General features: G+C 34.9%; 12 protein-coding genes across 18 annotated transcripts in view; 7 read left to right on the top strand and 5 right to left on the bottom strand.

Annotated features, from left to right (window-relative positions):
- The first annotated feature begins 9,176 nt into the window (after window positions 1-9,176).
- Window positions 9,177-15,328, top strand: LOC115443282 (ubiquitin recognition factor in ER-associated degradation protein 1). Of its 2 annotated transcripts, none has more exons than XM_030168632.2 (7): window positions 9,177-9,410; window positions 9,487-9,607; window positions 10,430-10,584; window positions 11,392-11,521; window positions 11,858-12,000; window positions 12,690-12,908; window positions 14,191-15,328. In XM_030168632.2, the coding sequence occupies exons 1-7, from the start codon at window positions 9,408-9,410 to the stop codon at window positions 14,350-14,352; spliced, it is 933 nt and encodes a 310-aa protein (XP_030024492.1). In that variant the 5' UTR covers window positions 9,177-9,407; the 3' UTR covers window positions 14,353-15,328. The 2 variants fall into 2 exon arrangements, with proteins under 2 accessions (XP_030024492.1, XP_030024493.1); XM_030168633.2 differs by having other exon boundaries at window positions 9,182-9,410; window positions 9,493-9,607.
- Window positions 15,329-15,750: 422 nt separating this feature from the next.
- Window positions 15,751-17,139, bottom strand: LOC115443283 (actin-related protein 2/3 complex subunit 4). The gene has a single exon (XM_030168635.2). It carries the CDS (start codon window positions 17,057-17,059, stop codon window positions 16,553-16,555), a length of 507 nt encoding a protein of 168 aa, XP_030024495.1. The 5' UTR covers window positions 17,060-17,139; the 3' UTR covers window positions 15,751-16,552.
- A 453-nt stretch (window positions 17,140-17,592) lies between these two features.
- LOC115443277 (ras-related protein Rab-35) lies at window positions 17,593-23,375 on the top strand. Its single transcript, XM_030168627.2, has 4 exons — window positions 17,593-17,816; window positions 17,904-18,203; window positions 20,175-20,323; window positions 21,589-23,375. Exons 1-4 carry the CDS (start codon window positions 17,765-17,767, stop codon window positions 21,688-21,690), a joined length of 603 nt encoding a protein of 200 aa, XP_030024487.1. The 5' UTR covers window positions 17,593-17,764; the 3' UTR covers window positions 21,691-23,375.
- Window positions 23,376-24,804: 1,429 nt separating this feature from the next.
- On the top strand, window positions 24,805-26,256 carry LOC115443266 (cytochrome b-c1 complex subunit 9). The gene is made up of 2 exons (XM_030168609.2): window positions 24,805-25,050; window positions 26,152-26,256. The coding sequence occupies exons 1-2, from the start codon at window positions 24,910-24,912 to the stop codon at window positions 26,188-26,190; spliced, it is 180 nt and encodes a 59-aa protein (XP_030024469.1). The 5' UTR covers window positions 24,805-24,909; the 3' UTR covers window positions 26,191-26,256.
- Window positions 26,257-26,828: 572 nt separating this feature from the next.
- LOC115443264 (leucine-zipper-like transcriptional regulator 1) lies at window positions 26,829-41,957 on the bottom strand. Of its 2 annotated transcripts, XM_030168606.2 has the most exons (17): window positions 41,752-41,925; window positions 41,524-41,627; window positions 38,469-38,642; window positions 37,265-37,436; window positions 36,380-36,516; window positions 35,402-35,516; window positions 34,847-35,010; window positions 33,919-34,089; window positions 33,307-33,448; window positions 32,796-32,959; window positions 31,698-31,873; window positions 31,037-31,232; window positions 30,543-30,694; window positions 30,159-30,337; window positions 29,625-29,751; window positions 28,856-29,013; window positions 26,829-28,423 (listed from the first exon to the last, which is right to left on the bottom strand). In XM_030168606.2, exons 3-17 carry the CDS (start codon window positions 38,612-38,614, stop codon window positions 28,235-28,237), a joined length of 2,388 nt encoding a protein of 795 aa, XP_030024466.1. In that variant the 5' UTR covers window positions 38,615-38,642; window positions 41,524-41,627; window positions 41,752-41,925; the 3' UTR covers window positions 26,829-28,234. The 2 variants fall into 2 exon arrangements, with proteins under 2 accessions (XP_030024466.1, XP_030024467.1); XM_030168607.2 differs by lacking the exon at window positions 41,524-41,627 and having other exon boundaries at window positions 41,752-41,957.
- Window positions 41,958-42,121: 164 nt separating this feature from the next.
- On the top strand, window positions 42,122-46,219 carry LOC115443265 (ran-specific GTPase-activating protein). The gene is made up of 4 exons (XM_030168608.2): window positions 42,122-42,264; window positions 42,358-42,549; window positions 43,050-43,284; window positions 43,661-46,219. The coding sequence occupies exons 1-4, from the start codon at window positions 42,250-42,252 to the stop codon at window positions 43,918-43,920; spliced, it is 702 nt and encodes a 233-aa protein (XP_030024468.1). The 5' UTR covers window positions 42,122-42,249; the 3' UTR covers window positions 43,921-46,219.
- Window positions 46,220-46,797: 578 nt separating this feature from the next.
- On the bottom strand, window positions 46,798-50,011 carry LOC119188518 (endoplasmic reticulum resident protein 29-like). The gene is made up of 2 exons (XM_037436645.1): window positions 49,160-50,011; window positions 46,798-47,562 (listed from the first exon to the last, which is right to left on the bottom strand). Exons 1-2 carry the CDS (start codon window positions 49,706-49,708, stop codon window positions 47,350-47,352), a joined length of 762 nt encoding a protein of 253 aa, XP_037292542.1. The 5' UTR covers window positions 49,709-50,011; the 3' UTR covers window positions 46,798-47,349.
- A 289-nt stretch (window positions 50,012-50,300) lies between these two features.
- LOC119188790 (seminal metalloprotease 1-like) lies at window positions 50,301-54,856 on the top strand. Its single transcript, XM_037436644.1, has 6 exons — window positions 50,301-50,503; window positions 51,129-51,257; window positions 51,658-51,839; window positions 52,080-52,218; window positions 52,576-52,709; window positions 54,502-54,856. Exons 1-6 carry the CDS (start codon window positions 50,419-50,421, stop codon window positions 54,730-54,732), a joined length of 900 nt encoding a protein of 299 aa, XP_037292541.1. The 5' UTR covers window positions 50,301-50,418; the 3' UTR covers window positions 54,733-54,856.
- Window positions 54,857-55,281: 425 nt separating this feature from the next.
- Window positions 55,282-63,754, bottom strand: LOC115443290. 2 transcript variants are annotated; one of them, XM_037436609.1, is made up of 12 exons: window positions 63,571-63,754; window positions 62,924-63,228; window positions 61,780-61,948; window positions 61,130-61,326; window positions 60,693-60,831; window positions 59,486-59,622; window positions 58,930-59,173; window positions 58,013-58,414; window positions 57,557-57,705; window positions 56,984-57,125; window positions 55,777-55,910; window positions 55,282-55,456 (listed from the first exon to the last, which is right to left on the bottom strand). In XM_037436609.1, exons 1-12 carry the CDS (start codon window positions 63,653-63,655, stop codon window positions 55,340-55,342), a joined length of 2,220 nt encoding a protein of 739 aa, XP_037292506.1. In that variant the 5' UTR covers window positions 63,656-63,754; the 3' UTR covers window positions 55,282-55,339. The 2 variants fall into 2 exon arrangements, with proteins under 2 accessions (XP_037292506.1, XP_030024505.2); XM_030168645.2 differs by having other exon boundaries at window positions 57,557-57,702.
- Window positions 63,755-64,461: 707 nt separating this feature from the next.
- Window positions 64,462-90,222, top strand: LOC115443303 (retinaldehyde-binding protein 1). Its single transcript, XM_030168658.2, has 5 exons — window positions 64,462-64,707; window positions 79,390-79,499; window positions 86,115-86,306; window positions 88,078-88,330; window positions 88,465-90,222. Exons 2-5 carry the CDS (start codon window positions 79,408-79,410, stop codon window positions 88,822-88,824), a joined length of 897 nt encoding a protein of 298 aa, XP_030024518.1. The 5' UTR covers window positions 64,462-64,707; window positions 79,390-79,407; the 3' UTR covers window positions 88,825-90,222.
- Window positions 90,223-103,274: 13,052 nt separating this feature from the next.
- Window positions 103,275-120,887, top strand: LOC115443260 (RIMS-binding protein 2). 4 transcript variants are annotated; one of them, XM_037436673.1, is made up of 20 exons: window positions 103,275-103,358; window positions 104,238-104,447; window positions 104,692-104,890; window positions 105,077-105,988; window positions 106,060-106,180; window positions 106,262-106,439; window positions 106,547-106,679; window positions 107,280-107,491; window positions 107,630-107,848; window positions 107,968-108,165; window positions 108,729-108,923; window positions 109,083-109,340; window positions 111,362-111,451; window positions 112,239-112,451; window positions 112,603-112,836; window positions 113,049-113,276; window positions 114,290-114,449; window positions 115,544-115,729; window positions 116,759-116,832; window positions 117,973-120,887. In XM_037436673.1, the coding sequence occupies exons 1-20, from the start codon at window positions 103,299-103,301 to the stop codon at window positions 118,369-118,371; spliced, it is 4,479 nt and encodes a 1,492-aa protein (XP_037292570.1). In that variant the 5' UTR covers window positions 103,275-103,298; the 3' UTR covers window positions 118,372-120,887. The 4 variants fall into 4 exon arrangements, with proteins under 4 accessions (XP_037292570.1, XP_037292573.1, XP_037292572.1 ...); XM_037436676.1 differs by lacking the exon at window positions 111,362-111,451 and having other exon boundaries at window positions 106,262-106,451; window positions 106,532-106,679; window positions 112,606-112,836; XM_037436675.1 differs by lacking the exon at window positions 111,362-111,451 and having other exon boundaries at window positions 106,262-106,451; window positions 106,532-106,679.
- A 2,578-nt stretch (window positions 120,888-123,465) lies between these two features.
- The window catches only part of LOC115443309 (phospholipase A2-like), a 2,344-nt gene continuing 353 nt past the window's right edge, over window positions 123,466-125,456 (bottom strand). The window contains exons 2-4 of the mRNA XM_037436677.1: window positions 124,369-124,528; window positions 124,041-124,193; window positions 123,466-123,576 (exon numbers count right to left, since the gene is read on the bottom strand). Of these exons, the coding sequence (XP_037292574.1) occupies window positions 123,492-123,576; window positions 124,041-124,193; window positions 124,369-124,528 (398 nt within the window). The 3' untranslated portion in view covers window positions 123,466-123,491. The remainder of the gene's footprint in view (window positions 123,577-124,040; window positions 124,194-124,368; window positions 124,529-125,456) is intronic.

The raw sequence follows: 125,456 nt of genomic DNA, 5'->3' as shown, positions 1-125,456 counted from the left end.
ATAATTGATTAAAAATATATTACAATAAATTGAAATACTTTATATTTCAGAATTAAATCAATTTAGAAACATTTGACTTTGATTACTGATCACAATTTTCAAGCAGAGGTGAGACATTTTTTTTTTCTTTTCATATTTAATTCACTTTTATAGTTTTATGTGCATAATTACTATATTTATAGCCCTAATCTGATTTAACATTACTAATTTACAAAAATAACATGATTTTCAGTTTCCCTAATTTTGTTTGTTACAAATAGTGTATATAAGAGATAATGCTTATCAATACAACAGCCAGTATGAAATGTGCATGAGTAATATGATGTAGTGGGTGGCAGGTCACAAACAATTTCATTCAGTATTGATTTTTTAATTTACTTTTCTGTGGTATCTGTTACATTTTTGTTATCTTAGTTTAAGCATTCATGTTTTAATAGGTGCCTAATGAACATTATAATTAATACTCTGGGTCTATAAAATTCAAAACTAAAATCCTTTCTGAGTTAAGGTTTCATCTTGAAATATAAATGTCAAAGTGTATATTATTCTTTATTTTTTGGGATTTGTATAAAGTAATTTACTCAAATTTAATTGTCAATAGATGTTTCAATAATAATTAATTTAAGATTCATTTGAAATTCATATTGGTAATAAAACAAACAGGATTCTAATAAGATTTGTAATAATAGAATTAGATATCCTTTATTTGTTGCAAAAGAATGTTGTTCTTTGTTGTAGGTAATCTTTCACTTATGGATATCCATAAGGAGAGCATCAATGCGTATCAGGGTATTCAGTCGCCAGACCATATGATCCAGAGGTGAATGTGGGACAAATCGATACCCGGCCGAATCCGTGGCTGTTCAGAAGGTGGCAACTGTCACTTAGATAATTGCGCAATGCCACTACGGCACGCAACTACACATCGCACATACATATGCACTACCCACCCCAGCACCACGTTCCATCATCACTGACAAACTATTTCCTCAGGGGAAACGCTATCGGCGAATTCAATAAAATGGGCGTACTCACCTGTGGTGCTCCTGAAAACGTATTGGCAATACTTGCGCCATGGTTGCGAGCAACCTCGTCCCAAACTCTAGCCCTAACTGAACAATAAGCGACCCTCGAAATCGCGAACTCTGAAAAAATATCACAAATCAATTTCACTGCTGTCTCATCCAAAAACACTTTTGACAACCAACATGGCGTTCGTGTTCGCGACTGAAATGACAACGACCGGAACGCTCAATATAATTTGTAGAACAATATTAAAAAATATAATATTTGTATTACTCACAAAAAATTTAAAACTCTACATGAAGAAAAAATAAGGGGCGTATAATTAACTATATTTCGGAGAAATATGACGAACAACGTACGCCATACTTTCAGTTAGATGACACTGGAGAATAAGTTTTCAAAACACTAATCATGCCTTTTATCCCTATTTATAAAATAATTATGTACGTAATTAAATTAGATAAGTAAAAACATAAAAACAAATGTCAGAGGCTATTTTAATTAAAAAAAATATGCATTACTGAAAATTCCGAACGAAATACGATAAAAATTGACTGACACAATGACAGAGATTGTGGCAAGTCGTCTGACACAATTTCAAACGAGTTGCCACAATATCTGATGATTGTTATTAAATGGTAAAATATTAAAGTTCTCCTTTTGTTGTAACATGACAACTGAAGCTTAATTTAATTTTTCCATTTTATTAATACAATTATAAACAAAACAACGCATACTTTTTAAATTTTATTCTAGTTTCCAATAAATTACATATCTATTTTCTCATAAGCATGTTAAAATATTTATTGCATTAAGTGGCAATATCGCCTTGTTTCCGTAATTTGAATTCCGGTTGAAAATTTTCAAATTTCCCATTGCAGTTTGTGTGCGATAAGTTCGATTACGATTTCCTCAATAATGAAAGAACTTTGCTTATTCAAACGGACTACCGCTGCCTTCTTACTAATTCACCCCCGGGCTTTGTTATTTGTTTTGCACGCGATAAGGAACTGATAAAATATTTGGACAAAATGTCTCATGTTATCTTGGTTGTGCGATTGATGGTAAATGACATTTATATTTTTTAAAATAATATCGATAGTACTCATTAAAATCGTACATAATATTTACTCAGTCACCGCGATGGCGAAATCTGCTCATTTAAATAGTCTTTTTAAAATACGTGTGGGAATTTTGCATACCCTAAAAATTATGCGATATTCACTTTTGATTTTAAACTATGAAAAATCTGTTGGTAGACAAGATTGTCGTTATTACGTCATCTTGGTTTAATATACTTATTTTGGTTTGACTATTGAATAAACAAATTTCAGAGCTGTATCTCTAATGGACTAATTCCTTGCATTTGTATTGTGTTATAAATACATGGCATCATTTATTATTTATTATATTTTAATAAATTATTGTATTATTTTTCAGGACCATTACATTATGTCCCTAAAGCAACTAGTTATAGGTGGAAATCCTGGCAGGACAAAAGGTTTCAAGTTTGAATTAAAGTTCTCGACAAAACTCTTAACAGAGGACAAGAACATACATAAAAAAAACTTGCAGTACATATATACATAAGCACTTTGAGAGCTGTTATAAATTTTATATTGGTGCTTTATGTAGAACTACATTTCCCACTTTGAATCTAGGTAAGATGTTTTCCACATGTTGCGCCAAGAAATTTACAGGTTGAACTGATTCAGATACTTATATATTATATATCTCCTTAAAAGTGGTTAGACTTGATGTTGTACCCTTAAATATATCACACTGACGGCATACGATATATCACACTGATATATCAAATGCATAATGAATTTCGGCTGTAAATTCGCGGCAGGCGTGCAGCGAACAAGGCCGTGGTGCGTAGCGTTCACGCAGCGGCTCACAGTTGGCTACGCATTTTGGACAATTAGTAATAGAGTGAATTCAGATGAGGAAACATTTCTATTAGCTTTGTTAAATGGAAAAAGTAACTAAAAAGGGATATTGCCGTGGTTACATGCCACCGTATTAAAAAGTATGTAAGTTGGGACTAAAAGTACAGGCGACAGCACAACAGCAGCCTGAGTGCTTACTAATATAATTTTATTTAATTTTTTATAATGTGTTTATAATATATGTGTGCTAAGCGAATTTGGCACACGGACAAAGTTGCAATAATATAAGATAGGCTGGGTGCTTTTATCCCTGGATAGTATTTTAATTGTGAATCTGAATATAAAATAGATAGTGCTATGCATCGATACTGTTATTTAGGCATTTTTCTAGCGGGAAGGGCTTTTAACGTGCGTGACACTACGAGAAAATCTTCTCTAAAGATCTCGGCTTTCACTTTTCTGTCCGTTCATGTCTCTCATATCGAATTATGTTACAGAACATTATACACCGGATATTCATTTCATGAAAACATGGATTTAATGGCCGAAAGAAGCACATATCTCACCGGTAATGCTATATACATATCTTACTTAAAGTTGTGAAAATGTTTACTAAAACTTTATATAATTTAGGATGTTAATTTTGACAAATCACACTAATGATGAGGCTAAGGTATAATCGTTATTGAACGTATTCGATTATCGATTACCATTTTTATAAAACTTGATATCGATAGTTGCATAATTATTTGGTATGTTCAGATGATATAAATATTTTTTTATTGAATTATCTATTTATTATTGGTAAGCCATTTCCATTTATGTTTTTAAACCCTACACCACTTGCAGTTATCATTGTGTTAACTATTTAAATCGTGAAAACATTAGATGTATTAATTATAGATTTTTTTACCAATAAATGTGATCAATTACAAACAACTCGAATATTTGCAAAAAATAATATAATTAAATCTAAATGCAAATTTTATATTATCGATTTATTTTATTTCAATGGCGATTTGCGATAGTCCGTGATTGTTCATTATGATAATGAGTGGCACTTCAAAATGAAATATGATATTACCTGTAGTAAATTTTACCGAAAAAAAAATACGAAGCTTCATGTGAAGGAGCTGTCAAAATTATCATCCTATATTTGATAACGTATAGTTACTAATTAGAATTGGGTAGGACATGACATGAAAACGAGTTTGTAAGAGTAGCCTCATTTTAACATTGAGCCGGTACAATGTCCTACTTCAAATTAGGCGAGGCGTACTGAGGCGAGGCGCTTTAATGTGCGCCTTACAGTATTTTGTAATGATAACACTCAAAATACTTTCCTCTGACTCGCGACTCGAAACGCAGTACCATAATGTTCATTGTAAAATAACGTCCTATTGTAATTGTCTATCTCTCTGTCCTCGTCCTATAGTTAACCACGGAGAATGAGTAACGCGACTGCCGCGACATAAAGTTTAAAGTAGTACAATATATAATTTTGAGCCACTCTTCCTTTTGACGTTATGTACGGGACAAATGTACCGCTTCTTATATGTCCTACTCAACAAGTTACTTTTCCTTGCTCGAACAGTAATATTCATTAATGTTTTATTTTTCAGATATTACTAAAGTATTTTCGGACCATATCTACTGCCTTACAAGTAGGTCCCGAAGACACGCGGTATACAATACTCAAATTGGTTTATTCCAAAAAAATATAAAACATTTACGAAAGCGAAGGGAAGACGATTTTCACCAGAGGAAAAAACATTGTCATTGTCTTTATTCAAAAAAACGTCCTAAATATTACAAACCTTTATGCAAGTATTTTACTCTACCATCATCAAGAACTGTAAAAGCCAAATTAATATAATCGCAGGAATAAATCCTATAATTTTCCACTGTTGGAAATAAAGGAAAAAGATTGTTTTGCTTTGGTCTTTTTGTCTGTGTCATATGATCCATACAAAGATACAAGAGTTTGCTTCACATTAAAAATGCTCTTTTCTAACTACGCTTTGGTTTTTATAATAAAAGGCATAAAAAATATTTTAATCAGCCAATAGCATATTATTTCACAAATGGACTTAATAAGATAGAGCTAAAAATATTAATACGAACTGTCTTGGAAGATGCCATTGATGCTGGCTTAACGTAATCAACACAACATGCGACCAGGCACCCGTTAATGTCGGTCCCATAACAGAGTTGGTTAAAGAAAGATGTAACTAAAGCTGTATATTTACGGAAAGGAAAATACTGGTAACATGACATAATACGCGTTAAAGGACAAATAACAACCCCGTTTATGAGCTGTTGCGGCTGAACATTTAACGGCAAGAGCAGAATTCCAGCAGAATGTCGTCAGTTAGTAGATTTCACACTTTTACTTAACAATTTATTTAATTCATTGAACGGGTGTAGCGATTTTTATTTATTGTAAACTAGCTTTTGCCCGCGGCTCCGCCCGCGTGATATAGTTTTTCGTTTAAATCTCTCAAAAGTTATAAAGTTCCCCCCTTTTGCTACAGTGTTTTCATTACTGCTCCGCTCCTTTTGATCATAGCGTGATGATATATAACCTATAGTCACAACGTAGTAGTAGTGATACACAACCTTGAAAATTCCTCTAGAGAATTTTCCAGGTTTGTAGGTTTCCTCACGATGTTTTCCTTCACCGTTGAAGCAAGCGATAATTCACAAAGAATATACACATAATATTTTTAGAGAAGTCAGAGGTGTGTGCCTTTGGATTTGAACCTGCGGACATTCGTCTTGGCAGTCCGTTCCACAATCAACTAGGCCAACGCCGCTTTTTTTTTGTTCACGTATTGTTTATTATTATTTATACTGATATTTTTTTATCTTTCACGTTCAAATTTAAATGGTAAAGGTGCTGCCCTTGCTGTCCCATCTTAAAAATAGAATATGTATCTACAAAAATGATTAGCAGTCTCATAAGATTGATTTCTTGTGACTACAGTGTTTACGGTCCCTTACTAAAAGATCCTTTAAAATTACCATAAGGGCAAACGACTTTGATTTGAGTTTAAAATAGATAAATTATCAAGTCCAAGTGTGATTCTTTTTACTGATGTATCCTTCATGGACAACAGCTTCAGCGTAAAATTAACATTTCAAAATGTTAGGTAGACGATACTAAGGTCCATTTTAATACATTTTGTTTCATTTCTGGGTAACTAAAGTATTAGTAAAAATTTAAATTGTCTAGTTAGTGATTAGTTTAAAAACGTAAAAATAATTAATAATCATCGGATATTTCGGCCTTTAAAATTTAATATGACGACATTTTAAAGGCAGAAATATCCATGATTATTAATTATTTTTACGTTTTTTCTTCAACTGCGAGAACTAATCACTAACTAGACGTGAATTTAAATTCTTTACTTGCCAATACTTGTTTAGTTACCCAGATTAAAGGTGAAACAAAATGTATGAAAATGGACCTTGAGGTATCGCCTTAAACAAAAATACCATTTCTTAATTTTTCTACTCTAAGTACGATTATGTATTTTTCATATTTTTTGAATACTTAATTTCAAAGAAACAAAAAATAAAAACCGAGAAATTCTTGATGACGTCACACATACAGTTGAATAAAGTTGTTCCTTGGTCCACCTTACTTTTTATTAAAAACTAAGACATCGTCATTTATCAATGTCAAAAGATAATATTATGCCGGCGCCACAAATAACAAAAATATTTGAACTCATGTGTGGCACGGGAATTTTCGTATTTGTGCAAAGTTTGTTTAAATGTTTACGTATTATCTTGTCATTCGGTATTGGTTTTACGACCACACATCAAGCGTTCAAAGTTATAGAGTTGCTTGAATGAGAACTGGTTATATATGGAAACCTAAAAGAAAAATGCCATAAAAAATTTAATTTGGTCAGTGTCTGTAATAGAATACAAATACGCAAATACCCGTGCCAAACATGAGTTCAAACAAGTGTTCTAATATTTGTCTGTGTGTGGCACCGGCAAAGACGTTTTACAAATAGACGCGTCATAGACTAACAAAATTGCACATAAAACGGCGCACTATTCACTATAGCATCATGACTGTACATACATATAATTACAAATTGGCTCGATGAAGTCTTTTAGTTATACAGGTGTCAAATTAACGAAGGACCAGCTATACCAGGTTGATAGAGGATTAATTTATTATACAAAATATATACCTTCTGTGTCGCCTAATAATATTGCATCGTTCAGAAAATATTCAATCGTTCCTGCGTCGACCTGCTTGCTTTAGTTGATGTTTTGTTAATGTTACAACTGGTACCTACATTTCTGCAGCAATTCGCATTACTTCCTTTATATTTTATGTAACAATTATCATTTTTATACGACTTATTTATGATTTCGTTGTTTGATCATAATGCTCATTTTGTGTTTATTGTATGTTGTAATTTAACCACCACGTAACCCATAATTAATAGTTAAGTGATGGCAATTTAAAGATAATATCATGTACACAAGCGCGAAATTATTTTGCTTTTATCGCGTTAATTGTTCGAATCTCTCCTTTTTTTTAGTACATACTCTATTTAGATCATATACCCACTGTTATGGTATATATCTAATATGTATTGGCAATTTGTATCGCATTCGCATTTCGCTGTTGATTACTACCCGGTTTCATAGACCTGTTTTAAATCAGTTCTTATTATAATTATTTAATCTTTCTTATTTAACAAATTGTTAAATTAATCTGTTTGATATCTACATAAAATATTTTTTATATTATTATCATTAGTAAAACAACCTTCGCATGACGAAGAAAGTATATTTTAATGAATGCTAATCTTTATAGTTCCTGTTTCTATGGATAAGTATAATGATCATTGTAAACTTGATGTTAATTTCTTTTCCAGTGAACATTTTCAATTTTTAAAAGTAGCGTGACTTATTTGGAAATAATTTTGTTTGGCTTAGAATAAGTTTGTTCTTGTTAATATTAGTTTCACTTGTTTGTGTAGAAAGATAATGCTAGAATCCGAATTTCCTTTTGATGAAGACAAAGATAAATAATATGGCTAGCTAGTATGTTTCAGAGTTAATTGCTGTTCTAGATTTGTAAATTTTTATGTATTTCTATATTGAATCGTATATTATTAGGCAATTTTTATAAAAAATTATAAATTCTCTTTTATTTGAACATTGATACTTGATATTTATTTGATGATACATTAAAATGATTATCGAAATACAAAAGAATTCATATATTTTTATAAAGTTAAATCAATTGTGATAAAAATATAGTTTGACAATTGAGAATGTTTTAGCATATTATAAATATCAATGTTAATTATTATTCGTCACAGTATGTATTTTTAGACATAAAATAATTTTAAGTATATTTTATTATTTAGTATTTCGGAATTTTACAGTGTATTACAGTTTATTTTAAATTAGTATCGTTTATTTTTCCATTGAATATAATTAATAACTAAGATCAAATTATCAGCGCTTACATAGCTTAATAGAGGTGTAATACTTTGTAAATCTAATATGGAATGTGAATATCATTAGTACTTACTATAAGCATTTTGTACACAAAATGTTATCGCAAAAAAAAATAAAATAAAAATAATATTTTCAATATGATGTTTGTCTGATTAACGATCTTATTCTTAGATCTTATTACTATCGAATTATTATGTATTAATAATGATAAAAGTACACTGTAAATAAGATGTCAGAAATATTATACTACGACGGCATAGCAAATACAGATCTGCTTCTAAGTATTTTAATACTTGGATTGCCGTCTTCTGCACTTTTAAAACCGTTTGCAAAATAATAAAACACAATAAACCTGAATCGTGAAACGCAACGAAAATCGCGAACGCCCTCTACCTCACAAGTATGAAGCAGCCGTAATGTCGATTGGCACAAAAACCCAACGAGTAGGCTCTCTATTTCCATATATATTATAATTCTCTTTGCCCGCAGCTGCCACATATACAAATGAATGAAATGGCATACAAAAGATAAGGAAAGCTATAAACTTCAATTTTTTTGCTGCGTTCCCATTTAATGATTCGTTTTGATTGTAGCACTTAAATTATTTAAAAAAAAATGCATTAACATAAAACATTAAGCTGTTTCTTTAGTTTCAAAATATGACTTCCTTACTGGTATGGAAGTTAATCCTAATATTAAAAACTATAGTGTTTATTCTAAATTCAAAATGCAAAAGTAGAGGCACAAGAACACGTTGACATTTGAATAAGAATGTTCGATTTTTAGCATTAATATAACGCCTATTTCTGTTTTTCTTCGAAATATTTGCTATTTAACCGTCTCACTCGTACAATATTGAAGATAAAAGTGCATACTGTCACTAGACAATAGAAAATATCACTTCTAAAATCTCCATTTTAATGTTTTGAAGTTATTGTGTGCATGAATTGCATTTATTTTTCAACAAAGAGATATAAATAAACTCCCAAAATGGTATTTTGACGCATTCTCTTCATTCGATTGTTTAGTTATTCAGTGTTCATTATTTGCTTATCATACACTTCGTTAGTTTCAGTTTGGTTTCAACATGTTTCACGAGATTTCGAGGCCTTTCAATATGACCTACAGATGTTTCTCAGTGTCTATGTTGCCGGGAAACGAAAGGCAAGATGTAGAAAGAGGGGGCAAAAGTAAGACCATCAATATTTTTGTAGTTCAAATGTTGCACTTGTCTTCAATGTTATACAGCCATTTGGCTATGTTCAAACATTAAAACAAATGCTTTTAATAGCAATATTTACTGTGTTTACAATTACAATTACAAAAAAAAATTATATATTAGGTAACTGTAATATTAAATTGATTTAAAATTAGTAACGATTCCTTCTACATGGAGTAACATGCAGAGATGGAATCAATTTTAAAGAAGATTACAACACAAATCACGCCTGTGTACCCAAAGGGGTAGGGAGAGGTGCAACTAGGCTACCCACTTTTTGCACTGTGATCCACCTGGAGAGCCTAACGCCATATTAGGCAAAAAATTCAACAAGAAAAACCCAATATAAATGGCCTGTCTAGGGTTTGAACCCAAAATCTCAAGTTGCACCGCACTTGCAAAACACCTATGTCACCTTAGTGATCATGAAGAACTTACTATTAATATTTACTGTTATTTTCATGTAGAATATAAATTATGAGCCATAAGAAGCGTATAAACAGCTGTATTTAATTTGACAACAATGAGTTGGTTTTATCATACTTCTGTGTGCTTCAAATATATGAGTGATAAAGAACAAATTGAGTCGTAACTATTAAGTTTCCTAAAAAAAATACAGCACTTACAGCATAATTTAACAATTCAATCTATAGTACTGGACCACTGTGGTGTGTATTAACACCTTGTGTATGGTGGCAGCAATCTGTGCGGATATAGAATATACTCTACCGATAATGAATATCATGTTAGGTATTCTAATTAAATATGAAAAAAAAAATGATTTTTTTTCCAGTTATTATGCCACCATCTGCGCTAGAACAACTAACAAGACTTAACATAGAGTATCCGATGATATTTAAATTAACAAATAAGAAAACAAAAAGATTAACACACTGCGGTGTCTTGGAGTTTGTTGCTGATGAAGGAAAAGTTTATCTACCTCATTGGGTAATATAATTTCAGTTTGTATATTTTATAGTTGAAATGCTTATTAACTGGGTCCTTATTCTCTATACTACTAATTTTTTAATAGTACATAACAAGCATGCAATGCGATGTGTTGCATTTAATACAATTAAAATTGCCATACAGAATATCATTCAATACTAATATCACAAACATAATGTAACACAGCCACAATTCAAGCTTAGACTGTGATGTACAATAAGGCCCCTGAAGAGTGTTTTTTTTGTTAAATTCAGTTTTATACATATGTCATTATTTTTGGTGTTGTTGAAAATAGTTTTATGAAATAATCAATTAAGTTAGACAACCATAAATATGGTTTTTTCAGTTTGTGTTTGGTATGGAATAAATTTGTTTATTGGTCACATAGGTAGTTAAATAACACTTGATGTGACATTAATACAATGAAAATACATGATTAGTATACATATCATAAACCCACTTGAGGTTGTTTTACTGTTTAAATTATAAATCGCATACTAAAACTTGATGTCTCCAATGACAGTACTAGAGATCTATAAGTCGTGTTTATGACATGCATTTTTTTGTGTATTGATATCTCTTTGTTTGCCATTGCTTGGTTGGTTTTGTGCTGAAATATACAGGGTGAGTTTTTTAGCTAGGATCTTTATGACTGATACCTTTGCCATGGAAAACTTTTTTTTTCATTATTAAAACTTTTAATAAAAATCACTTTGTTTATCAGCTCGGAGTAATGCTTTGTATTAGGATAAGTTCATATTTCAAACCAAAAAAAATGTTACCTTTTATATGGCTTGTATATTGCAGATGATGGCCAACTTGGTACTTGAAGAGGGAGCTTTAATTCAAATAGAGAGTGTATCTTTGCCGGTTGCCACATTCTCAAAGTTCCAGCCTTTATCAGAAGACTTTCTAGATATTACCAATCCTAAAGCAGGTAAGGATTATGTTTTCTACTGAATAAGTTTAATTTTGTGTAGAATTAGATTAATGAAGCGAATTTGCGAATCCCGCTTTTGTATCACCATTCATGGTGCCATTTAAAAATAGTTAATACAATTGCAATTCTCAACAAATAACAAATTAAGCAATGGGTAAATAAAGTAATAAAAGTCGCCCCTTGTCAGGTTAACAAACGAAGTTGAAAAAAAGAAAAATAAATCAAGGTACCCAAAAATCTGGATAAAAAACTTTGTAGCATTTCCTGGCTTTTTTTTTTGCTTTAAAAAATCTCACGAATCGGGACTTGCTAATTTGTTGTTTTTTTTTTCAGTTTTAGAGAACTGCTTGCGTAACTTCTCGTGCCTCACTACAGGCGATGTGATCGCCATCAAGTACAATTCCAAAGTATATGAACTGTGCGTTTTGGAGACCAAGCCGGGCAATGCGGTCATCATTATTGAGTGCGATATGAACGTTAGTTTGTTATTTTTATTTGTTTCACTCCGTATAGTATCAATAGGGTACTGGACTCATTTTTGTTCTTTACTATTATCAAATATTTACATAATATAAATTATAACACAGAAAGAATTATTAAAATCCGGTAAAAAATCAACAAGTTATATCTTTGAATTTCGGTGGAAAGGGTAATTTACAAGAAACAGAAAAGAGACGAAATACCCACACGTGACGTCATCGGGAATTCCGACGCGGGCTAAAGAAAGAGATGAAGCGATATCCCCACATCGTGCCCACTTCTGTACATAACAATATTTTAAATATGAATTGCTCGCTCATTTTTTAACCAATTTCTATGCAGTTTTCGCAGCAGTGCTTCTAAGCTGTAAAACTGTTTTTTTGTTCATGTTTTGTAATGATTAATGACTACTTGTGAATAATTTTAAAAATTATTTTCGAACGACATAACTTAATATGTACTAAAAAATAACAGATTATTCTTTCCAGATAACATATCTGGAAAGAATATTCTTATAGCAGATTATTCTTTATAGCAGATTATTCTTTCCAGATTACATATCTGGAAAGAATAATCTGCTACAAGACTTTATAACTCTCGGTTTTGCGAACATCGCATCATTTGCAATTAGTAACAGCGCCATCTGTTTTGTTCTGCTCCATACAACTACCGTCTTTCTATACAGGTGGAGTTCGCCCCACCAGTGGGTTACAAAGAGGAGGAGCATATCCCCCGCGGTGAAAGAAACTCAGGGGCAGATGGTATGGATGAGGATCCGGCTGAGATGATGCCCGAGCCCAGTGGGTTCATCGCTTTCAGTGGGGAAGGAAATAGACTCGATGGAAAGAAGAAGAAGTTGACCAGTGAGAGTGACTCCGAGCCGCAAAGCTCGCAGCCGAGGCAGGTGGGTTATGTCTTTTTATTATAAGAGTATGGCAAGATCAAGAGAAGAGTATCCATTCATCAAATGGCTATCCCTCTTTAGTCAGTGCAAGTATACCTGTCTTTTCGAAACCGGATATACGCGCGTTATAATTTACTAGCTTTTGCCCGCGGCTACGCCCGCGTTATAAAGTTTTTAGGCTAAAGTTTTCCGTTATAAAAGTAGTAGTTTCCCGTGAGCTTATGTTCTTCCCAGGGTTTCAAACTGTCTCCATACCAAATTTCATCTTAATACGTTGGGTAGTTTTTGAGTTTAACACGTTCAGGCAGACAGATGCAGCGGGGGACTTTGTTTTATAATATATTTTTTAGAACTTTTTAAGAGGAACAATCCCGTCATACATCATTGTTGCATAACTTTAACCGTTTACCGTTTTAATAAATTGTCCCCATTTTTGCAACATGTTTCATTACTGCTCCGCTCCTATTGGTCATAGCGTGATGATATATATAGCCTATAGCACTCCACAAATAAAGGGCTATCCAACACAAAACGAATTTTTCAGTTCAAACTGGCAGTTCCTGAGATTAGCCATTACTGCTCCGCTCCTATTGGTCATAGCGTGATGATATATAACTTAGAGCACTCCACAAACAAAGGGCTATTCAACACAAAAGAATTTTTCAGTTCGAATCGGTAGTTCCTGAGATTAGCCATTACTACTCCTCCTGCTCCTATTGGGTATAGCGTTATGATATATAGCCTATAGCACTCCACGAACAAAGAGCTATCCAACGCAAAAAGAATTTTTCAGTTTGGACCGGTAGTTCCTGAGATTAGCCATTACTGCTCCGCTCCTATTGGGTATAGCGTGATGATATATAGCCTATAGCACTCCACGAACAAAGGGCTATCCAACGCAAAAAGAATTTTTCAGTTTGGACCGGTAGTTCCTGAGATTAGCCATTACTGCTCCGCTCCTATTGGGTATAGCGTGATGATATATAGCCTATAGCACTCCACAAATAAAGGGCTATGCAACACAAAACGAATTTTTCAGTTCAAACTGGCAGTTCCTGAGATTAGCCATTACTGCTCCGCTCCTATTGGGTATAGCGTGATGATATATAGCCTATAGCACTCCACGAACAAAGGGCTATCCAACGCAAAAAGATTTTTTCAGTTTGGACTGGTAGTTCCTGATATTAGCGCGTTCAAACAAACAAACAAACTCTTCAGCTTTATATAATAGTATAGATTAACAACCTGTAAGATTATTCCATTAATGCAGTGTCTTTTGCAGCCTTACGTTCGAGGTATTCCGGATTACGACTACGTGATAGGTACTCTGCGTTTCATCAGAAACTCGCGGCCATCCAGTGCGAAGGAAGAGACCGCAGCCGAACCCTTCCAAGCATTTAAAGGCGAAGGATTTACGCTAAGAACAGCAAAGTCCAAGAACTGAATTAAATAAATATATTTTTTATATCAGCTTTAGATAATAGTGTTTGTAATGTGCTCATTTTTAAAACTTAATTATTGAGTTTCACACACCAATCAAAATCGAAGCAGTGAGATGGACTAAGTGCACCAAATTAAATATTTCTGCTCCGCATAGCTTCGTTTTGACGAACACTGCGGGGCTGAAAGGAGTTTTTGTTGTAATAGGTAATTTATTTTACCTTTATTTAATCGATCGTCAATAGGCATTAGCCACTAAATTGCTTCGGTTTTGATCACGAATGCGTGTGATTAGCTCCAATATTCCTCAAATTTTCAGTAAGAATGATTTCAATTAAATTGTTCCTGTTTAACGTAAAATTAGCGACCGTCTCGTCTATTAAAATTTTAGTTCAATAGTGCTACTTATTTTTATTAAATATTGATGTACCTATTTAATTTATAAAGTGGTTATGTATTATAAAAATGTTATAATTTCTCTTTTAAAATACAAGCTTGTTCACAATGTTGTTACTTTTTGTTAGTTTGTCCTAAGTCTAATGACTAACAAAAGTATACCGCATTTATGACAAGAATTATTGAAAATCAATAATTCAATTGGATAAATGTTTGAATAAACTACTCTGATAGCGTTTTTGATGCTAGCTACTCAAAATTTCAATTAAATTTGAATTTTCCAAAGTTTAGGTTATGCTACAAATCAATATCCTTATGTATAGTTATTGTTTATACCTTCTTTTTGCAATATACTGTATATAACATACTCTCGAATTACCTAGATGGCGTACTTGTATTGCGTGCGCAGTACAACAGCTCTGACTGAAAACTGACTAAATAAATTTAAATTTGGGTATCAATTAAATTGGAGATTTAATCCTCATGTATTCACAAGTAGCCTAATATAAAGTTTCCTTGTGTATTTCCTGTTTACGATATGTACTTTGTGGATAATCATTTTCTATTAAAGTAATTAATAGCAAGTTTTTATATTATATTTATACAAAAATAACTAAAATAACAATAGTTAAGAAATATTTTTAGTATATATTCACTATATTTCTTCTGGTATGCAACCTGGTGATTCATGGCTTGCGGCGATAAGTAACCTTGTGCCATTCTCTTTACAGCATTCTGGTTTTAAGAGAAGAGAAAATATTATCTATAATTAAAAATAAAAGGGGTACATGTAGGAACCTGCTTGGCTGTGCCCCTGGCATTGTATAAACCTTGGGTGGTAGATGCCACTTACCATAAGGAGGTATACCTGCTTATTTACTTGGGCAATGAAAAAAAATGTTACTAACAAATACTTTGCACCACCTAATATCTTAGGTACCTAACATAGGTCACATTTTTTTTTACGTACACAACATATTATTGGGGTATTAATCCAAAACAAGTATTATATTTACAAAAAATATATTTAATGGATAATAATTGAATACACTGCTTGCATGTCAAGAGAAACAAATTCTGACACATGATGAAATTAATCCTAAAAATGAATTATCTAATTGTATAATAATCTAATAAATCAAAAATGTTGCTTACATTAAAAACATTTTATATAAGTTGGGTAGCTATGACAATATTTTGTTCACTTATAAGCAGATATAAACAATATAATTAATTTAATAAAACTCTTCTGTCGCAAGAAATAAATGACCTAGTCATTCCTTTAGACAATACATAATTGTAGACCAAAATGTGATATTGCCAACTAAGATTAATCATGTTATTTTCTCATCATTTTCTATAATATAAACACAGAAGGGAAATTCCTTTTTGCTGTTATTTCATCCTTTCTATTAAAAAGTTATAGTAAAAATTTATTGTTGAATGTTATCCATAAATTACACATAGAAAAAATTGTATTGCCATTGGTTTTTATTTGAGTCAATAGAATATATCCTATTGTTTTCTTGTAAGTTGCATTTTACAGAGTTGTTGGTGTAGTCTACATGTATGCATACCTACCTAACAATAATTAATAATCAAACATCAGTCATTAAAACAATGGAAAGTTCCTAAGCCTAGATACACATGCCACACTCGGGAGAGCCTCAATCTCTTCAAACTATCAGCACCTTTATACTGTAGTGCGCTAGGTTTAAAATGCAATAAGATACTGAACAGAATGCATTGAGTAGTGCTAGTCTTCAATTATTTTAATTTACAATACTTAAGTCACATAGTGTGCGCTGTTAAAATCTCTTCAAAAATTCCTCGGAACAAATTCTAGCGCGCGCGTTCACCGCTAACTTCATTTCACTTATTTCCTTATCAATCTCCTCCATGAAATATATAACGAAATCGACCAGTTTGTGTTTATACATCTGTTCGGTGTGGAAATTCGTGATAAGGAAACTGATATGGTATCCGTCCACTGGTTTCCGCCTCAACACGATAAAGTTTTCCGCTCTCATCATCATGAATCTCATGAACTTTTTACACAGGATTTTTTCTATCTCGTCGGCCTGCTTGATCATGATACTCACTCTGATCGAGTTTACTGACGATTCGATCAACACTTTCTCATTGGCATTCCGCGATATCACCACTGGGTTTAGTAGGAGCTCTTTGCTGGTTCTAACCTCCACCTCCGGCTTGGTATATTTTTCCACTACTTGCGATGAAAAATGTTCTAAACACATAGCGGCTGTAAGAGTGTGCCGCACAGCAGTTAAATAAGGTTTTAATGTCGCGGACATTTTATCTAAAATTAATTTTTTGCACCACACCTATAATTTTGTTGTTTGACAGTTAATACATAGAGATTTGATTACTCATAAAATTTGTTGGCTTTGTCTTTGTTTAAGCAAACTCCCTGATGAAAGACAGAGATAGAATGTTACAACGGATGAATCACTGTACTGGGTGTACTGGGGTACAAAAACGTTCAAAAATATCAATGACTTTTAATAAAAAAGAATACTTTTTATTGAATGCAGAAAATATTTTTTTTCGATTAAACTAAGTAAAAATATATATCAATGAACTTCTAATTTGCATTATTAGAAAAACCATTAATAATAATAATAAAAAATGTGTATTACTTTATTTACCGGAATTATATTTTAGACATTTTAGGTACGCGTTAATATGTTTCATTTTCACAATTAGGAAAAGTACAATTATGTATTTATTTAACAACAGGTCTTAGTATAAACGATAAACAACATATTTTATGCTTTGCATTTCAGAACTAAAATTAATTTTGCTTGTCACACTAAATTATTTTTACTCTAGTAACTTAAAAACAACAATGGCGAACGTATAGTAAAATGACGCAAGTGTAACGTTCTACGGCATGCGTTTTGTCAATATTTCTCTAGTAAAAATTGCTTTAACTCCATTATTAGCGATAGTAGTAAACACATGACCAATTAGAGTAATATTATCCATAAAGTGAAAGTATGGCGCGTGAGTTTGACCACCTTTTCAAACTGCTGATTATCGGTGACAGTGGTGAGTGGGCGAGGCCTATGATGTGCCTGTAGTGTTCTATCAACTGATATCAAGAAAACGGACCCAACGGAGTAACGTATGTTTCAGGTGTGGGTAAGAGCTGTCTTCTCCTGCGTTTTGCCGACAACACATTTTCCGGTAGTTATATCACGACGATAGGGGTGGATTTCAAAATAAGAACTTTGGAAATAAACGGTGAACGAGTCAAGCTGCAGATATGGGACACGGCCGGGCAGGAGAGGTTCAGAACTATCACGAGCACGTACTACAGAGGGACGCACGGCGTCATCGTCGTGTACGATGTCACCAACGGCGAGTCCTTCGCGAACGTGAAGCGATGGCTACACGAGATCGAACAGAATTGTGATGTTGTTAACAAAGTTTTAGGTGAGTTTATTTACGCCCATTACTGACTCGTAATTACAAACTACAAACCATTACACTTCGCCCTAAGTTCAAAAATGACACCAATTATCGAGTAATCGCTTTGTAAACTCCATCGCGTTTTGAAGTTATATACATAACAAATACATTGATATATTAACAATGACAATAAAAGAGGCGTTATTATTTGTGCAATGTCATAGATCTCTTTAAATTGAGTAACCAGAAGTGAGCTGGAGCAATGCAATACAATTTGTTTTGCTTAATTAAAATGATTACCAAATTAAGATTATATAACTGTCTGCTTTATGTTCAAATTGCATTGCATGTAATAGACATTTGTTCATTTTCATGAAGTATCTGTGAGTTATCATTCCCTATAGAATAAAAATAATTATCAGAAAATCTACTATGAATCATAATGAAGAGGCACTAAGTCTTTAAAAAGTAAATGCTGAGAAATATGCTTTGTTACTCATGAACTGTAGACTACAATTTTTTGATAAGTATAGTGGGGGATAGCAATTATGACCCATGATGAACACAATTGAAGTATAGAGGCTTCCTCACATATTTTTGGTACTACAATATAAAATAGTAATTAAACTGACATACATTTTCCTTGTGTTATGTAGAGCTTGTGTTCTAAATTAATAATTTTTGTTTATTTTATTTTTATTTTTATAGGTTTATTATGAGTCAATGGTCTTAAAGTATTATAGGTTTAATTATCAGTTTAAATATACAATTTTGGTGTAAATTTTGTGATGTCTATGTATTTGTATAACTTTTTTTGTAATTGAGTCAGTATTTTAATACTCTAGTATAAACAAATAATTTGTTTCATTGACTACAATAATTATATGGTAATAAAGTATATTTATAGCAATCAATACCTGAAATACATATTATATAATGTGGTACAATTACAAACTCCTTACTGCCTCATTTACTTATAAGGAAATATATTTAAGGGAGATTTGAGATATAACACATACTTATGATTATTTACCACCTTATCTATAGAAATAAAATTTCAATGTTGGGCAAATTCATTCCTTTCAGCTTTTTGAATTTTAACAATAACCATTTATCAAAGAATAGATGCCAATCAAATTATATTTCCAAACGAATATAATGTGTGTAAAGCTATAAATGTCTACACTAAAAATCATTATTATTAGTTTTGTGGAAACATTAATTAACCAATTTTCCATAAAAATACTTTAAACTGTAGCCTTCCAGTGAATTCTCATTATATCCATTAAAATGAAGTGAATTATAGCTATTATGTCTTTGTTCTTTACAAAGGTATTATCTATTTCCTTTTTAAGTAATGATAAAAATGCTTTTGTAATATACTTTGTTTGCTCTGACTCAATATAAGGGAAGTTGAAAGGGAAATATGGGCATTTGTTAACAAAGGAAAATGCAAATTGTTTGTATATTTTTTTGCCATTCATGTAATCATAGTGAAACTGTATGCATAATATATAATAATAATGTGTGAATTAATTAACCTAGATTGGTATGTTTTTTTTATTTCATAATTATTTACATTAGAAATAAACAGACCCTTAGATTATTTATTAATTTATTTGCCAACGATGATTACAAGATTTCACTTTAACTTGAAGTGAATAATGTTTATAATGATATGTCTTTAATCCATAAAATATACAGCTCCCACATTATCTTCTCCATATGAAATAACTTTAGTCACATTCATATTTATTAGTACCTATATAATATTTAAAAAGTATTATATAGGTACTAATCAATATGAAAGTCCCATTATTTGTTTATATCTTTAATTTAGAGCACTAACATGTATAAAAATTCACAAAAAAGTATAATTTATTAACAAAAATATAAAGGCCCAACTCACAACATTGTACAGAACTTATTAAAATAGAGCTGTATGTTATATAATTATTGTAATATATCATAAATGTTTATCTTATCAAATTACAGTTGGAAACAAGAATGATTGTCCGTCAAGAAAGGTGGTGGTCACTGAGGATGCGCAGAGGTTCGCAAACCAAATGAACATACCGCTGTTCGAAACTAGTGCAAAGGAAAACATTAATGTGGAAGAAATGTTTCTTACCATCACAAAAATGGTGAGTTAGTGTTACAATGCAATAATTACTTTGTTTTATTGATGCCCGTAGCTCTGTCCCTCCGTAGAAGTTTTTCTAGATAAAAAGGAGTCTGTAACAATTGTTAATAATGTAACAACCTATTGGTGGAAGGATTTTCAAAATCATTCAATAGTTTCAGAGATTAGGCCCTACAAACTCACAAACTTTTCCTCTTCACAATATTAGTATAGATAATAATTAGGTGAATTGTAATGTAAACATCTGAAAATGTTGCTTAAAAGAATTAGGCATTATGAGTGATATTTTTGAATATATTTTTATTTTGATTAAATGTTTTTATTGTTGCACCAACATTGAAAATCATACAATATTGTAATAAAAATTATACATGATTATCAAATGCAAAGATTGTAAGGTAATCTTTAAATGATAATACAACAGTAAAAATGTCTTTAACTTCTATTAATAGTATAAATTGTTTTGATACCAACATTTATTTTCAGAAAAAAACATTAAATTTAGTGGTAAATAATGTAAAGATTTAATGAAAATAACAGTTTGATGATTTTGTTTATTACCCTATACCTGCAGGATGTAGTTAATGGAACTTAACATTTATAAATATGTTAAGATAATTATAAATATTTATATAACCAGTCATAGGAAAAAATAACATCAATAGCATCTAACCTGGACTGATCTTAAAAATCTACATTTTAAGAGAAAATAGTGAGAGATTTATGATGTAAAAATTTCTCTTCCTTCTAATGTATTTAAAAATAAATATATATTATAATATTAAAAAGAAAAATCCATTGTTTATACCTTGTATAAATACAAGGTCATAAATAAATAAAATTAAAACAATATGAATTTTTGTGAAGAACTTTTGCGTGATGCACGCATGTCGACGTAACTAGCCGTTATGTAGTTTAAATACATTAGTATAATTAACTTAAGCTTAATATTTCGTTACTAAACATGTGCTGTTTGGAAGGAAAATTTTTAGTATACTATTGAATTTAAACAAAAAAATATATATGTGGGCTACAGGATATTATGTAGAGGATGTCCTATGCGATTATAATTATTTATAGGTAATGGGGCATCTTCTAAACTGTTTATCAGCAAATTTGTAAAAAATATCACACAATATCAAGGTTAAAGTTAATATGTACGCATAAAAAGGAAATTAATCATTACATTGAATTCAAAACCATAATAATTTTAATCCTATTAAATGATATTGTTTTTGAAACTAATAAACTATTCTTTACCCGCAGGTACTGCGATCGAAATTGGAAATGAAAGAGAGACAAAACGTCACATCAAACGACACGGTACATTTAAAGAAGAGTCACAAAACTAAGAAGAAATGTTGCTAGTGGTCGCACGGGACACCACGTGCCACGGACATTGATTATCCAATGCTCAAATATCAAGAGATATTGCACAACCCTAGCAGACCACTTGTACCACAGAGGAATGTATTTTTCTACATGGTACATTACAGTATACCATTAGAGCCTATAGTTACAATAGATAATGAACAGGGTGGGGTAATCTGGTCTTACAGATGTTTATCCGTGCCCATCTCTCGCGGCATAGAGTCTATAGTGTATCAAATGCACACAATAGTTGATCTCTACATGTGCAAATGGTCACGTTTGTAATCCCCATTGTGTTTACTTACATGTATGTGCTGGGTTGGACAGTCTTGAGTCAAGAGCATGTACATTGTGACTCCAAAAATCTACTATTAGAGTATTGTGAATGCATAGTTAATGTGTATGATTGTATTCTCGTTATCAAAATTTATATGTGATGGAATGTTGTGTATCAATGGGAATGTTGAACATCATATGAATGGGATTATCCAGTAATGTTATTTCTTTTATCGAGTATAAACATGTATTATGGATGGCAGAACTGAACAAATATTTACATAAAATTTGTATATGTAATGTTATACACAAAAAGTATTATTTGAAGGAAGACAACTGGAGTTATAATAGAAAGTGTTTTAAATCTCTCAAAACTGAATAGTGCTAATTTTATCAAAATATAGATGAAATCCAGTGCGATTATATAGTGAGAAACTATTTATAATTTTTTTATTTAAATATTGGCAAAGTATATGTGCAGTTGTGTAACCGAAATTCCAAATTTATTTAATACCCTTAGGGAGAGTTTATTACCATTTTATAACTCAGACTAGATTGGAGGATGGATTAAAATTGTTATACAGTATGGTGGCAAAGTTAGGATAACTTGCAGTGATGATTAAGTCTAGGCTATGTTAACCATACTGAGTAATTTTGTATGAGGAAAATAAATAATAAAAAAATTAAGCAAATAATAGCTCAATTTGGAATTACTTTCTGCAAATTAAATTTTTGGTATTTTTTCAAAAGAATAACCACTGATAAAATTGTAGGGATACAATTGCCTTTACGGTAAGTGGGACTTGATTTCCTTTTACTCTAATTGAGGCATTATTAATTTGCCTGAAAATACATATTTTGCCGCCAAAATATAAATATAATATTGACATGTGGAATGTTTCTTTATCTATTTTAATGAGATTATAATATTATTTGCCATCCTGGTTCTAAGACTCTGAGGTTTAAATTATAAGTAGTCATTATATTGTGCGTTTTGATAATAATTATGCGTATTACTGGGTTACATAATTATACTGTGTTTATTAGAAATCCTCAAGTCAAATACATATCTTCTGTATTCGATATGTTCTGTCAAATAATTGCGTTTTTCACTTTTTTGTGAGTTAGTAAATGTGTATGTTAAAATGTTTACCGATGCCCCTGGTTGCGTATTGATATTTTACATCATATAAGTTTGCAAGTTAAGTTGATGTGTTGTTTTCGCCAAATTATCATTCCGTACATTACATTTGTACAATATCATATGCTTTTTTATTTAATATGCATGATTTGTCTCGTTGCAGTACTCATATATTATTTTTAAGAATTATTGTTCATAGGTACATACCAGCATTTTATTTGTTTTTAAAGATGTAAATAGATGATATATTTTGCCCATAATAAAACTGTATTTTTATTTTATCTAAATCGTATTTTGAATATTATCTTTTTGTTGACTGATTTATAGACATCTCGAAATGGTGTTTCAAAAATATTCAAGCGTATGATACGACATCTCAAAGCTGCGGATATTGAACAATAAAAATTCTAAAGATATTCTTTCATAATGTATGTGGCAGTTAACTTGGCAATAGCCAAGTTGGGAATGGAGCGGACGTCCGAAATGAAAAGGGCCCACAGTTTCAGAAACCAATTTCCATACATCTCCAACTTTGAACGTATATGTGTAAATGCTTTGTGAATTATTGATCCTTTAAACAGCGAAGAAAAACATCTTGAAGAATTATACACATCTGACTAAGAATTTCTAAGTCATCTATATGTAGTCCGCCAATCCGCTAGTCTATCATAGTCGTTGATCAAGTTCGACTGAACCCTTAACCTTCAGTAATGTAGAGGAGGTCTGGGTCCAACAGTGAGTCAGTATTACAGGGCTGGTAACATTGCCAGTAGGTATTTACAAAAAGGTTTTGGAAATAGAGGTTGAAAAAGGTCCAATTTGAGAAAGTTTATGTACACTGCATAGCATTTAGCGACTAGCCTACTAATTTATGGGGAGGACAGAAAATGGTTACATTAATGACTTATTATCAATTGATATGAGAAAAAATTTAAAACAAAAGTCATAGAAAGCATTCATGCGAGGTAGTCAATAGTTATGCACCGACAATTTAATCAATGACTCATGATGAATGTAAGTCATTTGCACAGATCTTCAATTCTAATTTACGCCTCAAATGTTAATAAAGCATTCGAAATGCCGAGCAAACGCGTAATGATTGATCGGAAACAAAGATAATTGAGAACTGTTGAGAACTATTACAATCATCGATGGGAAATAATAATAAATATTTTCTATATACGTTTAGAATACTCTGTGGTGGATGTTTTATATATTAAACTGGCAACTACATTTTTTTTCTGTAATCTTAGTGATGAACAAGTAAGTACGTCCCTCAACTTGAAAAAATCGATAACCTAATAATCTCGATGTTTGAGGCAAACGTAGATAGTGTTATGAATGGTTGTAAATTCGGTAGGCTCGTAGTTGGATAGATCGTTAAATTTATTCATATTCTTTTTTGGCTAAATAAGTAACGTGAGCCTAAAAGGAGTACAAGAGCTATAATTTTATTGACTTAATTGTATGAAACAGAATTTTACAAAATTTTAGCAGTTGAATGCCAAAGATAACATTTGTTGCAAATATGTACCTATGTTTTTAATACATAAATCATATACTATACTGAGAGCTGTTAACGGTAAGGAATTAAGAAGTTTAAGTAATTAAATTGGATTGTGAAGTTCCGAATAAAACTCTTAAGAATAACGATATGATTGAATTACTGATAACTCGAACTAAAGAACTCGACACACATCACTAGTCGACAAATTTGACAATCAGTGTTTGACAATTGACAATCCGATCCTCGACAAGAGAGCTTTCTGAGAGAGCGATTTTCTTGAAAATTATCCAAAATGTCCATGTGGTCGACGTTAAACCGCGCCGTCTTCAAGCGCACATCGACTTTCGCCGTAGCTGTTGCTGGCGGCACCTTCTTCTTTGAGAGGACCTTCGAATTAATCTCAGAGTCGATATTTGAAAACCTGAACAAGGGGGTGAGTGTTTTGTTATGTAATTTTCCTACAAACTGTTTTTGAATGTGTTACGGTTTTGGGGCATCAATTAATTAGAAATATCAATTAGTTTTATTAGGTTATTTACACATTTTAATCGAATAAAAATGTTATTCACTCAAGGACGAATATATCTCTTATACTAAATATTGTCAATGCAATGTGTACCTCTGTAGATTAAATCCTGTTTAACAAAATATATAAAACAGTTTTACTTATATTATACTGTGGTTTCTAATTACGTGGGAAGAGCCTTTTCATTTAGTTTTAAAATAGCACATAGTACCAAATCAAACATGAATACACTTTGCTTGAGTTATATATGTGCATATTTTATAAGACATTTATTGATCAATGTTTTGTGGACTTTTTAATTACGAATCAAAAAACTGTCTGATGTATTTCTTATACCACAGAGGCAAGATTGTAGTAGAATTTCTCAAAATTCTCTTATAACTATAGTTGGGCATTCCAATGGGTTATTAACCTGGTGCATAGGTAAAATTTGATAGCATAACTTGATAGAACTTTGTATATATGACTAAATTAAAAAGGTGTATTAGTTTTTTACCACTGGGTTTAGACCTTGATAGATAGCTGATGTATGTATAAATAGTCAAGTGTAAGTTTGTAAAAGAATTGTATTATATGATGTTCCAAACAAAATTTATATTTTAATATTTTCCTGATACTAGATGAAACAACATCCCATAGCAAAGTAACCTCTGCAATCCCACCCTTATGTCTTTTTTTTATTGCTTTGAATGATAAGACAAGCTTGCTGTTCACCTGATGGTGGGTGATACGACCACCCATAAACAGTAGACACACCATCTAGCACCTCACCAAAAGTATTGTTTGGTTATCCACTGCGCTTGCCATCCTGAGATGTGAGATGTTAAGTCTTATTTTGTCCAGTAGGTATACTGGCTACAATGTTCTTCAAACTGGAACACAACAATGACTACACACTGCTACTTGGCAGCATAAATAGACATTGCTGTGGTACCTAAACAAATAATTTGTAAATTTTTTAGGTTATCAGTGTATCAATAATTTTTATATATTTATATTTTGTTTCAGAAACTGTGGAAGGACATCAAGCACAAATATGAAAACTAAATGAATTTCAATGATACATTTATTAGTTAATTTGTTAAATTATTAAATATGGTCACTAAATAATCACTATATTGTTTTATTCTAAATATGAGATGTTTCAAAAATAGACACACAATAATCATAAAATGACTAGATCTACAAATATATTCTATGTAGGACTTTAATACTACAAGAAATTTCTTAGCATTAGTTACAATTGCACAAATTGGATATACAGCAACCAACTTTCTATTCTTTGATAGTAATATGTCTAATAAAGCTTTGAAAATTTTTTACTTTCATAATTTTAATTTTTTGTTTTGTAAATTTAGTGATAAGTATAGCAAGTATATTAAAAAGTGATTGGCTTCAACATAACGAAAATTGCAATTGATGTTAAAAAAAAACTTGGGTATCATTGAAATAGATACTCAAGTCTTGCAATGAAAGACAATTTCTAACTAGAAAAAAATGTAAGGCCTACAAAACAAACAGATATAAAATAAAATCATGATCTCTTTTATGGTAAAAGTAATACTTAAAGAAAATTGCAAACTTAATTTAGGCAACATTTTTGATATGGCCACTTTGTCATGGCGGGCTAGAAGTTAGTCAAAGTTGATAAAGCCATTGTTACAGGGGACTAGGGGATCTTGTGACTAAATTTAGATAGACTATGACTAAGCAGCCATACTGTAACAGTATTTTTGACTATTACTGAGTGAAGAAATTTGGAATAAAAAGGTCAAAAATGACTATCAGTATTCCAAGTACCATGCAAGTTGGAAAAGTAATGGACTATTTAATTGATATTTTTGTCTAAATGTATGCTTTAAAGGCTTATGCAGACGATGTAGTTTGTGATGACGGGTGTCTGATACTTGCGCTAGTTGCGCGTATTAGTGTGGCAATGACCCATAAAAACGCGTCTACATATGCCCTTATATCTAAATGAGACATCAACAACATAAATGAGTACACATTTACTAATACTCTTTTACTATTTAAGTATACTTTTGAAATGATTTATAAATGTTCATGAACAGTCCACACTACAGCCAAGTGTGGGGCACAGCCCCTATTAAAAAAAACCTGGCAACACAGCTAGTCGCATCCCTATCACTTACTCTTCGATGAGCTATCTGCTGCTAGTGACGGCCATTTCTTCATTTCACCTTTTTGTAACATTTCTATAATAAAGAAAATGATAACCTAGTGTCTAAACTAGTTATCTACACATCAAATATGCGCAGGCGCGACATCAACACTAAATTATCTACATTATGTAGATATATAAAGAGACACCAACAAATTTTTAAACATTTAAATATACATTTTATGGATAACATGATTTATGTTTGTATATTTCACAATATCTACTAATAAAGTTGAATAATGTGTAATATAATAAATAGGAATGATAATTATTAAACATATTATGCATAATTGCAGAAATATTTTTTATAATTAAGAACAGTTTAGTACACAGACATTTCATTTTATAACTAAATTCAACCAAGTACAATTCAAGGTATAAGAGTTATTCATAAATTTAAATATAATTGTGTTTAAAGACGTTCCGTCTGCTCGCGCCATTTAGTAAATGCACAGCCTTAGCTTATTTGTTACATATTCACTTACCAACTAGAAATATAAAATTAAATCTGTTAAGACAATGTATTGTAAATAACACATTTTTAGGACATATTTTGACATCCAGACATTTTTGGCATTAAATGCAGTTTACAACCCTGATATATTTGGGACAAAATATATATTTCACATCTCGAAATTTAACAGACAAGAAATTATATAACACCTATAATTTTTTCGTACATACCTGAGAAGTCTACATGAATTTCGAAGGTATGAGAATTCTGTCACGCTGCACTGAGCTATATTTTTTTTGCTGGAAAATCACTTAAGAATCCGCAATAGACCGAGGAACCAAGGCGTATGTAACTTGCTCAGTAGTGCTCAACACAGCAGTAGGACAGAAAGAGACCTATATACGTATAATGTTACACAACATTCAATAGAGATCTACTTGTGATGCATGCAGTATTTAAGATTTTCCGCACTTATGCCGTGCGTACTCGGGGTCGTCTGTGAGTGTGTCCGCGGATGACGAGGACGGGAGTGACCGAGGCTGTACGGGGAGGGGCGAGTCGAAGTGCGGCTCCTCTGCCAACGCCCATATGATGTCCACCAGGAGAGGCTGCGCTAGGTTCTTGATGGCTTCTTGTCTTGCGACCTGTTGAGATTTTATGGTAAACAATAAATTAGCAGGGGTCAGTACGTTGTATCCGATATGGTTGTATCGTCGCCTATCATATCATGGGACGGAGCACACATGGCGAAAAGTGGGTGCCTTAGTTGTACCCCTTCATATCCTTTTGGATAAGACTGTGATGAAGGATTTTTTTTCTTTGTTTTAACACTACCTGTTAATCTTATCTTATTGATATAAATGGAAAGGTTTGTCAAGATGTTTGAAAGAAAAAAATTATAAACTTCTGAACTGATTCCAGTGAAATTTGGTACTAATATAGATCATATCTTAACATGAAATATAATTAGCCAATAGTAAATGCGCTGGTGACTATTACGAGAGGGATAAGGGGCTTGGGTAAATTGTAAACTTCGAGATTCATTAGTATTTATAGATCAAATTATCGACACTTACCAGTCCAAAATGGTGCACAATCATCTTCAGAGCATACTCTTTGATGTCGGCGGCGCGCATGCGGTCAGCGGCTTGCAGTATGGCGAGGACGTTCTCCGGCGACACGTTGCTCTGCAGGTTATGCTTGCAGAACACTTGCAAGCGGTTGTTTGTGAACCCTGGGTAACATAGAATAGTAGACTGTTTAGTTAATATAATAGTATACATTTTATTTTGAGTTCGAAATAACACTAGTTTTTGGATTTTATAGCCATTTTTAATATTTTTATTTTCTCCCTAGGTTTCGAAGATTGCCGTTTTCATGGTCATGGAATGAGGTGTTGGTCGTCCGAAAACAGTTACAATATCTGCCTTCATTTTACAATAATACAAAATATAAAAATCCGCGATAAAATCTAAAAAATCGTTTTATTCCGATGTTTAATATTCGCGTAAATATAAGAAATAATTATTGTTTCAATTGTTTTTGAACCCTGTATAATAGAAAAGAAAAAATCAGTCATAGTCAGTTTGGTTAATATAATGGCCGATCGGATACCTCCTGACATGGGTATTAGAAATAATTTTATAGAAAACAGTCACACAAATTAATATTTTTTCTTTCTATATGAAATTGAAAATTGTGACAACAGTTGAATGACTTTTAAAGTAATACCACTTTTATTAAACACACTGTATAATAAATTATCAGGCGGGTAATATTTACTACCCTGGTTGTTGGGCGTAAAATGTAAATCTACTTTTTGCAACATCCTGTATATCTACTCACCATAGTATATAGGTGCTTGGAACAGGTAAAGCGAGTCTTCGGTAGGCATGTTGGTGTCGCCATAGTAAATATAGCGCAGTAAAGAGTCGAAAGCTTCCTCCGATGGCACAGTGTCGCAGATTTGTATCTGATAAAAATATTTTATTTTTAATAGTGTTTTGTTAGGGATGGTATTTTTTGAGAATATTGTATGTTTGTTATATAACAATGTATTGTTTTGGCAAGGTCATATTTTCAAATGTTTCGTAACAAAATTCTCACATTTAAGTTAGATTAGAAAAACTAAGTGGCATTTTGATCTAATGTGGTTTGCTACATTTTTTATTCATTTAAACAACCTATACACATGGTATACAGGGTGACTTAATGCCAAGGGCATTCTACCTCAGTCAGCCATAGAGTGGAGCAGAGATAGCCCAAGATGTATAAAAAAGCATAACAGTTCAATTAAAATAATTGAAACATTCTAATTCATAAAATTACTATCGCTGTGTACAAAAGCAATAGCCTAACACAAGGCAGAACCACACTCACATTGACAATATTATCCGTGGGCGAGAAGGAGCGGAACATGGCCTCGAAGTAGGCGGCGCGCGCGGCCAGCACCGAGCGGTGCGCCGGACGCGTCGCGCTGCCCACGCGCAGGCGCACGTCCGCCAGCTCCGCGCCACCGCCCCCCACCACCACGCACATGTCCTGCTCCAGCGTCGTGCCTGCGTCACACACAACCATGGAAATGACTGACTGTCTCGAGTGATCATTTAAAATAAATTAAACTGTTAAGCGTAGTGTGGTTTGTTACGTGTGTTTATACATTCTGCAGTAACATCAATAAAACTAGAAATTTACTTTAAATTCAAAGCATCTGGTATTTGGTTTATAAACAATATTATATAAAATATGAGTAAGGTAACATACCGACGATCTCCTGGTCCTGTTCGTTGGCCGCGGGCGGCTTGGCCGGCGGCTGCTGGCGGCGGCGGATCACTTCCACCATCAGGCTCTGCTCCATGCGCTCGAACTCGCTCGACATCACGATCGGAGTGAAGTTGTAGTCTTTCACCACGAACCTGCACGGTTATATAGGTTATATTATTCCTCATAAGTTGGATAAGTTCGTGATTGTTTTAATAGTTTGCTATAACTGTTATTATAATTTATTTATATATGTCTTAAAGAAAAACGTTACCTATAAAAACAAAAGTATTGTATATTTCCAAATGGCGAAGGAAAATATTTATCGAAATGCTCGCGTATATACAAATTGGATGTATATGTATCTAGTGTATAGTAGCCGCTTGGCACGTGTAAGCCAATAGACAACGAGCATTGACTAAGTAACCAATCAGGCGAGAGATCGGCGCGTTACACATCAACCAATCAGTGGCGTGCTCACGACTCGTGCCGCGCACCTGAGGCAGTACTCCTTGATGCAGGCGAGGCGGGCGTGGTGCGCGGCGTGCAGCGCGGGCAGCACGTTGTCGGCGCAGAGGTTGGCGCGCAGGTAGCGCGCGCACAGGCCGCGCAGGCGCGGGATGCTCAGCCGCAGCGCCAGCCGCAGCACCTCCATCACCAGCAGCACCGTCGCCGGGGACGCTGGGTTCTCGTCTGATACAAATACATCTTAAATGTTTCGGCTGGAATAAGTAACCAACACCGCTGTACCAATCGTGAAATAACTATAGAACTAGCAAAAGTACGGATCGAGATGTATGCATAGATTTCATTAAACCTTATCCATATGTTGCGGTCATATTGGAACACACAACGACGGGCTTTGTTTGTAACTCTGGAAAAAACGAGTGATCCATTCAACGAGATGCATAAGGTCCACATTCCACGCAGACGCTCCCAACGCACCCTAATCCGTACTATGTAGTCATCGGGCATTGGCTGGTCGAGGCCTATATCGTAAAAAGAAGAACTAATATGCTGTGAGTATAATAAATCTATTTTATTTACAAATATCGGATAGCAACACACTATAAAAAACATATAAAAAGATTATACATTATAAAAAAAAATTACATTATTTCTAAGAGTTTAGATAGAATATTTCTTATATCCGCTCACCTTTCTCAGTGGGGTCTATTCTATCCGTGTATATGTAGTTCAGTACCATGTTGAACGCCTCGGGCGTGGCTTCGGGCAAAGTGACCGTCAACTGCGGCGGACTCTTATACGAATAAACTTCGGACGCCTTCTCTTCTCCTGATGCTATTTTCTTAGCGAGTTCGTCTCTTGCTTCCCTGTTATGCAAATAGTATACTTTAAAGCCAATATAATATGAACATAATATTGTTTCAACATTTCGACTGCCTCGGTGGAGTAGTTGTATTGCATGTCCGGTACAAAAGTACAAAAGCGCTCTGAGGTCCTGGGTTCGAATCCCGGGTCGGGCAAAGTGATATTTGGGTTTTTCTGCTCAGTATCAGCCCGGAGTCTGGAATTTGTGCCCGATATGGCGATATGCTCGCCCCCTATCACATCATGGGACGGAACATACTTGGCGAAAAGTGGGTGCCTTAGTTGCGCCTCTGCATACCCCTTAGGGGATAAATGCGTGATGTTATGTATGTAATATTGTTTCAGCTTGGCTTGTCTGGCACAATTTTTTTTAAAACAATCGACATTAAAAAGTATTTTCTGGTCGTCGCATAAGTCGTCGACAAATTCAACATAGCAGCAAAGACTTCTTACCCATAAAAATAAAAATAAAAATAAACAGCGATTTTGAATCGAACCCAAAAAAGATCATCATTCACCGTGTAATAATTTGACGTTAAAAGATACAAAATACACGCCTTATCAAATAGTATGATAATTCTTTATCATTACGGCATATATTTCTTTTATTTTTAAACCACTATTGTGTTTCAGTTTGAAGGACATTGCAGCCAGTGTAACTACTGGACATAATAAGACTTAATATCTCATGTCTCAGTATGGCGAGTTCAATGTAATACCAAACCATACTTTGTAAATCCAGGTTTTGGATGGTTTTTCTTGTTTATGGGCGGTCGTATCGCTTACCATCAGGCGAACGGCAAGCTCGTCTCGTCATTCAAAGCAATAAAAAAAGCTATGAAAAGGAGGTTCCGTATTAATGTAGTATATAAGTTCGCGATTTTCTTAAAAACTATTGATTATATTTCATTATATTTTGCTCACTTGATTTTAGCCCTAAGGTATTGCGATCTCGCAGCCAGCATCGCTTGGTGAGCCAACACGGGCGTCTGTTCATCGCCAACCAGCAGCGTGACGTCACAAAACTGCTGCGACTTCAGAATGCGGCCGAAGTCGTCGTGGAGGGTGCAGCGAGGGTAGTTAGATAACTGTAGAGATATTTGTAATTTATTTACTGATGAGATAAAAATTGTGTTAGTGTGTAGTTTGTTTTTTACCCCCTTTTTAAAACACCCTGTATACTTATGTGGAACGCGTAGCTGGTATGAAATAAGTGGCAGTGTAATATTATAGTAAATTATAAATCATCATCATTCTTTTTATATGTGATTTATATTTGATCCCCTCTTTTTCAAACACCCTGTGAATTCCTATAAAAGAAGTAGATTGATGATTCCGTCTCTTGGAGTTATAAGGTATAAATCTACTATGAAGGTTTCAAAAATAACCTTAGACATTTTATCCTAATCACTATGATTATCTATGATCTGATTACCTGAAAGCGGAACAGTTCGCCGCTGCGCACGTTGTTGTCGACCGTGCCGCCGAAGATGTAGAGCGCATCGCCGACCACCGCGCCCGCGTGGAACAACCGACCCGACGGGATTTGCGAGTCCGGGGCCGGGTTCACTACCGACCTGGTGAGATGAAATGAAATGAAATAATTTATTTGTACACAATTATAAAAAAATATATATATCAGCTCTGTACTATATACTGTCCCACTGTTGGGCACGGGCCTCCTCTACTACTGAGAGGGATTAGGCCTTAGTCCACCACGCTGGCCTAGTGTGGATTGGTAGACTTCACACACCCTCGAAAATTCCTATAGAGAACTTCTCAGGTATGTAGGTTTCCTCACGATGTTTTCCTTCACCGGTAAAGCGAGCGATAATTCACAAAGTATACACACATAATTTTTTAGAAAAATCAGAGGTGTGCCCTTGGGATTTGAACCTGCGAACATTCGTCTCGGCAGTCCGTTCCACAACCAACTAGGCTATCGCTATTCAATATTATACTAACTCAAAAGAATCACACAAGTTTTCATTTATCTTGCATTTTTTATCACAGCTTATTCCGCCATACCCTCCCCAGCCCCACTCACCACATCTGCGTGTCAATATCGTAGCAGTGCAGGTCAGCGGGCAGCGTGTTGTCGGCGGCGCCGCCGAACACGTAGAGATGCCTGGCGTGCGCCACCATGACGTGTCCGTAGCGGCGCGCCGGCGCCGGGCCCGCGCTGCGCAGCAGGTGCTCCGTGCACACGCGCGACCATCTGCACACACCTCTACTTGTAACTCTTCAAAAACACCTACGAAAAATCTGCACAAAACTAACTTAAAATGGTAGTAATTGCAATTTTAAAATAACTAATAATTTATACATACATACATACATAACATCACGCATTTATCCCCGAAGGGGTATGCAGAGGCGCAACTAGGGCACCCACTTTTCGTCATGTATGTTCCGTCCCATGATGTGATAGGGGGCGAGCCTATCGCCACAAATTCCAGACTCTAGGCTGATACTGAGCAGAAAACCCAAATATCACTTTGCCCGACCCGGGATTCTAACCCAAGACCTCAGAGCGCTATTGTACCGGGCATGCAATACAACTACGCCACCGAGGCAGTCAACAACTAACAATTTATGCGTTTTAAGAACAAGATAAATTAGGGAAAAAAGAACCTTCAACCTTTCAATCAAATCATCAACAATTGTGGGTGATTTTTCTTATAATATAGCGGGATACGGGATTAAGATTATACCATTGTGAGAAAACCAGCATAAAATGCTTTGAGCATAGTATATAAACGACAACTCATCAAATTGTCCACCATACCTTTGACTTTCCAAACTTGGTAACTGGCAACACTGAGCACAATATATAAATTACTCCTCTATACCATAGTATATTAATAAATTGTGGTAATTTCTTATCATTAGTAGCCTTCATTACTTGTAACCATAATATAGAATATAAAATTAAATATTATACAAAAAGTTTGAATCGCTATAATGTGACTCACGTATGGGTCTCGAAGTCGAACTGGAACAGCGCGTTGGTGATCTTGGCGCCGCTCTGTCCGCTGAACACGAACATCTTGCCGCGCGCCACCGCCACGGGGAAGTTACAGCATGTTGGAGGACACTGGCCCTTCTGCTCCACCTTTTCCCATTGGTGATTCTCGCCCTGGATATAAAAAAAAACTATATATTATGTACGTCCCATGTTCATCCACGAGGTGGACAAATGACCTGATAAAAGTAGCAGGAGGTCTGATGATGATGTTGATGATGATGTACTGTGTTAATGAAGATTTATCAATAATATGGTTAACCAATTTGAAGGTTCGTAATTAGGCGACATAAAAGTCACGTTGTGTTTATTAGTTTTTATTTTGGCACCGCAAAGTGACTTCACTGTACCTGATGGTAAGTGAAATGTCCAGATAAAGTATCTAATTTTACAGGTGGATATCTCATGCCATTCAAGACAATCATAAGCCTAACTAAGAAGCTTTTTCACACGGCGTGGAGTCACATTGACTTACAATAACGAAAGCCATAGAAAAGTCCCTCACCACCAGATTTATCGTCCACATGTCGTTGAGCCTCGCGTTGCCGTCGTATCCAGCGAATATCCACAGTTTGTCGTCGTACACCGCCGCGCCGTGTGCCGACCTGGGCACTGGCTCTCTGTCAAAATATATTCATTTTGTTTTAAATACGGTCACAGTTTAATGAACTTGTTACCCGTTTTGGTCTTTACAACTATTTCAGATCTTTTGAAAATAAGGAAGTAATTTATGTTGGTAAATGGATTAATACTTTTAAAATTTGGACTGACACACCTAATTATATTATGACCCGCTTGTTTCACCAGTTGAAATTTTTAGTTACTACAAAACCATAGAACAAATTGCCGCCAGCAGCATTTCAGATACGACCTGACCACCTAAAAAAAGAGCATATTTCCACCTTTAAGGCCGGCACCGCATCTCTATGCCCCCTGGTATTGATGTTCGAGTGTGGCAGCAATTACCATCAGGTGAATAATATGCTCCATTGTCCCCCCTATGTCACAAAAAAATAAAACTAAAGAAATAAATGTTGCCAATAGCATTTGTCAGATCGGTCTTAAAAATAAACCAAACAAAAAATCTTATCAGTAAGCATTACAAATGAAGACATTATTAGAATTTTCTATATATAATGATTTCTTAAAGCTGCTAAATTTTTTTACATCAGTCTTATCCGTGCGCGAATTTCGTCCTTATAGCATATATGCGGCCATTACAAACTTGCGTGCTATAGCCGAACATAAAAAACTGTTTATAATCAATTGTGACTTTTACAATAGACAAGTGGTTGCTTAAGCATTCTCTATTAGGAATTTTCGAGGGTGTGTGTCTACTAACCCGCACTAGACCAGTGTGGTGAACTAAGGCCTATTGCCTCCCAATAGTAGACGAGGCCCGTGCCCAACAGTAGGACAGTATATAATCCAGAGCTGATATTATTATTATTGCTTAAGCATTAATGAAAAGTAATTCACTTACTGTCCAGTAAACTTCCATTGCACCCACTGAGCGCTTTGGAACTTGTACTCAAATAAATCATTCTTGTTGGTTAAGTTTGAGTTGGCCAGTATATTGCCCGTGTATCCACCGAAAACGAACATTGATGATCGATGGACCTGATGACAAAACCGAAATATGTATTTATTATGTTATTCATGTCTATTCTTAGAATGCATATTTTTACTGAACATATTAACCCTGTAGTTATTACATAGTAGTAAAAACCTATATAATATGCATGGTTACAACTGAATATGAAGATTCATTGTATAATAAAGATTATTTAAGCTGCAACCATAAATTTTTGTAGGTCAGCATTTATTTTATTCTATTGTATTATTTCCTGATGTCATGGCTCATAATAGGGGACCGGACTCATTTTTGTTCTTTACTATTATCAAATATTTACGTTATATAAATTACAACACAGAAATAATTATTTAAATCCGGTAAAAAATCAACAAGTTATATGTCTTTCAATTTCGGTAGAAGGGGTAAGTTACATGAAACAGAAAAGGGGCGCAATACCCACGTGACGTCATCGGGCATTACGACGCGTGCGAAAGAAAGAGATGAAGCGATATCCCCACTTCGGCACATAGTAATATTTGAAATATGAATTACTGGCTCATTTTTTTACCAATTTTAATGCAGTTTTCGCAGGAGGGTTTCATTTTCGTATTATTAACCATTACATATAGAATAATGTACAAAATCAAACACAGGACGGTCCCCTATTAAGTTCATATAAGTATTTTGATATCACAATACCTAAAGCTACACTTTTTTTTCAACATTAATATAGATAATATACAATTAGATAAGAAAACAACTCCAACGAGTATTATTATAAAATCCACTTACCACAGCGGAATGGTGATATCTAGGAGCAGGCGGTACTCCCATGCAACCAGTTTTAGTCCAAGACTTCTCCCTGATATCAAATCTGATGAGATCATTTAACATTGACTTGCCATTGTCTCCTCCAAAAACGTATAGAGCGTCTTTGTATGCTACTGCTGTATGCTTGCTCCGTCTGTGGGATATTTAAAAGGTTTAATGACTATCAGAGGCGTATCGTCGTATCAGCCATATCAGTGTGTCAGTTATTAAACTAAGCGAGTGCCCAAACTTTCTTATTGCCCTGAAGAATACCAAACAATATTATGGTTCCTAAGTAAACTATCGTATCTGTAAAAATAGTGATATTCACTTTTTAGTGTTTCGTTATCAAGGTATCATTTACTAACTTATTTTAATGGGTTTGATAGTAAACAGTAGTGAGATAGAAAAACGTAAGAAAAATGAATGTCGATATTTTTTCAGATACAATAGTTTATTTAGGAGCCATTGAAATATAGATATAGGGCTCCTCTATGGAAAGCTACGCCACTGAATATCCTGTTTATTATGGAGCATTCAGGGTTTTAGGAAGCATAGCAATTGAGTGAGACAATATTGAAATAAGTTAATCTTGAGTGCTTTGAGAATATTTACTGTTAACAACCAGTAAAAACTGAAGACACTGTGGTCAAGACCCGTTACTACCATTGTTAATGGTAATGAATGACCTATACCTAGCGATAAGGGGCCGTTCAAGTATTACGTTACGCAATTTTTGAAGATTTTTGAACCCCCCCCCCTCCCCCATGTAACGCGCCGTAACGTTTTCTTGTAGGCCCCCAACCCCTCTCCAAAAGTTATGTAATTCTAAAGTCACAATTTTTTTTAGAAATAATACCGGAAACTCGCTAAAAGTACCTTTGTTATTGTTTCAAAATAAAAAAACGCTTTGTACGAGAACCCGCTCCCGCCCCTGTAACGCATCGTGACGTTTAACAAGACCCCCCTCCCCCCAAATTGCGTTACGTAATACTTGAACGGCCCCTAAGTCATCATATGTTACTATCACAATAAATCTATTTTCTGTCAAGAACAGCTTAAATCTTACAAATTTCTTATAGTTAATCCAAAAACTAATCTGTAAGCTAAAAACTACTTTAAATTATATTACTTAGAAATATATCCAACGGTTCTATTGGTTTTTGAATAAATCAATGAAATTTACCTTGCCCCAACAAACTCGTAACACTCCGACATTCTTTTCCATTTATGTACTGTTTCAAATGGTCCAAACTCCATTCTTAGGCTTATGTCCAGCTCGTTTGGATTCCGTAGTTGCTCCGTTATCATCTTTGCCAGGTTGTTATTCATTGAGATTTTTTTATTTACCCCTCTTCACCTGGACAATAAAATAAACATGCATTTGTCTTGTGCTTTTCCAGAATTAATAATATATGAGACTTTAATAATGAAGAAAAATAAAATTGAATATGCCATTTTGAAAAAGGTCTGAAAATGTAATAAAAACTTTCTAACAAAAAATAAAACCACCTTCAAAAACCACTAAAACCAAAAAATTGTGTAACATTAACTATACATATATATATACTGGTTACCAATTTTGGAGTTAGTACCTAATAACAATCCATCATTGTTTTCGTACATTTGTTCAAGTATTTATCTAGCTTAACTAGCAAATTTAATGACTAATGTTTATGTGTCCAAAACCGCCTAAACTGTATGGATTACCGAAAATACACAAACTAAATGCTCCGCTACGTCCTATCGTGAGTCAGATCGACACACAGATCAACAGATTGGCTCAGCACGTAGCAAAAGTGCTTTCACCACTTAGAGGAAACACTGGAGCGTATGTGAAGGACTCGTACCAATTTGTCAGCGACATTAAACACCTAAAATTAGCTGAAAATTAAACTATGGTCAGTTTTGATGTCCACTCTCTATTTACGAGCTTACCAGTACAAGATTGCATCAGAATTGTATCTAGGAAGTTAGCAGAGAATAACATTCCTGTGGAATATGCAGAACTACTCCAACATTGCCTTACATCTCGCTATATGTTTTGGAATGATCAGTTCTATATACAAGTAGAGGGGGTAGCGATGGGCTCCCCTGTATCTGCGGTAGTCGCCGATATATTTATGGAGGTCTTCGAGGAGACAGCCCTGACCACAGCCCCGGTCACTCCGTTTGTAAAAACAAACGGTACGTAGACAATACTTTCACTATTTTACCATCTGACGAAGTAACTGCATTTTTAAATCACCTTAACTCCATCAATAATAAAATCCAATTTACTATGGAGTTAGAACATAATAAATCTCTTTTCTTAGATGTTTTAATCATCCGTAATCCTGACCAGACCTTAAGTCATACTGTGTATCGGAAACAGACCCATAATGATACATATCTGAACGGCGAATCTCATCTCCATCCAAAACAGTTAGCTACCGTGGGCAAATCTTTGTTTCAGAGAGCACAAGGAATCTGCGACGAGAAACACCTGGCCACTGAGCTACAACATGTCAGACAAGTACTGCGAGACAACAAGCTCCAAATTCCACGCCGACGTCACAGAAACCGAGTGAAACCACCCACAATTGAACGTGTTCCGGTTGTACTACCATATGTGAGAGAAGTCATCGACAAGATCGGCTACATCCTGAAGCGTGCTTCAATTAAAACTTATTTTAAGCCGCCTAAGAAGATTAGTAAATTTTTACCACCTGTCAAGTGCCATATACTTCTGCAAGAACCGGGAGTATACAAAATAGATTGCAACTGTGGCCTCTCTTATATAGGCCAAACAAAACGAAATATAGGGATCCGTGTAAAAGGACATATAGCTGACGTAAAACATCGACGCTCTACGAAGTCTGCAGTCGCTGAAAACTCTGAAGGAGGCTCCAACCATTGTCTGAGACTAGACAAGCCACAAATCCGTGCCAAAGAAGACCGATTTCTGCGTAGGATGATCCGCAAGGCTATTCAAATTAAAAAACATCCTAATTTCAATAGGGAAGATGGTTGGAAGCTTGCACAAGCCTGGGATTCAGTTCTACATTTAATTAAATCGGAACCCAAAGTCATTGTGTGCTCATTCTGCGTAGATCAGACCACCAACAGCTAATAAATTTTAAAGATTTGTATATATTTTGTAAATGTAGGTAGATATTGTAACTCTGACTTTGCGGATGAATAACACCTCATTTCCCCCCATGACCATGAAGGCTGCAGTCTTCGAAACGTCGGGAGAAAAGTAAAATATTAAAACTGCGATAAAATCCCTAAAATAGTTTAATTTAAATTTCTAACTTAAGAAATCATTACTAATGTTTAATTTTTAATAGGCACCAACTCCAAAATTAGTAACCAGTATATAGGTAATGTTAAATATTTTTTTGGTTTTTGAAGGCAGTTTTCTTTTTTGTTAGAAAGTTTTTATTTTTTCCTTTTTTGTGTAAGTAATAATCATGAGACCAAATGGCAAATGCCCTTTCAAACATAAAAATAATTTACTAAATGCTCGCCATTTCTCCAGAATCCAATCATCAGATCTTGACTTGGTGACTATAGAGCTACTTTAGAAATATCTCCTTTCAAACAAAAAAATAATTTTGAAAATCGGTCCACAAATGGCAGAGTAATCACGTAACAAACACACAGGAAAAAACATACATTCAAATTGAGAACCTCCTTTTTTTTGAAGCCAGTAAAAAATTTTGAAAATGAAAATACAAAAAAATCTAAAGTAGTGTAATTTTTATTTCCTTTCGGGGAACAATTTGGATGTAATTAGCAATAAAAAATTACAGAAGTTATTCAATTATGAAATACACACACACATGTTACAGTCACACTTTTTGTACCCAAAGGGGTAGGTGGGATTCAACAGGTGCATAAATTTTTGCTATATGTCATGCATCCCATGATATGAGGGGGGGAGCCTATTGCCATATTGAGTAGAAATTCTGGGCTAATAGAGAAACTAATATCATTTTGTCCAACTCGGGAATGAACCAGAACCTCATTACTGCAGTCGCATCGTGATATAATTTCGCAACCAAGGCTGTCGAAATTTAAATATGTTTTGTTTATTTATAGATATAAAATAAAAGCATGTGGAAATGTAATAAGCAAGTAAATGCAGTGCAGTTTTCTGGCAATCATTTATATTCAAATATTCATAATGATTCAGGAGGTAAAAAACACAAAATATATTTTATACGTACAATGCAATAACAAAATTGTTTACTTACTTATCGATGCGAAACTCAAAAGGAAAGGATAAGTCTGACTTATTGTACAAAGAACGATGTGTACAAGCACGCTAATAAAACTAAATACAAGTTCCGGCATCGAACTGAAATAGGAAAAAATCTTAAAATAAACTGCGCAAATAGGTCGCCGAAAAAATATAGGGAGCGAATCGATCGAAGTCAATGACTTGTTTGTCTAATAGGACAATAATTGCAGCAACCACTTACAATAAAAAGTATTTTTGTTTATTATTCCGTTTCTTTACTTTGTATCCTTTGTAGACACGAGAACTTATAATTTATTTTATATGATAAACTTAAATTTCGCCGATTTCCTTGATAATTTTTTTGACAAGTACCATACAAATTTGACAGCTGGTTGGTATTTGCGCAAAATAGGCCCGTACACGATGCCATAGCGCGGAATAATTAAAATTATGCGCCGCAAAATTTGAAATATTTAGATTAACATTTAGCAAAACGAATACATAATTACTTGTTTAATTCTATGCATTATACTTCAAATAGTTTTAAAAATGGCATTGAGTTTTTTAAGAGTATCCGAACAAAATTAGTTTGAATGAAAAGAATGATAAATTGCTTAGTTGAAATCTGTGGCGCATTTTCTTTACTCATTCGTTCAGTAACTGAACTTCGCCGACTTTGTTTTGTGTTTGGTAATTTAATTTTCCTTTTCGAATAAGGATTTTTTACAGCAATCTTCGCATGATGTCTTCGCCAGTAAGTAATTTTATTATAACTAATGAGCGATGCAAAGATATGGATACAAACAATTTGTGAAATGAATAATTTACTGTTGAATGTTCTTTGTAGACAGAAGAAAGCGTGCGGCGTAACAGCGAGAGCGAAGGAGCTGAAACTGAGAGCCCTGAACATGATCCTCATTACGAACCGATAGTTACTCTGCCGTTAGTGGAGGTGCATACTAACGAAGAGGATGAGGAGGAATTGGTGAAGATCCGCGCTCGTCTCTACAGATATGACACTGAAGACCACGAGTGGAAGGTAACGGAAAATTACATTTGCCACTATTTTTCAGTTGAGTCCTGACTTGTGTAAATTTTAGTACATAGGTGCATTTTTCTAGAATTATGACAAATATCATAAGTTGCATTAGAAAATTCGTAGAATATCAGTTAAGTTGTATTATTATTATGCTCCTTTTTCTAATAAACTGGAGAATTTCTATCTATAACAAGATTAGATTTTCGTGCATTATTTAAATTTGTCGGAATTACTTAAATATCAATTTTTTTTTTCATTAAAATCTATAAATTTATGCTTAACTGACTGGTCAATGTAATATTTAACCAAAAAGTTGATAAGAAATACATGTTTTTACATGAAGTATAAATGTAACAGTTACATAAAATACTTGGTTTGATTCATGCTTGAAGTAAAATAGCAGCTATTGTGTGTTCATAATTATTCATTTGTGATTCAATTTAATATTAAAATGTTGAATTAAGTATCATAAAGATTACATTATTTATTTGTATTTCCAGGAGCGCGGTACTGGTGATGTCAAACTACTCCGTCACAAGCTGAATAACACCGTAAGAGTTGTGATGAGACGTGACAAGACACTGAAGGTCTGTGCCAACCACTTCATAACTCCTGACATCAGAATGAATGTCCACTGTGGGTCCGATAAAGCATTCAATTGGTCTGTGTTTGCTGATTATGCTGACGAAACTTGCAAGCAAGAGCTGCTTGCTATCAAGTTTGGTAATCCTCAGAGTGAGTTAATGTTTTAGTATTGTCCTTTTTAATGCTATGTTTAGTAGAATGATTTAAGATTTTAATAATGTATTTGAATTTTAAGAAGTATACATAATTCAATGGTTGAAAGGCTAATTGACTTAAGAACATTTATTTCGAAAAAATTTAACTAGGTTAGAAAACATAGATTACAGTGATGATTTTAAATATGTATGAAACTTAGTGTCGCAAAAGAAGGCCCCTAAGGCAATTATCCTTTCAACCGTCGAATTATAATAAAAAAATATATATTCATACATTTTTATCAATACCAGCCTGTTTAATTTGTCATGATGTCCTGAAATATCTGATAAATTTAAAAAATAATATTTATCCAATAATCTCAATCAAACAGATGCTGAACTATGGAAAACGAAGTTTGCCGAGGCTCAAGAGATAGTACGAACTAAGTGCAGTCTGTACACTCAAGATCAGTCATCAGATGACGAGAGCAGTATCACAAGGAGCGAGGATACCGACACGCCAGAACCAAAGACAAATGTAGACAAGTCACCAGACAAAGACAAAAATAATGATAAGACGGAACAAACTGATTCGGACGGTGTAGTCTTAAAATTACAAGAACTTAAAGTGGATAGTGAGAAGTCAGAATAAGTAGTAATTGATAGTTGAAACGATCTTATAAGAGGCCAACTAGTAACAAAATATGGTGTAATAGGAATTTAGGTGAAATGGTTTCTTTGTTAACTGTAGACTAGTATATAATTAGGAATTGAAAATTGTATTTATGTGATAGTGGTTCTAAAATCAATACTGTTCTTTCGTTTTCTTATAATTATTTTCTTTAATAATATGTCATATTTCATTCATTTATTGAAGTATCTTTTCATTCTTCCCATTTTTATTAATGGTTAAAATGTATATTGTAAACTTTTTTCTGTAAAGGTATTTTAGTTTGGATACTTAGTGCTCAAATATTTTTTTTATATATAATAAACTTCCTTATAAGTAAAATGTCACTTTCAAAGATAACTTTTCACCTAAAATTCTCATGGTTTATTAGATACTATTAATAGTAGACAATTAGTTTTTTTTTTTATTTTAATGCACTTATTTTATTTTGCATACATAGATATTTGTGCTGCCAATTCTAAATGATTTATTGTCTTTATTTGTGTGAGCAGGGTGTATTTTTATATTAGTAAGACTTAGCTATGTGTAGCTGTGAATAATTCGGTATTAAGAGACCAAATATTTATGCTGAAGCATTGTTTAATGCTTAGAAATATTATGGTGTATGTTTGGTGTACTTTTACACCACCAGTTTTTAGTACAAAAAAAAGTTATTTGCCGCAGTTATCAAACACCTATTTGACAAAAAAAAATAGAATTTTAAGGTCTAGTTATTTTTATTCATAATTTTTTCTAGCATCAAATTATATACCTTCATAGTTTTTGCTGTCTTACTGTTATTCATTAAATAATTGTCTCTTATGTACATTTTGAATTCATTGATGAACATCAAACTGATGTATGATCTACTTAGTATTTGTTACTTACCATGTGTTTGGTCCAAATTTTATGCAGGATATACAAATATTTTAATTCTTCATACTTTTGTTATTTACATATAAAAAATATTACTTCTTGCCTCTTTTATATGCTGCATTTCTTATTTTTGTAATTAGAAACTCTTGGTGTATTAGGTTCAAACTTATTAGGCATAGAGATGTTTCGTATATCCCATTCCGTAAAGAAGAGGGCATAGCTGCTATTATAAGGAATTAGAAACTTCGTTTTCAGAAATATGAAAAGAACTAGTGTAACATCAGCCCTTGTTTGTTCTCAAGTGGATATTTGGTTTATGCGCTTTGTTGCGTATGCGCGTAGTGGCGATATATATTAATATAAAACATATACATAGATATCTCAAGTAACAATTGCCTTTTAATTTTACGAATTATTTGTAAAAAAGAATTTTTAAAAAGTTACTATTGGCAATACTTGTAATGATCAAAAAGATAAAAAAAAAAACATTTGTAAATGTATTTCGATGTTGTTTACTTTCCTAATTGGATTTGATATTGAGTGAAGATTCTCGAATAAGTGTTAAATTTAAGGCGATTTTTTTTATATTCCATTGTATGGATGTATGTTTCGATATGCCCCCATTGGCCGAATTCAATTATGACGGCATTATTGTAAAAAAAACAACATGAATTGAAATCAGTGAGGGTGTAACCAAACATAATCTACAATTTATTGTATCACATATCATTGTAGAGTAATGTAGGAAGATGAGCAGACACAGGTAAATGGAGTGATAAACCATATTTCCTTTTTTGTAACAATCTGTTCATACTTATACATCAAGCATTCCCTATTTCTTTAATGTTACAAAGTTTCCTTATTCACTTAGCTTTTCTAAATTTATTGCTGAATGGCAAGGGAATATAAGTGAAAAGTACTACACATTTTATTTTTCTGGTATGTGCAATAGTTTGATGATAAAAAAAAATATGATTGCTATAGTAATGATGTCAAAATATAAAGTTTGCAAATAAATTTCATCAATTAGATGTATTTAATATGATTTATTCCGATAGAATATTTGGTAATCCAATTGACTAGGCATAGCTTTATTCTGTATTGTATCTATCTCATTAAATCCTTTACTTTACTAGAGATAGGCTGCAGAAAATTTACATATTTTATGGTGCATAATATATTGTTACATTTCCAATGCCATTTACCTGTGGCTTGCTAGATGATGTACATTGTACGGTGTTCTTAGGCATGTTATTTTGATTTATGCATCGGTTGTCGTGACATAGCTGGTATTACATTCCGCTATTGTTTTATAGAGTAACAAGGGCCAAATGTGAGGGAAGCATTTCATCTACATAAATATTTTATATTTTCTTTCTAAATTTAAATATATATTTCATGAGTATTGGGTTTTATTTGTTATACCTTTAATTGTCTGCATCAGGGCTGCGCTTAGGATCTCAACATAAGCAACCGTTATTCCTCACAGACGAAATGGTATTGATATTCCTTGTAAAAAAAAAACACTTTTCTGGTGATCTTCTTTCCATTATCATATTGTCTAGCTAGAACCTGCAGGGCCCCTAAGCTTTTGGCATCCTTTAAAATCTAGCCCACTCCCCTACAGCTGATATTGGTTTATATATCCATTGTGAAAGGCAAGCCCTTCTATTGATAATTATTTTTTTGGATTACACAGAACATGAGTTATTACTTGTTGAACAAGTCTTGATAATTGTTAATTTGATAAGATAAAAAGGAGATATCAATTTCAGTTAGACACATGTTTTAAAAAAAACATGCACTGTTATTAAACTTAAAGAATAATTAATTGACAAAGCTTTTAGCAACTAGTAAAACTTCGTCTTAGTAAATTATGACAGATAATTATTGTATTTCCGTTTTATGTGAGATCCTTCTGGAAAATATAGCTGAGTACTAAATAGAGTAGGTTTTGCCAAATTCATATCAATTAAAAACAAATTATCATTTTATATTTTATTGCATTCACACTTGCAGGGTGCATCAATACTTTTGTAAACACAGTCTCTTAATCATAAAATTGCTTCACACAGGTAACAGACATAATATACAAACAGACTTGCGCATTTTTCCAACTATGTAGTAATATAAGAGTTTCGGCAATTTAGTTCACAAGATTTATAGATTATCTATATAAATATAATTTGTGATCTAGTATTGAAAACACATATATTAACAAATAGTTTGAAACAAACATGTCTTAATGTGCAATAATATGTGAACTATATACATTTATTATTATTGCTGGAATAATTTATTTACTAACTAACTTAAGTAGGAATGTTACATTTAGGAATTGCCATTGTCAGCTACCAAGAAATGACCTAAGAGTGATAAAACCATTGACATCAAGTGTCTTCTGCCATTAATTCAGTATTTAACTAAGTAACACATCATAAATTCTTCCAACGGGATATACTGGACATTCCCCAATAAAATTTATGCTAATTAAGTAAATGTTACGAAAATAAATATCTATATTTAATAATGTGATCATAGTTCCTGTTTTGTGGGTTTGACTTGTTTCTCAAATAGTTGGAATGATTGTAGTATGTTGATTCGGATGAGCAGCAATTTCTTCTTCTCATCAGAAACTTTTCCATTGAGCAATTTCTTTACCCTTTCATACTCCGTCTTGACAAACTCATCACCCTTTTCAATGATCTTTTCCATGATTGTCTTGTAAATCTTACTGGAACTTGCATCCTGTGGATTGAATAAATAGAAATAAAGGAAGTGTTTAAGACAATGTTTCATAATTTATAGAGCAATGTTAACGTAATCTTGTTGTTAGAATTTAAAATAAATATTTCAATGTAGTATGAATATTGTTTACATCATAGAGAGAATTAAAATTATATTGAATAATTTGCATGTATTATGGAGAATTATGTAAATTGTATCAGATAATATTCAACTTTTCTCGATTTTTCTATTGTTAAATAATATCTACCTAGTCTTGCCATAAATATTGTAATAAAGAAAAAAGAAAATTGTTAACTGCAAATAACATTTATTACTTTTACAGTGTGTCAGTTTAATACATAAATATAAAACAATTAAAAATATAAAAAGCTTATTCGAAGTGGTCTCCATTGGCTGCAATACAGTCCTTTAAACGATGAGGCCAGTTATCAATAGAAGCACGCACTCTTTCCATGGGAAAATTCTTCACTGCCAATCGTATAGATTGTTTTAGGGACTCCAAATTATCATGGCGTTTAGAGCAAGCTGTACTCTCTAAAACTGACCACAAATCATAATCCAGCGGATTAAGATCGGGACTAGACGACGGCCAGTCTTCAGCTCTGATGAAGTCCGAAACGTTCGATTCCAACCAAGACTGCGTGGACCGAGCTTTATGACCCGGCGCCGAGTCTTGCTGGAAGGACCATACTTGGTTATTGAACATGGTGATGTTAAGGGGCTTAACTACCTTCTCAAGAATGGTATCTTGATACACTTGTGCCGATGTTTTGATACCTTTTTCACAAAAATATGGCTCAGTCACTCCTTCATAGCTAACACCCCACCAAACCATCACTGAAGTCGGATAATGTCCACGTTGCACTCTGTCGACTAATTGGGAAGCTTCCTTAGAGCTTTGAGCATAAATACGGTCATTTTGTTTGTTAAAATGTTGCTCAATTGTAAAAATTTTCTCATCCGTAAACAAAATTTTTCTGTGACCTCCCTTTGCGTACCGCTTCAGTAGTTGTTTCGATTTTACCACCCTATTCTTCTTTAAATTATCAGTTAAGAAATGGCCAGTGCGTCTCTTATAGGCTGCAAGTCCTAAGTCATCTTTTAAAATACGCGACATGGTTCTAGGTGCTATCTTCATTTCCCGAGATAAAATCTTTTGCTTTCGGACAGGATTTCTTCGAATTCTTTCCCTTACTGCTTTGACCACCTTTTTCGTACGAACACTACGTGGACGGCCAGATCTTTTCTGTCACAAACAGAGGAGGTCTCATTGTACCTATTAATAGCCCGGTACACAAACATTTTACTAATACCAAGTGTATGGAGAGTTTTAAAAATTGCATTTGGCTCCATACCTACTTTGTGTAATGCTATCACAGCGATTCGGTTCTCTTTATCACCCCACACCATTTTAATATCGCAAAATATTTTACAATGTATTGGCGCCAAAATGAGAAAACACAATGAACAATCGTATAAAAATGACAGATTCGAAATTCAAATGTAATATTTTTTTATAATTAAGTGTAACAGTATTTATGGCCAGACTAAGTATATTTGGCGACACGTCATCATTGTTTATAGAAAAATGCTGTACCTTGCTTCCTAATTTTTCAGCGGCCGCCACAGTGTCCTTTAGCACGCTCTTTCTCTCATCATCTTTAGCTTTCATGAATTTTGTAGCCAAACTGTCGAGTTCCCGCACGCAGCCTGGCAAGCTTAAGTATATGCCAGTGTTAACGCGTACAAATCGCCGCAGTTCATCGCTGTTAAAACCTTGCGAGTCATCAAATGGAATTGGTTCACTTTTACCCTTCACGAACAGTTTCACTACTGGGAAGTTGTCTTTGCTAGCCCCGTACTTCTTTGCCAGAGCTTCGTTATCCTTTTCACCGTAATCTTTCACGCCAACTTCAGCGATCAAAAGTTCATCGACATCTTTGGAATCTTTTGCGAGCGCCACAAATGCTTCGTGTTTGTCGCCGTACGGAAATGCAACGTCGAATTTCACGAGGGCCGCATCGAACTTTTTAATTATTTTATTAAAAGAAATCTCATCTAATTCTACAGAGCCACTGGCAGCCGAGGCTGTATGAGCCGATGGAGTCGTGAAAATGACACAGAGGATAAATAAATAAGTATACATTTTCACTTTATTAAAGCAGTCAGTTACCAGAATATTCCACTTTGTATAACGTTGTGTACTTTACTGAGTTCAGTATATTGTTTAGCAAAAGCAAATTCACAGCGCGAATTTATTGACATCGGCGATCGGCTATTCAATCTGTTTTCATTTACACTTTTTTTTGTCAAGTAGACTGTACGATTTAGGTACGTTGTTTAATAAAATAAATTGGAGACCAACCTTTGCATAAAACAAGAAACTTTAATTGTATGTTTGTAGACTTTTTTAATTGATTTATATTATTCAAGTATTTCACTATTTCATGGTATTTTTAAAAGTGTTAAAAATGTTACTTGTTTCTACGTTTGAATACTATGTACGTAATCCGAAACGATGTTTATCCCCACTCCGCGAACTTCGGACCGTGTGCCTTTCCTATTGGTCCAAATGTGCCGGTTAGTGTAGAGGTTTGTTGATTGTTTGGAAGCGAATTGTCCTCTATTACACCATTTACTTCAATATAATAAAAAAGTTGTAAATAAAATAAACTTGCTTGCTTTCCGTATTGCAAAACAATAACAATATTTAATAGACTTATTTTATTACCTCGGTATGCAATAAAAAAATCAATATAATATGTATATTCAGTCGTAATATATAATATGTATTTGACTCGTTAGTGTTTTTTAAAACCTATCTAGATGTGAATATTTTCATACCAAAAAAATATTATGGAACGCTACTACAGTTTCATATTTGTGACCGTATTTTTAGTCAAAACAATAATTTCTAATAAAAACATTGAAGACACTGACGGTAAAGACAAAGTTAACTTATTGTATTTATATAGGAATGTTTCAAAATAACTGAAGGGAGCTTTTGCACGCGGATCCTCCCATTACATACATACATAACATCACGCATTTTATCCCCGAAGGGGTATGCAGAGGCGCAACTAGGGCACCCACTTTTCGCCAAGTATGTTCCGTCCCATGATGTGATAGGGGCGAGCCTATCGCCATATCGGGCACAAATTCCAGACTCCGGGCTGATACTGAGCAGAAAAACCCAAATATCACTTTGCCCGACCCGGGATTCGAACCCAGGACCTCAGAGTGCTATTGTACCGGACATGCAATACAACTACGCCACCGAGGCAGTCCTATCCTCCCATTAGTACCTTTTAATTTGTAAACACCTAAAGTAGGTAACTACTTCATTTTTTAAAATTCTTTCTAAGATCTGCGTTATCAAATAACGCCAACTAAGTACCTAATACGGGGAAATATTGAGCCACAGAATTTCACTGATAAGTTTGAATTTGGAACATAGATTTACTTTGGATTATTGGTATGTAGATACCAAAGTCTACATTATTGTGTAATAGCGCTAAAAATCAAATTATTAATGGATCAATTGATTAAATAATAACTGCATTTAGTTTCAGTTGATATAGAAACCCCTAAGATAAGTGGAAGGAATTTGGATATTTTTGGGTACAATTCAAAACCTATTACATTGAAATGGCAGTTAGGAATGATACCTTATTACATAGATACTAAGACCTACGGTAGGAACACATATATTATATTACATTACTACTAGTGTTTTGTTAATTGTAGAGCCAAGGTATGGTTTTGGTTATAGAATGAATGGAAAGGCTGGGACGAGGTAGGTATAGCGAAGAGAATCATTACGATGATTAAACAGTTTCATCTATAACGTCTGTTTTCATTGAATTGGAATTACCATCTCTGATAAAAATGTGCACGATGAGAAAAACAGTTTTGCCGCTAAGTTTTGTGTACTTAGTGACATAAAAGCAGAAATAACTCAAATTTTTGCAGACCACTCCATTCAGAAGTTTCAATTCTTAGTGTTCACTGTTCATTGGTGTTGGAAACGCGTAATGATGCCATATTTTTCCTTTAATATTTCCTTATAATAATGCTTCATCCCTTCACATACAGATCCAATAATATTTAAACGTATTCGCGCGGCTATGAACACCATCGAAGGTGCGTCTTGTATCCTCTTTAAGCCCATGGATGGTATACCCACAAGAAGTAATGGCTCTTGGCTACATTTCACCAATCCTTTGAATGAGCGAGAGTGCGTCCATGAGCCGGAACTTGGCGAGGATGGGGAATTGGTAAGAACAATTCTGTTTTTTACAATATTCTGTTTTTTTTTTTAATAATTTTGTTTATAGGTGTGTTCAGATTTGATTGGTTTAAATGCTCAAAATGATTAGTCTCTGGTGACAAATGAGAAGCAAATAATAGAATCTATGATAAATCCGAACATAGAGAATGAGATTATATATTGCTTTATCATAAAACCTACATAATAATATAAAATATAATAATTAATTCATCATTTGTCATCTCAGAAAATAGTTTTGGGTTTCGAATGCATGAGCCGCCGGGAGGTACTCCATTCGGTGATGCACGCGCTCAGCTTCAAAGACGAAGTGTCGCATCCACAGCGGGACCAATACGTCAGGATCGTGTGGCAAAACATTCAGCCAAGTTAGTTGTTTTGTTTTTTGTATAAATTCAGATTTTTTGCATCGATTGCCTCGGATAGTATTTTAAGTATGTGTTTGCTATTAAGTTAAATTAGGCACTAATTTAGATGATTTTCTGAGTCTCGTTGCGGTAGAGACTGTATAGACGCAAATCGCAATTTTTAAACCACTTTTAGACTTAGTTGTTGTCTTAACTCCCACTTCAAACGTTTGCGCGGTGCCTTAAGGCACTTTGTATTGTGGACATTCGCAACTATTAGACTTGCAATACCTACTTACTTTCAACTATATTAGGAAATATTTACAAGGAACTCTAAAGACTTTGATATAAGGGTTACTTTTAGTACAAATTTTGCAGAGTATCGACCTCTATTTCGGATACAGCTCGATGAAGATCGGACTAAGACTTTGGTAGAGTACGATCCGATGAGCGTCATGCATTTCCATGACCGCGCGTTTACTGTTAACGGAGGAGCGACTATCACACCTCTGGTAATCTATACATATTATAATACTAAGTCCCTAAAAGCTGTCTGTATGTGATCGATTTTCTCAAAATCTACTAAACGGATTTTTATACGGTTTTTACTAAAAAATAGTGCAATTCTTGAGGAAGGTTTAGGTTACTATTACATTACGGTTTTATTTAAATTGAAATATAATGATTACTGTTGAAAAGGTCGCTTGGTTGTAAAAATCTCGTGGGTCGGGATTTATGCGGGAAAACTTTGTAACACACTGATTACCACGCGGGCGTAGCCGCGTGCACTGCTAGTTTTATCTATAACTTTTATCCATACAATAGAGTAAATTGTTCGCGTATTAGAATATGGAGTCTGATGAAGGTTTTACAATTATTTTACTTATATTTCTGGTATATAAGTATTGCGATTCGTAATCGTATTACTTGTAGCAAGAGAGGCCATGACTAGAAAAAACAATGAAATTACAATTAAATGACAAAAATGGAAATTTAATGCCGTCATGTTTTATTTAATTGCAATAGTAATTTGTGTTACTGTTTGAAGTGTGAAGTGGAATGAACTAATGTACATCGACATTTACTTCTGGAAAAGTTTAGAAAGAAATGGCGGGGAAGTACCGCGCCTACTGATAACAAAAAAAAAACAACAACAAACGTACTGTACCTATTGATAACAAAAAAAACGTGATAAAACCGTTTTTTTTTAATTAAAATTTGTATTATAGGTCATTCTATAATATGACATAAATGTATAATAATGTGTTTGTCATCATAATTGTAATGAAAATCGTATTTGTAATTGCGAATATTGCAAGACCGGATAATAAACAACATTACCGGCAATTTAACATACTAATTTCCGAAAACAAACAATAAGTTGTAACAAAAAATATTTGCTGAAATATGCAATCGCATAATGGCCGGAATAATGGCCAAATAGACTGAAGTGTGCTAATTTCGACCCATAATCGATGGACTTAGTAAAGCGTTAATTAATTAAATAAATTAAATGAAATCATTTATTTGAATATGTAAAATGTTATACATTATTTAGATTCCGTCAATATTAACTCTACCACCAGTTCGGAAAGCAATTCTCACCAGAGTAGAACGGGCAAGAAACTCTGGTGTTTCTATTTTCAAAATCAGTTTAAGATAATGCTTATCACAGTGGTTAAGTGCATGGTTAAAACAGCGTAAGTGTCAGTTATGCTAAAGTTAGCAAGCAAGCATGGATAGTTTTTATTGTTTACTAGTAAACGTAGTGTAGGAATACCATATGCTGAGTAGGTGTGATAGGAAATAATAGGAAAAATAATTGTATGAAACGGTTATTTTTTTAAATTAACTACTACAGGCGTAATTATACACGTTATGTGGAAAAATAAAAAAAGTTGTAATAAAAATAGGATTTTCGGATTTATAACGTTATTAGCTTTTGCTCGCGGCTTCGCCCGCGTGGAGGAGTTTTCCGTTATAACTTTTTTCCTGACTTATTTGATATGTATCGTTATATTATGACCAAATTACATAAAATCATAATAAATTGTAGCCTATGTGTTATTCTGACGTATAACCAATATTACTGTAAAGTTTCATCTAAATCCGTTCAGTAGTTTTTTCGTGAAAGAGGAACAAACATACATCCATACTTTCAACCTCACAAACTTTCGCGTTTATAATCAGAAGGAACATTAGTAGCATTATTCTTTTTATCATAAATGTATTTTCATTATCTACTTGAATTTTTTCTCTTTTTATCATTATTTTCATTCCGTGCTTAAAAATATTACATTACAGGTTCCCGGATTAGTGATAAATCCGTCAGAAAACCTATCACAACTAGACAAAATGAAGCTGAGATTGTACTTCGGACATGAATGTAACAAGCGTAAGGTTGGGGATATACTGGACACTTGTAAGAACGTGCTGCACGATAGTCCTCAGAAAGATAAACTTATGCAAGAAATAAATCAATCAGCATCGAACGAGTCAAATAGCTCTGAATTTAATGATGATGAAAAATCTTAATTACATTACATTCCTGAAATATATACTTATTGTACGACTAGTACTTGAATGAAACTTCTTGACAATAAATCCATTTTTAATTCGTAGGTTCAATCCAACATTTCAAATATAAATTTAGTAAGACGATTTTTGTTATAAATCATTGTATGAAAATTAAGTTGCAATAGAAATATATTTTTTTTCTTTATTTGTGTGAGGTCCTTCAGCCAATTACGTTGGTTACTGAGCGTAAAATAAACTAGGTATTATTATTGCTAGCGATAGGTGATCTAAGCGAATTTAATTAACCCGACAGTTCTTTATTATCATAAATATTCTAAAACCACGTCATCCACTTATTACTCAAAATAAATGAATAGTTCATCGTTCTAGGCTATCGGAAAAAGGCATTTTTAAAACTTGTTGTTTTGAAGGTTTAAAAAGTCTGCCACAAGGATTCGGTCAGCATGGTAAACCAAGGGCTGAGCCTCATCAGCATTAGAGGAGGTTCGTGTCCAGTAGAGGGTTTATACCAAACTACTTATATTATTAGAATTAAATAAAAATCAATTTTATTATATTCACGGTCTATTTATTCGTACAGGTTTATTCCCAAAGTTTTGCCACATCAATTATTATATCTTTGTTGCGTTCGGGAGATGCATTGATTGAAATAGAGGAGATTTAGTTTCTGAACGTCGATTGAGCTCAGCCCTTGCCAATGTCCCATTGCCCATCCATCGTTCTAAAAAAGAGTTTAAATTTCATAAATAAAATTTTCGTTAGATGTAACCCTCATTTAGGCGATCAGGTTATTTTTTTATTACTTAAATAGGTCAACGAGCAAGCGGTCAGCCTGATGGTAAACAGATCCTGCTGCCGATAAACTCTAGCAATACTAGGGGTACAGCTGTCACTGATTACCGAGAGGTGAGCACACATTTTAACCCTCGAAACTACAGTAAATACATTAATTACTATACACGTCTATGCTCTACCAAACAAGTCCCTCGATGCAGGCTTCAAACAAATAGGTCTGGAAATCTTTGAGGAAGATATACTTACCCAAATGGGATACATTATGTTAGTGACGCCATTTCTGATTTGTAGCCATGGGTAGTGCATGACGCTTTGGTAATCGTACGGAAATCCCACTGACGCGGCTGGTGGGAGCTTCGTTGTCATTTCTTCTTTAATATCTGTTTGTAGAAATTAAAATAATGAATTATGCTTGGTTATAAAATTATTTGTAATTCTTCGTTTTGTGTAATTGCGTTCTTGTATAAGGCTCTTAATAATTATGAATCTATAGTATGAAGTTTTTATAAATGAATTAATAATATGATAGTGTATCTTGTTGAAGAGTTATATTTTAACTGGCTATTATGGGACTCCACTACGTTGTTAAATCTGGAGTATTATTATAAGATAAATAAAAAAGGAATATTAAATATTAAGAATATAATATTGTCTATGCAATTACGATTATATACTGCAATATTTTTTTTCTCGATTACGCACAACATACATCGCGCATAACGACTTAAACATGTTTATATAGATCATTTATTATAAAATCGTGGGTATTGTAGGTACATATATATAGTGGGCTATAAATATGTTTTACTGGAAGGCCTGTTTACGCAATTGTTGCCCATTATAGCGAATCAATTGACACTGACCTGTTTGAGAAAAACATTAATTTTTTGCGACTTATCGAATTCAATAATATATTCAATATAAATTCGGTAATTACTTGCTATGAGAAAATGCTTGTGAACTGATGTTATTTTATGTGGATTTGAATACAATAGATTGGTTAATATCTTAGCGGTCGCAATTTTAAGTAATTGTATCTTAGTTTTCGGTTAAGATGAACAAAAATTAATATGAATTTTGATACAAAAGAAAATAAATTAATGAACAATATTTACAACTAACTTAATAGATAATTTGTATGCCTACCAAGAACGACTTTTTTGACGTAGGCAAACGTGCTAATGGGTTACCTATCTGATAAGTATTGCTACTTGTGTCCTATTATAAAAGAAAACGGCAGATTTTCGGCAAACAAACGAAACAACGGTAGCTATTAGTACTTTATGACGATGATAATATTTTTTAATAGGCACCGCGAAATGTCACTGTAGCTGGTGGTAAGCGAAGTGCCTTAAGCCGTTCAGATAGAATATTGACCGACGAGAGATGATTATTCATCGATAGTTGACACAATTATGGCAGTTAGTAAGCAATAAATAAAAGGTAATCTTGCCTGGAGTCAAGTTTTTCCACACTATATGCAGATAGGAGTCACGATCATGCATGTTGTGCTGATGATCCAAGCCCAACACATGCACGAAGATATGCAGCAAATCATTCACTGAATTGAAACAGTCCGTGCTGATTTTTAATATCTAAAAATAGAAATATGTAAATCATGGTTGAATAAAACTTTGAAAGCTTAACTGACGTAACATGAATGCGTGCTTCGATTAATTTTTATCAAGTCTTTTTGAAGACTGTATGTCTTTCTAGAAATGTACTCCTAGCTATAATTAAGTAGCTTTTTAAGCGCTTTACCATTTATTTTCTGTAAGCCCATTAAACTAAGATCAACCTTTAATGATTGTCGGTTTCATCTAGTTGCACCTTATGTGTGAGCCATCGGAAGATCTTATTACTTACATGACCTTATTTGGATAAAAAATCTACTTCTTTTAAATACATTTTCAGTAAGTTTTTCGCCCAAAGAAATTTATTCCAAAAAGCCTTTGTATTCATTTATCTATGATGGCTATGGTTGATTTACTTTCCTTACTTTTTCCGTGATGTTAATTTACCATACCTTCTGCCCAAAAGGACGCCCAGGAGGCGGGCAAGTACATCCTGGTGCATGTGATTTAGTTAGCACTAGGATGTCACTGGCGTGTCTTCGAGATGGTAGCGGCGTTTTCCGTTTCACTCTCTTTGATTGCGTTTTCGTATTTGTAGCTGCTTGGGTAAAAATCTATATATTGGTATTTTATCCTTGTCTAGAACTAGTTTAGAAGATATCTTTATAACTGTTGTGTTAATACCAGGTTAATACTGATTGTTATGTTCGAATGTTTTTTCTATTTAGTGGTTACTCCATCACATGATGGATTTGCATCCCAGTATATTATGAAAATTATTAAGATTACATTTACTTAAAAATGTAAATAAATTAATTAATTTAGTGAGATATATGATCTGTATCTTATTTTAACAGCCCATAAAATGAAATCTAAATTGCTAATTAAATGCTACAAGATGCACTTACTTTTTTTTCCAATTTTACGTTTGTTGTGTATTTTTTCATTTACATTTTTGTTTTTAAGTTTTAATAAGTTTTTCTTTGCGATACTATTTCTTCTTTGTATATTTACTGTTTCTGTTTCATTACTGTCACTTAAATCTGCTTTAAGTTTGATTATTTCATTTTCTGTACTAGATTTATTATTATAATTATCTTTAAAATCATCAACGACTTCTTTTAACTTCATGAAATTAGTCGGTTCGGTCTTTTTAAGGGGCTCTGCATCATTTGCAGTGTTTTCATCTTTAATCGATTCCATATCTGCATCGGATTCTTCTTTAACTGTGGAAATGTCTCTAAATTCTAGGCACGTTTCTTTTTCTATGTGTCTTATGACTGCATTTATGTTTTCTCTTTCTTCAGCAGCTGTTAATATAGAATATTATGAGATTATGATTTTGGTTAAAAGGTTAACATTTCATCCAACGGAAGTAAATTTGACTGCCTCGGTGGCGTAGTTGTATTGCATGCCCGGTACAATAGCGCTCTGAGGTCCTGGGTTCGAATCCCGGGTCGGGCAAAGTGATATTTGGGTTTTTTTGCTCAGTATCAGCCCGGAGTCTGGAATTTGTGCCCGATATGGCGATAGGCTCGCCCCTTATCACATCATAGGACGGAACATACTTGGCGAAAAGTGGGTGCCTTAGTTGCGCCTCTGCATACCCATTCGGGGATAAATGCGTGATATTATGTATGTATTATGTATATATGGAAGTAAATTTGATTACGACCAAAAACTTTACATACCTCTCAAGGAGGTCTACAAATCGGTAACTCCTGTACAATTTAGAACCTTATTATGCCTAAAGTATTTATAATTTTTCCACAGATTGTTATTATCTTTCAATTGTAAAAACAAATTAAAAACACAGTCAACTTACAGAACTCCATCTTGTCTCTTATTTGGTAATTTATAATTCCAAATGGCCACAATCTGTCTTTAAAATAGTCTTCGATTTCAACTTGTGAAATATTTTTTACTTGCGTGTCTGATCTGACAACGCTAGGGCACGTTTTTAAAAGATATTCTTTGTTTCTCTTAACGCATTCATTTGAATATACTAGACCGATTTTCTCGACGTCAATTTCGCTGAGGCCTTCGCGCTGGCCAATTTTGACCCCAGGCTTTAAAAGGTCAGAAAAACATACGAGTATTAAACATTTATGTTTATTTGCTTTATTTGGTGCCGAGTTTGTAAAAATAAAAGTGACTTTATGCCGTTACAGTGTGTTGATTTTATTGCACCTATTATAATATTATATTCGTGATACGAGACGTATGTTCGCTGGATATAAGATTGAATAACTTAATATTTATTTCGCATTTGCTTCAGGTAAAACTTTCAAACTATTTTCAATTATCTAGTCATTATCTAAATCCATTTAAATTAAGATAAAATCGTTGATGTAGCAAAAACTAGTGTCAAGAGAAATTACCTCAGTATGTATAGTGACTTGACCGTTTTTGGAGAACGCTCTGGGGGGATAGTGCAGAACACTAGTGTAGTCGTATGGAAGACTTTCTATTATATTCTGGTATTCACCTTGACTTAGGTCGAAATATTTCTTATAACCTGCAAAAGTGACATCAATACATTTTTTTTTGTAGTATTAGTCCCTGCAGTTGCCACCGGGGGAAACCTGCGAATGCGATACTTGAATCCTCCGGATAAGCAGCAAGGACCTGGAGGAAAGTTGGGAGGGGATAGCTGGGAAGGAAATGTGGGGGAAGGAGAAGGAACTCTCTTAGGATAGGAGGAGGTGAGAAGGCCAGGAAATGTTCGAGAGCCCATACGCCACAATGTTAATTGGCAACCATGAAGTATACACACATAACTGTATAACTGTGTGCCTAGGATCGCGAAAAATGTCCCCCCGTGCATGGGCGTGCATTTAGTGTGAAGATGGAGTGCAGACATCAATACATTGGTTAAGTAGCCGATAAATAACTTGTTAGTGTTATCACGTTGTGGCGTTTTGTTATAAATTAATGTAGCTAACTTACCTAGATAAAAACAAATCGCCACCACGTAGTAGTCTGCTTAAGTTGTGTGCTGTTTATAGTTGGTCCTATCAGAGCTCAAATATCGGTTGATGTTATTTGTTAAAAAATGTACTAGAATACGGGGCTTTTGTACAACTTTTCGTTCGAAAGTGAGTCATAAACGCACGATATCGTATACAAATTATGCGTGTCCTTAATTTATTTCAAGTTTTCAGATGGTGACGGTCGAGTTACGCAAGTTTTTGATCTCGGTCAAGGCTTTAAGGTAACGTAGTGTAGGGATTTATTTATTAACATTATTATAAATACTATAATTGTCGTTTCATTTTGCAAAATTAACTGGCCTGTGTATTGTTTATAAGTCAAAAGAATAAGGTAAAACGTGTTGCAGGTAACAGGATAGGGAGGGAAACCAGATATACCTTGAATACTGAATTGTGATTACAGTATACATGACGAAAAGTCAAAGTGGGTTGATCCGACAAGTGGGTTGATTCAACGTCTACCAAGACATTACAGTTAAAAACGTTTTAAAATTTTTCGTTCTTCGACATATGTTTGAAATAATATATTTTACTATGTTTATACTTACGTCATCATGCCATAATAAAAAAATATATATTAATATACATCACTAGCCTGGCTTGATGTTATCCCACATTATCGTGACGTACTGGTCTCTATCGGAGCGCGTATGTTCGTGAGAGAAGCCCAGGATATGCATCACCTCGTGTGCTATGTCTCCGAGCGACATGCAGTCATAACCGAACACTACCATCTGGAACAAAATAACTAGACTTAAAATGAATGATTATTTGGTTTGATGCAAAAATGATTAAAATTAATTTTGTCTTTAAATATTAGTTCCTAACAGACGATAATATCAGGTTTTATGGCCAGAGAGAGTAGATTTACTAACCAACAAGATTTTAGTGAATTTCTCAGTGACTAACTCTAAAACTCTTTTTGTTTAGTGGTTGACTTCCTACACCTGTAAACTTTCAATCCGTTTCATTTATAACTTCGTAACTAGTGTATTCAGCTCTAATTTATTATACCTTAGGTTATATACTAGCCTGAACTCCTTTAGTTCTTCGACGTTCATTACTATGAACACACTGCCGTATTCCCGAAGGATTGGTGATGTACAGCCAAGCAACACTTTTCAAAGACTCCTTGTCAGTCGGCCGTTCTCGTAACTTCTGCAGGCGAATACAAGTCGCCTTTTCGAAGTAGTCGAAAGCTTTCATTATTATATCTGCTAAGTCAGCGTCTAGAACGAAAGCGCAAAATTTGCTGGTGTTTGTAGCTAATTTAATTTCGAATCTGAGGCTTTGACTTAATAGAAATGTAATAATTAGGGGTTCCTATTTTTGAGGTTGGTTTTTTTAGCAAAAGTATGGTGGTTTTTTCAAGATCCATGTGAAATATTTGCGCTATGTAATAATAGGTGAGACAATTAAAACGAAGTCAAAACCAAATTTCGAAAGTCTGACGAATTTTTGTTTCCTTTCTAAGAGTACGTAGTGTGTTCTCTATTAACATTCACTTGCGGATACTTTATTTTAATGTACAATGTTGTATTTTGAACTGTAAAAACCGTAATAATGAACACATTACACAACTTTTTCAAACTGACAAATTTTGTTACAGTTTTTTAACGTTTTTTTTTTAGATCTCAACGTACCAGAGCTACCTAAATTTTTCGTCACAATTGGAATCTCACCGTAGGTTTTAGAATCGATGAAGTAAGGAACTATGCCACGTGGAAACCTAGCTACACTAACATCATAAGTTTCTTCTTGAGGATGGGCAAGTTTTTCTCGGCCAGGCAAAGGTCCTAGCAGTTCCGCTGGTGCGAAATTGAATCTTCTCGCAGTTATATTCTGTGGTAACTGTAAAACAAGTGATAGGCATTTGGGTTTCAAGGTCTTTTTACGTATTTGCTTATAGATATTGTAAGAGTGAAAGTACCCGTGTACACTCATTAGCCGGTATTATACTTAAATATCTTCTAATTATTGTAAGCCTAGAAACAGAGCTGTTGATGCAGCAAATATTAACTGCGTATAAACGATTCACAAACTGGCAGTAAAGCTAATTACCGACTAGCTATTAGCTTCTGATTCCAATTGCATAGATTCAGCGCAGTTGAAATTTTATTGGAATAAAAGTTTTCTACCAGTTTTTCCACGTTTTTAATCCACGTGCCGTAGCTTCATTATATTCAGTGAGCATACAAGAGCGACCAAGGATATATAATTTTATGAATCTTACCTCACTACAGTACCTAAGCGAGGAAAAACATACCAGTAAAATGTATATAAACTATAGGTTCTTTGTTAGTAATGATGATGATGGCGATGAATCTATTAAATCGGACATTATACGCTCAAAGAATATTAGCATAATTTCTATTATTAACCTTTTAGCATTTTGTAGATAATAATTGATAGTAGTTGATGTTTAATGCAATTGCAAGTTCATGTTAGTTTCCACCTTGGTTCCTTAATTTCCATATTATCGTCTAATCTCACATTAAACAAATAATTGTAATAGATTAGCAACATATTATGTCAAAAAAATTACAGCTACAATGTTAAAGTTCTGTTTTTGTATGTGTTTAATCGTTGAAATTACTGTATCATTCTACCTGCGTGGAACTTTAAATTGCTACATTTGGTTTAACTCAGACACAATTCTTGGCTGGATTTAGGTAAAGAGTTTTTAAAGGTCGGCGCTATCCGGTTGCAGTTCTTCGAATACTTTACATGTAGTATGTGATTCAGAGACCTAAAGTACAATTTTAACAATATTGAAAGATGGAGATCAAATACAAAACGGTTAACATTAAAAAGTTCCAATATTACCGTCACAGTGACCGTAGTTGTTGGAACACTATGATGCCTATATGTTACTCTTTCACCTTTTTCTCCCATGTCGTCATACAGTTTATCTACGATGCCTTCAATACGTTCCTTATCTTCTTCGTTCAGAGCTGGATTGATAGAATATATAGGATTACCAACATCCCTCTTCTTTCTGCTTCGTGTGTTTTTGGTATACTGATTTAGTTCGTTAGGCTCGTTGTACTTCAACTTTTCGCTTTCTTCAGTGAATATACGGCACATTTCTAATGTGTCTTGTCGTTTTCTGGCTACAATATTTCTGTCTACTGCAATAATTAAATAAAATATGTTATTACAACCTTTATGTATACTTGACAAGTTTGTATTTTTAGTACATAGTGTTATAAAGTTTTTTATGATAATAGTTTATAAATTGATGTTTTTTTTGCATTATTGGTCTTTTTTTGCTTCTAGCCGTCTACGTGACGTCAATTCCCTAAAGCCAAGTCATTTCTTTGCAATTTAGGTTAGAAAAATCTTCAAAAATCGTTGTGTGATCTGGGAATCCAATCCAAGACCTGGTATAAAGCTTATATACGTTGCCTTCAGACCTAGAAGACTATAGTTTAGTAGATATTTACTAAATACTAAATAATTGTGCTACTTACGTTTACGGACTGTTAAACTTGGAATTACACATTCTATAAATATACAAAGATTCATCAAAAAGTAAGCTTGAGCAAGACCTAACATTTTCAAAATAATTTTAACAATAACATATTTAACACGTAAATAAATTGAAAGCAATAAAGTCTGAAATAAATTGTTTATGACATGGTGAAATTTTATTTCGTCCGATATTGGAATTGATTTTCTAGTTTTGTATTAAAAAAATAAGAATTTTAGGTTCATGTTATTTGAGATGAAACCCATTTCGATACTTTGCGTTAATATTTCCATGGCAAGGTAAAAAATGTCCACTCTACAAACAACTATCTAAATAAATTTAATTAATATATTTTTACATTAAGAATTATAATCTATTATAGTGATTCGCCGTCTGATATAAATTAAATCTAACGATTAAATCAACCCTTATAATATTATTGTAGCTCTACAATTAATGATTACTATAGTTATATAAATATTAGTCAGCAGTGGCATAGGAGTTATTGCGAATTTTCTTGCATTTTTTAAAATAGTAATACTATAGATAGTACAGCTTAGTAGGTTTGTCTTGAAATGTGATGAATAAAAAGTAACATTTTGATGCATTTCTTTTTTCCTCATCTATGTTTCCGTTACCAGCATTATACTTTTGTAACCTATTTGTCAGCTGTTACCGTTAAATTAAGAAATTTAAGTTATTTGTGGTTTGTTCACTATTGAAGTTCTTTGTATGAATCTGAATGTGTATAAATAATTATTCCCATTGTATAGCAAATTGTATAGCCAAGGGCACGGTAAGGGAGCAGGGAGCTCGAACTACGGCCTCAATTGTTAAACTCGATTCAATAAAATGCGTTTTCGCACAGCAGCCATTATTGGACATCTATTCTTCCAACAGACTGGCGGCTTCACCTGTCCGTTCGATGGATTCGCGAATTTTGAATTTAGAAAGTTAACTTTTTATTCCGGCACAAGTTTAACAAGGTTGGAGGTGTAGTCGACTGGCCAGTCGCGTTTTGTGTGTCAGTGTATGTACACGTACCAGTTTTACGGAGGTTTGTCAAGTGTACGAACTGTTTATATCTCCGCGCGTCTTGTGAGAAACGTAAACTTTTTCAAAAAAGGAATTTTCCTGAGTAAGTTATTATTTTTGTTTTATAATTTAAAATTGATATCATATAAAATATCTGTGTTTGCTGTCTAATGTGTGTCGCCGGTGTCGATTTTTAACGAAATGTCAGCATTTTTGTTGACACTTTGCTTTAACATCATATGTTATACTTATTATGATACTATTCGGAATCATTTTACGTTAAACGAGTACTAAATTATAAAGTAACTTTTTCTTGTGGTTACACGCGTAAACTATTATTAAATAAAGTTTTCACGTAGCAGTAGCAAGTAGGTATTTGTTTTGTTAAAGGCTAATGGTATTCATTTTGATGTTATTTATGGCAATGTAAAATGCCTCCATCATAAAGGACACTTTTATTGCCGGGGTCAAGTTAAATTGCTGTACCTGAGAGTTTGAACTTTAAAGTAACCTGTGACATATTTAACACAAACAACTATTGATTTATATGTTTGGATATTGTAATTATATTAACAGAAACATTTTAAAAATAATGTATACTTGAGTGTTGCTAATTAATCAATTAATTATTAGCAGAAGTTACCATTATATTGGACAATTAATGTTGAAGCGTCGATACTTAATTTCATTACGAATAAACAGGAACAATTTTTTAAACATTCTTTTGAATATTTCGGTTATAATTTGTTAATATTTAAAATATGTATGCGTATAATTTTACGTGTTCACCTCAGACTGATATGTATATAAAGGCGCAAAAACGTTGCTAAACAATATTTTAATTGGTTTAGAAATCAAGATTTATGAATATCTTTTATTTCCTCGATAGAGTATATATAGTTAACAAATTTATAATGTACTGAATTTGACATTTGTTTACTAGAAGCATAAGACGCGCAAGGGTCCATATACTGCCAATACGTTTAAAAAGAATATCGAACTATATAAGCGATTTCTTTCCTCCATTATCTCGTGATGTGTTTTCGCGTCTTTACTTTCTTTGAACACGTGTTTCAAACTTTTTATTTCGCTCCATAAATTAGTCAATTTCCATCTAAAATAAAAAAAGACACGTGAAAATCTTTGGATAATATTCATTCAAAAATCTTTAAATGGGTGAACGTTAAGTTTTTTTTTAATATAGGCACGGCAAAGTGAGCTTCTGTGATGGTAGGTGGAGTGGGGTCCAATAGAATGTCGACTGACGAGAGATGATTACCCCTCGACAGTCGACACAATTATGCCGGCCTGTTGGAACCGGATGTACACAGGCTGGTCCCGGAACACGACACACTTACGTGGGCCACTATGGCGGGTTTTAACACTATGTACGGTGTTGCTATCCGGGCGAATACCATATATATCCAACCACCAGCATCACAAAGCACAAATAATGTACTCTGATGTTTTGGTATGTCTTATAAATAAATAAATTTGGTTCTTGACAAATCTTATAACATAATATTAACTTTCTATTCAAATTAAATAAGTACGGGTTTAAAATAATAAGGAAAAATGTGAAAAACAGATTTGGGTGATAGTAATCTTAACATCATGCTGATTTGGTTATCTCAAAACACAATTATCAACTTTGAAATTTGATGTTTCGAGGTTAGTACTGGAGTTAAACTAGGGGCTGTGGCGGTTTAACTTTAGTATCACAGATAATCCTCGGACTAGCGATAAACTCGGCTTTGTAATACCATTTTTTTAGTCCATCGTTTAAACCTAGTACTAAACTCGGTACTATAGTTAGACTTCGTTTTGTAATAAGGCGGTCAGTCTTTTGCGTTACTATTTTGTATGTAAACAAATAGAAAACTATTTGATATACCGTTGTGTAATCGTAGTGGTTATTATTATAATTAGCTATGGCGTAACTACGGAGTTGATTTAGTGGGAAAGGAGAGGAGAGGTCAGATGGCAGAAGCAAAAAACAGCTCGCCGAATTCTATGAAAAAACTGCACCACGAGAACTGCCTGTAACCGCAAGGCCTTTTTTAGCATGAGCACTGAACATCCTTGTCCCTCCCGTCGCTCATGGTTATCACTTATTATTTTTAATAAGTAGTATAAGGGATCATGTAACTATGAATGTTATTCTATTATGTCATCGATTATAATAATGGTATTTAGCTTGTACTATTTTGGACTTATTGTTTGGACTACCTCTTTATCTTATATGGAAATACTATAAATTGTTAATTAGGTATTTGGTTATTGAAACCAGTAACGTAAATTGTTGCACAACCGAAAATATATTTTTAAATAAACCCGAATGCAATCTGACTAATTTTTCCATTCAGTAATATAATTTATTTTAATAATGAAAAGTTCAAATTATTGCTGTGAAAAAACGACGTCTCGCCTTCTTGGTCTTCTCTTGGACATGTTAATTTAGTCTAGACAATAAATGAACAAAATCAACAAGCTATACGACTATAAACCTTATGTCCACCGCATACAGGCTATAAGAACTCAATACATGTTTGCGGTATTATTAATTTACTAACGTTATCTCGCGACCTGCTTTTTAGTTCAATCTCATTTGCCATAATCACGGTCCGGTGGGGTCAGTGACTCATGATTTATCTTCAAGAAGTTTGCGTCAAAACATTTTCGTCTCTTGATAACAAATTTGACATACTAAGGGATAATAATAATATTCGAATTTTAAAACATAGATTTGACACTGTTGGTAAGTTTGTATAGACTGATATAAATGGACCGGCAGATGCTTGCATGCTAGCATATAGGCATTTTTTCCCGTGCATGACAAAATTAATAAACATACCTAGAGTTAACTACATTTAATATATTATCATTTCCAAAAGAGACATTGTATCTCTTGAGCCTACTCATAGCTAAAATTAATATAGATGTTGGCATTATAGGCATAGAAAATGGGTTTTAAATTAACCAAAATTAACTACTCTGAAAAATGCATTTATGCGGCCGAACCCTGTGTCGTTTTTGTAGAGAAGATACTAAAATGCGTATGCGCAGATATTTTAAGGCAAAATAAGCCTAATCAACATTGAAATCGAGCGCCGAGCGCCACGGCTCTGTGACATAATCTATATTATAACTTTTTTTTAGTCATAAGCCCTATTACATCTATATAAAAGATCTATATAAATAATTATTTTTTTAGTCAAAAGCCCTATTACATCTATATAAAAGAATTTAGTTTATTAAAAACTTAATTAATTATAAATGTATTGAAATATAAACGTAATCATAAAAGTCTTAACAAGTATAATATTATAATTGTTCGCGTCCCTACAGCGTCACGCCGCGCCGCCGTCCCGCCCCGCCCGCTGTTTGACCGACGCTTTAGAACAAGTTGTTTGATGGTTTTCTTCCACACTTTTTGCCTGTATTTATTTAATAGAAAAGAACACTTAGTCCATTTTTCTCATTAAAGTTTATGTGTGCCATTTTTTCATTTCAAATTTAACGTTGTCAATATAAAAAAATAGTTCCATATTTTACCACAACATGGTGGCGGTTTTTTTTCTGGTCAGACTATACTAGAATATCAAGTAAGCACACGATAGAACTTAACTTCACCCACTCTGTTTACCCTCTATCGCCTTTTAATCTTTGAAATTACTGAAATAAAACTAATAACTTTGAAATTATTCTTTACTGGTGGTAGGTCTCTCATATGTGAGAGTCCACCTGGGTAGGTACCACCGCCATGTCTATTTCTACCGCCAAGCAGCAGTGTGTAACTGTTGTGTTCCGGTTTGAAGGGCATTGTAGACAGTGTAACTATTGAACATAATAAGACTTAACATCTCATGTCTTAGGATGGCGAGCGCAGTGGAATACCAAGCAATAACTTTGTAATTCAAAGTGTTGGATGGCGTTTCTACTGTTTATGGGCGGTCGTATCGCTTACCATCAGGCGAACGACAAACTCGTCTCGCCATTCAAAGTCATAAAAAAATAAAATAAATAAAAGATGAAAATTAAATTGAGACTGGCGACAAATTGATAGTTATTAGCTCAAAGGTGACTATCAAATGTGTGTGGACTGTAGTACCTATTGCGTCTTGTCATGTAATATGTACCAACAGTGCAACAGTGTTGATTTATTTATTAGTAAAGTCTTACCCAAAACGACATAGATACAAGACAAACCCGCGGAAAAAAATACAAGACTTCAACATTACGTGGATAGTAATTAAAACATTTAAATGTATTCTTCTAATGCAACTTCAACATCAACAATTCAGTACGTTAACATAGCAATACATAATTTTAACGTTGTACAATATTAATAGTATTGACGTCATATGGGACGATTTAAAACACCTTCATTGTTTCTAATAGCTCGTAAGGTCACATGGCCAATTTTGATTAACAATTTTCTTAAACAGTTGTCACATCTGAAGAATCTAAGTACGAATATCAATTCTACAAATATTAAGACATCATGTCCTTTAAAAACGTCTGTAAGACAATTAACATGTTTTATAAGTATTCAATTTTGATGTTAATGATATTTCCGATAATGATTAAATAATATTACTTATCAAATTAAATTTTAATAAAGTAAATAAGATTTAATATATTTATGTTGGATAAACGTCGTCACACTACCCGTATAAACATATTTTTATAATACTGCATGTAGGTAGTAATTTAAATTTTAGTTTGTAAGATTTTGATATTTTGTGCGGATAATACCGCCACACTGCATATTGCTGGATCACTATTACAAGGTTCTATGTTATATTTTTTACATAAATTGATTTATAAATATATCACATAATTCTCAGTATTTTTCAGTGAAAATATTGTATAAGCCCGAAAAATAAATAAAACATATTTTTAAAATTGAAATAAAACTATTTTTCGGATTTTATAGTGTCTTTATATATTGTAAATTTTTCCCGGCGTTTCCAAGACTTCAAAACACTTCAGTCTCTCTATGACCACGAAGGCTGCAGTCTTCGAAACGTTGAGAGAAAATTATAATATAAAAAACCGCGATAAAATCCCAAAAATAGTTTCATTCAATGTCACGTAAACATAAATCATAAAATTAAAAATTTATTTGATCAGTAATATAACAGACCTCATATATTCATTGAGAGGTGTTGATCATTATGTTCTATGCTGAGGTACCACGGCACAATCTTGGGTCAAGCCGTAATGTTTTTACCGTGGGAAATTTCTTGTGCACATTACTTAATCGCGCATTTTGCAAGATGTTAGAACATTAAATTTATGATTACGACTCGTATTCTTAGTCGTGTTTTGTATGATGTGGTGAAGAGAAATATATTAGGAAACGTACTTCCATTTTCCATTAGCAACATTCAAATCATAAAGTACGATAGAGCAAACCAGTATGGCCGCATATTAGGTTACACAGTTTTACACTTTGACCATGCTAGGAACATGTTAGGTAATAAAAAAATCATTGAAAATTAAGCAACAATGGCGACTAGCCTGGTCCGTTACCATCTATTATAGTGTAATTCTTTTTAATACAAAGCTCTTGACACCTTTCTAGCACGCTCACAATATGAAATAGTAGATAGACTGCTTAAACGAGCTTATTAATTATCAAAGATTTAAACACAACCGAAGCTTGCCTGGCGATATGTTAGTTTTTTTTTACACAAGCATGGAAAGGAATTCTACCTCCACCTGCTTGTAAGTAGAGTGGGGTCTAGATAGAGTATCGACTGACAAAGGATCACCTCTCGCAAATCGACAAAATTTTGTTGGCCTTTTTAAAACTGGATATACATAGGCCAATTCTGGAACCCGACATATTTACGTGGGCCACCACGGCGGGTTTCATACCTCGTGTACAGTGGTCGCTATGTGGCGGATATAAATAGTGAGGATAATCATTCATTGAGATTTCTACGCATGACAAGATTAGAAAGAAACACAGCCATTTAATCCGCATTTCTTGTATAAACCCTTATACAATTATCGTGTCAATCGGATTTCCGAAAGCGAGCCGTCCGGAAAAAATTGTTCCGGTTATCGTTATCACGGTTCCTGAAGCGATGCCGCATGCGTTTTTGCCAGAGTTAAAACGTAACGGTGCGCGTACGGTAACAAATCACCACGTAACAGTTACGCGGTGGTTACGTGACCGAGTGCTCCGTGGTCACGCTACGATAATCGCTTCAGTGATACCAGAGTTCTCGGTTTACCGGAATTTATATCACGGTTCAATTTTTCCGCTGATCGGTTTGTCGATTGGACGCATACCTTTAATAAACCTAATATAGTGTTGTAATTATTATTTTAGTTAAGGGCAGGGGACCCTATTCCGTGTTTAGGGGCGAATTCGTCTTTTTGCAATTACGGGCGTTGTGTTAGAAGGACAGCTTCAATAATCGTATAAGTAAAGTAAAACAGTAAAAAATCCCCTATTTACCTATGCGGCCATCTAAGCCATGCTTCTATTAGAACGTCTGTAATTGCAAAAAGACGGATATACCCAAGTAGACGGAATAGGGCCCCCTGACCTTATTATTTTTTTTTAAGTGCGTACTTCGGTCTTATACCAGAGTTATGAAAAAAATAACACAAATACCACATTTTTTTGAAACAATGTGTTATAAATTACACAAAACACACACAGTCACGCCTTTTATTCCTAAAGAGGTAGGCAGAGGCGCAACTAGCGCACCTACTTACACTGTACGCATGAATTATACAAGTACATAAATACAGTAGGAAGATGGGAAGATATTTGTCAGTGATAATTCTTTTGTTGGGTATATTATAGCTACGGCAACTGGTACTCCCTTATAGTAGCGCCTACCTGAATGTGGAAGGTTTGGCGATGGCATGTTCTATCGCCAAATCTTCCAAATGCGGGTAGGCGCTATTATCGGCGAGTGGCAATAGGTGTAACAGTATATTAGTAATTAATGGAGATAGATAACTTAAAATGTTATAAAAATTAAAATCAAGTATGAAAAAGATGATTTTAAATATTCGTTTTGTATTTTCATTATTTTCGCTCCCAAGCCAGTCAGCGTGGAACATTTTAATAAGCTTACTTTGTTAGGTATTTAATTTACAAAATACACAGTAAAATGTTTTTGAGAGTTGCCCAATTAACTTGCGGAAAGTAGGTTGGTTATTTATTAATTAATTTGAAAAGGTGCTGTGTTAATTACTTTTTAATTGTAAACGGTAAAGGGCACGTGTGGTTGTTTCTGGTTTCTACATATCAATTTAAGATTCAATTATGTGAATCGTTTTCCTTAATTTGTTCTGATTGAACGAATGTAAGGCAAAAATGACTCATGTAGGCTTATGATAATTGGTTGCTGGTGCGTGTTGTCCGTCATCGGAATAATGTCGGACAGAATAATTATGTGGCCACATTAAGAATATATTTTCGACGACTGTACTGCTACAGCTTTGTTTTTTTTCCATATACCTACTATGCACCATTGCTGATCCTGGTTTACAGGAGTTGTAGTGGTGGGTGTGTAGGCGGGAAAATATAAAAAAAATACCTACTATGTACCAACTGGTAATCACGGATGGTGGTCACTCATCATCTATGCTTCATGTTTTATTATAAAATTTACTAACAGAAGAGATAGTCATTGGTCTATAAAATAGCGATATATGCTTTTATTTTGTATAGTAAACACTTATTCAGATTAACACTGATTTACTAAACGTAGGTTAGACTGTATCGACTCCCTTTGTAGCTATATTTTTGTAGAAAATACTAATTTTAATATCATAAAATTCCCTAGAATTAATAAGTGATCTTCTTGGTATTTCACATCAGGCAACACTAGATTTCACCGTATACTAGTTGCTCTCCATTATCGCAGGTTACTAAGTTAATGATTTTCTCTCAGCGCAGGTATTTTATCTAGATCTACATTAATATTTTAAAGTATTCATGTTTCTTACATTTTAGTGGATAATCTCTGATACTCAATTGATTCTAAAAATCATCGATAAGACAATTCTGCTTGTGTATGAGTAGAAGTTATATTTAATTTTGGATAGCATTATAGGCGAAAGTTGGTAGTAAATTTATTTATATTCGGTAGAATAATCATTTATCAAGACAATTGGTAATATGTTGTAAGTTAAAGGCACACTTGAAGGTTCATCTAATTTTAAAATCTTCATAAAACCGTTACATGAAAAAATATGAAGTAAAAGCTTTGATTAAACTGCAACATATCACTATAACTATAAAATTATAAAAAAAAATAACAACAAAAAAATCTTGAGTATCTTTTTATCACTAGGTACAACACAAACAAACACGAAAATCATGAACGGTGGGCCTTGTTTAGAACCGGGCTTTCTTCGATCACATAAGAATAATTTTTAAAAACAAAAAATTGTCTCGACTTTCGCTTACTTATCACAATTTTAAAGTCAACCGTAAAATTTTCCACTACGACAAAGTTCTACTTTAGAAGTCCAAGTCAATCTTTTCTGTTAAAATTGATAAGTGACTATTTTCAGAAATGAGAAAATAATATATTTTTAAATAGTACTTTGATAGGGTTCGCACGCCGAACATGCACGAAATATCGATCGTCTATGTAATTAAGGGATACTCATTCATAATTAACGGTGTTAGTAGGACCAGAATAAATCCTTTAAGTATCACTATTATATATTTGTACTACTACTGGTAGGTCTCCCATATGTGAGAGTTCGCCTGGGTAGGTACCACCACAATGTCTATTTATACAGCCAAGTAAAACATAAACATCTCATGTCTCAGGATAGCGAGCGCAGTGGAATACCAAACAATACTTTGTAATTCAAGGTGTTGGATGGTGTTTCTACTGTTTATGGGCGGTCTTATCGGTTACTATCAGGCGAACAGTGAGCTCAACTCGTCATACAAAGTAATAAAAAAGAAAAATGTTCAAAATCTTCTTTATTTTCGTGGTATACATCGGACTCTAAATATTAGTTACCAATCGAGTGGTCTAAATTTATTAGTTCTACAGATCAAACCCTATTTGCTAATAAGTCTTCGTTTCACTTTTCGCCGGTGTACGCCAAGAACAAGTTTCCACGAGGAATGTCACTGTATAACGGTGGCATATAATTTTGTATGGAAATCAATACATCACTTTCATCTTCAATATTATCATCAAATAGAGTTGAATAGGTATGGCTCGATGCAGGCCGCTTACGACAGGTCCGTCTGGAAATCTTTGGGGGAGGCCTATGTTAGCAGTGGACTTTATGTGGCTGATGATGAGGTATCGTTCACGGCTCCACAATGTGTTGGACCGTCATGGATGTAACAGACTTACTGTGTAAGACGTACTGTGTGCATCGTTTTCCGTGAGATTTGACACACAGACCATGTGCTGGATTCGAATATAGGCAATGTACTTACATATCCACAAAAAGTGAACAGTGGTATTTGTTTATATCCTTATTTAAGAAGTTTCGTAGTATGTTATGATTTTCGTAGGATGTTATGATTATGTCGTTTCATAGGTCCATTCTGATCGACACCTACTCACTTACCCTCATACTCTCAAAATACTTATTTACAAAAATAAATGTGCGTAACGAAATAGTTTTTACTAAATATTCTCTTGTTTGTCATTCGTTCTATCAAATAATATATAAAATTAAATGTATTAAAGAAAAAAATGAGACAAAAATACGTAACAATATTGCGTCCAAACGATTTCGTTACGTACATTTATTTTGCGCAGTCAAATGTCTCGACAGCTAAACTGTTACCCTTGTAAAATGCATTCCATCATGCACGTGAAATCTCAGACAGAGTAAGTGTTAGAAGATAACATCACGATTTACAGTAGCCTGATGGATATGATAACATTTACAACGGCATATACTTATCCAACTGGATAGAGTTTATGTACTGAGAAACCCGTAAAAGTAGCTTGTTTTTGTTTGTACCTGATTTGTTGATCGAGAGACGTTGTGTGCTGACGGTGCGCGATGTAATGATTATTTTACATGAGAAATATCGTGAATAATTAGATTATATTTAATTGTAGATATATATCTACTATTATAAATACATAAGGTAAGTAATCGTTCGTTTATATTAAAACAAAAACATAATTTAGATGGTATATCTCTAATATTCGGGGGTTGTTTGGGTGCCATTTTTTTCCAACTTGAATTTTTGTTCCGAAAATTTTATCTGAATTTACATTTTCCCGGGATAAAATGGAGCCTATATTTCAAATTAGATCTTTAGGGTTATGCGTGTACAAAATACAGACAGAAAAAAAATCTAAAAACTTTTGTTTTGCCTTCTGTTGCACTGATAAATACACCGTTAGTTTTTCTTCAATATTTATAAAGCACCACACATACACATCGATTTGGTATAATTTTATATGTTATAATAAAGATAAGTGGCTAGGCAACGTGTACAATTAAATAAAGAACTCTAGGCGTTAATCTATCTTCCATTTAACCCTAACCCATTGACTCCGATGTATAATGATGGCTAATCACGTTATACCTATATGATATACAATAAAAACACACGTAGTCACGTAACGATTATGTTCTAATAAACCGTTGAAGCATGAGCACTTGTACTGAGAAGATAATTTATTGTGAAAATGGTTATTTTAGAATTGCTGGGCATTATGAGACTCTATTTCGAATGTCTATATTTCAGTGTGACGAACAGGTATGTTATTGTCATACATCTCAGGTATTAAGCTGGTAAGGTATTTTTAGAAGCTATATATTCCAAAAATATAAGACATAATAGAGTTATACGAAAAATAAACATTTCTAAAATACGTTATAAACTTTGGTCGTTTACCTTTTGTTATAATATGGGTATTGTCTCATTTTATAATGAAAATGCCAATAAAATTTATGATTCCGTGCATCGTCTATTATATATTTTTTTTTTTTGGGCAATATCGCGATTATCACCCGGGGTACCCTGCTAACGGGGTACAATAGACGGTCTATTGTCCTATTATATATATATTTCTATCATGCGTAAGTGAAGTTCCTAACGTTATACGTTATCTGGTATATAAACCTACGTAAGTAGTACAAAACCTGGTTTGTAGCAGAAGGATGTAGTGGCATAGGGTTACCACGTATTACGATTTATACCTGCGGGATAATTTTCATTACTCCTTTCTTATTACTTGGATATGTTAAATGTAATAGCACTGCGTATATATAATATTACATAAACCCTATAATTAGCCTAAAAAGAAATTCTTCTGTGAAATCAGCATCAAAGTTGGTTGAAAAATAAAGCCGGTGTTCATATATCAAATATTGATGGGATTATGACGTCATAGTTTGCTATTACCGGTATTAGACTGAATTTTAAAACTTTATAACTTATTTATTATTACGTGAATTATGAAACATCTTTTTCCGTTAGATTTTGGACGATATAAATTTTGATAAATAAATGTATTTAAAAAGTAGTCAACTAATATTACAAGAAGACATGTGTGTCTAAACTTTGCGAAGAATAAATCGCCATAAAATTCCGGTGAATAATTTTGTTTTTAGAAGCCAGTGTCGTTCATGAATGAAGCCGCGTGGTGAGCGGCGAGTGGCTTCCGCGGGCCGCGCCGGGCCGCATGACTTTCACACGGATGCTGTAGAAAGCGAGTTACGATGCTCGAGTAAACATTATGATTTGTCTATGACGCCAATACGTTTGTATTTGGAATTTTAATGGTGTTGCGTATTGGCAGTTTTTTATTTGCTAAATTTGACACGATATAAGTTGTTTATACAGGTAATGTACAGTCAGGTACGAAGATAGCCGAAAACATTTAAAATTTCAAATCACTTATACACGATAACTTTAAGTGCAACATTTTTTTTCGTGTTGAATAAAGTATATCCCTTTTATTTTATTTTTGTAAAAAAAGAAAGAAGGTGATTCGAAATTTAGAATTTATTCTGCTCCTTGTATGGTCTGTGGCTGTAGGTACATAAATAACTCTACATTGGTATGCTCTTAATAGTTTTAGGTGTGATTTACTAATATATTATTTTTTAAGTCCAGTATAGTTTTATACTTGTGTGTCATAGCATGAGAAAGAAATTAGATCCCAAAGACTGGTCGAAATAGCATCATTGATGTATACTCGTTGCGTTTCTGCCTACTCCTTAAGAAATACAGATGTTTATACAGTTGTTATGACGTCTTGTCCTACGACTTGTGAATTGACGTAATTTTCTATAAGAATTGCGTTAGAATTTAAAAAAAATCAAAATTATAGAGTATTGGCTTTTTCTATTTAATATTAGTCAGGAGACTGAAATTTATGCCTGACACGATGGCTTTGCCCGCTATCACATCATGGGACATACAGGTGGCAAAGAGCTTCGCCTCTACTTACCCACTCAGGGATAAGTCGTGAGTGTGTTGTACTGAAATTAATTAATTCGATTTGAATTCGGTAACGCTAGTTTCAGTAACTAGCTGCAATTAGTGGAAAAAGTGGTTCCCTAACAAGTGTTACATACAATATGTTTCGCATCGCCGGACCTGTAACATCGTACGATACTTTTGGTGAATAATACGTTCAACTGGTTTCAGTTGCGTTTACGTTTAGACTTATACCGTGTATGGGTTAACTAAAACGTAAAACTTTCGACAATAATGACTCGGTGGTTTTAGTTTACTTTCTCGTAGTAGATAAATAATATTTTTAAAATTGTATTTACAGAAAGAATATTGAATTGTTTTTTTTTCGTTAATTCTAGATCATAGTTATTTTTAATTTACCTTTTATAATACTATTTATATTTTACTTATGTTTTTCATATAAAACGGTAATAAAATCTACTTTCTTAATATATTTGAATGGCCATTACGTCACTGAATGTTGACATGGCGTTATGGCGGGTCGACTCCTCTGACCTTACCAGATCCCGCACTGACGTTTCTACTTTCGCTCGGTATGCACTGTTAGAATGCATCATTGCGTTTTATATTGTTAAATTAAAATATATAATATTTTGAAACCTACGTTGTATTTCGTCTCTGTTATACTTGTCCTAAGAAATTACAAGCAGTTATGAATAAAATAATAAATATGGGTTGACAATGTTTATTAGTAAGAGGGTTCTTTCTAACGTTTCTGCTATTTTGTGACCACCACTTTTTTTTAATTAGGCTAGGTTTCATAATTATAATAAGTAACTATTCAATTATGCCCATTTATGCATGCAAGGAAATTGTTTTCATCGATTGCATTTAATTGCATGTTAAATATTTCGTTTGAATAATTATTATAAGTATTTAAATGTTCTAAAGTGATCGGAAATTTCTATATTCAACGAATAATTTAGTAAATTACCTTATTTTGTAGGTTAAAATTATGGTATGTAGTGGCAGGTTCTATTTTTCAAGTGATTTTTATATTTTGCCCCTGTTAAGGATTTTTTTTACTTCTTTTTGAGAGTTTAGTTTTGGGCCTGTTTTTAAAGTCTTAAGTAGCATATTTGTATAGTATCTACTCATTTCATAACAATTTATGTGGGAGCATAGATTTGTGTGTGACTTGCTTGTGGTCGGTAATTACGTTTATGTGAAATTTACTGTCGGCATGAATTCAGAAGTTTAGAAGTAGGCCCTTAACCCGTCATGACTTGTCAAACAGCTACGCGTGTGACGGAAAAATAACCTTATTATGTAGTATATAAGGTTATAATCCCGTGACACACGCAAATGTCATGTAGCTGTCTTGGCTCGCCGGCGAGCCACGAGAGACCAAGAGTTAATACTTTTACACTTTGAGCTATTTTCGCTCTTCCTTACCTCTGGCAGTTTGCCTGGCTCTACAATGGGCTTAAAATATTCAAAAATTGCAACCATAATTATTGTTTACGTATCAGAAATTTCAATATTATTTGTAACATGACTATTGACTTTACAATTCCACTTCACACTACCAAAAAATATCTGCAAATCATAAATTATTATAAAAAATAAAAACAATAAATACTACATTTTTAACAAGGCCATATATTATTACAATAATGTTTCTCTGCAATTTAAATAAATCATTATTTCACGTAGAATCACTGATGCAGAAAAAATATTATAAATTATTGTTCGTACATATGTTTTTAACGATGTTCAGTCAACGTTACCGAGGCGTGCGGTATCATCGGATTTGATAGATACATTTTTAAGTAGCAATAAGTTCTTATTTGTTATTCTGTTACATTACGTTGGTAGAAAGCAATGCTATTTTTTCTATTTGAGTTGATGTATAGAAAGTGTTTGGTTTTGTTTTAGTATCTCTATTGGTTTTAGTGTACAGTTTCTTTATATTTAAAATACCAAGATCGAAAAATATTTTAATAGTCGAATAGGCCTAGTAATGGGATAGTATATAATACAGGGACTGTAACCAAGACGCCTTTCTATAATCATTTAGATTAAGAGAAAACAAAAATATTGAAATGATATTTTCGATCGATAGACTTATCGCAAGGATATGTTATTCCCATATTTCTTTCTGTTTTTTATAAGCGTTAACGATCGTAAAAAGGCGTCTTGGTTACAGCTCCAGGACTAGTATCTTCACGTCAAAATCTTACATTATAAGTCAAAGGTACTCGTTTCATTAAAATATATTAGTCTTGCCAAAGCCAATGCCGAAGCATCTAGTAAATTACTTTTTAGCTCGGTAAAATATACTCTTTAAAAAATGTCTTTAAATATATTTTGCTGTTTCAGAAGCAGGTGTGTGGAGACATGGCTGCGACCAAGTATTTGCATCCGTTCCTCCGCGGCCTGAAGCCGTTGCCAGAAGGGCACGAAGACGAGCTGCAGCAAATTAGAGAGTGGTTAGTATTGGATTTTTTTTATTGCCTTAGTAGGCAAACGACTAAGCGGTTCGCCTGATGGTAAGCAGCATTCGCTACTCATGGGCTAAAGCAATGCCAGGGGCACAGCCAAGCCGTTGCCTACAGAGTGGTCAGCACTCTTTTTAAGCCTCGATTTAAGAAGGACGAGTCACAGCACTCGGGGATCATCGATGCAGGGAGTTCATTCCAAAGTTAAGACTATAGTTGAAGCTATAATTTAAATTATTAACCAATAACTATGATTATGGTTTATTATAAAATCTTTAAAGGACACAAAATATTTTTTAGCAGTTATTAAAATTAGATCTACGGTCACGATTTCGACCGCATTCATAAGTGTTCCCGGGATGAAAGTACCATATAGCACTTATATATAACGTAGCTTTATATTAGTGAAAAATAAATTTTGTATTCGAATCAATAGCTTCAAGAGCCCTACACTCAATCTTGAAAACATAATCATACGTTTACGTTTAAATCGTGAGTTCCGCTCGAGTTCATACAAAGATGTCATAAAAAGCACTTCGTTTTTTTAGTTGGCTTTACAACACTATTGTGTTACAAAAATCTTGTACTCGACTCTGTGGTCCTTCATGAATATTAATTTAATAATAATGACCAACTATTATTGATACGAATTAATCATAGACTATCATCATTAAAGTCTTTTGATCCGATCGCCAATTATCTACAATTATCAGATTGATTCTAAGCTATAACGCATTAAAGACTTTGCACATTTGTAATTTACATATTTTAACAATGTTTTAATTTTTAAGAAATTAGTTAAGGTCTTGAATAGTATTACGCTTAATATATGTATGCTTTTGAGTACAATAAACTTTTGTATAGTGATCATTTGAAATTATGTGTTCGCCAGAGTAATGTACTTAGGTTGGGCAGATGGTAAATTGCTGGTTTCGATACCTAAGTTGATTGGTCAAGATATGAATTTGTCCAGAATTGGCAGAGATAGTTTGTGCGTTGCCATGAACTTGCTTAAAAAGAGTACAACTAATTAGTAGTTAAGTTATCTCATTCTACCCTTTTAGTAACTTTTATGTTAGGTATATTGTATAAAATTAATCTGGTTATTTGGAATGCATTTATCCCAGGTCCCTGCATATATATTTGGAATCTCGTTTAATACTGAAGATATAAAATACCTATAGTATTATAAAAATGAACATAAATTATATGAGTGCTTTATAATGATACACAAAAAAAAAGATTTGGAATAAATCAAATGACATTCTTACACCATTAAGCCGGTTTGATTAAAAAAAATACGGAGATGAAAATTAACATCACTATGTTACCTATATGTATCCGGTTGTATATTTTACTTATAGTTTATTTTCCCGCTCATTTAATTACCTGCGTTTCAAGGTTTCTATACCGATTACGCAGTTGTGATATAAGATTTTATTGATTATGGTAGGTTATTCTAACGTCGTTTTTAAAATGAAATCTTTAAAGTATTAATACTAGTAGATAAAGAGTAGATATTGCTTGCTATGTCGCTCGTGTGGTAAACGTTTACCGGAATTAAACTCAACTTTTAAGGATCAAATTTGTTTATATTTTAAACCATTGTCGCAGTACCTACTATGCTGAGATGGCAAAATCACAATCATTTTTTTACTCTGGCCAATCATTTTATGTCAAACATTGAACTGAGAGGTAAACACGACGCTTCTTTGTACTAGCAACATCGTAAATCCTTTAGTTTGACAATAGCGTATTTTATGTTGACTTGTGATGATGTAATAATCGTTTTTACCACAAGTACATTGTGTAATCAAATTAAGATGTTTATACTCGTTTATAATATTTTCGTGGCATGTTTGGTCGTCTGTATTGGCTTGAATGCGGATATTAATGATGGTTACTCGTTAAAAATAAAAAAAACACGGTTTGACCTTAGAAGTTATATCATTCATTCTTGCCTTCGGATAATAGGGATTTTTTTATCTGTGTATTTACAAGAGGTCCCATGCATCCATATAGGTAATAATTCAATTTATGTTGAACAATTATCGAGCACAGTACTACGGCACCGCGATTTTTTGCAATTTATGAGTTAGTATAATTTTGTAACACGGTAAATATACTTTTCGCGTGTCCCAAGCCGATGCAGGTCGTAACCTACTTGGTAGGCAGTAGGCACTTGTTTTCAGTCAATAATGCTGTTTTTTATTGAGCTCACGTTGCATTTTTGAAATTATTTTATTACTTAATTCTTTTGTATTATGATTTTAATACAACGATGCCCGTAGACACATTAAATATAAAAAGTATGCTTTTATTCTTTAAGCAATCGAAAATTAGCCTATATTTTCGGGTGGAACAAAAATTAAAATCTTTCTATATGACTACGTTACGGCTTTGTGTTTCCAAATGCTTGGGCTTCATTACATGGTGTCCAATGTTATACGGGCTATTGAAACGAAATAGCCTTAACAATGCGGCTACCAGCTCAGGCTTGCAAGTCCATTGGTGTGAGGGTAGTCTCTACAACTCCTCAATGACACGTTACACAATCTCTAAATCGTAACGTTCATAAAACCTGCATCAAGGAAAGCCGTTGCCTAACATCAATTAGCATGCAATGTGTGAAACTCGCTGCAAACGAGCCGTGAAGGTACCAGGCTACCAGAAATACTTAGCGATTAATAAATCGGCACTCAGTGATTAATAGTCCAGAAATATTGATGTTAACGAAATTAGGCCGCTCGGCTGTATGTTTTGGAGTAGTTTGCGGAGTCTGCGATTTTTTTTCTAGTTTTGACGTAATAGTTTTTTGTGTGTTGTTTGCACCTTTATATGATTTTTTTGGTAACTTGTAGGTCCGTTCGTATTATATTGTTATTTAGAGGCCCGCACACGGGTAAGATACTGTATTAGAAATACATCATTTGTACCATAGTCAATCGGTTTTAGAATAAAATAGCTAAAAGTTGAGGTAAATGCACGATTGAAAATAAAATAGAAATTTTGCACTAATTTTGAATTTTACCATACTGACACCACGTCCTGTATTGATATATCGTTATGTATTATTCACACAGGCAAAGCCTGGAACTAAAACTACTACCATTGATAATTAAATTAAATTTAAACAGCTTTAAATAATAAACGTTTGCTACATGATTACGTTATTGTTTACTGAAATGCTAATGTGGAACGGATTGTAAAATCGATGACAATGTGCCAGTATCAGGGTTGCTCGGGTCAATGGCGAGACAAAGTCGTATGTGTAGACAGTAATTACGTGCTTCGGAATGTATTAAAAGTATAAACCTTTATTGACGATTAGTTATACTTTCCCGCACTCACACCTAACCCCGGATCGTAATTTTTTTGGAGACGGGGCAAAAGCTGGATAATGCTACCCCCGACCACCAATATTTTTACTTTTGTCATCATCATCATCATCATATCGCGCCCCATGGGAAATAATTTATGTGTGTACTGTATGTCTCAGTAGTCAAAGTTGCGTTAATGATGAGGTGTGTATTCGTCTGCTAAGTTTGAATTTGCCGCCTTCTAAAATCGCCGCCTGGGGCACGGGCCCTGGCTTGCCCGTCCCTAGATCCGGGGTTGTTCACACCCATCATTATAACTCACGTAAGCCAGGATCAGCAGTCGCATGCATTTTATACCCACCACTACTCCCTCTCTTCTGTAACCTAGGATCAACAGTGGCACACATGATACCGAACGATGAAGCTTGTCAAGGAACACTAATTGGCTTTATCTTTTGCGATCCTTGTCGATGGGTTAAGCAGAGACAATCTTCTGGTAATACTACCCAAATGTGATGGGGCAAGGTTTATTGTATGTAAGATAATTTTTAATTTAGGCTACTCACGTGCTTTATTAAAAACCTATATAATTTTAATTTTCTTTAAATGTATGCAATGTCCGTAGGTTCAAATTCCAAGGGCACACACCTCTGACTTTACTAAAATTATGTGTGTATTCTTTGTAAATTATCGTTTTAACGGTAAAGGAAAACATCGTGAGGAAACCTGCATACCTGAGTTCTCCATAGGAATTTTGAGGCTGTGTTAAGTCTACTATTCCGCACTTAGACAGCTTGGTGGACTAAGGTCTAATCCCTCTCAGGAATATAGAAGGCCCGTGCTCAGTAATGTGACAGTATATCATACAAGGCTGATTTTATTATTATATTTATATGCATCACCAGTTCAGACTATGTCAAACTGCCAATAAAGCGACCTGTCAGACAATGCAATTAATCAAAACGATTAACATTTAGCCACAACTTTGCCAAATACTTGATTAGTGCTGCTAAAATTTCCTTGCAATAATATGTGTTAATAAGAAATATGTTATAGATGAAGTAACCGACATAAAACAGCAATTCGCAATCAATTTAGCTGTGGATGCTTTCCAGTTTTACAAGCAAGATCATGGGGTGTTGGTAAATTTTGTTTTATATCAATGTAGCCGTGACGAATTACTAAATAGACAGTGAATAAATGCTCCGCGTCGATCAATGATTTCAGTTATGGCTTCCACGAATTGCTGTGAAATATAAAAACCACGTTAAATATTACTGCCGATAATATTGTCAGCATAATTCGTGTCCGTACCTCACTAATTCTCCTGGACGAAGAGTTATGTTATTGTCTACACACATCCTACCAAATTTCTAAAACATCTCTTACTTCAATTATCTAACGATCGCAAAAAACAGCTCTCAAGAGCCTATTTCACAGTGGTTGAATAAGCGAATATAATAAGACGGCCAAATACAAGCTTCCAAATTGATGGTAAACAAAAGAGTGCAATAAGCATAAACTGTCATATACGTTGCCTTGCCTATCACGTTTACTTGATCATTGTAAAATAGTCTCTTTAAGGTGGTAGCTCAAGGTCCATTTTCATACATTTTGTTTCGGCTTTAATCTGGGTAACTAAACAAGTATTGGCAAGTAAAGAATTTAAATTCACGTCTAGTTAGTGATTAGTTCTCGCAGTTGAAAGAAAAATGTAAAAATAATTAATAATCATGGATATTTCTGCCTTTAAAATTTCGTCATATTAAATTTTAAAGGCCGAAATATCCATGATTATTAATTATTTTACATTTTCAACTGCGAGAACTAATCACTAACTAGACGTGAATTTAAATTCTTTACTTGCCAATACTTGTTTAGTTACCCAGATTAAAGCCGAAACAAAATGTATGAAAATGGACCTTGAGCTACCACCTTAAGAATTATAATTATTGAAACAAATGAATGTACATACTTTCTTACTTGATCATTGTAAAACAGGCCTTTAAGAACTACTTATAATTAATGAAACAAATGAATGTATTCCTAAATCTTAGTGTAAAAGTGACAGCTGAAACTCAGTGGCTCGTTAGGAAAACAGTTTTTTTCATTTTTCCTTGTTCACTCAGTCTAAATCCGTTCACTCACCTGCCTCGGGTCAGCAGATTCACCCTGACCTGGTTCCGTAGTGTAAATAGGGGTCCGTGCATATAATATACTGACAATGAACCTAACGTGCCATTATGTAATATACTATTTAAGGGCCAACTGTGTAATCAGTTTGCGTGTTAAGTAAGTTATTACGCGTAATTATGTTGAGAAATTTTATGTTGTGATTTTTGTGGTATTTATTATTATAGTATTGATTGGTTCTAAATACTGATCTGAAACACAGGTTTACAGAGTATATGTATCGAATTTTTACGAGTTTTGATCTTAGTAGACGTCATTGCTCTGTCTATTTTTACCAAAATGCAGATCTTTAATTTTTATGGAATTGCTATGTTAATCAGATCAGACTATAATAATATCAGCTTTGTATATACTGCCCCACTGATTAGGCTGGATTGGATAGATTGGGCCTTATTTTACCACGCTGGTCTAGTGCGAATTGGTCAACTCCATACATCCTCAAAATTCTTATAGAGTTTTCCTTCACCGTTAAAGCAAGCAATAGTTAACAAAGAATACATTCATCATTTTAGAATATCAGAGGCATGTGCGCTTGGGTTTGAATCGACGAACATTCGTCTCGGCAGTCCGTTCCACAACCAACTAGGCTATCGCGGTGAGATCACATAAACACTATTTAATGAAACAGTTGTGGAGAAAAGTTTAATAATTGTTAAATTAAGTTTGCCGAACGATACTGGAGGTTGTGAGGGCCGGTTCATCTTCAGAGGCACAGGATATCTGATATTAGACTATATTAGAGCTATATTACAGCTGCGGCCCACGCGTCATGCGTCATCACAAAGGTATTACTACTTATTGCATTCTCACAGAATCAAAATAGGTCAATAATATACTGCACTCTTGTGTGCTTTCTATTCCGAATTATTCCTAATTTGATTTGATACTAACTTCATAGTTATAATTTAGTAAACAGATTTGTCGTATCAAAAAGAATTACTTAAGCTTAGAACCGTTTTTGATTGCAGAATATAAGGTCAAATTTATCATGCAAAATGGAAATTACAAAGTATAAAGGTTTCTATGTCTCAAACAGCAACCACCATTCTTCTCAAAAAAGTATTAATGTAAATGCCTTATTTTCATATTTCAGGATGAAAAGCCAACCCCACCTGCCACACATACCTGATGAGTACATATTCCTGTTCCTGCACTCCAACTATTATAAGCTAAAGGAGACGAAAGACACAATCGAATGCTACTTCACGTTGCGCGCCAACACGCCGGACTTGTTCACCAACAGGGACCCCCTGACGCCGAAAAATAAAACCATTATGGATATAACGTAAGTAATTGTGTACGGTTAAATGGGGTGAATGGTGATATAAGGATGATAAGGCATAATATGGGTTTAGTGCTGTACAGCCAGATCGTTTAGGCAATATTCGAAGGCTTGAATGTTGTCTATGATTAACAAAAAATGTTATCGATTAGATAATAGATAATTCCTTCCTAGTCGATTTGGAACACTGTGGCCAATCTCAACAGAGCTCAGCCAGATATGTAGGAGATATTTTATTATATATTTGTGCATAAGTGTGTACGCATAGAGGTGCATTTTCACATCCTTCACTCTCATAGTCCGGTAAGACGGCAGTCCGACATGGCCGAGTCCGAGTCTGAGTAATTTTTAAGATGGAAAAACCCAGTCGCAATTATTTTTAAACTTGAATTTTCTCTTAATTAGGTAATTAACTAGTTAAGTAGGTTTGTTATTTATGTTTTGAATTCTTTTATCCCAGCTAAATGGATAAGAAAGCAAGTGACGTGATTAGAAAGCACAGACTTATGGACGTCATCAATTTTTAGTTTTGTAATGGTACAGTCCTGTAGAAGTATACATAGCTTTGTGGCATTTGATGGTTTGCCTAATCCTTCATTCAATCGAATCAATGTACATTGGAGGGTAGAAATGTCAATTAATGATATTTACATACAATGACCAATGAAGTCCCTTGAAATATAAATTGTCGATTGTTAACTTTTACAATTTGTTTTACCTACATTAACTTACATGCAGACATGGTAAAATCGTTTATATCATTTGTCGAAGAATTGAATTTGTGTGAGAACCTGCATGTTGAAGCCATTGTAATGATTATCATTTACGTATGTTGTAAAATTGTATTGTTCTATGTAAACATGTAATTGAATGATGTAATGTTCAGTTAATTTGTGATTTTATTATTTTTATTTAATGAGCTTCTTATTTTTACGATAATATAGTTTCGTACGTCTGCTTTTATTGGTGTTTACTCACTTTTAATGCATAAAAGCCTTCAAAAAAAAGGAGGAGGTTCTCAATTCGACTTTATTTTTATTAGGCACCTACTCCAAAATTGGTAACCAGTATATAGGTAATGTTAAATTAATTTTGGTTTTTAGTGGTTTTTCAAGGCGGTATAATTTTTTGTCAAAAAGTTTTTTTGTAATAACACCCTAATCTCTTCTGATGTAGGAACCCACAAAAAACTATTTATTTTGCCTGTATTGTTACCTAAAGTATGAGGTCCACTGGAATTGTTTACAATCATTCACTTGGAAATCAAAAACGTTGAAACAAGCTTCAAGTAATATTCCGACCTATATCGTAATCGAAATCTTTAATTAATTAACGTATTTTAGCTAATAGCTTTCTATTAAGCAATTGTTAAAATTGAAAATATTTTTTATTCGGCAATACACCTGCTTTGGCAGCGCCACTTTGTTTCGTTAGTCAGTACAAAAAAATAGTTCCATATTTTACAACATGATGAAGTTTTTATTTTCCTAGTCAAGCTATGATAATACCCGTCGCACTGCCGGATAGGGATTCCCCTTAGTAATTGAGTGTTTAGGGTCTAATTCACCACCTCGCCTTGGTGCGAGTTGACCAAAAGGTTCGAAATACTTATGTAATATTATAAGTAAGCCTTCTAGTTGCTTTCCTTCACGGTTAAAGTAATGATTGACAAATAAAGTGACGATAGCTTGGTTGGGAGTCGAAACTAATTGTGACTTGAAATACTGCTATTTTATTTTAACGCCTAAAGTCAAATATATCGTACTTTTTCCAGACACATGGTGGCTCTTCCCAATAAGACAACGGAGGGTTACCACGTTCTTCTATACCGTCTCGCTGACTTCGACTACAGTAAACTGAACTTCGCGGACGCTGTCCGTGTGTTTTGTATGTTTAATGACGTCAAGTTATCTGAGGATAACCTCTCTGAAGGTTATATTGTCATCTTCGACATGAAAGGCTGTAGTCTTGGTCACCTGACCAGGGTAACGCTGCCTGCCTTGAGGGCGTTCATGCATTATATTCAGGTTAGCTATATTTTATCTATTTTTAGTGTAACAACTTTATCACTAATATGTTTCTTGGATCATACCTACTTTTATTAAATGTATGTCTGTGTGTATACTACTGATGTTCCTAATAAATAAGTATTTTTTTCCAGAACGCCCATCCCTGTCGTCTTAAGAAGATCCATGTGGTCCACACGGTCTCTTTTATCAACCAAGTAATGTGTCTGGTCAAACCGCTAATACATTCGAATCTGCTAAATCTGCTAAACTTCTCATCGGAGGGCCCAGAATCCGTGGTGGATAAGGAACTGCTGCCAGAAGATTTCGGTGGACCAATTAAATCAGTAAAGCAACTGCACGACGAGCAACGGAAGAATATGGAAGAGAATTACAGGGATTGGTTGATAGAAACAGAGATGTTCAAAGCTGATGAAAAGAAAAGGATAAAGAAACCTAGTAAAGGCATGTTTGCTAGCTTCACGAGCAGTTTCAAGAGTCTGGATATCGACTGATTTGGTTTGGTGTAGATGCGCTTGGGACCTGATGTTTCTTTGTCTATGCCTATTTCGTGGCTCCTTTAGATGTAAAAAAGTAGCCAAAGGGTTTCTAGTTGTTTCTTTACTTAGAATTTTTTTTAAGCTATTTTTGATATAAGTCTTTAGAACATAACAAAACAGACCTAATGTTATTCTTGGCTAGTTTTATTTAAAGAGGCTGATTTACTTCTATTTTGGAATCAATGTTATTTTCCGTTTTTATTGGCTTATTGTTGACAAACAGTTTGCCAGGTTCCAGAACAATAACAAAACAACATATTTTAGCATCTCTTATGTCTATGATTTTTAAAGTTACTTGACTGTCAGCAACGTGAATATAAAAATATTTTGTATAGTCCAATAGTTAAATGTATATAATCTTTATAGTTATTAATAGGTGTGCAGGTTGTGACGCTTTCACATGTAAATATTGTTTTTATATTAAGGTATTATGAGAATATATTTTATAAAGATTTTATACTTTTTTATATGACTATTGAATATATGTTACTTCTATGACGGACTAGGGTGGATTATTGGCGTCAGAAATTGGTAGAAATAACGAAATCAAAAAGTAAGGATTTCTTATTTATCCTACGAATGGACAATGTAAAGAATGTATGTCAAGATACCATCCACAATAGACGACTTAGGTTAGTGGCTCGTTATTTTTAATTGGAATCTTTTCAATCGTAATTGTGATGGTTTTTCATAACTTTATAATTTTGGTAAATAAGGGTTTTGCTTTTAAAATTGATTGATATATTCTTTCTGCACTGGCGTTATACGTAATATTGCAATGATTACTTTCTCATTAATAGAATTAAAGTTTTTTCGCGTATGGTGTCCAGGGATTTGTGGCAATATTTATGTATTAGATACCTACGATTTTTTTACTGCGTCTGAATAGATGTGTGTTACCGGGGTATATCTATTTAAAGGATGGTAATCGGTTAAAGGATACAGAAGTTCATGCGCTTCAACGCCATGATATAATGGCGAGTTATTGTAAGTGTATACCATGGAAATCTCCATGCAATGCACTTAGATGTGCAAACTAAAATGGTGATCAGTGAACCGGTGTTGGAGTTTAATCTTTTAAATTGACGAAGGTATATTCATATACTTATATAGATGTTATGTTATATCATTATTATATTATTAATATCTATTTATGTTGGTTACCACGGCTTTTTAGAAGTGTCTATTTGAATTTATTAAGGGCTATGTTGGGATACTAATGTCTCGCAATATTATGCGAATTATTTACTTAGCAATACGATTTTTTTGTATGTTATCACAAATGTATCGCCCAAACTTACGTTTGTATCTATATTTCATTTTTGTACATAGTCAAATAAAAACTTTTCCATACATTGCGTTTAATTTTAATAAGTGGCATATCAGAACAAATTATCAAAGGTGTGGAGAGCTTACTGCGGTATCTGGGAGATAATAAATACCAATAAAAAGGGGAAAGCAGTTTTACGTCAGTATTTATTTCGAACTGAATGCATTACAAACTAAACTGTCATGAAATTTTTATGTTGGAATACTGACTCCTTTGGAAACGGTTGTGTAGATTGCTACAGCAGGGTTCTCAAAACTCTAATATGTAAACATAAAACGAAAAATGATATATCGGATGCAGAAACTATACCAAGTAACTGGTGCGTTGAGAAAACTGTTTCAGTTAAAATGGAAGAAGAAACAAAAGACAATGCCGTTAGTAAAACTGAAGATGTAGTCGATAGTTATAGAGATAATAATGTGTACACAATTGAAAGTGACCCAATCAATAAAACAGGCAGCGAAGTGATATTTATAAAAGTTGGTAGAAAACGCTCCGCCAGTACCGACGGGGACGATGTAAGTACACTTGTACATAAAATAATTGGATGCCAGCAATCGAGACCGTTGGAATGTCAATCGAACGAATTCTAGGGCAATTCAGAATCTATACTAATTTCACGCTTAAATAATTATTGTAATTTACAGAAACATGCTCAATTTTGTGGCTACTTTTAATAGCGTGGTTATATAACTTTCCAGTAAAATAGTTTACGAATATTTATGCCGTTGAAAAAATTCGTTGTAATCGAGGTGTTAGTGGGTAGTAGGCCGGTTGTAGGTAAGTGAGTGATCGCCGAATAACGAGCTCGCATGAGTAGAGTATCGGCGGCGGCGGCGGCGCGGTGGCGGCGGTAGCGGTGGCGGAGACGGCGGCTGCTGGCTGCGGCCCATTGAGGAGGTCGCGGCCTCAGGGCGGCGGCGCGAGTCCGTGACGTCACGCGGCGCCGCGCCTCGCGCACGCGCCCGCCTATCGAGCGGCATGTGTCTCTCGCTGCCGGCCGACCGCTCCGCCCGACATATTCACACTTTTTTATTTTCCTCTCGAACGTAGTCTGTCGTGTCATCCCGATTTTCACACGGCAGCCGACCGAATCCAACAAACCGGGTACCGTGTGACCGCAAAGCGCTCGGCCGCGTCCTGTCGACGACGCCCGTCGCGCCCGTACTTTGATCGAATCCAAAATGGCAGGACGAAGGCTGAGAGCTCGTGCGCTCTCCAGCCTCTAACCGATCGGTTTCCATCACGAGCGGTATGTGTCTCGTTATATAAATGTTACGCAAGTTGAGGACGGAGTGGCCACGAGAACGTGCATCTGTTGTTACACGAACTGATACGACAGTCCGCTGGTGCAGTGTACAGTGGACCTCATGTAACGCGCGCGACCTTTTCATCTTGCCGTGAGTATAATATGTTCTGTTCTCGATATTTTTGACTATTGGTTCTTGTTTACTCGTCAGTTGCAACAACAAACTGGTGTTAATGCGTAAAAGATAATTGCATTCGAGTTTCGTCTTCATCGATCGGTTCGTTATCTAGAGTCTAAGAAAATTGTTTATCTCGTGCGTTTATAAGAAATTTGTAAGACTAAGTGAGTTTATTACTAAGTGAATAATATTTTAGAAAGATATCTAAAGTCGCATCGAAAATGTGCGGGTAGCTCGTGTGACCTTATTGGCCAGGATTCGCGCCTGTCAACATAAAGTACTCGCAGACTGCGTGCCTCTTCGCATGTGGTGCCTTTATTGATCAATCTACTTATTCTTCTAAAGGTTTTCTATTTTCGACCAGTCTTTTTTCTGAGAATGACCTTTTGGTGCCTAACCGAGTGAACAGAATCAGCGATGTAGAATGTTAATTTAACCTAGTCTGTGAAGCGATATACTTTTAACGAGGTTATCTTAAGTTTAAAGGCTTTGGTTTAGTATTACTTTTTTAATATTCCAACTCTATTATTTTTTTTTCGTGAATTTTAATATAGGACGCTTTATTATAATGCCCTTTACATTTTCTTTTTACAATAATAACCAATTGACTCTCGTCTTAGGGTACGGTTAATATAATTAAATAATAGAAACAAGTCAAGGATAAATGAAAGTAATCAATTAAAGAATTAAAAGTTATTAATTTATTCTTAGCTTGTTTTTTCGTCTTCAATTACTTCAGCAATATGTAGATTTCTTATACAGTTATTGCACGTATTAAACAATTTGGGATAATATTATCTCTCCTCCTGATCCGTTATTTTGATTCTTGTGCAGTCGCTATCGTTTTATTGTCTTTTTTGTATTCTTCGTCACCATTTTATAGTTTGCTTTATTAATTTCATTAGGCCTGATATTGTTTTTAGTAATTTTCTGTTGTATTTTCGTTTCCTCGCACTTGCTTTGCTGCTATATTTCTTTACGAACTTTTTTCATATTTACTCGAAGTAACATGTAGTATTTCTGCTATTTATAAGTGAATTACATTCGTTAATATAGTATTATGGTACCTACTAAATATTCTATTATTTTCTTATTACTGGTCGAAAAGGCTTTCACCAAAACTAATTTGGTTGGCTAAATGTGTGTATTTCGATGATTTTTACTTTTGAGTTGTTATTATTATTATTAACTTTATTGTATGTCATGTGTATTGATCGATTTGGCTTCTGCGTTTTTACATATTACAAAATGCCATATCGATGCGAGTTCCAAAGCAATAACATAGCTTATTAATTAGAGAATCACTTGCTTGCCTCTCCTTCCAGAAAAAAGTCGTTTAGAGGAATTTGCTTAAGTTCAATAAAGAGGTAAAATAACTGAGGATATACTATTAGGTCCCGAAATCATGTTTTGAGGTTTTTATTGTCAGATTAGCAAACGGATGTAAGTCCTTTACTTAAAGTTGGCCAACTAAAACACAGTCGGTTGTTTCCTTTTTTATTTTTTTGTTTCTACATAGAAAAATCCTCAATATCATAATAAGTAGATTAAAAATTGCAGGTAATATGGTACTAGAATTAAAATGGCCCTAAATTATAATAAATTAATTATAATAATAAAAACTAATAAATTCACACAATATTGAGAGTTAGGTCCGAAGATGCATCACACGCATTACTTATTCAGTTTTCTGGGTTCTTCTGGTTATTGGAATAGACTACTGACGCGATTTCTTCTAAACGATGGACTAAAGAGAATCATTAAAGATATGGTAAACACTTGACATAAGGTTATCTCCTAGTCCCTGATTGCCTTTCTTTATGATAACAAATCGACTTGTGTCAATACAAAAAAAATATCTACAGACTACAATGCTTAAATTCAAAGAACATCACCTACGGTACGCCTTCTTTCAATCAAACACCTTTGTTTAGATAGCAGATCTTTGATACCACTAGAATACCGTTTTTCATTAAAGCCGTACACAGTTCTTAAGTAGCTACATTTAGTTTTTAAACCAGGGTGGCGAAGGTTCATCTAACTTGAGCATTTTGAATGCAATCTACATAAAAGCATCGACGTTAATTGCCATAATTATGCGTGTTGCCAATTATTCGTTCTTCGCTAAAACTATCGTGGGACCGCATGAGCCTGCGGGTTATTCACAAAAGATTTTAGGTCGACAAAATGAAGATTAGGTATTATGAATTAAGGATGATGCTTAATCTGTTGTGTGGTTTTTCCTTCAAGTGAATTGATAGTAAAAGGCTGTATTACACCTTGACAATATTAAAAAATTATCTTAGTCACGTGGTCTAAAGGTATTTGAGTAGGTACGAATGAAGATCGCGGCACCATGCCCTCTTGGTATCGAAACCTAAATACGAATGCAATTTCGTATATAACAATGTCTACATAATATTATCTCGAGACGGAAGAAAATCAAACTTAATACTTGTTTAGGCCCCGTTTATTAAACAAACTTTGTGAACATACTTACTATTAAGGATTTCTACGATATTAAAATCTTAGTCGGTCTTGAATATACGAAATGAATGAGCAAATTGCAATTCTAATTTATGTGATATTCTATGGTTTTTAACGGTGTCTTAAGACCCATTAAATAGTCAGTGGTGCAAGAATGATATTTGTGATAAGTAATTATGGGCATTTCCCAGGTTTGAATCACGGCCCGGGCAAAGTGCTGTTGAGTTTTTTTGCTCAGTATCAACCCGGACTCTGAAATTTGTGCCCAATACGGGGAAAGCTTTTGACCTATCACACACACAACGGGACGGACACACATGGCGAAAAGTTGATGCCCTGCTCTGCCTACTCGTTAGATGATAAATAATGTTATAATATGAATCACTGCGTCAAATAATCCATTTCACCCGGCTTAAACAAAAATATCTCTTGAATCGTAAAAAATATTTTCATTTAATTAAAATCAATTCATCCAACTACCCCTGTTCCGTTACATTTTTCCACGAAAAAAATCATTTAACCACTTTATTGGGTCGCGCCTTGGTAACATTCGGAGGCGTGGTCAGATCTGGAGTTGGCAGCGGATGGCGGGCCGCGCCGGCGCCCGATGCGTGCAATACAGCACGGAATAAATAAGGATAAGGGTTTTGGCAACGGGAACGGATTCCCGGGGTAATTTCGTAGATATATTACCTATGTAGTTAGGTTATTTTCTATAAAGACGCTTGGCAAAGACTTATTCTTTGGATACGGTTATGTTTTCGAGTGTTAATTAAACTGCTGTCAACGAAGAAAGATCAATGACCTATAAAAGTTGATTCCATTCGTACTGTGGTAAGTGCTGCTATCACTTTAGTTCAAAAATGGCTTAATTATTCCATTTCTTTAATATGATGACCAGTTATGTAGTAATATAAACACTCATATAACTATATTATACAAGGTGTAACACAATCGACTGTGTAACTGATGCAGGTCGATAGAAGACCTCAATAAGGATTGGTAAACCTCCATGCATGTTGCCCGAAATCGCATAGTTCAAAAGTAATTTAAATTTGTGTAAAATGTTTATGAAAGTCGATCTTAGATTAAAATTAAAGCTAAATTAATAAAAATTGTAATTAAAGGAGAACTTTTAGGTCCACGGTCGTATTTTTTTAGAAATAAGAGTAATAGTGTGTCTTTTTATTGACCATGACGGAAATAATGATTCATTAATTTAGAGTTAATCAATAATCTTTACGATTTTTTAAACTGTATAATTTTCTTCAAACTTTTAATGTCTATATACGTTAAAAAATCATAAAACTAGCTTAAAAAACTGCATTCATGAGAATTAACCTTCCAAATTTCTTTAAAATAGTATAGGGGTAACATGTCAAACGTATATTATTTTTAAATCCATAAACTGAAATTAGAAATGCAAGTTAACAATTCATCCTTTCCATTAAAACAAAAACAAAACTCGAGCCATCATAAGAAACCTTAAGGGGAGCATTTTAATTTCACTTCCCGCTAAGCACCCGAGTTGATAAGTCAGTTATCTGTAACTGACGGTTGGCAGTAAGTTTAATCTACTGGGGGTAGATACTGGCGCAGTTTCACCCTCCCCTACTAAGCAAGAATGAAAGTTATAAATGAGTTTTTATAATACCTCATGTTTTATTTATTGTTTGTTGGTACTTATACAAGGAACTATTTTGTTTACGTATACTGTTTGGAATTTTACCGTCGTTATATTTATTTTATTATTTTAGTACAATATCAAACTTACCCGCCATCACTTTAATGTTAAGTTTAGACTAACAAATTCTTGCAGTAATATATTGCGGAAGAACTTGCGTTTACAGTAGTTTTTTTAACATGACCTTATGCAAACACAGCAGATTTTGGGTGAGCGCTTTAGGCGATCGCAACCCTTGAAAATTAAGCGACCATGCTGAGGGCAACCCACCAACGTATTACGAACCTCGCTTGACAGTAGCGGTAATATATCAATAGTTCTGTACACATGCGAAATGCCGCAAATCTCGCAATACCTTTAGAAGTCAGTTTTCCATGATTGTTAACACGGGATGAAATACTTATGGCAGTGAACTTCTGTAAGTTTTCGTTTTTATCTAAATGTCTATACGTGTCTGATGAAACTGTCTTAGACGAATTTTGGCTACGGTGGCCAATCCCAACGGAGATCAGCCAGGTATGCAGGATGGTATAGTGCACAAGTGTGTGCGCAATACGCAGGTGCACTCACTGTTCCTTAACTCTGATAGTCCGGTGGGCAATCAGACATGACAGGCGAGAGTTCAGGCGCAAAACCAATGGCTTGTTTGATACTGTGTTTTACATCATAGACAACTTTAGCTACAGAACTATTTGGGTAAAAAGGCCGATACATCACTTTTTTCTTTGGAGATGTATTCGAGCATTTGTATAACTGGATAACTTGGTTTTCATAGCCACAAAAACATTTTCAGAATTTCGAAACTAAATCACTAAAAGTAAATCCTTCACTGTTTACTTTAGTGACGGAAAAATGGAGGCGATTTCAAGTTTACAATCTGTTCAGTTAATTTTGCAGCTGACTGAACACGAAGCATTTGAATAAAATCAAAACGTTAGTTCCTATTTTGCTAGAAAAGACAATCTGGAACTCGAAAACCTCATTTATGTTGTCTGTATTCGTTCATAATTTTCTTTTATTATTTACGTCACAAATTTTCAACAAAACGGATGAAATACGTAATTTTTGTTGTATTTCTAACCTTTAGTCCAAAAACAAAAAATTCAAACCTAGTCAATAATGTTACCCGACGTAACCCCAACTCAACGAGCGTGATGAAATAAATAAAAAAAATCCAAAACCCGTTTATTCAAGCTTATCAGTTTACCCACGAAAAATCAGTAGCAAGGGGCGACATAAAATATGTAATCGGTCATTGTACCCAAGAGGTAACTTGAAATATTCAGAGGTACACGCGAGCCGCGCTCGTCCTAAACCGAAAATGCCAAATAAAATATGTGTATTCTGTAGTTGAGTTTGTATTGTGGGCTTTATACTCGGATTACATGGAGTTTTTGGTTTAAAAGCCCGAACAAAAAGGTATACCTTTCTATATGAATGCATAATGGTTGTGTGCTTTGTTCGTACTGTTTAAAGTTGTTTGAAGGTTGGCTTGTTTTTGTTACGATGTTTTAGTGTAGTGGATATCGTCTTTATTAAGGCAAAAAGTACTCTATAGACAAATACTGCGCATTGATGACTTACGATTTTAATATCTATTTAAATTAAAATCTGCAAGCTTAGCGTAAGACCTTTCATAAAATCACAAAGCAAAGGTTCGATCTATCGAATCAGTGAAAAGCGAGAAAAATCCCAAGTATTATAATCATTCTCCCAAAACCATTAGCTCGATACGTCGAAGCTATGATGGATTGAGTGAGGTTTGAAGATATCTACGGTAAATGCATCGGATTACGGGCACTTGGAGCGCGGCCATGATTTTCGATTTGATATCTTTCTCGATTCAGGATAAAGTAATGTGACGGGATAGCTATTCAGTCTGGCTTATACAAAGATAAATTGGAGTGTATTTTGATGTTTTGCGACGCGATTTTGGACTATGTATACTTATTTTGATAATTCTTACCATATGGAGAAGATAGAATTTTTCAAAAGTCGAGTAATTTTAATTGAATTTAATTTGAAATCATGCTGCTTGTTATGAAAATGCCTAAAGACTACCTACTTAATTATCTCTAAATGATGCAGACGTAACAAAAAGTTTGGAATCCTTGTTGCCGCGCCGTCATATCACTTTATTTAGCGTGTGTTACTGTGTGTCACGGTGAGTGCTCTGAAGAAGTGAGCTTATCCCATCCTCTCCTTTTTAACAGAAACACGTGTGTGGCTTGGAAAACCACTGATCTGTGATCTCTTCCATCCCGGCTCGAACCAGAAGGTTCAGTAATTCAAAATTTAAGCGCATCAATAAGCAGTGGAATAGTTTGTCAGTATATGTGGTCCCTCCCTCCTTTAACCTGGGGTCCTTTAAGTTGAGCGTAAAGAAGAAATTAAGCAGGACAGCTTAGCTGGCCCACCATGTGGGGATGTTTATCTCTTGCCCGTCAAAATTTATTTGGGTTTCACTTCACTTACCATCAGATGCAATGAGGCCACCTTGCCGATCCATCGATAAAAAAAATAATCAATAGATCTTACTTCAAATAACATTCACTATAAGTAGCTAAGCATATCAAAGTTTCAAAAACAAATCGTCCGCAAAGTGAGATTCCACTTGTACAAGATCTCAATATTCATATCACATTCGAATGTGACCCTCATCATAGTTTACATGGATACGACGATCCGCCCGAACGTCTTCAAAAATGTGAGAAACCGCTTATTCACCGGGATTGCGTCATTACGCAAATTGTGATTCCACAGAAATGTGAGGGGCAAAGCATTTACTCCGGTCAGTTTCCTTCTCGTTGAAATGAGGTTGGGTGTTAAAGGTTTTTCCAATTTAAAAAAGCTGGTGGGATGAACGTTTGAAATGAATTCGAATTTTAAAGTAACTTCGATTTTTAAATTAATTTAAAACGTTGTAATTGGTGTGCAATTCTAATTCGAATAGATTGGTTCGAGATTTAAATATCAAAACTTTTAACCGACTTTCAGAAAGGGGTTTTCAAATTGACGCATTTGTATTTATTTTTAATTATTCAGTAATGAGTTCTCTGAGTTTTCGTTTTTCCTATTAATGTTACACATCTTTTAAAAAAGTAAGTACTATGACACTTTATGCAAGATTGGCTGAACAATGAACATGTCGAATTATCGTAAAGTATTAAAAGTATCAAAATAGTTGTTATTTCCAAGTTTTGTTTCGGCAAACAAAATATTTTGTATTAGGCTCGCCGAGTTACATCGCCATTTGGCACATAAAACTTTTTCGTTCAGCCAATATTATCCTTTTATAACTCATATCTGCAGCGTGATCTGAAAGTACACTAGCTCATTTGTAATTTTTCGGATAGTTGCCATAATTTACTGTATTTCCTCCTTGAAATTAGGTTTAAATACATCGGTATTATTTTTTAGATCAAATTATTTCTGTATTTTGAGTTTTATATAACAATTATATTAGATTGTATCAAAAGATGTATAGTTTTATTCATCAGTTTGCAATAAATAAAAAAAAGTTCCAATGCATTTGGCGGGAAATCTATCGGTCGTTTTATAGATTTATTTACTATATTGTGCACAAGAACTGTACTTGTGCCTTCTATGCCGTTGCACAGCAACACAGTGCTTGTAGCCATAAAAAAATTATCTTCAGTAGTACAGGAGCTTATTTATTTAAAATAGTATAGCAGTAATATCCATAAATTAGATAAAAGGCTGCTTATTTTGTTTTAATAAGATTCAATAGTCAATCTTGAGCGATTGCTACTCCCAACTTTTGTGATTAAGGGGGAGTTTATTCTACACTTGCTATTATTATTAGAAATATCTCTCGGAATAACTTCAGCCTGTCAGTGTAAAAAGTAATCTGAACATGTGTATAACATAAGCAAGTTTGATGTTTTATCACTCATAATTTAAAAATAAATCGATTTTTTTGGCGGGAAGTTTTGGTATTTTGTCAAGAAGGTTATCATAACTACTTATTTTATATGAGAGATTTTTGGTTAACTAGAACAAAATAGTTTGTGCGTATCGACAAAAGTACGTATTATTATACTTTTATTCTTATATTATCAACCTATATTCACATTGAGTTTCCATTGCCAACAATATCAGCCATCGAAATCCAAACAAACCCAAAATCAGTCCTAACATTTCGTCCATTCAATTCCTAAAATCCGACAATCGCAAAGCGAATGCAAAGGAATCTCAGAGAGCTCGCTCTAAAATATCGAAGGCCATTGTTAGATTGCGCCCATATTCGGGACGTCTAGCCCAGACGCCATAGAGTCTGGGGGTATCAGGTCAGCGCACTTTCCATAAGGCAGACAGGGCGGCGGCGTATCCTTATGTAATTCATGTCTGGATTATAAAATTTCAAGACTCGTTGGTTACGAATCGTATCGTCATTTGTTTGGGAGTCAAAGATTTTTTATCGTGTCTTTATTTTAATGATCTTTGTGATAGTGTTTAAGAAAGTTGCAAAGTTTTTTTCTATTTTTTTATTTATAGAGGGTTAAATCTTTACAGATTATGCTACTCTTATTATAACATCAGCAAAAAAAAAAAATACATAAAGAAAGAAACACAGCTAACTAAGACTACTTCTTCGCCTTATACCTAAATTAACGATTTTGTACAGTGTTCTGGCGATTTCCGAAGTAGGATTCGCGAGGACACTATTACAGCAGTGTGTAATTTAAGGTTATGATTATTTGTAGATGCATATCGACGGTTGAAAGGCTAATTTATTTAACCGAATTTTTTTTTAATTTTAACTTGTTTAAAAAACATAGAAAAAGTGTTTATTTTAATTATGTATGAAACATAGTGTCTGAAAAATGGTAAGTCAATTAGCCTTTCAACCGTCGATATTTACTTAGTCAATGTAAGTTGTAATTTATTTTGGTTCCAAATCGGCTCTTGGATTATGTACCTTCTTGAAATTAAATCATTGCGACATTTTGAGAATTTTGGCTGAGCTTCTCTAACACGATCGGATTACAGACATATACAAGCATATAGATCTATAGAAATTGTGTAAATTTTACTTGTTATGTTTATAATAATTACAATAAAGAGTATTTGTATTGTACAAGCTCTTTTATATTGCAGTATTGTCGTGGAGCGCGGTATAAACGTGTACATATCGATCGATACCACTTAAACCCCATGTGCAAATGCGGTACTCGATCCACATCCGCATTACGTTATTAATTTATAAAATGTTACAAGCATATTGTTAAACAATACACAATTACCAAACATCCAAATAATGGCTTGTAAAATGTTACAGAGTACAAGCATATTACTGAACAATACATAATTACCGAACGTCTAAATAGTGTTCCAACCTGTTCCTAATTGTCATGTTTTTCTATAACTTTCCAATGGAACCACTATTTGGGGATCGAAGTGTTTATAATCACTGATAGATTTACCGAAATATGCTTTCTTTGTCCACCTTCTTAAAGGTTTTTCAAATAAGTACTTATTATTGAATCTCATAGTATTACTAATAGCTCGAAAAGTACAAAGTCTACGTTTGTAGGGTTCCGTATATTAAAAAGAACCGATATGGGATCACTTTGTTGCCCATATCTCTGTCTGTGAAGATCCTATACTCAAGAATATGTAGAGATATTAAGTTGAAATTTATATCAAATTCTATAGTTGACGGTCTCGTTAAAAAAATTCAAACTTGTAAGACAACGCAATCACAAGATATGACCATTTATTTTTCATATTTTGCGATTACACAATGGAATCAAAACCTTTAGGGAACTTCCGTTGATCTAGTAACATTAAATTAGTCAAGGAGCAACGACTTATGTAGAGGAAAACATTTGAACACAGTAAATATGTTCTTTAACATAAAAAATGTGATTATACTATTACAAACAAATTATTTGCGGTTAGTGCAATACACGTGTCTAGGGATCGAACATAAAAGTTAAGTTTGTCAAGTTTGAACTTACCTACAAGTTTGTACGGAACTCTCGGTGAACGACTCCAACTCGCACATGTCCAGTCTCTTGTAAAAAACATCTTAGTACTTATACATACCTGGAACAAACGTGTGTATTTTTAGGTTTTCATCGCTGAAAGCATTCATGAAAAGACACAATCTTCCTTCGCCACCGGGATGGATGCAAGCGATGAACCCCGTCACTTTGTGATGAGCGCGTCTCGTCTCCCGAGTGGCTTCCTTCCTTAATTTTTTTGTTGCATGTTTCTAGCTTTCAGCCTTGCTTGTTATTATGGCGAAAAACGTGCATGTGCATACATTATACATTACATGACATTTACGACTTTGCTTTACTTCGTTTAATAGTTTATCGCATTTGCATGGTGTTTTAATCGACTGATTTAATTCAAATATGGTACACTCTTTTTAACACTCCAAAGTTTAAAAAATAAAACTCAAAAGCAAGTCACAGTTTACTCAGCTTACATCTATTAAGCGGTAACGATTTTGCAACTAAACGCTATCCAGAGCAAATTAGCAACTCAGCTAGACTAGATTAGAGATTAAACGAGCTAGGAGATTAGACTATTAAATGTACCTTGCATTTACTACCTCTCTTGAAATGGTTATTTATCACGGCGTGCGCATTACTGTACGCGTTGTTGCTTTTCAACTTGCATCTCGTGTCTTCAAAGTTATTTTGTGTATAGTAGAATAATACGAAAAATGGCGATTAGTGGGTGATGTGTGGATAGATTTGGAAAGTTAAACGCATCAGATTTAGATACATAGGTTTGTTATTTTCAATTAAAACTATTTGAAAATAAGGTGTGTAACTCTGGGAAACACTAAATTATTTTATATACCAGTCGAAACATACTAGAAAAAATTCGTCGCTTGCGTAGTTTTGATTTCGTAAGTGTTAAACCTCCTTAGTAATAGACGAAGCTCAGGACCAGCAATGGTCATTATTATAATATAGAGTTGGGAATAAAACTAATCCGAAACGGATGAGCAGTGGACACTTGGACCTTGTGTTAAATTGATTTCATACTTATTTGTTTTCGTTATTTATTCATAAATTAATTTTTTAAAATCAAACGATCTGGAACAAGCACGTTTTTATTATTTACTGTGGATTTAAAATTACTAGTTTTAACTTAATAGAATTATTACACAATCAAATTGGAGCTCTAATCATTTAAGTATAACAAAAATATTCAGTTTATTTACATAATATGAATTCATATAAAACTGTTATAATTGATTCTGAAGTTACGATAAAAGTTTTATAGAAATATAATATCTATCGCTCAGTACAAGGTTTGGGAAACTAGACTCTCCGCTAAGTAGTGTTATGATTAATGATTGTTTGGCCAGACTAGCACATATCGGCTTTTATCGGCTGACGTCAATGATGCTATGATCGTGTTTACTTACAGCCCGCGATCGATACCCATGAATTAGTTAGGTTCGACTTTCGACTTTTGTACCATTATTACTTTGGAAATTGATCGGTCAATAGTGATGTATCTAATTCACATTCGTTATTATAGTTGCTATATTTTAGTTGGATTAAAACTAAAGGTACGTAATAATGTCTAGTGTGTATGTATATCTTATGTTTTTTTATCTCGGATGAAATATTATTGAAAAGAAAGCATTGTGCGATATAGGTATTACAGAATGAAATAATTATACTCAACAAAAGTAAATATTGCATTCTCCATTCGTCCTTATACTGCCTTATAATTTGTGATGATACTGAAACTGACGTGGGTGGGTAAAATCGAATTGCGGATTCGTTGTATATATTATTGTTTTTTTAATTTTTATTTCAGGAGCTTAGTCGTAATTTCTCCATACTTCCGCTTTCACGAATGTTCACTCACTTTTCACTATGTCAATAATTAATTTAATTCTAGCCCCATCCGACGCAGGTACAGATAAAAAACTATGTATGATGCCCACATTGAAACCCAAATTATGAATTCTATTCCGCAGTGGTCTATATTTAAAGGGTTTAGGTAACACAAATTCTTTGTTACAATCTCACCAATCTACAATACAAAGGAGCTATGTTGTCACTTGTCAATTTACGTGGTTCTAAGGTCTACGTGGTGATACCATCTGACTCCTTCATATTGTATGAAAATAATATATGCGACATAATATATGTTAAGTGTAAGGCCGGTGGCTACTTAAAAAGGTATTTAAGTCGTACGTATAAAGTTGATTCTTATATGAATGGAGTTCACACTTTCAGTAGATTATTATTATTATCCATGTTCGTTATTTTATTGGCTTTTCTATGAATGTGAGGGGGGTGAAGTGCGTATACGTACGTGTTTTGACTACTCAATATTGGAAAACGTGTCTAAAGTGTGAACGGCTGACTTAAATCCTCTGAAACGGGTCTTTTTATGGTTATTGTATCTCCCGTGTTACCTATGTCTTTCTTTACAGAATATGAGTGGTTACGGTGCCGGAGGGCTGACTGGCAGCGGCGACACGGACGCGCTGTCGCGGCGGTTGCGCGATGCGGAGAGGGCGCGCGCGGATGCGGAGAGAGCGCATGCGGATGCGCTCGCTCAACTGCGGACGGCGCAGCGGACGCCCCTCGACTCACACAACGTCGAGCAGCTGCAGTCTAGGGTGCGGGAGTTGGAGAAAAAGGTACATAAAAAAGGGATATGCGGTAAAAAAATATTATATGTGGTTCGTGGTGCTATCTTCGTTTACCGAATGTTGAACGAAGGTTGGATTTGAATGGCAGTTTTCCGTCGGAGATTTAACGCATGAAGCCTGATAATAATGAAATTAAACATGGCTCCAATAAATGGGGTGGACTCAGTGGATTAACTATATAATGACTCGTCAACCACTGAATATAATACTAATATACTAATTCGTCTCACAGGCAGCTTTAGAAACTGTGCGATGCGAGGAGCTACAACTGGAGTTGTCGTCGGCTCTGCGGGCGCGGGGCACCTCCACATCAGCCACGTGGTCCACGCATTCTGCGCAGCCCGCGTCGGAGATCGAGCGCATCATGGCCAAGATCGAACAGGACAACCGCATCCTCGCCGAGTTAGAGCACACCAGGTCCACTACACACGGTAAGAATTACCACGAAAAGATGACTTTGTAATACCATTATTATCAGTTTTAATTTCCATTTCCTTTTAGAAGTTGAAGATTTATTATACAAATTAATTGTAACACTTTCTAACGGATTTTGAGTATGACCTATATGTGGAGCTCAACATAGATTGGCAAATGTTAAGGTTATTTTTTTTGTACAGGGATACAAACTAGTGGATCAAACCAGGCGCTGGGCGAGTTTCATTCTCCAACACCTTCACCCTTACCGCATTCGTACACGAGCGTGGCGGGACATGCGGCGATATGCCAGAGCAACACCATGCCGACGCTGTCCTCATTCCACGCCGCGGGCCAGTTTTCCGCTCCTAGCTCTAACACCGTTGCCTACTCCATGAGCGCGCACAACCCCACCTCCTACGCTAACCCTGTCTCTGCTTACTCCACTAGCTCTTACGGCCTGCAAAACACCCACCAGGTCACCTTCACCAACCCTGTCACTGCACCTCTCGTCAACAGCATCGGCCAAATCTCCAGCACTCTAGCAGGCCTGCAAAGCAACTTGCAGAACATCACCGGCAATGTATCAGCCATGAGTTTAGGCACAGGCCTCACCACGGCGGGCATGACGGGCACCTTGCCAGGGGCGGGACTGTCCAATTTGAACAATGTACAAACTAGTTTATCTGGAGGGCTGACGAGCACCCTCGGCGGGATTCAGTCGACGCTAACTGGAGGATTAGGAAACGCTCTGACCAATCTCACTGGTGGGACGCAACTCGTCCCGCTGAACACTAGTTTAACGGGCACAAGTGCGTATGGGACCGGTACTTATACTAATCCACTTCTTTCAACAAGTTTAGCGACAAATCCTATGAATATAAAACTCAAACCTCTAGACGAAATAGACCTGGGTCTAAGTAAATATGCAACGACAACGGCGGGCGTCGGTAGAGTAGCGACCCCGGTGACGCCGCACCAACCGTCGTGGGGCTTAGGATTAGATAGCCAATTCGGAACTGATAGACTAGGAGGCTTAGATACGGGATTCAGCCATGATCGGAATCAAAGAGCGTTGGTGCGGATGATGCCGAACCCTGGACTAGACATGGACGGTAAGTGACATCACAAATAAGGTAAAGTGTACGTTGATAGTAGAAGCTATATAGACTCTGAAATATTTTAGTTCGAAACACGCATTACATGAATGGAGGTGCACAACCTGAAATGCAGGTAGACATGTTGGATATTCCGGGTAAAGGCCGCTGCTGTGTCTATATCGCCCGGTTTTCTTATGATCCACCTGAGTAAGTCATTTAGCATATTGACTTCTTATATTATACGACGCCCTTTTTTTGATAACATTATTCACGAATATTCTTTTTCAGTATTGAGGGAACTGAAGGTGAATTATCGATTTCTGCTGGCGATTATTTACTAGTGTGGGGTCCGCTAGACCCGAATGCTGCTATGCTAGACGCCGAATTGCTTGATGGTCGTCGAGGCTTAGTGCCAGCTAATTTCGTGCAGAGACTGGTTGGAGAAGACCTTTTAGAATTCCATCAGGTATATGACAAAGTGTGTACATTGCACATAATATCAAAAATAAAATAACTGATACTACGGATTTATAAAACAAAAGTTGAGCGTAAGAAAAGTTTTCTGTTAAACAGGCTGTGGTGGCGACGCTGAGGGACGTGGATGAGTCTGCCACAACTGCTGTCAGTGACTTGTCCCTGAGTCGTGATGTGGCACGTCTGAGCGAGATGGCCGACATGAGCGAAGGCCCCGAAGATGACGACAACGGTATGCATACAGTTTTAACTACTTACACTAACCTTTTTAATCCACTTTCACAAATAACTAGAGAAAACGTGTACATTTTTAATAACTTATTTTGACAATCGCATGTGTTCTCCCTATACATACCATTTTGCATAACTAACATTCAGTACATTCAAACCATTAGTACAAACTACAACGCTTTCAGCTTAGTACAAATGATATAGCACCATATTACACATCATATTTTTAAGATGACATTATATATTTTGTAGCATCGTATCTGATATAATCAGCAGTATTTCTTAGTAGGCAACTGAGAATCTGTCTTGGCAATGTTTGGTTCGAACTCGAGATAGTGTCATTACAACTTTAGTTTCCTCAATTTTAACGTATGATCTAAGTAACTTCAAATATTCTTACTTATAAATTAAATGATGTATGTTTGAGGTAAATTTTAGATTCAAACACACATTGCCGGCAGCAGTCAGTTGTACATATGCATCAGCCAATACTTAGTTATGTATAGTTGTTCCTTCCTCCCGATCCCTTGGTTGGCTGCACGCTTCTTCACATAATCGCACTCCGCTGGCCGAATTCGAAACTCACGGACCTGAACGGCAGAGCTGTTTTTCTCGTCGCTAGTGCCCGCACCGAGGCAGTTGACCCTCGAGAGACAGTTGAACAAGTCAGTGCTGATCGGATGGACCGCGCCTGAGGGTGTCCAACAGGCGAATATAGACAGCTACCACGTGTATGTGGATTGTGTGCTCAAGACCACAGTTAAAGCTACGGAACGCACCCGCGCTCTTGTTGAGGGCGTAGATTCTAATCGAGTGAGTGTATTATTTATTTAAATTGCTTTGTTAAACGATGTTATTGATTTTCAATTTCACCTATTTTTCTATTTGCTTCGTGTCTATTCTTTAGTCGTATTCATTTGTCTTCTCTTATTATGTAAATTTGTTATAAAGGGTACTTTTTTAAAGCCCCATCGTATAAGTGTGCGTTCCGTCACGGCGTCGCGACGCACCTCCCGTGACGCGGCCTGCACCATGGTTATCGGCCGTGATACCGCAAACATGGGCCCCACGTGTGTCAGAGCTAGTGGCGTTACTTGCTCCCAAGCTGTCATCTCCTGGCTCCCGGCCAACTCCAACCACCAGCATGTCGTTTGTGTGAACAATGTTGAGGTCAGAGGCTTTATTTTTGAATCCATTAATTATAACTATACTGTGTAAGATTGTAATTATTTTGATTCGATTCTAATATTTTTTGAGAATAAGATAGATGAATAAGGCCACATTTTCAGGTTCGCACCGTAAAACCAGGAGTTTATCGACACACGATTACAGGACTCTCGCCTAGCACTCAGTACCGTGTAACCGTAAGAGCTAAACATTTGAGAGCAGGACCTCCATCTGGTATACCAATAGAGGAAGCTCCTGGAGCCTACACGGACTTCAGAACATTGCCGAAAGGTCTGCCTGACCCGCCCAACGAAATAATGGTAGGTGCAATAATCATAAGTAATGCGCATGTGGTGAACCCAGCATGCATATCCAAACTTTAACATTTCACTCACATTATCCCGATACTTCATGAAATATATTGTGAATACAAAATGACACTGTGAATACTGGAACTACTGAACATAGGATTGTAAAGTTATGCTTCCTCAAAACTTCAAAGAGATTTCAGCACGCGCACATTACGATAGCTTCCTAACGCTCCACAATGATTGTGACGAATCCCTACCGACTTACTCACAGAGACTGATACACCCCCGTTCCTTTCAAATAATATCACGACCTCAGAGCACACAGCACGCCCGAAATCTCGAGGAAGTCGCGTCAATCGCAACCATAAATCCAGCTCCAGGACTAAAATTATGTAAAGTGACCCAGCGCCCTCATCGCCTGATAGTTCATAGTTACCCAGCCGTGTGAGTCCCCCCTCGGTGTGGCTACTGCGACCCGGAGCACGGTTGCGAACTTTGTTTTGTCAAACCCAATTGGCTAGCGTGACGCACGTGTGGCTGGATTGTTGGTGGTGATTGGTGCGGTGTCGCAGGTGGAAGCGGGCCCGCAAGACGGCACTCTGCTGGTGACTTGGCAACCAGTGCTACGCCCCCCCGCCTCTGGGCCTGTCACTGGGTACGCTGTGTACGCCGACGGCAAGAAGGTGACCGACGTGGATTCCCCGACCGGTGACCACGCTCTCATCGACATTGGCAAACTGATCGGCCTCAATCCTAAATGTGTCACCGTAAGTATCGCTGTACGGAGCTTTATTGGCTATGTGAGCGCTACATTTAATAATAGTTTCGGACATGTCACCACTTTGGTAGATGTAAAGTTAATTTGAGTTTGTTAGAGAGTCTGTTATTTCGGGAGGTGCCTTTTCGATTTGGTTCTGTTTTTACAGGTTCGTACAAAATCAAGGGACAGCCAGTCCAGTGATAGCGCGCCTACGCCGATCCCACCTGCTGTGTTGCGTGGTGTAGTATCTAGAATTCCACGCGGGCCGGGTCCAGGGCCCGCTCAGCCTGGCCCGGGATACCAAAGAGGCGTTCAACGGCCTCCGCCGTACCAACAACAGCAACAAGTAATAGAGCACGACGAGAATCTATCTGATAAAGAGATATTCCCAACGGCCAACAGACACGACCAACAAGCCACTCAGGTGATCAATCAGTTCTTGTTTTTGCTATTGTTGTATTTACAAATTTCGTATTTATTGACCCCTTATTGTGCTGAGAAATTGAAATCATATCCATGATCTAAATAAGTCCATGATGGACAGTATTGCTCATGTTCTTCCCAAAGTAATATATTGAATTAGAATTGATACCTATGAACCTAAATTCTCGTACATTAACAGCTAAAATCTTGAAATGTCGATCGTAACCGCACTTTGTCATACGTACTTAATTGTTTTGCAAATCAATGTTGTATATTTTGTGTGTATCTTCGATTTCATTTCCTTTCCAATATTATGTATTTTATTACGAGCTTCACATTTTGATTTTCATTCTCTGATAATTTTCTTCGTCTGTGTCTTCTTAGCTATCATTATAATGATCAATGTCATATGCTCTTGTTTTGTGTGACGAATTATTTGTGTTCCAATTTGTGCCGTAATACTAACACAATTTGTTGTTTACTGTCCGTATCATGTTTATAAACCGTTCATATTTGCAATAAACATATATTTGGATAGTTCGTCACGCATCATCGGTGTTGCAAACTGCACTCTTTATACTATTTCCTGTGGTTCTGTCGCTGGCATCTTCTAAATGTCCAGTATTTAGTTCTCTGCCGAACGGTATCACGGCACGACCACGCGCGCCATCGACTCTAGCTATGCACTCGGCTCGATCGTTCAAAATTAAATGCATATTGCTTGCGACTAGATCAGTAGTCTCTAGTGCTATTGGCCGATACCCGATACAACGCACGACACCTTACATGAAATACTTACTGATGTTATTACAAATAAAGAGCTTGTACTTTGTGACACAGACATCGTCCATGTGAGCTCATGAGTTGTGATCATGCCACTAGTGTAACCTGACCTCCTCACATAACTTTACTATTATACACCTTTTCGTAGCCTACGAGCGGATTCGGCACAGGCCTACTAAAGAGTATATTCGACAAAATAACCCCTTCGGTAAGGAATTTTAACACGTCTTTTCATATATCTTCTTCTTTTTGTTTTTATCTGAAGTATATATACACGACTGATTTTCTTTAGCGTTTATCAATTTTATTTTATTTTGTGAGTGAATTTTGTTTGGGTGATTAGTTATGTAATAAGTTTTGTACGATTTAGTTTTATTTTCTTATATCACACAATGTGCCCGTATTCTAATAGTATGATGTACATTATACCGTAGACATATGATCAGCATATGGAGACGATATTTACTTTGAGTATGCTTTTATATTTATCTGACAGTAGAAGAGAACAATCGTAGAAAACGAGTACATGTTAGAGAAATGCATATTTATTTTTTTCTAAAGAAAATTTTCAAATAGCGAAAATACTTATGAACTTTATTCTATCTGAACATAGACAAAATTTTGATAAAAATCATAGCAGATATGAATAGAGTAGAAAATTCTCATTTTTTTTTTGAAACAACACTTTGGTATTCAAAATTAGAATTTAATTGTTAGTTTTATTTCGTATAGCCTTTGGTGATACAATGAAATTTCATAACTCATACATTCATGGTCATAATATCATACATACCTACATTAACCATAAACACTGATGTTAATACATCATAAACAAACCAAATGTTTGTACAATAAACTAAAGCGAAATAAAATTAAAGTCGCAAGTGCAATGTCGAAATCATTTACGTTACAGCCGAATGCTTTGAAGGCAGTGAACTTCCTATTTTCACTTCACCTTTTCTTATATGCGGCTTCATTGCTCTGTACAACCTTCTTCAAATATATCACTTCATATAAGCTTTACTATTTTGCTTTACTGTGGTAATATATTTAAAAATGCTTCTTAACAATGTTACAAGACAAATAGCGGCACTAAAAGAAGCAGCGATCACGCCATCAAGGATTGAATATGCCATATATATATCGACGTACATTTCATTCGTCAGCACGTTCACATTATTGAATATAAACATGTCTCGTTGGTAAATGCTGTAATGTAAAATGACCATGTGGTGTCAGCAATCGGGAATACCGGCCATCGAAATCACTAAAGAGGGCGCCGCGGAGCTGGCTAGCGAAGACGAGGAAGCGACGCGCCGCCGCCCGCAGGTCTGCGATCTCTCTAACTGTCATCGTTGTGCTGTCCATGTGCTAGCACTCACTGTACTTTCTCTATCGCAACTTTACCGTCCCGGATATGAGTTTCCACTTCTCGGTGTGTCTGTATTGTGACTTCACTATCTTCTTTGTTGTACGCCCCTACACACGCGACACCGGTCCACGCGTCCCTGTTAACTCCTGTATCTGACACATTGAGCACAAGGTCACGTGAAGAGCCCCTCGAATACAGATAGGCGATCCTCGCAGGGTAGGCCTCTCACAGAGCACTCGATACTGACACAGATCACTGAAGCATGACCGCGCGTGTCTGAATGATTGTTCCTGCATGTTGTCTTGGCTTTGACGCATAACTCATCACAGACCTAACACACCCGTCACACCTCAATGTCTCTATGTTAACAGTAAGTGTGGTGTAAAACAAAGGTAACGTGACTCGATCGAATATCAAGGTTATCTCCGAAATGAAGCTACTATTTTTATTAATATTATAACAAGCACTTTTGGAACTGTTATTGTTACGGTTATATATGCTGCAAATGACGTGATATCAAGTGTATACGCTGCACGCTAGCTTTCGTTATGCATGGGGGTTGTTAGCGCTACAGAGGAATGGTACCGTTTTGATATTGACGTCCGAAGATCAGGTAATATTTTTATCGCTTTGGATCGCAATGCCGCAAACGAAGATTATGGCTATGGGCTTATTATATTGCTGTCGGCTTTATTATGGAAAATCTAACCTTATTAATGTGTTGGTTCGTACGGACGTCAGCAGCAACCGTCCCAACCTGCGCAAGCGTCGCAGCCGCCATCGGGTCCGCAGTACCCGAGTACACCAGCCTACCATGGCACGCAGCAACCCCCCTATCCACAAGCCGGACAATTCCCAAGTAATCAGCCAAACCAGTACCCCAGCCAGCAGCCGCAGTACCAGAATCCGCCGCCGAGGAACCATCAAGAGAGAGGCCGCCCGCCGAACCCGCACCAGGTTATTATCTTTTAATTCTTTACAAACATTTTTGTAATCAATATATGCATGCAATATTTTAGATTTAATATCTGATCTAGTAACTTGGTGTTTAATGAATGCAGAACCCTATCTTCATTTTGGTTCATCAGTGATGTACTTTTGTCCCAAGAAGCAAGCCCAGCAAGGCATGCAGTACGCGGCCAGGGGCGCGGCCCCCGGAGGCCCTTCGGGCGGCGCGCCCCGCGGCCCCCCGCCTGGCTCCCGGCACGCAACCCAGGGCCATCCGCAGTCGAAGCGTTGCCGCTACTTCATCGCCCTCTTCGATTACGACCCAGCTACAATGAGTCCTAATCCTGAGAGCTGCGATGAAGAGCTGCCTTTTAGTGACGGGGACACTATTAAGGTATCATGGATCTCGTTCTTGCTCTAATATCATCTTACTATTAACTTTAACCATGATATCCTTGAAATTTACTGGTTTTCTGATACCTTCCTTAAACTATTACACATATAACATCATTCTAAATCATAAAATATTGTCAGTTTAATATCTAAGCTCCAGTATATGACAATAATACATCCTATGTCTTTTACTTACCAATTAATCTTATTTAGGTGTGGGGTGACAAAGACGCGGATGGCTTCTACTGGGGCGAGTGCCGCGGGCGGCGTGGGTACGTGCCTCACAACATGGTGATGGAGGTGTCTGAGCAGGAGGCTACGGGGCAGGTGGCGAAGCCCCGCGACCGCTGGACTGACGCGTACGCCAACCAACCTGTGCGCAGGATGGTCGCGCTCTACGACTACGACCCGCAGGAGCTGAGCCCTAATGTCGACGCCGACGTAAGTTACCACTATCTCTTTTTTTTAACCGTCATATTATGAAACATTATATGAATTCTAGGTTCATCATAAGGTTTCTTTGTAGGTACGTGTAGTCGTAGTGTACTGAATACTCAACTTGTAATCTTAAAGCAAGGGATATGTTGCGTCACCGAAATTGTACTAAAGTGGTTCTGGCATCTGAATGAGCCCTAGTTGATCAGAAACAAGGCTATTTAATGGAAGCGAGTTATATAATCATACGATAATCATTACTCACAAATCGTCTTATAGCAAGAATTCTAAACTAACTGCACTGTTGAATCTCTGAATTATACATTTAGGATGACAAATTTGGTCGCGAGAATCTCTTTATTGTAGATTTTGGTTTAATTTAGTCTTTATGTCCAGTCTATAAATATTAATACTAACTCTTGATGGTCTTTGCTTGAAAAATTTTATTTACTTAATTTTGTTATATTTTTCTGAACTATTAGAGAAGAATTTCAAACTTTAACCGAATTTTTTCATCAATAAATTTGTCATTACTTGCTTCGTAACCAGTTTCATATGCGTAATAATGCCAACAAACGCAGAAATGACGTATGAAATTAAGGTGGATCTATTGACGTCATCAAATTCTGCTCAAATAAAACCAGCAGTTGAATTGTCATAGAAGGAAGAGAAGCAATTTATTAATTACGTAACATTTGTTCTATTTCAAAACTCTTGGCAGGAAAATTTGCCTTGTTTATTTTTATTTATTTTGTGTTTAGGAAATACCAATACAAATTATAAAGCTTGCAGGAAGTCACATCTGCATAGAATTATATAAATATTGCCGGCAGTATAAACGCATCTAGAATATCTTGTATAAATATTGCTGCGAGAATCAGCTGGTTTAACCTTTGCATGAGGTCAATAACTTATATTTTCCTTAACGACATCAAAACTGTCCCCTAATCTCTTAATCTTTCCTCTAATACCCACCAAGCCGTCGAAGCAACATTATACAAATACATGCGCCATTGCAGGCTGAACTGAGTTTCCAAACTGGTCAGATAATCCACGTGTACGGTGAGATGGATGACGACGGCTTCTACATGGCCGAGATCGATGGAGTCCGTGGGCTGGTACCAAGTAACTTCCTCACGGACGCCAACGACCAGTACTCCACGGGTCAAAGTAGTCAAGGTAAGTAAATTGCTGTCTCGATCTGAAGGGTACTTCCAACTCCTCCCTATCTCTCGGATAATTTCGTTGCGGAATAATGACAAATTAGTTTTCTTTGAGACTCGCCGAGCTTCACTGCTCGGTGTCATAAAATGCGTGCCACTGCTGATCCTGGCTTACAGGAGTTGTAGTGGTGGTTGTGAGGGCGAGAAAGTCTCTCTAATCTGAAGAGTATGTAGATTTTATTATGGTCGTATGAAGAGTTGATTTAACTTCAATCGAAATATTATTTTTAAATTTAAAGTAAACTTTTAAGTTTTTTTTGTGCAGGCAAAAAAAAGATTGTTCAAGGCAAGAAAAGTTTAATGACCATTTGTAATTTTAAATTTGTTCAGTTACTCTTGTGGCTAACTATTTAAATCTGAATAATTTCTAGTAATTTTGGCATAATAAGAGTAAACGTTAATCAATCATTGTAGACCTAAGAAAAATAAAACGAAGTAAATTTATCAGCTACGCCTTATAGCTTATAAATTGTTACAGTAGATACAGTATCGTTAAAGTGTGCCAGTAATCCTGTTAGCATTGAACATTTTGATGTCACAGTTACGATTAGGTTTAGAGTTTTTCTGGAATTTAGCTGCATTTGATCACGTTCAGCAATAAAATTGATAGTTGACCTGTTCAAGCCGCACAAGGAAAGCAAAAGAGAAGAATAACGACACATAAATGGCAATCATATCTAAACGACAAATTTACCGAAAATTATTTATATACATATTTGTAATCGCTCGATTTTTCTGCGTCATTTGATCTATTAACTCGTCATTTCATTTACATTTAAACATAAATTCTGTCTGTATATTTTTAATGTCTTCTCTTCGACATACCCCTATTTGTTTGGCTTGTGTATTAATATAGCATTATACAACATTGTTATAAAAATAGCGAGCAAAGTAATATAGCCACCAAGAACTTGGAATTTCTCGCTTGAGATTGTATAATGCAGTTTTAATCATCATTATTGGATAAGGGTAGGGAGATATCCCTTGAATATTTTGAGTACTTTTGTAAGGATTATAAATACTTAGAGGTTTGCACGTATGTGGGTGCAGTTGGAGTGGCGGGTATGCGCGGACCAGGCGCGGGCGCCGGGCGTGGCCGGGGCATGGGTCCAGGGCCCGGGCCCGGACCCAGCATGGGGGCAGCGGGCCCCGCGCCCGGCCCAGGCGCTCGGGGCCCGCCGCCCCCGCCGCGGGACAACGTCGCGCCAGCGCCGCGCAACCATCACCGTAAAACAGGTGTGTTTCCACTCGAGAACCGATCCCCTCACCACTCTCCCGACCTCTCAATCTTTTATATATTTTATTTGTTAGCTGATAAATATAAGATAATATGGACCGGTTAATTTGATATTATCAATAGAACGCGTTCAAAAATTGTTAGTCTTCTAATCTTAAAGTAACATAACTACGAATTGCAAGGTCTTGAATTCTGTAAACAATGCTATTCCAATTAGTATATTCTATTGATAGAATCAGGTTGGCCGCGTCCCCTAATGTTTAGGTAAGTGTCGGCATCGACTGAACGCGATTCCGATCACCGAGAGCTTTGAGTGTTTCATGTTTGCACCTTGGACTTGCTATGTGGATACTGAGAGACGCTAGCTATTTCGCTCTGATACCCTCTATCATCTTTCCTGTACACTTGCGATTGCGACGGGACTTGCTGGCCGGTTTCTAAATTCTATACAAGTCGATGATTCCGTTTTGTTATCCACTATAGTTTTAAGATGTTCATTTGTATGTCGTGTACGGTGTAACTATGTTTTTGAACTTACACTACACACCAACAGATTAGATACAGAGACATGACGCCTTCAGTTTACGGTCCAGTGGTAGTAAAACGGAATAGTACTGCGAGTCCGGTTGCAATCTACGGAGCACAAAGACTCTTGGTGTACACTTTGCTAATAACACCATCTTGGATTACACAGTCACAGACATCGATTGTATATTGTATAACATGTATTTATGAACGCAAACGACACATGGACGACAGCGTCGCTTACCCACTACTAATGCAACGGCCCTTATTTTTATTTGGTCTATCCAATTCTCTATCCTATTTTTATTTATGTTTTTGCAACTCCTGATATGTTTATTTATGCGGAATAGTCTCACGCGTTGACGGTCGGCGGGTAGGCTGCTATGTACAAATACACGCAACATAAATTCGCACAGATTCCACGGTGTCCGTGAGGTGTGATCCAAGATTCAAGTGGTTGTCTGTGGTCACTATATATGTTGTGTGTATTGTCTGTTTGCTAGATGCCTGCCCTCTTCCCCCTTCTCAGTTAGACCACAACACATGCGCCAGTAATCCAGAACAGGCGAATTCTCAGGTAAAAAAAAACGTTTCTAATCGACCCACAAAAATACTGTTTCAAATATACTATGCAACTATACTAGTCGTTATTATGTTCAACTATCACTTCATACCTTTAGATTATTTTTTTCACTGTTTACTTTCTTCATTATTTTCTATATTTATATTACTTTTCATGAGTGCGCCCAGTGTACGGAGGGCGGCTGGTAGTGGAACTGTCACTGTCGCGTTCCCTTGGTCCATTAGAACGTGCGGGGTGGACGTCATGGGTTCCATGATACTGTTCGTACACGTCATTAGCTGTCATGTCATATACTGGACCAGATACAGATACTAGTACAGAACATACACTGGCGTATACTTCACTCACATAAGATATACCATAACCCATTCACTTGCGGCCACAGCGTGTTCAGAGGCTGGGAGTGGTCGTGTTACCACACGATTACTCGGCACGCGCAGCTGGTGTCACACGCGGGAGCGCAATAAAACAAACAGCATTCGTTCTCCCTCTGTGTAATCGGATAGTAATGTCTGTGATCGAACGCTTATTGTCGTAGTTTCAAAGCATGATCTGTGGTCTGGTTGACGTCACGTATACATTTTTATTGTTGTTGATTTTCACGAAATTAGGAACTGTGTTACTTACATCACTTGCTTGGCCTGCATGAGATATGACTGCATGCATCTCGATATTGTTTTATTTGGAAATACTTAACGATGTTAAAATAGGATTACAAATGTACGATTATGATTGATTCTAGTAAACTTTAGTACAATACCTAAAGATAGTATAAATATCTGAATATTTCTATTTTTCAAGGATAAATTGATTCAATTTCTATAGCGAGTTTGTCATCAAGTTATTCATTTTTATTAATCACAAAGAGTGTCATTACATTACCTCCGTAGTAATAAATTTGAATGAAGTTTCATTTTATGATTTTTGATGACTTCACTTAAACAATTGAAAGCACACTTCCGATTTTGTATGTTTTTGAGATTTCTCAACAGATTGATGATTTATTTGGTTCGAAATAAAGTAAAAAGGATTAGTGCACGTGGCACGTCAACAATTATAAATTTTGACTATTGCCAAACTTAAAATTTATGTAAAATACGAAAGGATGTCGGTGTAATGTAAGTTTGGCGGCAGGCGAGGGCGAGAGGCGCGGCGAGCGGGCAACAAGCGAGCACGATCGCGCGCACGAGCGCTGGTAACGCGAGCACTCCCACGGCGCAGTCGCCCGGCACCGCGCCCGGGGCTGGCTCGGCAGGCGGCGCGGCGGGCGGCGCGACAGCAGGCACACCGCTGGGAAGCACGGGCGGTGCGAGCGGCGCAACGACGGGCGGCGCGGCAGCCCCGTCCCCCGCCCGTCGCGCTGGGCCCGCCGTCGTGCCCGCGCCGTCTGCGCAGCCGCTCACGCCGGTGCAGCCGCCCACCTCGCAGCCTAACCTCATGCAGAAGTTCTCCGAGATCACGGCGCCCGGTGGTGACATCCTCAGCAAGGGCAAGGAGCTGATCTTCATGAAGTTCGGCCTCGGCGGCAAATAATGTCGGCATTTGGGGCGGTGCTTGGGGCGGCGCGGGGGCGGCGGGACGCTCCAGCTGCGGCTCCGCGTGCGGCCCGGGCAGGCGGTCTGTGGTTTGGTTCTGGATGTAGGCCGCGAGGGTAGCGGAGATTGTAAATAGTAATTCAATAAACGCACAGTCTAGTGAATATTTGAGCATTAGTGCTGTCTGGTACTCGGTAGCATCCACGGTTGGAGTTGTGACTCTGTTAGTCGTGTGTCTGACGCTTCTCTCTCGGACTCTCGCCCGTTTGTTGTTTGTTAGGTTAGACTACGGTATGGAGTGAATTGTTTACGCGTTCGTAGAGTTTAACCCGAATCATTTTTATGTGTGGGTATACATGTACATTGTGGTAATACCGCCTAGCTGTTACTTCACAATACTTGTGGCATAGTCGTTGTGATTTTCTACTTACGTTTTCGATCGCTAGCTGTGAGTTACCCCGAACGATAAGTAGATCTAATGTTATACATTCCTTCCTCCGTTTATTTTATATTATATAGTGTATTTGAATGTTTAAAACACTTTATCTAACCTATTATAGATGTTGAACTTCTGTGAGTTGTGTAACGCTCTGTTACTACCGTCCTATTGACCAATAATTTTGTTGATAATTTAATTTTTAATACATCCTGATGAACGATAGTGCATGATCATGCGTGTACATAGTACTCGTGCATACATTTACATAGCGAGCAGTGTCGCCGCGCAGTCGCCGCGCCGGCGCGATGCGCGGTCCCAACGAATTGTATATCTGTTCGTAGAGTAATACATATACAAGCATAAACCCATTATATAGGGCAATATCAGTTGATTACTGTATGACGTTATTGTAAATTTTTGAAATATAATGTATAGGCTGCCACGTTGCCAGTATCCCGAAATACCAAGCTTGTAATTCAGTGTAATAATTTAAATAAGAGTTGATGTATAAGCGCATTGGATTTACATGCTGATCTTTTTAATATTCTCGAATAATAAATAATATTCTGTGATAGTAGAAGTGATACCATCTACATTCTTAAATTATAATATAACTGCGTCATTGTCAGAGCTCGTGTTTATTGAACAAGTCTTCATTGTCGTATCGAGGTTCCTTCGCCGCGGAGTTACTATCCAGTATCCACTCCAGTATCCACGGATCTGTTGGACAACTCGCAACTAACAACTAACAACCAGTCGCTGATGGATGTAACTTCATTGTCACTCATCTATACATTATACGATTGTTTGTGACGCCTTCGCTGTCCTAACACACGCCATTTAAGATGTTTATACAAACGAAAATATTTTCATTAATGGTAAAGTAATTATCTGCAGATAAGGCTAACGTCGTATGAAACCGACATAAGACTGCTTGCATGGAAATATTAAGTTTACTGTGATTGTTTAAAGTTTATATACTTCTTTATAACATAACTTATCGGTTCTATATTAATGAAACTTAATATAACGTTTCATACTTTAAAAAGAATAAAGTACTGAATATTAAGTAGCAACGACCTTCCCGAGGGCTCGTCTGAGCGCGGGGGTGCGCAGGCGCATGGTGGCGCATGGTGGCGCATGGTGGCGCACGGGAGCGGGCGTGCTGCTACAGCGGAGATGGTTTATAATGATGTTCTGATTGTTATGTACATACTCGTATGGGGTAAGGTCGGTGGGCTGTAGGCTACTTCGAGATTGCTCACTTCGTACAAGGGATTCTCTATAAGTCCTTTATATTGCTTCGTATCTATCCAATACATTGGCTCGTGTATCTTCTCGTAACCTTTCACATGATATCCGCTTGCGATTCGTAATGTTAAGCGTTAATATTATATCCCCACTGTTTATTCCTAAATTCCAATTGGTTGTAAATAGTGCCGCGCTGGATACGTATATTTTAGCTAAGCACCGCTACATATCTACATAATATATGACATGTATTTGCAAATTTTTCTATCATTAATATTATCTAGCGTTATTTCTAACACGTTCGAAATGTTCACTTGTTTATACATTGTTATAAAATGTGTATTGACTATTGATATCTGTCACGGCGTACTGCGGGGCGCGCGGCGCACTCACTACGCCCTGCGCAGTACGCTACGCAGTGCGCACGCGCATCAAGTACGTTCTCGCGGTACGCTCGTGTCTTTATATACGGGATTATATGAATTATGTATATTAATCGTGCAGCCATGTATGCATAATTTAATATAAAGAGTTGTATATTACATATATATTTAATGATGAATTATGGCGACACTATATAACGGATAAATCTTTAAAAATGTACCAATGACATATGCTGATACAAAATAAATAATACGAATGCCGCTTCTTTATTTATTGTATTTTTACCTATTTATAATCGTATTTAAATATTCACTTTTATAATCATTATGACACTATATTTATTATGTGTATCGCTAAAGTTATTATTTCGATTTATATCAATTAGGTACAAAGCAATCTCTCTTGACAATAAATAGAAAACCGTCTTATATGTGAATAAATTGTTTTCTGGCGTATTTATTTTGCGTTGCCCTTTATTCCAGTAGAGAATAGGCACTTCTAGCATATTCACGCTAGGGTATGGTGGAGCAATAAAGAACTTCAGCAGACGACACCTAAACGTCTTTAAAATCATAAATAACATGAATTTATACACAAAACTGATCTAATAGTTAGATACAAAGACATTAAAATAGTATATATAGTTATTGACGGGATAGCAGGAACAAATTTGTGCTCCAAAAGTTATTATCAATTGGTAATAAGTCCATGTATCATTTGAAAAGTTCGTATGTTAAAACATTATTTATTTATTTATTTATAAAGATACACTAAACAGATTACTGACAATAATTATCTAAATTACATTACAGTGGAACAAATGGCTAGTCAGAATCCAAATAGAAGTGTATACAACTAATTCAAATTAGGTGACACGTACATGAATAAAATATTTACACAAAATATGCTAATATGCCCATTAAAAACGAGCTAATCACGATATTGAAAGTAATGCAATATTTTACCTTGGTCTTTTGCTATTTCATGGTAGATAGAGTAACCATCGCATGAGCGCTAAAATTTTGTATGACAATCACCCCAATGTCCACTCTATATAATCTTAGAACTCTGTGATTAAATACGACAGTCTTGTATTTATCACAATCTTCTGGTCTTTCGGTATTAAAAAAGGTATTTGCGTCGCCTCCATGACCACTTAATCCGCAGTCAGAAAAATATTGAAAGCATTTATTGCACGGCACAAATTGAGTACACACTAGATAAGACTTAATCAAAGGAATAACGTATAGTATGGCTGGAAAAAAACATCTAATTCGTAAATTCATTAATTCAGAAACTGCCCCTTACATTTGAACCTAACCCCCTTATAGATTGTGAGATCTTTTATTTGATACATATACGTCGATGAAGTTTTAACTATGAAATTATATTTCTTATACTTTATATACCACATTTCATTTTAACTAAGCCGAATTGCTTTACTTCCTAATACTTAACAGTATTTAAATTCTAAACAAGCATATTAAAACTTAAACGGTTGCTGGGCAATACAAATTGTGTGTAGCCAACGGGAGATAGCTTGAAATGTAGAACCGAATATTGTTGTGGTATAGCGAATCTCTCATTGTTTTTATAACGGCGGCATGACACAGATTCAAATATAACAAGCATGACAGTAAGTGACAAAACACACAAAAAAAATGGCACCATACTATAAGGAAAGTATAAAAATTGAACTGATTTGAATCTTCTGGCAAATTCACTATTAACTCTGGCTGGCATTTTTCTTTAGTTATCGTAATATAGCGTATTAATCAAGCCAGATCCATTTCAGTGTTTGTTATTTTAAGTTCTGTGTTACATTGTATATGAGGAAACACGGCGTTTGCCGTTAGAGCGACCTTCCTTGTCATCAAAATAAAGAAGAGTGTGGTTTGAGAAGTTCCATAATAAAATCTGTGATAAACAATGAGGCAAAAGACGCCTTCTATCATATTGCAATAGGTAAAATAAAACAATGAATGCCTTAAAATTAATTTATTTCTGTAGAGGTAATGCCTACGCTTAATATTAAATGATTAATTAAAATAAAATACATTACTCTTAATTAAATGAATACGTATTTATAGGCGGTATTAAATAAATAGCAATACATGATTTCTATTTTTTTTCTAATGCAATACGTTAAATATCAAATACTTAAATTAAAATAAAATACATTACTCTTAACTAAATGAATACTTATTTGTAGGCGGTATCAAATAAATAGCAATACATGATTTCTATTTTTTTTAAATGCAATACGTTAAATATCAAATACTTAAATTAAAATAAAATACATTACTCTTAACTAAATGAACACTTATTTGTAGGCGGTATTAAATAAATAGCAATACATGATTTCTATTTTTTTTTTAATGCAATACGTTAAATATCAAATACTTAAATTAAAATAAAATACATTACTCTTATCTAAATGAACACGTATTTGTAGGCGGTATCAAATAAATAGCTATATATGATTTTTGTCATGAATATAAAATACTTTAGGAAGCTACTCACAGATGCAAGTTGCATTAAATAAAGGGATCTCTATTAATTTCATAACAAAAAGTACCTATTATTTTTCGTAATTTCAATCTTCCAATAAAATAATCATAATAAATGCTACTTATTACTAATGTTTTGGTTAGGTACACATATCAATGGCTTTTATAAAATATTCTTAGGTTAAAATATAAATATTGGCAATTAGGAATTATTAAATACCTTCTATAACTATACTACATTATAATAGGTACTATAATGAACACAGTCTTCAAAGATTAAGTATCAATAAAATTATGTTAATAGTACAACTATCAAATCTATAGGCACAAAATCTTAATAATCTTTATAACCTAACTTAGCCAACCGTTTTGAGATCAAAATTAGTAATATTAATTAAAACTTAATTAAATAGTAAATAAATTAATGAAAACAGTTTCACAATAGATGTAAAAGTAAGATTGATTTGTAACACAAGGTTTATAGTGAGTGATAAAACTATTGTTTGTGAAGTATGAATTGTTAAAGTATGGTGTTTAGAAGTTGTTGACGTCGAACCACTGGTACAGCTTGTCAGCTGTGGTGTTGAACAAATACTCCACACATTTCCTTTTGAACCATCTGAAATCAACGGAAATATTATCATAAATTATCTAATTCTATGTATTTATAAAAACATTCTTACACATACACACACACACATGCAATTTACCTAAAAGCGCAACTGTTGTACCCACTTTCCCGCTATCTGTATTTAGTCTGATGATGGACGAGCCTATCGCCATATCGGGGAAAAATCCCAGACTCTGGGCTGATACCAGAAAAATCCAATATCACTGCCCGACCTGGGTATCGAACCCGTGACCCAGCACTGTAGTTGTACCGTAATACAATTACGCCGAGGCAGTCATTAGTCATCATAGACATATATACATAAAAATATCCTAATAAAACCTACTTGAGGAAAAAAGTCTCATCTTTTTATACTAATAATGAATAATGCATATTCTGATCAGTATTACGCAGTATCAATATTAATCATTGTTGAATAATTTGATTAAAATGAATCAGAATTGTAGGCTTACCCGCCGTAAGATTTGCACCCGATGACGGGGTAGTCCTCCCTATAACACTTGGTCCCCAGAGCGTTGAAATAGATTTTTCCGATCCTTTTCGCCACTCGACTATTTGCAGCACGAAGGCACAGACGGAATTTCTCGTCACACTCGCAGTTCAATCTGTTAAAACAATTAAAGATATTTATAAAACATGTCAACAGTAGATAAACAAACCTTTATGCAGATAGAACTGTGCTTTACATGTATATCAATGCAAAAGTTTTTGAAGAAGATATTTGAAATGTATAAATTATTCAAGAATTTTCTTCTTATATTTTGTATGGTATTGACGTACCTGGTGTAGAAGGCTGGGTTGGTGAGGTTGTATTTGGTCTCCTTGCCGAGGATGAGGTCTGAGCAGTGGTCATGGTCCCTGCAGCACATGTCGGTCTCCCTGGCCGAGCCGAGGTCGTCATAGTTGTCAGCGACGTCGCCGGTTCCGCACCATTTCGTACCTGCAATTGTTAAAGTATGTTAGATATTGCTGTTATAAATGTATTAAATATAAATCCAATTTCAATTTGTTGTGATTGGCTGTTACATATTAATAGAAAATCCGTTCAAGTTTGAAAGAATGAAGTTGTCACATTTGCTTCTAAATAATGTTTTAAGCCTGTTTAACATGTATGCATCGATTCGTATTATCAATAGTATTAAAGTTATTATACTAAGTAATGATTTTTATTTACACAATCAATTTAAATAAAGACTTCTAGGCGTCACCTACATTATAAGTATACCTAAATATGTGTTATAAACTAAAATGAACAATGAATACAAAGTGCAAGAGGCTAGTTGCAACACACTCATTACTTTGTTTTGTACTTTACCGTAAAATGCAGTAAACCACTGTACGAAAAATTGTTTAAATAAATTTCTTTCTTTCTTTCTAGTTCAACCGTTCAAGCGAAGATGTAGACTGAATTTTGTTATGTAAACACCTCTCTAGGCTATTAATCCTAGCCAATAATATACATCACAAATTTTCTAGAATTAATTAAATTCCGCAAATAGGGTCTAGACCTAAGACTCCATTTAGAATCTGTTAAAGATCTAGTCTTAGTATAAATTCTAGACTATAATCCAGAATTTGCATTTCGAACTTTTCCTAGGGAGTGACATTTAAATTTTGAAAAGACCCCTTGAATAAATAGACAAAAAAGCCTTTTCCTGAGTTATGCATTGGGGATTCTTGGATTCAATGCATCGAATTTCTTGATATTATTATTGAAGATCGTCTCTATACAAAATTAAAACCGCCTTATTGACCATAGGACTAGAGACTTAAAAAGATGACTCTATCATAATTTACATCATCATCATCAGCTACATAAAGTCTACTGCTGAACATAGGCCTCCCCCAAAGATTTCCAGACAGACCTG

The sequence above is a fragment of the Manduca sexta genome, chromosome 9 (assembly GCF_014839805.1).
Source record: "Manduca sexta isolate Smith_Timp_Sample1 chromosome 9, JHU_Msex_v1.0, whole genome shotgun sequence".
In the NCBI taxonomy this organism is placed as follows: domain Eukaryota; kingdom Metazoa; phylum Arthropoda; class Insecta; order Lepidoptera; family Sphingidae; genus Manduca; species Manduca sexta.
Note: the sequence above shows the minus strand (reverse complement) of the source record. Positions and strands in the feature narration are given on the sequence as shown.

Excerpts from the sequence above, each read along its gene's own strand:
- LOC115443264 (XM_030168607.2), bottom strand. The coding sequence starts at position 38,614 with ATGAATAACAACCTGGCAAAGATGATAACGGAGCAACTACGGAATCCA. Across the intron at positions 37,437-38,468 it reads TACGAGTTTGTTGGGGCAAG|ACGGAGCAAGCATACAGCAG; the intron begins GTAAATTTCATT and ends AATATCCCACAG. Across the intron at positions 32,960-33,306 it reads GCGAACTGTTCCGCTTTCAG|TTATCTAACTACCCTCGCTG; the intron begins GTAATCAGATCA and ends ATATCTCTACAG.
- LOC115443303 (XM_030168658.2), top strand. The coding sequence starts at position 79,408 with ATGGCTGCGACCAAGTATTTGCATCCGTTCCTCCGCGGCCTGAAGCCG. Across the intron at positions 79,500-86,114 it reads CTGCAGCAAATTAGAGAGTG|GATGAAAAGCCAACCCCACC; the intron begins GTTAGTATTGGA and ends TTCATATTTCAG. Across the intron at positions 86,307-88,077 it reads AAAACCATTATGGATATAAC|ACACATGGTGGCTCTTCCCA; the intron begins GTAAGTAATTGT and ends TACTTTTTCCAG.
- LOC115443277 (XM_030168627.2), top strand. The coding sequence starts at position 17,765 with ATGGCGCGTGAGTTTGACCACCTTTTCAAACTGCTGATTATCGGTGAC. Across the intron at positions 18,204-20,174 it reads TGTTGTTAACAAAGTTTTAG|TTGGAAACAAGAATGATTGT; the intron begins GTGAGTTTATTT and ends ATCAAATTACAG. Across the intron at positions 20,324-21,588 it reads TTCTTACCATCACAAAAATG|GTACTGCGATCGAAATTGGA; the intron begins GTGAGTTAGTGT and ends CTTTACCCGCAG.
- LOC115443283 (XM_030168635.2), bottom strand. The coding sequence starts at position 17,059 with ATGTCCGCGACATTAAAACCTTATTTAACTGCTGTGCGGCACACTCTT.
- LOC119188518 (XM_037436645.1), bottom strand. The coding sequence starts at position 49,708 with ATGTATACTTATTTATTTATCCTCTGTGTCATTTTCACGACTCCATCG. Across the intron at positions 47,563-49,159 it reads CTGAAAAATTAGGAAGCAAG|GATGCAAGTTCCAGTAAGAT; the intron begins GTACAGCATTTT and ends TTCAATCCACAG.
- LOC115443260 (XM_037436673.1), top strand. The coding sequence starts at position 103,299 with ATGTATCTAATTCACATTCGTTATTATAGTTGCTATATTTTAGTTGGA. Across the intron at positions 103,359-104,237 it reads TAGTTGGATTAAAACTAAAG|AATATGAGTGGTTACGGTGC; the intron begins GTACGTAATAAT and ends CTTTCTTTACAG. Across the intron at positions 115,730-116,758 it reads CAACCATCACCGTAAAACAG|ATGCCTGCCCTCTTCCCCCT; the intron begins GTGTGTTTCCAC and ends TCTGTTTGCTAG.
- LOC119188790 (XM_037436644.1), top strand. The coding sequence starts at position 50,419 with ATGGAACGCTACTACAGTTTCATATTTGTGACCGTATTTTTAGTCAAA. Across the intron at positions 51,258-51,657 it reads CATAGATACTAAGACCTACG|ATCCAATAATATTTAAACGT; the intron begins GTAGGAACACAT and ends CTTCACATACAG. Across the intron at positions 51,840-52,079 it reads TTGGCGAGGATGGGGAATTG|AAAATAGTTTTGGGTTTCGA; the intron begins GTAAGAACAATT and ends TTGTCATCTCAG.
- LOC115443282 (XM_030168632.2), top strand. Across the intron at positions 9,608-10,429 it reads TGTAGAAAGAGGGGGCAAAA|TTATTATGCCACCATCTGCG; the intron begins GTAAGACCATCA and ends TTTTTTTTCCAG. Across the intron at positions 11,522-11,857 it reads TATTACCAATCCTAAAGCAG|TTTTAGAGAACTGCTTGCGT; the intron begins GTAAGGATTATG and ends TTTTTTTTTCAG.
- LOC115443290 (XM_037436609.1), bottom strand. The coding sequence starts at position 63,655 with ATGTTAGGTCTTGCTCAAGCTTACTTTTTGATGAATCTTTGTATATTT. Across the intron at positions 59,174-59,485 it reads AAGTCACTATACATACTGAG|CCTGGGGTCAAAATTGGCCA; the intron begins GTAATTTCTCTT and ends GACCTTTTAAAG. Across the intron at positions 55,911-56,983 it reads GTGGAAAAACTTGACTCCAG|ATATTAAAGAAGAAATGACA; the intron begins GCAAGATTACCT and ends TTCTACAAACAG.
- LOC115443265 (XM_030168608.2), top strand. Across the intron at positions 42,550-43,049 it reads CTGAAGACCACGAGTGGAAG|GAGCGCGGTACTGGTGATGT; the intron begins GTAACGGAAAAT and ends TTGTATTTCCAG. Across the intron at positions 43,285-43,660 it reads CAAGTTTGGTAATCCTCAGA|ATGCTGAACTATGGAAAACG; the intron begins GTGAGTTAATGT and ends TCAATCAAACAG.
- LOC115443266 (XM_030168609.2), top strand. The coding sequence starts at position 24,910 with ATGTCCATGTGGTCGACGTTAAACCGCGCCGTCTTCAAGCGCACATCG. Across the intron at positions 25,051-26,151 it reads TTGAAAACCTGAACAAGGGG|AAACTGTGGAAGGACATCAA; the intron begins GTGAGTGTTTTG and ends ATTTTGTTTCAG.